Source organism: Gorilla gorilla, chromosome 16, assembly GCF_029281585.2.
Source record: "Gorilla gorilla gorilla isolate KB3781 chromosome 16, NHGRI_mGorGor1-v2.1_pri, whole genome shotgun sequence".
NCBI classification, from domain to species: domain Eukaryota; kingdom Metazoa; phylum Chordata; class Mammalia; order Primates; family Hominidae; genus Gorilla; species Gorilla gorilla.
In genome coordinates, this window is record NC_073240.2 from 20,169,089 (window position 1) to 20,313,267 (window position 144,179).

General features: G+C 42.7%; 1 protein-coding gene, 2 long non-coding RNA genes, 3 pseudogenes and 1 gene segment (V, D, J or C); 3 read left to right on the forward strand and 4 right to left on the reverse strand.

Moving 5' to 3' along the window:
* Nucleotides 1-804: 804 nt before the first annotated feature.
* On the reverse strand, nt 805-1,384 carry LOC129527201 (immunoglobulin heavy variable 3-15-like). The segment is given in 2 exon segments: nt 805-1,205; nt 1,309-1,384. Coding segments are annotated over 2 exon segments (447 nt in total).
* Nucleotides 1,385-22,201: 20,817 nt separating this feature from the next.
* LOC115931443 (immunoglobulin heavy variable 1-18-like) lies at nt 22,202-22,666 on the reverse strand (annotated as a pseudogene).
* Nucleotides 22,667-29,486: 6,820 nt separating this feature from the next.
* Nucleotides 29,487-31,580, reverse strand: LOC129527227 (uncharacterized). The gene is made up of 3 exons (XR_010131185.1): nt 31,388-31,580; nt 30,560-30,782; nt 29,487-30,314 (listed from the first exon to the last, which is right to left on the reverse strand). It is a non-coding gene; the product is annotated as an uncharacterized lncRNA (long non-coding RNA).
* A 951-nt stretch (nt 31,581-32,531) lies between these two features.
* LOC129527242 (sodium- and chloride-dependent creatine transporter 1-like) lies at nt 32,532-40,631 on the forward strand. Of its 10 annotated transcripts, none has more exons than XR_010130913.1 (14): nt 32,532-32,881; nt 34,415-34,540; nt 34,835-35,045; nt 35,376-35,582; nt 36,026-36,158; nt 37,091-37,225; nt 37,313-37,416; nt 37,532-37,626; nt 37,945-38,057; nt 38,382-38,484; nt 38,571-38,671; nt 38,757-38,927; nt 39,474-39,643; nt 39,769-39,870. XR_010130913.1 is itself a non-coding variant. In XM_063698393.1 (14 exons), exons 1-14 carry the CDS (start codon nt 32,644-32,646, stop codon nt 40,311-40,313), a joined length of 1,857 nt encoding a protein of 618 aa, XP_063554463.1. In that variant the 5' UTR covers nt 32,532-32,643; the 3' UTR covers nt 40,314-40,450. The 10 variants fall into 10 exon arrangements, 9 of the variants coding, with proteins under 9 accessions (XP_063554463.1, XP_063554466.1, XP_063554462.1 ...); XM_063698393.1 differs by lacking the exon at nt 39,474-39,643 and adding an exon at nt 40,262-40,450 and having other exon boundaries at nt 39,769-39,836; XM_063698396.1 differs by lacking the exon at nt 39,474-39,643 and adding an exon at nt 40,262-40,406 and having other exon boundaries at nt 39,769-39,868.
* A 3,915-nt stretch (nt 40,632-44,546) lies between these two features.
* On the reverse strand, nt 44,547-52,969 carry LOC101137874 (B-cell receptor-associated protein 31-like; annotated as a pseudogene). Its single transcript, XR_010130914.1, has 8 exons — nt 52,683-52,969; nt 51,703-51,810; nt 49,286-49,355; nt 48,280-48,504; nt 48,002-48,134; nt 46,992-47,115; nt 46,064-46,164; nt 44,547-45,017 (listed from the first exon to the last, which is right to left on the reverse strand). The product of XR_010130914.1 is annotated as a B-cell receptor-associated protein 31-like (transcript).
* A 342-nt stretch (nt 52,970-53,311) lies between these two features.
* LOC129527226 (uncharacterized) lies at nt 53,312-79,172 on the forward strand. The gene is made up of 2 exons (XR_010130915.1): nt 53,312-53,750; nt 78,965-79,172. It is a non-coding gene; the product is annotated as an uncharacterized lncRNA (long non-coding RNA).
* LOC101149649 (aquaporin-7B-like) lies at nt 60,948-71,889 on the forward strand (annotated as a pseudogene).
* Nucleotides 79,173-144,179: the final 65,007 nt, after the last annotated feature.

The window sequence follows — 144,179 nt, forward strand, 5'->3', positions numbered from 1 at the left end:
TGGGGCCCTTGAGACAATCCAGTGAGATCTGGAAGTGAAGAAAAAGATTATAATCTGGGATAAATATAAAAAATTACAATAAAAATTTTATTGCAAATTTACAAATTATGGTTGTTTATATGTACAAGGTAAAGGACAATGTTATGATTTGTGAATACAACATGAAATAACTAAGATAATTAAGAAATAACTGATATAATTATCATTCATTGCTTCAAATTTTTATCTTTTATTGTGACAACATTTAACATTTACTCTTAGCTGTTTAAAATGACCGATGTACTATTTTAAATGAACCAATAGAAACCAATTTATGTAAACAATTGAAAATCCGGGAAATCAATTAAGAATTACTGTAATAATTTAATAATTAAAATTTAATAATGTAGTTAATTAAGTTTGATTTTTTTCAAACTTTTTTATCATTTCATTGTAATGTTTAATACGAATGCCTACATATACATGCATTGGTCTGTGTATTTATACATCTTTCTATGGGTATAAATTTATGTCCCTATAGCTATGTAGTTGTTGATGTCAACAAATGTTAATAAAACTCTGGAAGAATCAGTGCAAACAATTAGGAATGTTTATTTCTTGAAAGTATATACTTAAAATATAATAATATGTAGAATGTTAATAATTACTAAAATTTAAATATTAATGATAAAATTCATAATAAATATAAGTAACAAAATATCACAGCCCAGAAGACTCCAGAGTCCTGCGAAGATAAACGTGACTTTTCCAGCTGAGGAGAAAGGAAACCTCTCCCGGCACCTGCTCCTGGGACCTGTCCCGTCCTCAGTGGGTCCCGAGGGCCCCCTGGTTGCCCCACGCGCCCCTGCAGGGAGGTTTGTGTCTGGGCTTACACTGACCTCTCCTCACTGTGTCTGTGGTACAGTAATACACGGCCATGTCCTCGGTTTTCAGGCTGTTCATTTGCAGATACAGCGTGTTTTTTGAATCATCTCTTGAGATGGTGAATCTGCCTTTCACAGGTGCAGCGTAGTCTGTTGTCCCACCATTAGCTTTGCTTTTAATACAGCCAACCCACTCCAGCCCCTTCCCCGGAGCCTGGCAGACCCAGCTCATCCAGGTGTTACTGAAAGTGAATCCAGAGGCTGCACAGGAGAGTCTAAGGGACCCCCCAGGCTGTACCAAGCCTCCCCCAGACTCCACCAGCTGCACCTCACACTGGACACCTGCAAACACAGAGACACTAAGGTCAGAAACTGCCACACATATCCACTGTTTCTCTCACTCATGTCCGCTCACACTCAATCTCTCTAGCTCTCCGTAAATTACCTTTTAAAATAGCAGCAAGGAAAACCCAGCTCAGCACAAACTCCATGGTGATTCCTGTGTTTTCAGTCCTGATCACTGAATGAAAACACTTGGGAATCCCAAGGCTGGGGCTCCTCTCCCAGAGCTGCAGGGTCAGGACTGGGCTGGTTTTCATCAGGAGAGGGAGGGCCCTATTTGCATGTCACCTACTATATAGCAAGCTCTGGGGTGGGACGCCTGAGCAGAGGGCAGTGCCCAGATAAGGTAATGATGCCCTGCAAGAATCTGATGACAATGATGGTGTTTGGAAAACTTGCTGTCTTATTAGGAAATTGTGCTGTGATAAACACTTTGCACTAATCACTCTCTTACATTTTTACATATTTGTGTAAATCATATTTTTAGGGGTCAATGGTTTCTCGATTTACAGATGGCGAAGTAAACCCATACGTGGAGGGGCTTTGTATGTATCTAAGAGCTCATACTTGAGGTTAGTGAGCCCCAGTATCTGGGCCTGTGCTCCTCATCCACTGGCACTATATTACTCCCTAAGCCAACTCCAGGACAGAGCTGGGCATGCCTAGTGTGGTTTGTGAAACCCACTTTCTGTATTGAGAACATGTGTAATTTTGCTGCATTCTAGCATTCACCTAATAATATGGTGAGAACTAGGGTTCACGAAGATAAATTATTAGGTGTTTCTGAAATTTAATATTTTTTCTATCTTTATATCACTTATTTCTTGTGCAAGTTTTCATTTGTTTGCTGGTAATAAATTTTATAAATTTCAGTTTACTGATAATAAACTTCACATATTTAAAGTGTACAATTGATAAACCTGATGTAACCATCCTAGTTATCAAGGTGAACCAGAAAATTCTCAAAATTTCCCTCTCATTCTTCCATATTCCTCCTCCTTTCCTCTTCCCTTCTTCTACCGTTTCCCCAAATGGTAAATTCTGATCTTCTTTATATTGCTGTAGATTCAATTTAATTTATCAGAATTTATTAAAATGGAATAACATAGTACATATTCTTATTTGTTTGCTTTATTTTCCTGAACATCAATACTTAGATATTTTACCTTGTTGTTATATTGCTTAAGTTCAGTTTTTATTTTCCAGAATTTATATAAATGAAATTATATGGTAAATCTTCTCATTTGTATGGTTTATTTTACTCAGCAAAAATACTTAGATATTTTACCTTCTTGTTGCATGTATCAGACAATTATTTATTATAAATGTTGTGTAGTATTCCATTGAACAAATTTACCATAATTTGATTTTCTGTTAAGCAGCTTAACAATGTTCAAATTATTGTATTACTCTGGTAGTACTAAAAATCTGCTACTCAACTTGAAAATGTACATAAATGAGGAATATATTTTCTTTATTTCTTACAACTACATCAACAATAACAGATAAACAGTCAAGATGAAATTTTGCAAATTTCTGAATGCTTAGGATAACTGAAGTTAAAAAAAATCTTAAATTTAACAAGAAGCAAGTTCTTGTAGAGAGTAACAAAGCCAGCATATGAGATTACCTAAGGCAGAGTCTGGCATATGAAATATAGGCTGTTAAAGATAAAAATACAAATATATATGGGATTGCTTGAAATTGAATATGGTTAGCTTGTTGTAGTTTGAAATTCTAAGGGACCACATACTGAAGAGCTTTTCTATCCTCTTGAATCCCTTTCCCCAAAAAAGGGGCAGTCACAAAATCTTCCTTTCCCAAAGTGTCTGTCTAGGAGAGAACAAGAGTCCCCATTTTTGAAAGGCATTCAGACTCGACTCCCTTATATCCACTACAGATCTAAAAATTACTTTGCAGGGGAACCACCAAAACCAGTACACTAGGGGCACAGGTGCAACCCCTCAGGAATTGAGATGGGAACAGAGGTCACTGCCACGAAGTTCTGTTGAGACATAACTCTCTTTCTTATGGAATCAGAGCTTTAGTCTGCAGGGCAGGGCAGCAGATCTGGGAGGTGATGACACTGATGGGGAACACTGGAGTTGTGGGACGGAACACCTGGGGGAAACAGGGGGGCTGTATCCCAGTGGAAGGGACAAGAACACACAGATGAGCATCTCATCTGGAGGAGGGTCAGGAACACTCAGAAGGTCACACCCAGACTTACGGGCACAATGCCTTTCTAGGAATATGGACCGAGATGAGGTCAGAGACTCTTCCTTCAGTGTAAGGGCTTCCACTAATTTATCAATTGTCAGTTACATATAACAGAGGAATGCACCTGTGGGAGCTGAAAGAGATTCTCTGGAGGATGGAACAAAGAGAAGAGACACAATCACGCAGCAAAGAAAAACAAGATATCACTGGAGCATCTGTAGTCTCTGGTGGGCATAGAAGAACAGACTTCAATTAGTTGTTGAAACCTTTATATCAGTCTTTACTAATTTATATGCTATAATAGTCGGCCTCATCAATGGAGTCTTATTATCCCCATCAGGGATGAGTGTCCATGTGGGCACGTGGTGCAGTTCTAGTCATGGGGGCAGGGGAGGTGGTCTGTTCAGGTGTTCCTGGTCCTTCAGAGAATTGCAGAACTGTCTCTGCCCCTTTTCCAGCCAATATATAAAATATGTATGTGACCATGGGAATATTGTCACCACGTAACTGCATGATGGGAGTCACCTGGGGGGTGAAGCTGACTTTCTGGATGCATCAGTGTGGAAAATTGAGAAAAGAAACTTCCTGGGCACATGAGCTGTCAAATTATTCAATCCTGGAGCCACTCACTTCCAGAGGCTTCCTGTTTCATCAGGTTGTGATTTTCCTCATTGTGTAGTCAGCCTAGGTTGTCCTTCTTCACTCTCTGCTAAAATAGTCACACATAATATCTAGAAGCATTAAGATTAATAAGTAACTAATTTGAAAATTAGAACAAGTCCCAAGTGAAGTCGAAGTTACTGTGTGGTTGACAGGAAACCTGGCTGGATACTAAGAGTGTGTTCACATCTGTTTTATGTAGATTAGCAACATATTCTGTATATCCCTTAAGTAATACTTTCATTGAGACTCCTGATTTAATACTATTTCTTGATGAATAACACCTAAATCATAAAGGTGGAGGTTATTACCTAATAATTCATATTACTGGTACAAACTTTCACCTAGGATATATTCCTATACCTGATGTAAAATCAGCCCAGAATGGAGGAGTTACTTCTCTTATTAGAGCTTGTCAATTAACTAAAAACCAGGATTAAATACAGATGTTCTACATTAGTGTGTAATTTTAAAATGTGTTGTAAGCAGAGGAGGTTCTTAAGTCTCCTGGAAGCCCCATCAAAATGGACAAAAAAAAAGACACTTTTAAATAAATTCCTACATTCTAGAGACCTGACATATGAATTCGAAACCAAATGCCAACAAAGGAGAAAACAAACAAATGAAACAACTAGTATGGAAGCTAGAATAATGTGATGCACCATTACACCAAATATTCAGTCTTAACGTGGTTTTTAATATTATGTAAACATGGAAGGTATTGCCATTGTTCATATGATACAGAATCAATGGCACTCACAATCATCTGAATATGTTGAAAAATGGCATCTTCAAATAAAAGTTATGAAAACTTCAATAAAATATTGAACTCTCTTCACCAAGTGTTATACCATTAGCACTGTGGCATGATGGTTTCCTCCCTCAGCACACATCAGTTATTACCCTATGACTTGGTAGCTGGAAGATTCACACTTTCGAGATTTTACCCTCATCACATACCTTTGTCCTATTGCATGCATGTGTTACAAAATATGGAAAATGATTTTTGTGTTATTCGCACTCCAACGACTAAAAATTTAAAGTTGCCTTTTTACCACATCTTTTAACAGCATTTTGTGATATCCGACCATGAAGTTATGTCTATTGTGTGTCTTTTATCACACAATGTGAATCTAGTTAGGAATCGCAGAAGCTTCCTCATTTGACACCAGTGGGTGTTTCGCACTGTACAATCCCTTTCCTGTGAGTGGGAAGCCTCACTCTGACCCACCACGAAACCATCACAAAAACCCTGAGCCAGTCTGCTTTCTGGCTCTATCGAGCTATTTTGGGTGTTCCTGAGAGACCAGCACTAATCTCAACAGACGCCTCAAGAGGTAATTAACTTTTCCATATTCACATCGAGGGAGTATGCAGCACCCACAGATGTGACATCCACCTGACATTTTAGTTGAGATCCCTTCGCCTTTTTGAGGAGTCAACTAGAACTGATGCTGTGAGCTTGTTGTCATGGCTGCTAAACACACGACCCACCTGTTCCCTGAACCAACTCCAGGACAGAGCTGGACATGTGTGGTGTGGTTTGATAAACCCCCATTTTTAATAAAATCATGACATCGTTTTGCTGTATTCTAGTGTTTCCCTAAAAATATAGGTAGACCCAGCGTGTATTCATGTGTATATTCAGGAGTCTCTGATTTCTCATATATATTTAATGGAATATGTAATCCTTTCTTTAAATTATACTTTACGTTCTGGGGTACCTGTGCAGAATGTGCAGTTTTGTTACATAGGTATACACACGCCATGGTTGTTTGCTGCACCCATCAGCCTGCCATCTACCTTAGGTATTTCTCCTAATGCTATTCCTCCCTTAGCCTTTTACCTCCCGACAGGCCTCAGTGTGTGATATTCCCCTCCCCATGTCCATGTGGTCTCATGGTTCAACTACCACTTACAAGTGAGAACAGCAGTGTCTGGTTTTCTGTTCTTCTGTTAGTTTGCTGAGAATGATGGTTTTCGGCTTCATCCATGTCCCTGCAAAGGACATGAACTCATCCTTTTTTATGGCTGCATAGTATTTCATGGTGTATATGTGCCACATTTTCTTTATCCAGTCTATTATTGATGGACATTTGGGTTGGTTTCAAGTCTTTGCTATTGGGAATAGTGCCGCAATAAACACACGGGTGCATGTGTCTTTGTAGTAGAATGACTTATAATCCTTGGGGTACATACCAAGTAATGGGATTGCTGGGTCAAATGGTATTTCTACTTCTAGATCCTTGAGGAATCGCCACACTGTCTTCCACAATGGATGAACTTATTTACACTCCCACCAACAGTGTAAAAATGTTACTATTTCTCCACATCCTCTCCAGCATCTGTTGTTTCCTGCCTATTTAATGGTCACCATTCTAACTGGTGTGAGATGGTATCTCATTGTGGTTTTGATTTGCATTTCTCTAATAACCAGTGATGAGGAGGATTTTTTCATGTTTTTTTGGCTGCATAAATGTCTTCTTTCGAGAAATGTCTGTTCGTATCCTTCACCTACTTTTTGATGGTTTTTTTTTCTTGTAAATTTGTTGTAGATTCTGGATATTAGCCCTTTGTCAGATGGATAGATTGCAAAAATTTTCTCCCATTCTGTAGGTTGCCTGTTCACTCTGATGATAGTTTCTTTTGCTGTGGAGAAGCACTTTACTTTAATTATATCTCATTTGTCAGTATTAGCTTTTGTTGCCATTGCTTTTGGTGTTTCAGACCTGAAGTCTTTGCCCATGCCTGTGTCCTGAATGGTATTGCCTAGACTTTCTTCTAGGACTTTTATGGTTTCAGGTCTTGATAAGTCTTTCATCCATCTTGAGTTAATTTTTCTATAAGCTGTAAGGAAGGGGGTCCAGTTTCAGTTTTCTGTATATGACTTGTCAGTTTTCCCAACATCACTTATTAAATAGTTCTGGAATTCTTTCCTCATTGTTTGTTTGTGTCAAGAATGTCAAAGATCAGATGGTTGTAGATATGTGGTGTTATTTGGGAGGCCTCTGCTCTGTTCCATTGGTCTACATATCTGTTTTGGTACCAGTACCATGCTGTTTCAGTTACTGTAGCCTTGTAGTATAGTTTGAAGTCAGGTAGCATGATGCCTCCAGCTTTTTTTTTTTTTTTTTTTTTGCTTAGGATTGTCATGGCTATGCAGGATTTTTTGGTTCCATATGAAATTTAAAATAGTTTTTTCCAATTCTGTGAAGAAAGTCATTGGTAGTTTGATGGGGATAGCATTCAATCTATAAATTGCTTTGGGCAGTATGGCCATTTTCATGATATTTATTCTTCCTATTCATGAGCATGGAATGTTTTTCCGTTTGTTTGGGTCCTCTCTTATTTCCTTGAGCAGTGGTTTGTAGTTCTCCCTGAAGAGATCCTTCACATCCCTTGTAAGTTGTATTCCTAGGTATTTTATTTTCTTTGTAGCAATTTTGAGTGGGAGTTCACTCATGATTTGGCTCTCTGTGTTTCTGTTATTGGGCTATAGAAATGCTTGTGATTTTTGCACATTGATTTTGTATCCTGAGACTTTGCTGAAGTTGCTTATCAGCTTAAGGAGATTTTGGGCTGAGATGATGGGGTTTTCTAAATATACGATCCTGTCATCTGCACACAGAGACAATCTGACTTCCTCTTTTCCTATTTTTATACAATTTATTTCTTTCTCTTGCCTGATTACCCTGGCCAGATCTCTCAATACTATGTTGAATTGGAGTGGTGAGAGAGGCATCGTTGTCTTGTGCTGGTTTTCAAAGTAAATGCTTCCAGTTTTTACCCATTCTATACGATATTGGCTGTGGGTTTGCCATAAATAGCTCTTATTATTTTGAGATACATTCCATGGATACCTAGAGTATTGATTTTTTAGCATGAAGGGGTGTTGAATTTTGTTGAAGTCCTTTTCTGCATCTATTGAGATAATCATGTGGTTTCTGTCATTGGTTCTGTTTATGTGATGGATTACATTTATTGATTTGCATGTGTTGAACCAGCCTTGCATCCCAGGGATGAAGCCGACTTGATCATGGTGGATAAGCTTTTTGATGTGCTGCTGGATTCGTTTTGCCAGTATTTTATTGAGAATTGGTGCATTGATGTTCATCAGGGATATTGGCCTGAACTTTTTTTTGTTGTTGTTATGTCTCTGCCAGGTTTTGGTATCAGGATGATGCTGGCTTCATAAAAAGAGTTAGGGAGGAGCCCCTCTTTTTCTTTTTTCTTTTTTTTTTTTTTTTTTTGGAGACGGAGTCTCGCTCTGTCCCCCAGGCTGGAGTGCAGTGGCGCCATCTCGGCTCACTGCAAGCTCCGCCTCCCGGGTTCACGCCATTCTCCTGCTTCAGCCTCCCGAGTAGCTGGGACTACAGGCGCCCGCCACCACAGCCGGCTAAGTTTTTTTTTGTATTTTTTAGTAGAGATGGGGTTTCACCTTGTTAGCCAGGATGGTCTCGATCTCCTGACCTCGTGATCCACCCGCCTCGGCCTCCCAAAGTGCTGGGATTACAGGCTTGAGCCACCGCACCCGGCCACCTCTTTTTCTATTGTTTGAAATAGTTTCAGAAGGAATGGTAACAGTTCCTCTTTGTACCTCTGATAGAATTTGGCTGTGAATCCATCTGGTCCTGGACTTTTTCTGGTTGGTACGCTATTAATTACTGCCTCAATTTCAGAATTTGTTATTGTTCTATTCAGGGACTCAACTTCTTCCTGATTTAGACTTGGGACGGTGTATGTGTCCAGGCATTTATCCATTTCTTCTAGATTTTCTACTGTATTCGCATAGAGGTTTTTATAGTATTCTCTGATGGTAGTTTGTATTTCGGTGGGATCAGTAGTGATATCCCCTATATTACTTTTTATTGCATCTATTTGATTCTTCTCTCTTTTCTTCTTTATTAATATGGCTAACTGTCTATCTATTTTGTTGATGTGCTGTATTCAGGAGACCCATCTCATATGCAAAGACACACATAGGCTCAAAATAAAGGGATGGAGGAATATTTACCAAGCAAATGGAAAGCAAAAAAAAAACAACAACAACAACAAAAAACAAAAGCAGGAGTTGCAATCCTAATCTCTGATAAAACATTTTAAGCCAAAAAAGATCAAAAGAGACAAAGAAAGGCACTGCATAATGGTAAAGGGATCAATGCAACAAGAAGAGCTAAATATCCTAAATATATATGCACCAAATACAGGAGCACCCAGATTCATAAAGGAAGTCCTTAGAGACCTACAAAGAGACTTAGACTCCCACACAAGAGTGGGAGACTTTAACTCCCCACTGTCAATATTAGACAGATCAACGAGACAGAAAATTAACAAGGATATTCAGGACTTGAAGTCAGCTCTGGACCAAGCAGACCTAATAGATATCTACAGAACTCTCCACCCCAAGTCAACAGAATATACATTCTTCTCAGCAACTCATCACACATATTCTAAAACTGACCACATAATTGGAAGTAATACACTCCTTGCCAAATGCAAAAGAACAGAAATCATAACAAACAGTCTCTCAGACCACAGTGCAATAATCAAATTAGAACTCAGGATGAAGAAATTCACTCAGAACTGCACAACTACATGGAAACTGAAAAACCTGTTCCTGAGTGTCTACTGGGTAAATAAATGAAGGCAGAAATAAAGATGATCTTTGAAACCAATGAGAACAAAGACACAATATATGAGAATCTCCGGGACACATTTAAAGCAGTGTGTAGAGGGAAATTTATAGCACTAGATGCCTACAAGAGAAAGCAGGAAAGATCTAAAACTGACACCTTAACATCAAAATTAAAAGAACTAGAGAAGCAAGAGCAAATTCAAAAGCTAGCAGAAGAGAAGAAATAACTAAGATCAGAACAGAACTGAAGGAGATAAAGACATGAAAATCAATTCCAAAAAATCAATGATCCAGGAGCTGGTTTTATGAATCTTTAATTCTGTGTTGAGAAATTTAAAATTTCTTTAGTTTGATGATTGAAGTCCTTATGCCATCGTTCTGACATTTTCTTTTTTATTTCTCATATATTTTATCCATCTCTAAATTCTTTTCTACCAAATTATATATGTTTAAATTTGTAGTATTTTAATAAGTTGAAATTAGAAAGTAACAATCTTCCCTTAATGTGTACAATTTAACAAATAATGACATAACCATAACTTTTCTCAATACAGAAAAAATTATCCTCAAAATTTCCTCTTGTTGTCCTGTAATTTCCACTTCTTACACCTTCCCTTCTCATACCATGACCACGGCCAACTACTGGTTTTCATTATGTAACTTTAGATTAGTTTTCATTTTATAGAATTTATAAAAGTGGAACTGTATGTATGTAGTTGTATTTTTTGGTTTATGTTACTCGTCATAAGTACTTGTGAATTTAGCCTTGTTGCACATTTCCAGCAGTACTTGTTTGAACAGTGGGTATTATTCAAGTGAACGAATTTAGAACCAAGTGTTTACTGCTTAATCTGCTGATCAATATTTGGATTGCTTTCGGTATCTGGGTATTATAAAGAAAGGTGCTACTCAGCTTAGAGAACTACACAGTTGAGAAAGACAATGTTCTTATTCCTACATCAACGTGAACAGCAGTTAAACTGAAAAAGCTGTAATTCAATAAATTTTCTTCAACATATCAGGTAATTAAAGTTGTAGAGCTCTTTGTGTGTGTCAGTTTGTGTGTGAGAGAGAAGGGGGGAAGGGACACAGAAAAAGTGAGAGATCCTACATAATTGACCATAATTTATGAGGTGCTCAAATATATACAAGGACTTAGTCCTAAAGGACAAGGTCCACATTAGATGGAGAGGACAACGTGGTGCACCTTCGTATGGCTATCTATTTATATAAATATCATTGTCTAATAATACAATAATATACATCAGAATAAATATGGTGGAGAGTAAAATATGCCAGTGATGAAAAACCCCACCTCCAGCACCTTTTTTCCCCTCTTGCACCTGCCTTGATGTGTCCTGAGCGCCCCTTGGTGACCTGAGCACCCCCTGGTGTCCTGAGCTTCCCTGCAGGGAAGTTTGTGTCTGGCCTCACAATGACTTCCCCCTCTGTGTCTTTTGTATAAAAATCCATGGTGGTGTACTCATTGCACAGGTAGCTCAGCTGTAGGAAAAACTGCTTTCTGAATGTGGATCTGGAGGTGGTGACTGCACTCTTGAGAAGCGGGTTGTACTGTGTGCTTTCTCATGACCTACACACCTGACCCACTTCAGCTCCTTCCCTGGGCGCTGGCAGATCCAGCTCCAGGAGGAAGTACTGGTTATGATCGGAAATCCAGAGGCAGCACAGGTGAAGGAGAGGGTCTCTGAGAGCTTTACTAGAACATGAGTGCACTGAAAAACACAATTTTTGTCATACGCAGCATCTGAATGACATTTTGATGAGAACGATCACAGGCTAGAAGCATCAATAACAAGGTTGACATCAGTGTAAGGTTGGACAGGCAGTTGCTGTGCAGATATTTTCACAGAAGTAATTCTTTTATTGTTGTGGTTGCCTTGTGCAAGATTGTGGCCTTTCCGAGTGTTACAAAGCTAGCTCTTGTTGTTAGGGATATAAATAATTATTTTGTTGTTGTGGTTGCCTTTGTGCACAGTTGTGGTTATTCTGAGTGTTATAAAGCTAGCTCTTGTTCTTAGGGATATAAGTAATTCTTTTACTGTTGTGGTTGCCTTTGTTCAATTTGTGGTTTTTTGGTGTGTTATAAAGCTAGGTCTTGTTCTCAGGGGTATGTGCATGAGAAGCTTCCATAAATGGCCTTCCCCAGCTCCATTTGTCAGGGTTTGAACACAAGGGACTCCAGTTGGATTCCGACAACTTTTACAGGCTCTTCTAACACTACCGGCGAAGAAGGTGACTCTGTGACAGTTTACACAACACAGGATCAATTCCACATCCTCACCCCATTTTGACCAAAGAAGCTTATGCCCTCATTCCTAATGGCCACATGCATTCCCAGATGTGTCTCCAGAAAACAGAGTAAAGTGTCCTGAACAATGAGAGAGAAGAAAGTCTCAGCAGCCTCTCCCAAGGGCTGCAGGAGTCACAGCCTGAGCCCCACCTAAGCTCCAGGGAAAGGGCTTGAGCCCCAGGATTTAGACCACAGGGACAACATCCTTTTTTCCAGAAAGCAGGAAAAGCAAATGGAAAAGCGAGAACCACTAAAAATGAAAGTCAGGAAGCACCAGATCAGTGCTGATACTCATTTGAATACTTTATTTTCAGGAGAAATGTCATACATAAAACCTGTGAGGTCCTACGTGACACTGAACCTGCTCCAGCCTCTCTCTTGGCTGTAATCAAAATCCCTAAAAGCCATTCTAGTCAGGGAATCCCACTGAGGTTCCTGTCCTGAGTCTGACTGGAGAAGACTCACCAGGCACCCCTGAGCTTCCTCACGACTCTGATGCTGGTGCCCATGGTTGAGGAGTTCTCATTCCTGTAGGTGGCAATGTACATATTGTGCATGTGAGAATGAGTCCTCATATTACATGATTTAAAAAAAATATGTAGAGATGACATTGGTGGGCACAGAAATCTAAAATTAAAGAGTTTCCCTAGAGAAACTGTCAGAAGCAGAGGAAGTCCCAAATCCTGACAGGAAACAAACCCCAGCCTCCATGTGAACCTGCTCTGGGGTTGACTCTGATGAGTGGGTCCTGAGCGCCCCCTGCAGCTGATTTCCCCCAACGTTCCTGCAGGAGGTTTGTGTCTGGGCTCACACTTGTGTCCCCTCACAGGATTTCTCACACAGTAATACACGGCCATGTCCTTGGCTCTCTGTCTGTTCTTTTGCAGATACAGGGACTTCCTGGAATTGTCTCTGGAGATGGTAAATTGGCCCTTCACGGAGTCCACATAGTGCATCCTACCGCCATTCCAACTAATACCCGAGACCCACTCCAGCCCCTTTCCTGGAGCCTAGAGGACCCAGTTCATGTCACTGTTACTGAAGGTGAATCCAGAGGCTGCACAGGAGAGTCTCAGGGACCCCCCCAGGCTGGACCAAGCCTCCCCCAGACTCCACCAGCTGCACCTCACACTGCACACCTGCAAACACAGAGACATCCTGGTCAGAAACTGCCACACATAGCCACTGTTCTGTCACTCATGTCCCCTCACACTCAATATCCTTAGTTCTCCATGAATTACCTTTTAAAATAGCAGCAAGAAAAACCCAGCCTAACCCAAATTCCATGGTAATTTGTTTATTGCTGTTGACCCAATAGAAACACCTGAGAATCCCAGGGCTGGGGCTTCTCTCCCAGGGCTGCAGGTTCACGGCTGGGCTGCTTTTCATCAGAAAAGGGAGGGTCCTATTTGCATGTCCTCTATTACATAGCAAGCTCTGAAGTGGGACACCCGAGGAGAGGACTGAGCCCAGAGTAATGAGAGTGAAAGAGCAAACCTGAACAACTACAGATAAAAGAAAAAAAAATCCTCAGCATATCAGAGTTGATATCATGGAGCAAACATGAACTGAAAATTTGGGGACAGGGGTTGATAGGGAGACCCAGGATGCATATATGAGTGTACCTGGGGCAGGTGTCACTCCATGGCATTTAGGCTAACCTGGAAACATTTAGAGTTCCTTGAGGATGTGCGCATTAACAGTGTTGGAGTGTGAAGCTTCTAGAGCCACATATTGTTGCAGGCTTTCCTTACAAAGCTTGAAATATCCCACATGACCTCACACTCGCACAGTGTGACCTTGCACATCCCCAAGGTCACCTCACATGTGCTCTGAGTCACCTCACACATCCCCAATGTCACTTTACACATCCCGCAGGTCACCTCACACATTTCCCAGGTAACCTCACACAAGTCCCAATTCACCTCACACATCCCGCAGGTCACCTCATCAATCTACTAGGCCACCACACACATGCACCAGGTCACCTCACGCATTCCTCAGGCAACTTCACACCTGCCCCTGTTCACCTCACACATCCCCCAGGTAACCTAACACATGCACCAGGTCACTGCACGCATGCCCTTTGTCACCTCACACATTCCCCCATGTCACCTCACACATCAGGCAGGTCACCTCACATATACCCCTTGTCACCTCACACACACTCCTGCTAAGCTCACACATCCCCCACGTCACCTCAAAAGCTCCCAGGTCACCTCACACATTCCCCAGGTCACTTCACACATGCCTTAGGTGATCTCACATGTGCCCAGGTCACCTCACACATCTCCCAGGTCACCTCACACATTCCTCATGTCACCTCAGATGCGCCTTAGGTGACCTCATACATCCCCCAGGTCACCTCACACGTCCCCCAGGTCACCTCACACATCCCCCAGGTCACCTCACACATCCCCCAGGTCACCTCACACATCCCGCAGGTCACCTCACACATTCCCCAGGTCACCTCACACGTCCCACAGGTCACCTCACACATCCCCCAGGTCACCTCACACATTCCCCAGGTCACCTCAGACATTCCCCAGGTCACCTCACACATGCCTTAGGTCACATCATACATGCCCAAGTCACCTCATGAGTTCCCCGTGTCACCTCATGCATGTCCAGGTAACCTCACACTCACCCAGGCCACCACACATGCACCCTGGGTCACCTCACATGAGCCCATGTTCACCTCACACATACCCCCAGGTAACCTTACACATCCCCCAGGTCACCTCACTGTCATGTGACCAGGTCACCTCACCTTCATACAGGTAGGTCCCTTCACACATGCTATGATACATGTATACATTATGGAATTGTTAATCAAGCTATTTAACATATCCATCACCTCACAAATGTGTAATTTCTTTTTTTTTTTTTTTTTGAGACTGAGTCTCACTCTGTCGCCCAGGCTGGAGTGCAGTAGTGCGATCTCGGTCACTGCAGCCTTTGCTCCCAGGTTCAAGCAATTCTCCTGCCTCAGCCTCCCGAGTAGCTGGGATTACAGGCGCCCAACACCACACCTGGCTAACTTTTGTGTTTTTAGTGGAGACATGGTTTCACCATCTTGGCCAGTCCGGTCTTGAAATCCTGACCTTGTGATCCACCCACGTCGGCCTCCGAAAGTGCTGGGATTACAGGTGTGAGCCCCCGCTCCTGACCTGTATAATTTCTTACTGGGAAAAATTTTAACATTGACATTTTTAGCCATTTTGAAATATATAATGCATTCACAGCCATATTTTCCATCTTGTGCATTAGAACACTGCAACTTACTCCTTCTGTCTAACTGGAACATTTTACACTTTGACCAAAATCTCCCTTTTTCCAGTCCAACCCTCCAGCCCCTGGTAACCAACATTCCATTCTACTTCTGTGAGTCTACCATTTTAATGCACTGCAGTGAAATCACGAATTACTTGTCTTCTGCGCCTGCTTGTTGCACTTCACATATGGTCCTCTAGAGTCATGATTGCTGTCGCATTTCAAAACCAATCATGCCTGTTCAAGAGTGTGCCAAAGTCTTAACTCATTTGAGCCTTAACTCAAAAGTCCACAGTCCAAGGTCTCATTTGAGATGAGGCAAGTCTCTTCCATATGAGCCTGTAAAATAAAAACCAAGTCAGTTACTTCCTAGAAAGAATGGGAGTTCAGGCATTGTGTAAATACAGCCATTCCAAATGGAGAAATTGGTCCAAACTACAGGCCCCATGCAAGTCTGAAATCCAGCTGGGCAGTCAAATTTTCATGTTCCAAAATAATCTTCTTTGACTCCATGTCTCAAATCCAGGTTACCTGATGTAACAGGTGGGTTCCCATGGTCTTGGGCAGTTCGGCCCCTGTGGCAGAACTTTTTTAAAACTTTTCAAATGAAAAGTTTTAAAAAACTTTTGCAGGGCACAGTCTCCCTCCTGGCTGCTTTCACGAGCTGGCATCGAGTGTATGTGGTTTTTCCAGAAACATGGTGCAAGCTGTCAGTGGATCTACCATTCTGGGTTCTGGAGGGCAGTGGCTTTCTTCTTACAGCTCCATGAGGTTGTACACCAGTAGAAACTCTGTGTGGGATTTCTGACCCCACATTTCCCTGTCACACTGGGACTAAAGGCACGTGCCACAATACCTGGCTATTTTTTGTATTTTTAGTAGAGACGGGGTTTTACCATGTTGGCCAGGCTGGTCTTGAACCCTTGACGTCAGGTGATCTACCTGCCTAAGACTCCCAAACTGCTGAGATTACAGGCCTGAGCCACCGTGCCTGGCCAAGATTAATATGTCATTTAATGATGTATTTGAAAACTTCATGGTTCTACAAACACACATACATACACAACAGCCCAGCAAAGACACCTACATATGCCCATGAAAAGTGAATATGTATCTAAACACCAAAATAGCACACCCATTTGTTTCATATTTTTTAATTACTTGATTGAATTTAAATTGTGTTTGCAGTTTGAGGTTGTAGTAGAAAATAATGCTCTTCTATGTGTATGTCTGCCTATTCCAATACTAAAAAGACAAATATATTTACATACATGTTTTGTTAAAGCTGAATGTAAATGCTGTTCTTGCCAAATATGTCACTCAAATGTGCAATGGTATTAACTTTAAATATCAGTCTGTTTTTAATAAATTGAATAACTAATAAGACAAACATTGTATTACATTATTTGTTAAATTTAGATTGTAGTTTTCAAACCAGGAAAGATAAAATTGTTTCATTTGAAAAATTTAAAAAAAACTTTTCTGGCATGAATATTCAATACAAACTCTAGTATTTATTTGTCAATATTCCTTTATGATAGAGAACATCCAGGAATATGAAACTGAATACAGCCCATGATTTTCAGGGCTCACTCACAATGGCATCTTCCTACAGGGTGGTCTCTGAGGGTCCAAGCACATGGGGATTTGGACTTCATCATCAAAACACTAGTGAGCCCCAGGGCTGAACACACAGAGGGCAGCAGGAGCTGCAGAGCCCACTCTCGGGTACTTAGGGAAATGAGGGGATGGTCTGCAGGACCCTGGAAAAGGGTGAGTAGGGCAAAGAGTCTGCAGGTAGATGAGCATATTCTAAGGAGAACCATTATCCTCTAAACATGGTTGGCTTCAGTGATTATGAAAACAAGGGAACTGATTCACCAGACTTGGAGGTCAGAAAGTAAAGTGACTTTCTTTTTCCTTCATGGAGACTGAGGAAGGTAAAATACTTTCAAAGAAAAAGGGAAGATGGAGAAACAGTCTGAAAAACAGGACACCTGAAGCCAACCAAAATGGAGAACAAGAGCATTTAAAGTCGTGTTTAATTTCCAAAAACAGCAGATGAAAGAAAAAGAAACAAAATACCATGTATATGCTGAGTTAATGTTAAAAAACATGTACAATTGTTTGACTATTACAGCACAAAAATACAAAACTCTAATCATTGAAACAGTTTGTATTGAGGATATACATTTTCTTTAAATAGGATCTCACTCTGTCAATGAGACTGGAGTGCAGTGGCACAATCACAGCTCACTGCAGCATTAACCTCCCAGGCTTAAGGGATCCTCCCACCTCAGCCTTTCAAGTAGCTGCTACCACAGGTGGAACAATACCCAGGTATTTATTATTATTATTTTTGTATAGAAAAGACCTCACTGTGCTGCCAGGCTGTTCTAAAAGTCCTGAGCTCAAGTGATCTGCCTGCCTTAGCCTCCCAAAATTCTGGGATTACAGGTGTGATTTTTATAATTTTACTATTTTAATAATAGTATTATTTTTAATCAAGAGAATATATGAATAACCTATTTTAAAAATTGTCCTGAGAGATCATTGCTAGTATTACTTGGAAAATATGCAGCATTAAAAGTTGAATTAAATCCTGTTCTAAGTTAATGTTTTGTAGGTAAAAGTAATCATGGATTTACAAGGAAGAAATGGTGAGAGATCCTGGGGAAGACTTTTGCTTGACCAGGTTGGGAATCACCAAGGTTTAAAAGAAAACCACAGCTTCTCAGGCTCCTGATTTGGAGCTGCTTCCTGAGAAACCCCGTGTACTGAGCGCCCCCTGGTGGTTCTGAGTGCCCCTGGTGTCATGAGCGCCCCCTCGTGGTACTGAGGGCAGTGTGATATCCTGAGCACCCCTGATGCTTCTGAGCGCCCCCAGGTGTCCTGAGCGCCCCCTGGTGGTTCTGAGTGCCCCCTCGTGTCCTGAGTGCCCCCTGGTGGTTCTGAGCACCCCCAGGTGTCCAGAGAGCCCCCTGGTGGTTTGAGCGCCCCCCTGGTGTCCTGAGCGCCCCCTGGTGGTTCTGAGCGCCCCCTGGTGACCTGAGTGCCTGCTGGTGGTCCTGGGCAAACCCTCGTGTCCTGAGTGCCCCCTTGTGATTCTGAGTGTCCCTTGGTGTCATGAGCACCCCCTCGTGATCCTGAGAACCCCCTAATATCCTGAGCACCCCATGGTCCTAAGCACACCCTGGTGGTTCTGAGTGCCCCCAGGTTGTCCTCAAGGTGCCTTGGTGGTTCTGAGGAGCATCTACCACACAGCTCCCTCCTGTCTTCCTGCAGAGATTTTTCTGTCAGAGCTCACGCAGATATTCCCTCTCCTGTGTCTCTCACAGTATTACAAGGCCTTGTCCTTGACTTTCAGTTTGGTCCCTTTAAGGTAGACTGCACATTAAAAGGTGTCGCTTGGGACTGTTAATTTATTTGTACTTACGGAGAGTAACTTTGAGAACTCCCACTTGATCACTCACTGTTTCTACCTACGCAAATCCCTGTCATGAAGCTGGCTGGACCAAGCTCATGCTGTAGCCAGTAAAGGAGAAATCAGAGGCTTTGCATGAGAGTCTCAGTGAACCACTGGGCTGTACAATTTTTCCCCCTTTGACTCCATCAATACATTTCACACAGGACTTCTGCAAACACTGAGGAAATGGAAGAACAGCCCCATGTGGAGCAGCCGCAGCTGGACCTGATTCACAAGGGACACTAATATTGAGGGTGATGAGAAGGGAAGCCCAAATCAGTGCAGACCCCACGGTGTGGACACTGAGGAAGGGAAGAGACATGGGTTGGCTCCTCACCAGGGCCTGAAGGAACAGGGGATGAGCTGCCTTTCATGAGGAGGGGAGGGGACACATTTCCTTGTCTTTCTTTTTGTGGTCTTGGGTGCACTGCTCAGCATTGCTCATCCGTCCTCTGTGTCTCCATTTCGGGGGAGGCAGGGTCAAAGGACTCGTGGGTCTGGATGCACAGGGTTAATCTGCTGATTAGTCTTTTTTATTTTCTAGTGTGGACCCTGTTCAGGTATCTTCACAGTAGCAAACATTATCAAAAGAAATACATCCAGTAAGAACTTAAAAATACATTTCCAGAGAAAACGGACACCAATCTCTAATCGGTGCATTTAGAGCTACAAACTACTGTTCTTGACAATAAGGCAAAGTTAAGGTACAATAAAAAAATGCAGATCTACACCTTGTCAGGGAGGGATTTTATAATTATTTTCTTGAGATCATTTTGCCATAAAACAGTTCAACATTGGATATATGTGCTTGTGTCAGGAAACAGTCAATGTGGAAATATGTGTACTTATCAGAGTGAAGAGTTCACATGGAGTCATGTTTGTTTGTCTGAGACAAGAGTCCACATGAGGAAATGTCATTACCAGAGGAAAGAGTAAATGTAAGGACATATGTGGTGGTCTGAGGAAAGAGTCCATGTGGGGACATGTGTGTTTGTCTGAGGGAAGAATCCATGTGAGTAAAGGTGTGTTTGTCTGACAGAAGAGTCCCCATGTTGACAGGTGTGTGTACCCATCTGAGGGTAAATGCCCATTCAGGGACAGTGTGTGCCTGAACTGAGCTGAAGTTCGGGGAAAATCTTTCTCAACCAACGAAAGAAAAGAATTATCTGGGTTATTTGCTTGTCAGGAAGAAAAAACCTGGGTCACGTTGAAAATTGATTTTTTTAAAAATTAAAGGTCTTTAGTGAATGGTAACATCTTATATGCAAATGAGGAAAATTACTTCATTCTTTTTTGCATGCATCTCATGACATCCCCACCCTCACCAAATAAGTTATTAGATAACTTTATACAGTCTGCATTTAATCCTGGGTTTAATGAACTGCTAAATACTTTTTACAAAAATTGTATATATTTAGGTTTATATTTTCCATCACACAATTATGAGCTTAGACAAATTAACTGCATCATGTCTCAACCATTTTATATCACTAAAAATAATTTTACTATTCTTAAACAGTGCCATTTTTACTTATTTAATACTCATTCTCTGAATTCCTTGAATATCCTCTATCTGTTTATTTGACTATAGTTTTGGTTTATACCGAATTTCAAATAAATGATACTATACGGTGTAATTGAAATGACTTCACTGAAGAAAGTAGAAAATGAAGTTGCTAGTCTAATTAACTTTGAAAATGAGGAAATTCTGTATGTTTAAGATGTAAAGAAACTACACATAGCACTCTATTCTAGTAGATAAACATATTTCCAATGAGCTTTACATTTCTGATACCACTATGCATGTGTCCTAAAATTGTGCAACCAGGTAATAATAAGGCAGTTGGTGGGATACGATTCCTCACTTTAAAGTGGATGGTTATGGACAGTCAAGGAAGGAAGGCTAGAAAGGTCCACGTGGTAGCATAGTTGGGTCAGGAGACCAGGGTGTTCTCATTTTTAATATAATAAAGTTACAGAAGATTAGGTACATAAATAGTTTTGATGTGTCCATAAACATGGGTTCATATAAACATGCAAGTCTACTAGGCCAGTAGGTTGAGAGGTCCTAGAAGTAATTATGCACGGTATCACAATTTTTTTTATTTTACTGCTATTCGTTAACATTAGAAACAAGCAATCTTTAGAAAAATGGCTAATTCTATGTACAAAAGAGGTAATATAGAAAATGAACTTAGAATTTATTGTAATACAAGGAAACAGGGAAGTGTTCAAAAACAAAAGGATGAGGTGCACTGTAAGGATACAGGATCCAAACTAAATGAGCTCCCAGGACCTAATAAAGCTGTGGTGATTTGAATGACAAAATGAATAATACAGCATGGATCTTCTTCAGTGTATGAAATATATATTCATAAACCAATACACATATTAATAGATGATTATGAAAATAAATATTGGGAAGATGAACACATCTCCTTACAGAAGTATTCCAAATATCTGAGGTCAATAGTCCTCCAATCAAGTAGGTGAAGTTTAAACACTCATGAGTTGATTGTGGCCTGAGCTTAGACACATGGAAAAAAATAACCACTATTTGTGTATTCTATAATGAGACTTCAGATATAATGCCAAAAACATCATCTACGAATGAATACAATTTTACATGTTTTTGAATCTAAATTTGTACAAACACACACAGACACATGCACACACACACGTATGTTTCTGCAATACACACTGATAAGGGAGTAAAGACAGCCACAGACTTGGAAAAAATACTTCCAAGTCACATATTTGTGAAATGAATTCTTTTAATTTGTCAAATGACTTTTATAAGCAATATGCAAGTAAACTTGCAATGAATCAAAATGAAGCAATGCAGTTAAAATGAACCAAATGTCAGGAGAGGCATCTCAACCGAAGTTATAGGAAAATCGTTAAATATGAACTTTTGGAGGGACATGTGCATTTAAATAAAAATTAGATACCATTACTCACCTACTAGATTGGTTAAAACACACAATTCTCATAAGGATACATGACAATATGAATGTGGAAAACCAAGAACTATCATGCATTGATGGTGGGAATTCAAAATGCTACATGCACAAAAGATTTTTTTGGCATTTTTAATAGATATGAATGCAGACTTAAAATGTGATTTTGTGTCTGTATTCCAAAATACTTACAGCACTGATTAAGAAATTAATGTTTACAGAGATACCTTCAGAGGAAGTTCTATATTAGTTTCATTAATTTGATTCATTCTTTAATCATTGAAATTTGTTTACAGAATAAATGTTGTATGAAAAATCTCTCAAATAGTTAAAATTTCTCAAATACACATTAATATTGTTCCTTTAATGACTTAATGTCATTTTCTAAGCAAATATTTAATCTAATAATCTTTGTCATCTCCTCTGTGTCAGCACAGGTGTCTCCTTCCTGGGGTTTCTGACACTCTCAGGATGTGGGTTTTTACACTGTGTCTCTCACACAGTAATACACGACCATGTCTTCAGATCTCAGGCTGCTCAGCTCCATGTAGGCTGTGCTCATGGACCTGTCACTGGTAATGGTGACTCTGCCCCGGAACGTCTGTGCATAGTGTGTGTTATCATTGTAAGGGTTGATACATCCCATCCACTATGCCCTTGTCCAGGGCCTTGTCGCACCCACTGTGTAAAGTATTTGGTGAAGGTGTATCTGGAAGCCTGGCAGGAGACCTTCACTGAGGACCCAGGCTTCTTCACCTCAGCCCTAGGCTGCAACAGCTGAACCTGGGAATGGACACCTGTGAGGAGAATGGAGGAGTTGATAAAAGCCCCCTTGACTGAACTCAATCCCCTCCTCATCACTGGTACTTGGGAGCCCCTTACCTGTGGCAGCTGCCACCAAGAAGAGGATCCCCCAGGTACAGTCCATGGTGAGGAGCTGTGTTCTCAGGGGCTTCTATAGAAGAGGGATGTGGTTGTTGGGTGATGCTCTCAGGGCACAGACATCCAAATTTACCTCAGTGGATCTCAGGTTATTTGCATATTCATGAGATAGCATTTCATAGCACAAAGCCTGGTTAATAATAAGAAACGGAAGATAAATGACACATCAGATTTACAAGAGTGAGATGCTGATGGTCCAAGCCCTATTCCTGTTTGAGGAAATGCATGCCCTGCTCCATTTATGAACATTCATGAACAGAGGTCCTTTCACAGAAGAACAATTCCCCTCAGGACATGCTCCTCACTGTGAACCTACATTTTATAAGCACAGAGACCACCTGGATAATTTCTGGAACCATCACTCTCCATGACACTGAGCAGGTGCCTTGGTTCTGTCCTGGATCCATCAGTCACCAGCACAGCTGACTGATGACTGAGGAAGTTACTGCTGATGTCCCACATGAGTGACCAGCAGGTCCCTCTGAGATCTGCTGGGCGCTCCTGAAACAGTGTCTCCAGCACCTGACTGGTGTTCAGATACCCCAGGATCTTCAATAGAAACACTCTTGTTTACAGATTTGCTCTGTGATGTGTGATTAGAGATGATTTTCTCATCTCAGGAACAATAAGAATCAGAAGCTGAAACGGTAGTTTCAAATTCTTTATGAACTCACTGCTCCCAAAATATTTGTCAAGGAATTTGTGTTTTGAATAATTTGGGTTAATTTTGGACTCAATTTATTGGAATTTTTTGAAGTATTTATATATTTTCAATTCATATCCATAGGTCCTCATCTTTACATATTGATATCTAACTCACCTGGTCTGTGCCCCCAATAGCCCAGACCCTGCCTTGCAAAGAGGTTCCTGCTGGGACTTACAAATCATTTCCCCCAAGATTCTCTAGCCCAGCATGAAATGGCTGTGTCCTGGTTTTTCATACTCCTTCAGTGACACCATATGCTGCTGACACCATCTCTTGAAACAATTGATTAGCCTTACTAAACCTATTGAACTCTGCAAGGAGACCCAGAGCAAGGATTCAATGACACAGGAGGGAGCCCCTTCTCTGAAGCTCCAGATTCACTTCATTAATGGAACCAAAATGAAGACAAAAACTTACAGGAGATTTGGGAGTGCCATGTTTCTTCACTGGGCTCTTGCAGTTGAATGTTGCATCTGAGAATACCAGCAGGTGCAGATACGTTCAGATGAAAGCCCACTCCATATCCACTATTCCAATAACACACATTTTCCCTTCTTCCTAATATGTAGCTTTTAGGAAGTGCCTCCTACACTGACACTAGGCCCAGTTATCTGACTTTCTTCTCCTAGAGATTTAAAGCAAACAGGATACAGGTGGAGACTTGGGAAGTGCATGCAGGTTGTTATTTTCACTTTCTCAGCTAGGAAACCAACAAAGTCCCCATAATAAAAGAAGCTGAGATCTATGATGGCATTTACAAGATGTTGGTCTTAAAAATCATGATGTCAGAGGCTTCACATTGCTCTACTGCCTTTGTCTCACCCTCTGTCATTGTCTTAGTGTTTCTGTGTTCTCCTCAGATAGAGTCTGTGCATTGCCACACTTTCATCTTTAATCCATAGTCATCATCCTAGTTAGAATGGATTGTGCAGTGCAGGTAAGCACTGCCTGTTCTTCCAATGGAAACCTAGAGATTCAACAGGCTTCGTCTTCTGGGCTGTGACCTTAACAAAGCATCTCCAGGGGAAAAGCTCATTTTTGGCTGTTACTCCCTTTTGTGGTTTTGGCCTCCCTGGACTATTTACGTACATCTTACCCCTTTTGGCTAACTTTACTCATTCATATAATAATGGAAGAATGGGGGAGAATCTGGAATGGGAGATTTGTCTTCCTTCACATAGGATAAGGTTCTGGAAAAGTCATTCCCTGTAGAAGCTTTTGAAGTAGGCTCCTGGTGTATTTTTCTATAATTAATCATCTTCATTTCATCTTCAATTCTGACCCACAGGAAATTTATTTGGATTGTATATTTTAGAATCTGGAGGTTTCTGGAGAGAAAGTCCAGAAACCTTAGAAGTATAAGACCCTCTGGAATGCTCACATTTACTGAGTCCACATTTGTCTTTCAGACGTCTATAGTGGTTACCATGTAAGTGCCCTCAACAACTTGTGGCTTCTGCAGCTTCTGCAGTTTCTGCACCAGTTAAGCAAGTGCTAACTGCAATTCGGGACATGCCCATCTCTCCAGTTTTTGGAGTGGGTAATATTTCTTGCAATTTCAGTTATTTAATAGATTCCAAAATGTATTGACATTCGGATTATGCAGATTTATTTTGACATAAAATATGACGGTGATGAAATTTATAATCAATATCTTGGAGCATAAATCAAAAGTACAATCAAAGGTCACCTTTGATGTGTTACTGGAGGCAGAATTCTGACCTTATTACTTGTAGGTGGCACATCTGACATAAATAAACAGGCAAGAAAACAGAGAAAGGACACGGCACAACACTGTGCCATGGCACAACTCTGGTTGCCCTTAAAATTTTCTCCTTCATTTCAACCTTGGTGAATCTGACAATTATGTGTCTTAGGGTTGCTCTTCTCAGCGAGTATCTTTGTGGTGTTCTTTGTATTTCCGGAATTTGAATGTTTGCTTTCCTTGCTAGGTTGCACAGGTTCCCCTGGATACTATCATGAAGAGTGTTTTCCAACTTGGTTCCATTCTCCCTATCACTTTCAGGTGTACCAATCAAACTTAGATTTTTCTTTTCACATAGTCCCATATTCCTTGGAGGCTTTGTTCATTCTTCTTACTCTTTTTTTCTCTAAACTTGTCTTCTATTTTTATTTCATTAATTTGATCTTCAATCACTGATATCCTTTCTTCCACTTGATCAAATCAGCTGTTGAAGCTTGTGCATGCATCACAAAATTATTGTGCCATAGTTTTCAGCTCCCTCAGGTCATTTAAAGTCTTCTCTACACTGTTTATTATAGTTAGCCATTCATCTAACCTTCTTTCAAGGTTTTAGCTTGCTCGTGATGGATTAGAACATGCTCCTTTAGCTTGGAGAAATTTGTTATTACTGACCTTCTGAAGCCTACTTCTATCAGCTCGTCAAAGTCATTCCCATCCAGCTTTGTTCTGTTGCTGGTGAGGAGCTGTGAACCTTTGGAGGAGAAGAGATGCTCTGTTTTTTAGAATTTTCAGCATTTCTGCTCTGGTTTCTCCCCATCTTTGTGGTTTTATCTAAGCTTGGTCTTTGATGATGGTGACCTACAGATGGAGTTTTGGTGTGGATATCCTTTTTGTTGATGTTGATGCTATTCCTTTCTTTCTTTCTTTTTATTTATTTATTTATTTTTTTTGAGACAGAGTCTTGCTCTTGCCCAGGCTGGAGTGCAGTGGCGCGATCTCAGCTCACTGCAAGCTCCGCTTCCCGGGTTCACGCCATTCTCCTGCCTCAGCCTCCTGAGTAGCTGGGACTACAGGCGCCCACCACCACGTCTGGCTAATTTTTTTTGTATTTTTAGTAGAGATGGGGTTTCACTGTGTTAGCCAGGATGGTCTCGATCTCCTGACCTTGTGATCCGCCCGCCTCGGCCTCCCAAAGTGCTGGGATTACAGGCATGAGCCACCGTGCCTGGCCATGCTATTCTTTTGTATTTGTTCATTTTCCTTCTAACAGTCAGGTCCCTCAGCTGCAGGTCTGTTGGAGTTTGCTGGAGATCCACTCCAGACCCTGTTTCCCTGGGTATCACCAGCAGAGGCTGCAGAACAGCAAATATTGCAGAACAGCAAATATCGTTGCCTGATCCTTCCTCTGGGAGCTTTGTCCCAGAGGGGCACCCGCCTGTATGAGGTGTCTGTTGGCCCCTACTGGGAGGTGTTTCCCAGTTAGGCTACACGGGGGTCAGGGACCCACTTGAGGAGGCAGTCTGTCCATTTTCAGAGCTCAAATGCCATGCTGGCAGAACCACTGCTCTGTTCAGAGTTGTGGGACAGGGACGTTTAAGTCTGCAGAAGTTTCTGCTGCCTTTTATTCAGCTATGACCTGCCCACAGAGCTGGAGTCTATAGAGAGAGTAGGCCTTGCTGAGCTGAGGTGGGCTCTGCCCAGTTCGAGCTTCCCAATGCAGTGGCTCATGTCTGTAATCCCAGCAATTTGGGAGGCCAAGGCCCGAGTAACAAAAGTGAAACTCCGTCAAAAAAAGAAAAAAAAAAGCTGAGGGGATTGAGGGGATTTCTATGCAAAGTGTGGACGGTGTGTTTTAATTTCTCCTTGCTTAATATAGTATAATGTGAGAGGAGGCTGATAAAGAGGAAACTATTGGAAAATGTGGAATCAGGTATTTTATAAATAAAGAATATTCTCCCATCTTCTGGAAACCCCATAATCTTTTTAAAAATGAAGGAATTTTAAGATTTATTTCTACATTTTAGATACATGCCTAATATAAACTTGGATTTAAGTGCAAACAGAGATACATAGAAGATGAAAATTCTGCAGCAGATCATTTGCCAAATAGGCAATTTTATACCAGTTTTTAATTTTACCTAAGATTCAAAAGATAAATGACAGAGAGATCCAAATAATAAATTATAACATTTCAATGTTAGACAACTGGTTGAGAGGCGCTTGAATTGACATTATTCTGATGAATCATACCGCAATAATAAAACTGTATTGAATGGTGCACCTGTTCAAGAGGGTGCTTGAGTGAATAGTTTCTACCTCCCCTACTTAGGAGTCCTGCCACAACCCAACATGCTCTAAAACCTGGGGGACACTAAGAACAGAGACAGAAGTTTGAATATTGTGAAGTTATTATGAAGTTTTTGAGCGATCCACAATCACTGACGGGGTGATTGGTGAAGGTTTTCTCTAAGGGCCTAGGCTTGGAAGAGTATGGCTCTTTGTTATGATGAACAAAGAGCTGTTTTTCTTTGATGAGTAGATGGCAACAAAGACCATCAAGGAAAATGAAGAAATGGGGAAATATGGTCCAAACAGGGGAACAACATAAAGGTCCAGAAACTGGCATCAATGAATATAAAAGCATATGGATTTCCTGGCAGAAAATTTAAATATTACAATCATGTTTAATAAGCTAGTGGCAGCATGCAAGAACACTGTGAGAATTTTAAGAGATAAAAATATTTAAAAGAGAACTAAAAAAAATTGGTGCTGAAGAATACAATAAGTCAGCCAAAAATTTTTAGAAAGCACACTGTAGGAGAGGCTCAGGCTTTCGTTTCCCCTACAGGAGGTAGCCCTGCAATTTCCTCAGACGTGAATCACTGTTTCCTCCCACCCACCTTCTAGATTCTCCTCAGAGATTCTCCCGACTCCAGAGCTCATGTTCTCACATGTTGTGCGACTTTGGGTTAAAACACACCTGAAACATTTAATGGCTGTTGTCCTTGATCATTTCATCATCACCTGCATTTTAGTTGATGTGATTTTTTTAAACCTCAGTTAGAAGGAAAGAAAAAAAAAATCTATAGACTCTATCTAGGCCAGAATTACTTCTCTCTCTTTCCCTTGGTAGCTGCGAATGTAGCCCCAAATATGATAGGAATCAATAAACACTGCAGCTGTTACAACACTTTCTTGGTCAGCTCTTCCAACAGTATGAGAACCACGGCAGCACAATTATTTTATGGGACTAATTCTGTTCCTACTGGAGACACATTTATTCTTATGTACCAGGACCTCCAGTCCATCGCAGCCTATGATTATGGAGAAGGAAAGAAACATTCTTCAAATTTTCATCATACATGTGGCAAGGGAAACTGGTATTCCTGTCCACTGCTTTCTAGACCCAGGTATTGTAGCTCCTGGCCATGGGACACTGTAGTGCTGTTTGGGGGCATTTAAGCATCCTAGAGAATAGTATTATCCCCAAAATGGCCCTTCTTTATTAAATTTCGTACTATAAAATGGAAGCATAAACTACCTGCTGTTTATCTCACATCAGACTGTGGAGATCTAAGTCAATGTTTCCATTGTTCTGCTGGGGCCTTGTTTCTGGTCAACTGTGAGGGAGAAAGAACTGCTGGATCACAGACTGTTGTTCCCGTGATCACATCTCCTGTCCCTTAACTATAGCTACATCCCCTCGTGTCAGAACACATTGTGCAGTGTCTCATTCTAGGAATAAGATATTCAGTAACTTGGACAGTGACTCTAGTAGCTTCTGTATGATTAAGAAAAATACATGTGAAGATAAGAGTTAATTCTTCTAAGTATAAATGACTACCTATCAGGTTTGGGCTTTGACTAAATTTTTTAAATTGTCTCCTTATGACTGGTGGGTATCCTTACAGGTTGTAATGATTTTGTTAGGCAAATGTGATATCTATCACTATCAGCTCAGGCACTCAGTGAGAGGTGCTGGTCAGTCTGGTTGGCGGTATCTGTGCTCAGTCTTTATTGTACGTTAGGGAATGTGCTGATATAAAGAGAGAGGATGCTATCACTTGTGTGGCAATAATGATTAAACTGCAGAAAATCATTGTACTATGAGGTCTCCATACCCTCCTATGCAGCAGAAGAGATTTCCCTTGCTTTCAGCTGCTGGTTTCCTTACATTAAAATTTATTGCGTTTCCTTTTACTGCACTTTTTTTTTAAATTCTAAGATATTGTCTGCTTATTTAATTAAAGTAAGCACCAATAAATTTTAAAATTATCAATTACCTGTATAAGAAACATAAAATCGGTGTGGTGAAGATGCCGAGTAGAGATACCAGAAAACAAAACTAATAAAGAAACACATTGTGTAAGTTTAGAGTCGTCACTGAGCACTGAAACCATGAGGAGCTTGTGTTGACTTTTATATGATGAAAGTCTATTATATTTGACATCCAGAAGGCTGATCACACCAGTGAGAAAAATCTGTAGAGTGGTCCACACAGATCAGAAATCAGAAAGTGATAAAGTCACAAACTTGCACAACCTGCAGACATTCAGTGAATTCAGCATTCAGCTCTTCCTATTTCTTCAGTAAAATAGATGGGTTACATCTGCATGGAAAATGGGACAAGTATTTTATAAGCTGATTCTCCTGGGAAGTTGCTAATGAAATCAGTCAAGTGATGCTCTGACACAGGATTGTGAAGAGGACGTTGACCCCTGGTGGTCGCTGTCATCAACATGGGATGCTCAACCCTGGTGTGTGTCTTTGTTACTGTTTTGTTCACAAGAGATTTTAAGCTGTCATGTGCTGCATGCAGGTGAGTTTTTAAGCCTCGGATGAGGAAAATAACATGACCACACAGTAGATGAGAAAATTGAAGACCTCACTTCATCAATGACATTCCACTGATGAGAACTGTTCACACAGAGAGCCAGGGATAACCTGGGAAGAGGAAGGGGCTGGGGAAGATCATCCATAGATGGACCCATCCAGGCTGCTTGAACTCCCTGTGGAAGGAGGGTGTAAATGTTTGTCCTCAACTGATAGCGAGTATTTCAAGACCTTCACAAGCTTTCAGAAAAACAGTTTTCATGAACAAGTGCCCGTATGTTACTCAGAGATGTACTTGTCATCATTTATCCTCCTTTCTAGGCAGCACCACAGTAGCGTGTTCTCAGAATTCTCCCTGATCCTCTATGAGTTCCTGGTGCAGCTCCTGGAGGAAAAGCCTGCATGGGGGAAGGAGCCCTCCTCAATTGCAGCCCTGAGGCTGTCCCCAAAGTGCCATCAGCTCTCCTACATCCTTCTCGAGCCTCTGCTCTCTCTCCCTTCCACCCCCACCCCTTGGACAAGCAACATCTGAAAGTCTCCCCTGCCCTCGGCTCCCAGAGCTGTCTGGCCGTGGCCTGTACTCTCCCTCAAAGCGGCCCTCCCCCAGGTCACTGTCCTCCCTTCGATGACATCACGCGCCCACCCTGCACTCCTGCTGGGCTGAGGGCCTCCGAGCCTACTTCACCGGGTCCTCTTCTCTCTTCTCTCAAAGGCCATGGGGTTTGCCTGTGGTCCAGCTGGGTTGGCCCTCTTCCCTCTGTCCTGGGTCCTTGAGTGGCCCCGCTTCTTTAGGCCATCTATGAGTCACTTCTCTAATGCTCCTGTCTCCAGACCAGCTTCAGTCAAAGGCTGGGCCAGAGAAGACCCTAGTGAGAAACTTCTGATGAGCAATGTGACCTTGCCACCTCAAGGTACCCGCCCACCGCCCCTGGTCTAAGCACAGGTGACACCGCCTGTCTCCCCCAACCACACACACCCCTTGAGGCTCCTCCTCCAAGCCTGGGTGGGGACACTGCCCCTCCCTCACCCAGGAAGCTCAATCTGGCTTGGGCCAGAACTGCTTTTTTTCCTAAAGCTGGAGGGATGGCCGCGGGCTTAGCTTAACGGGATGAGCCATCTGGGGACTGCAGTGTCCACGATCAGATCAGGGAGCTTGAAGTTGAGGGGGGCACACTTTACCTCCCAGGCCAGGACAATGACCACTTCCTTCCCCACCCCACCCCCAGGCTACTCTTAGTCCTAGAAAATTCTAGACAAGCTGCTCAGCTGGCAGCAGAGAGGCAGCCCAAAAAGCTGACTCTTGCTGGGTAGGCCTGGGGGGTCCTGGGGAGAGGAACACGGTGTGGGTGGGGGGCGGGCAGCCAGGACCTCAGGGCTGAGGCCTTTGGGGAAGGGTCTGTGCACCCGCCAGGCACCAGGGGGCAGCCTTGCCTTATTCCCGCTCCAGTCCCCTCAAGTCCGAAGCCCCTACCCACTCTCACACCAGGCAGGGGTGGGGGCCGCCGGGGTCATTTATCCGGGTCCCTTCTCTGCCTTGGTGACAAAGTCGAGCCTTGCTCATCAGTCAGGCAGGCTCCCCTCTGGCCACTGTGGAGACACAGAGGCCTGTCACCTGAAGAGCTGGTCCCGGCCTCCAGCTTCCAGGGTAGCCGGGAAGCTCTAGCCCCCAGTGGGCAGCGGTGGACAAAGCTAAAGGAAGGAGGGAGCACTGGGAGGAGACGGCTGCAGCCTGCCAGGAGTGGGGAGAAAGGGAGAGAAGGGGAGGCGGAGGGCTGAGGGGGCCCGGGGGACGTCTACCTAGGGCTGGGAGGGGCCGGCCAGAAAGCCTGGGCCGCACTAGGAGCCGGCGACCCTGGGGCGAGGGGCGGCCCGGAGCCCTGCGGGAGGAGCTGGCAGCCGCCCCAGGTAGCCACCATCCTGCCTCCCGCTGGAGCAGCGTCTCCTCCCCAGGAGGAGGGCAGGGACGAGGTGAGCGGAGTGTGACGAGGAGGGCGGGAGGGAGGGATGCGGGAGGGGGAGTGGGAGGGGAGGGGGAGAGGGGGCGGCCGGCCGTGGGGGTGGGGCGATAGTGACATCACCCCGGAGTCGGTTTTTAAGCTGCGGCCGGCCGGGGATGGGGAAGAGAGGGACAGTCGGAGAGCGGCGGCGAGTCGCTGAGCCCGCCGCGGCCCCGAGAGCGGCTGCAGCTGCTGCCGCCGGGAAGGAGAGGGCGAGGCGCGCCTGAGCCGCCGCCGCCACCGGAGTCGCGGGCGACCCGGTCAGCCGCCGCGGGACCCGGCCCCTGCTCCGGCCGCCGCTTGCAGACCGCGGGCGCCGATGTCGCCCGCGCCCCGCTAGGCTGAGCCTCGGGTCGGGCGAGGAGCCGCGGCTGCCGCCGCCGCCCGGGCCGCGGGTAAGAGCCTCGGGAGCCACCACCGCCGCCACCCGCCCAGGCCCCGCCGCCGCCCGCGCGCCTCCGGGCCCCCGACACACAGGAGATTCTTCAGGCTCACTTTCAAGTGCTTCGTGGACTTCTTCTGACAGCGCCGCCCGCGCCTCGCACCCCGCCGCCCGCCCGCCGCCCCGTCCCCAGGCCCGGCCGCCCCCCGGCCCCCGGCCGGCCCGCGCCCTCGGAGCCCTTCCCGGTGCCGCCGGTGCCCCCCGCCTGACCGCCGCCCCCCGAGAGGCGCCGCGACCCCGGCCCGGCCGTGCGGCCCGCCGGGGCCATGGCGAAGAAGAGCGCCGAGAATGGCATCTATAGCGTGTCCAGCGACCAGAAGAAGGGCCCCCTCACCGCGCCCGGCCCGACGGGGCCCAAGGGCGACGGCCCCGCGGGCCTGGGGACAGCCGGCGGCCGCCTGGCCGTGCCGCCGCGCGAGAGAGACCTGGACGCGCCAGATGGACTTCATCATGTCGTGCGTGGGCTTCTCCGTGGGCTTGGGCAACGTGTGGCTCTTCCCCTACCTGTGCTACAAGAACGGCGGAGGTGAGCTCCCCCGCCCGCCGCGGCCCCCTCCCCCAGCAGGCTGCCGGCCCCCGATGCCCGACCCCCGACCACAGGAGCCGCCGCGGAGGGGTGAAGTCCGGGCAGCGGTTGGCCCCCGGGCACGCAGGGTCGGGGCCACCCCTGGTCCGCCGCTGCCGCTCGGTGGCTGAGCCGGGCGCCTCCACCCCCCTCGCAGTCATGTGCCTGGCAGGGTGAGGGGAGGGGGCGGGCGATGCCCGCGAGACTGCCCCCCAGACTCCTGGGCTGGGAGGAGCGATTGGCCGCCGAGGTGGGAAAGCAGGCCTGCTCCTTGGGGTCTCCTCGAGGTAAGGAGCCCTGGCTGCCCCCGCGGGTCGGGCACACAAGCGGCACATTGTGTGGGCCCCCCACGTGTGCACACACAGAACACACACACACACACACACAATGGGCCACTCTGTCCCTCCCCCTGCCCTCCCCTCCCCTGGCGGCCCTCCCGCCCCTCCCCTCTGGCCCGGGCCTAGAACACTGGGTGCCCGAGCCAGGCTTGGGAAGCCTGCGGCCTGGCCCGCCTGGCGCCGCCACTGGACACACTGCACGCACGTCCCATGCCTGCCCGCCCGCCCGGGCCCAGCTTAGCAACAGCGATGGGCACGCGTGTGTCCTGTGACTACAAAACAGCACTGGGGTTGCTGGAAGCCGAAGTGACCCGGTGATGGGTGGGAAACAGAGGTCCAGAGCAAAGGCCTTTGCCCAAGGTCAGGAGAAGGATGCTGGGACCTGGAGTCAGGCAAGTTGCAGCCAAGCTCGGCCTCTGAGTAGTGGAGCGAGCCCAGCCAGGGCAAGGGTAGGAGGCCCAGAGAGGAGAAGAGGTTAGTGGCACCCAGCTCTCCCTGCCCTTTTGCCACCCCCACCCCAGCCTGCTGGCCAGGGCCTGTGTCACGCCCTATCTCCTGCAGAGCCCGACTCCCTGGGCTTGCTAAGGCCGGCCTGGCCCCTTTTCCCGCACTTGTATCCCTCTGTCCTTGCACGTGGTCATCCCACCAGCAGGGGACTGTGACCCACCCGCCCTCTGCCTTGGACCTCACACTTGCAGGCAAGCGTCCAAGTGCAGGACAGTTGTGCTCCCTGCCTTTGGATGAGCCCCTCAGGCCTGATCACCCAGCCTTGGCGCACACACACACACGCATGTGCCCTGACTGTGCTGCCTGAAACAGGGAATTGCGGCACTAGGGACAGCCTGCGTGTCTGAGCGTGCATGTCCTCCATGGCCATCACCCCAAGTAACCATGGGGCTGGAAGCCCTGTGGGCCTAGGGCCTCTCTGCCACCCAGGGAATAGGGCTTCAATGGCCCAGGGGCTACCGTAGCGCCTCTTCAACACACTGAACCCACCCCCTGAAGACCCCACCTGGGGCCTGAGTCAGTGGCCACCCCTACACTGACTTACCCAGTGGGAAGTAGTGATGGGGCCTTTGGAGTCTGGGCTGGTCTGCTGGGCCTGGGCAGCCTGGCTGGGGGCCACCCTGAGTCCACCCTGTGCCTCCACCCCCAGGTGTGTTCCTTATTCCCTGCGTCCTGATCTCCCTGGTCGGAGGGATCCCCATTTTCTTCTTGGAGCTGGGCCAGTTCATGAAGGCAGGCAGCATCAATGTCTGGAACATCTGTCCCCTGTTCAAAGGTGAGCAGCCCTTGGCCAGCCTCAGGGACTGCCCCCTTTTCCCAGCTGGCTCCCACTTGAGAAATCTTTTCCTGTCCTGAGCACCAGGCCTGGGGCCACGTGATGGCATCCCAGTCTTGAGGGGGGATCCTGGAGGAGATGTTCAGGCCGCACAGCGAACTTGGGGAAGCAGGGACTAGAGGGGGCATAGGCAGCTCCACAAGGCAAGGACAGGCCAGGAATAGCCGGGCTGGGGATGGGACCTGCCCAGCACACTTGGCTCTCTAGGTAGGTCCTACTATTACTATCCCCAAGGACGCTGGGGCACAGACAGGTGGAGCGACGTACTAAGGTTGCCCACTGTGGGGGCAACTGTCTCCAACACTACCTCAGGCTACTGGAAACTCCCCCGCTTCCCACCACCACCACCACCAGCTGCTGAGGACTGGAGCTACTGGGTGGCCAGGTGGAGGCTTGGACCTCCTGGAACTGCCATGGTGGCAGTGGGACCCACAGAAGGGGCCAGGTGTGTGAGGCTGGAGACTCAACAGCACTTGGTCAGATGGGGACAGGAGGAGAGGGGCTCGCCCTGCCTTGGGTCTAGGGGGCGGCTGGAGGAGAGGAGTCAGGCTGCGGAGTCAGCCCAGTGTTGGGGCTCACACAAGGGGGAGTCCAGGGGAGTCAGGAGCACCACAAACAAGGCTCCAGAAAGACAGACGGTGGGAGCACTGCCAGCCTGGGTGGGGAGATGAAGGGGTGGCAGGGGGAGGTGGCCAGGAAAGAACCTACATGGCAAGGACTTCCCGGCCCCAGGCCTGGGCTACGCCTCAATGGTGATCATCTTCTACTGCAACAGCTACTACATCATGGTCCTGGCCTGGGGCTTCTATTACCTGGTCAAGTCCTTTACCACCACGCTGCCCTGGGCCACATGTGGCCACACCTGGAACACTCCCGACTGCGTGGAGATCTTCCGCCATGAAGACTGTGCCAATGCCAGCCTGGCCAACCTCACCTGTGACCAGCTTGCTGACCACCGGTCCCCTGTCATCAAGTTCTGGGAGTGAGTCCAGCACCTCTGGGCCAAGCCCATCCCATCCCCCAGGTCTCCCTCACATTGCCCGGCTCCAGGGGAATGGCCCTGAGGGGGGACCAGGGTGTTGCTTGGCAGTCCCTCCTGGACCCTGCCTGCCCTTTCCTGCCCTCAGAGAGTCCTGGGGCCAGCCCCAGGGGCTGGGCCAGGTCAGCCTCTTTCCTGGGTTCGGCAGCCTATCACTGTCCTGGTCACTCCCGCCTGATGGGAGAGCTGGGGCTGCATGTGGGGTGGGATGGGAGTGGCCTCCCAAAGGCCAGGGGCTCATGGGCTCCAGGCCCAGCCCAGATGGACAAGAGGGCCCGCTGAACCCTGGGCTGTGGGAGAGAAAGGAGCCACGACTCCTGGGGGTGGACCTTGTGGCTCCATCCTCTGCTGGCACAGGCCTCATGGGACCTCCCTCCCTCCCCTAGGAACAAAGTCTTGAGGCTGTCTGGGGGACTGGAGGTGCCAGGGGCCCTCAACTGGGAGGTGACCCTTTGTCTGCTGGCCTGCTGGGTGCTGGTCTACTTCTGTGTCTGGAAGGGGGTCAAATCCACGGGAAAGGTACCACTAGAGGCATGCAGGGGGGAGGGTGTCTCAGCCCTGGGAGCTGGATGTCTGTGCCAGGCACACCTGTGGCAACGGGAGGTGACCAGAGTCTAGCCCTAAGGAAGGGGGAGGTACTGAAAGCCAAGCAATGCTCCCCACCCTACAAATCCAGGGCCCAGCATCCTTTGCCACTGTGGGGAGAGGCCCCGGCAGGCACTGTCCCTTCCCTGTGCCCATCACCCCCACCGGTGCCCTCTTGCCAGTCTCTGACTCTTGTGACAGTCTGGTGGACCTGGTCTGGCCATCTGTTACCTGCCTATCTTGCCTTGGGGACCCAGAGCAGAGTCTGGCCACATCCCTTGGGGGCTCCCGGTCAGGCTGGGGAGTAACCTGAACAAAGAAGACAGTGTCCAGAGCTGTGGGACATGGCCAGCTCCCTGGGGGACAAGGTCCCCAGAGCAGCATGTGGGAAGAGGGGGCAGACGGTGTGGCAGCCGTGTCTTGCCTGCCTCTGCCTGGCCCAGTTCCACTCTCCACCTGCTCAGCCCCCACCTCTCTCCCGAAGAGGAGGGGGACCCGGCCCCGATCCAATATCCTGCTCCTTGCCTGGGCCTCCCACACCTGCACTGCCCACACACTCACACAGCTCTCACTCCCCACATGCTCCACGCCTCCTGTCCCCACTGAGGAGAGCTCCCAGAGGCTCGCCCGCTCCCCACCAACATGCGTCCCTGCAGACAAACGAGGCACCCAGAGAGCTTCCCCACTGCACTTGGCAGGGCTGCCGGGGCCCAGCCTTGCCCCTAGCTTCCTCTGGTGGGAGCCATGGCTCGGAGGAGAATGAGAACCTCTGAACATACCTGCCTGCAAGGGGGACCGGAGGTGCTGGGAGTGGGCGTGTGAGGGAGGTGGTGCCGCAGTCCCCGCTGAGCAGCCTGGTCCCCCAGATCGTGTACTTCACTGCTACATTCCCCTACGTGGTCCTGGTCGTGCTGCTGGTGCGTGGAGTGCTGCTGCCTGGCACCCTGGATGGCATCATTTACTATCTCAAGCCTGACTGGTCAAAGCTGGGGTCCCCTCAGGTGAGGTGGAGGTGGGGAGGCTGCAGCAGTGCGCTGGTGGGGAGCCCTGCAGGCTCCTCATGCCTGTGCTCTCCGGCCCTCCTCTAGGTATGGATAGATGCGGGGAGCCAGATTTTCTTTTCTGACGCCATTGGCCTGGGGGCCCTCACAGCCCTGGGCAGCTACAACCACTTCAACAACAACTGCTACAAGTAAGCACCACCAGCCTGCCACCCGTGCCCTGTCCTGCCCTGCCCAGCAGCCTAACCCATCCACTCTGGCCCCTCCACCCCTCCGGGACGCCATCATCCTGGCTCTCATCAACAGTGGGACCAGCTTCTTTGCTGGCTTCGTGGTCTTCTCCATCCTGGGCTTCATGGCTGCAGAGCAGGGCATGCACATCTCCAAGGTGGCAGAGTCAGGTAGGGCCCTACCCCCAGCCCCGCCTCCAGAGCAGCAACTGCCACCCAGATGCATGATGTACAAGAACACGCAATAGAAATGCTGAAAGGTGACGAGGATTCAAACGGAACTTGTCAGATTGTGGGCCTGCGGGGGCAGGTCCTGGGATTTGTCAATGTTGACAGAGACAGGACTTGCCAGCCCCTGCTGCATGACCCAGGGTTGACAGCGCCTCAGAGGCAGGTGTGGGCATGGGCGTGAGTGTTGCAGGCAGGGCTCAGGGTGCACGCAGGGCAGGACATCGGCTGCAAGGTATAGAGCCTGCACCTTTCCCACAGGGCCGGGCCTGGCCTTCATCGCCTACCCGCGGGCTGTCACACTGATGCCAGTGGCCCCACTCTGGGCTGCCCTGTTCTTCTTCATGCTGTTGCTGCTTGGTCTTGACAGCCAGGTTTGCATAGGGCTCTGGGACAGGGAGCCAGGAGGGGGGCAGAGTAAGGGCTGCAGGCAAGGAAAGGGGTGGAGGGTGGTGCGGGGCTCCGCCTGAGCTGCCCTGGCCACAGTTTTTAGGTGTGGAGGGCTTCATCACCGGCCTCCTCAACCTCCTCCCGGCCTCCTACTACTTCCGTTTCCAAAGGGAGATCTCTGTGGCCCTCTGTTGTGCCCTCCATTTTGTCATTGATCTCTCCATGGTGACTGACGTCAGTGGGGTGGGGGGTCTGCCTGTGACCTCTGGTGGCCGTCCGCCATCCTCCCTGACTGGGCTGTCCCCCAGGGCGGGATGTACGTCTTCCTGCTGTTTGACTACTACTCGTCCAGCGGCACCACCCTGCTCTGGCAGGCCTTTTGGGAGTGCGTGGTGATGGCCCGGGTGTACGGTAGGTCATGGCTGAGGGCTGGGCTGGGGCACGGTGGCGGGGAAGGCAGGTCTCCAGCTTGGCCCTCCCGCCTCGCTTCACCACAGGAGCTGACCGCTTCACGGACGACATTGCCTGTATGATCGGGTACCGACCTTGCCCCTGGATGAAATGGTGCTGGTCCTTCTTCACCCCACTGGTCTGCATGGTAAGGGCTGGGGGAGGTGGGGCGGGGTAGGGGGGGAGGCAGGGCGGGGTGGGGGCCCCATTAACCGTGGCATTCTGGTCCATAGGGCATCTTCATCTTCAACGTTGTGTACTATGAGCCGCTGGTCTACAACAACACCTACGTGTACCCGTGGTGGGGTGAAGCCATAGGCTGGGCCTTCGCACTGTCCTCCATGCTGTGTGTGCTGCTGCACCTCCCGTGCTGCCTCCTCAGGGCCAAGGGCACCATGGCTGAGGTAAGGCTCCCGCCCGGCCCGCCCTCCCCTCCCCTGCTGTGAACATTCAACCCAGCCTGCTTCCTAGCCAGGGAGTGGCCCCGACTAGGGTTTCAGGCAGTGGGAACTGGAGAGAGGCAGAGGAAGTCACCGTGGGGATGAGCAGGTGACCCTGGGGGCTTCAACATGTCCTCTCCTGCAGTGCTGGCAGCACCTGACCCAGCCCATCTGGGGCCTCCACCACTTGGAGTACTGAGCTCAGGACGCAGATGTCAGGGGCCTGACCACCCTGACCCCAGTGTCCGAGAGCAGCAAGGTCGTTGTGGTGGAGAGTGTCATGTGACAGCTCAGCTCACATCACCAGCTCACCTCTGGTAACCATAGCAGCCCCTGCTTCAGCCCCACCCCACCCCTCCAGGGGGCCTGCCTTTCCCTGACACTTTTGGGGTCTGCTGGGAGAGGAGGGGAGAAAGCACCATGAGTGCTCACTAAAACAACTTTTTCCATTTTTAATAAAATGCCAAAAATATCACAACCCACCAAAAATAGATGCGTCTCCCCCTCCAGTCCTAGCCCAGCTGGTCCTAGGCCCCGCCTAGTGCCCCACCCCCACCCGCAGTGCTGCTCTTCTCCTGCCCCTGCCACGCCCACCCCCTGCCCACCTCTCCAGGCTCTGCTCTGCAGCACACCCTTGGGTGACCCCTCACCCCAGAAGCAGCAGTGGCAGCTTGGAAAATGTGAGGAAGGGAAGGAGGAAGAGATGGGAGGGAGGAGAGAGAGGAGAAGGGAGGCAAGGGAGGGGCAGCAGAAACAAGACAAATATTTCAGCTGGGCTATACCCCTCTCCCCATCCCTGTTATAGAAGCTTAGAGAGCCAGCCAGCAGTGGAACCTTCTGGTTCCTGCACCAATCACCACCAATATCAATTGTGTGAGCTTGGGTGCGAGTACACACGTGCGTGAGTACGTAGAGTATATATAGATTTCTATCTCTTAGCAAAGGTGAATACCAGATGTAAATGGTGCCTCTGGGCAAAGGAGGCTTGTATTTTGCACATTTTATAAAAACTTGAGAGAATGAGATTTCTGCTTGTATATTTCTAAAAAAAGGAAGGAGCCCAAACCATCCTCTCCTTACCACTCCCATCCCTGTGAGCCCTACCTTACCCCTCTGCCCCTAGCCTAGGAGTGTGAATTTATAGATCTAACTTTCAGAGGCAAAACAAAAGCTTCGAGCTGTTGCGTGTGCGAGTCTGTTGTGTGGATGTGTGTGTGTGGTCCCCAGCCCCAGAATGGATTGGAAAAGTGCATGGTGGGGGCCTTGGGGCTGTCCCCACACTGTCCCTTTGCCCACAGGTCTGTGAGGCAAGAGGCTGCAATACTCCATCCTGGGTGTCTGGGCTGCTAACCTGGCCTGCTCAGGCTTCCCACCCTGTGCCCTGGGCTGGGCACACCCCCGGGAAGGGACCCCGGACACGGCTCCCACGTCCAGGCTTAAGGCAGATGCACTTCCTGCACCTCCAGTCTTCTGTGTAGCAGCTTTAACCCACGTATGTCTGTCACATCCAGTCCCGAGACGGCTGAGTGACCCCAAGAAAGGCTTCCCCGACACCCGGACAGAGGCAGGTCTGGGGCTGGGTGAGGTTGGTGGGCCTGTGGGTACATTCTTACTGTGCTAAAAAGCCACTGCCAACATAGAAATAAAAACATGTCATTTTCCAAAGCAGGCCTCTGCTTCTGCCTCTGCTGCTCTAAGGGGTCGGGGTACAGGAAGTAGGGGGAACCTCCTCCAGCTGGAGCTGCTGCGGTGGGCAAGGCTCTGCTCTGGAGGCCTCTGAGGCCTGCACCCTTCTGGGGACTGGGAAGGGAGCAGGGAAGGCAGCAGCCCAGGGAAAGCCTTGTCCCCCTGGAGCCGAGGCACCTGGGGAGAGCAGGACGAGAGAGCTGGGGAGCAGCCACACCCACAGGGAAGGGTGGGTGTAAAGCCATGGGTGCTGAAATTTTCAAAATGTTACCCCAAGAATTTGTCACTGAACATGTGCCTTGTGTCACTTGGGCCAGGCTGGTAGCAGCAGAGGGGATAACTCTTTGCATCAGGGATCAATTTTGAAGGTGGAGCCAATAGGGGTTGTGCATGACCAGGATGCAGGGCTCAAAGAGGAGTTAAGGACAACAGATTTGGCCTGAGCAAGAGGAAAGATGGAGCTACCAGGTCCTGCAACAGGGAAGCAAGGAGAGAATGGTCCGGAGTCAGCCTTGGGTGTGTCATGCAGGAAGTGTCATCCAAGTGGAGATGTCTAGTTGGCAGGTGGACACAGGAGTTCCAGAAAGTACTGGAGATGGAACTTTGCAAGTTCTTACCACATAGAGATGACACTGAAAGCCCTGAGCCTGGGTGAGCTCAAAGGGACGCCGCAAGTCCCAGGACACAATGAGAGGTGCAGAGGGAAGATGCAGCAGCGATGGGGGAGGATGCCTGAGGGCTCCTGGTGGGGTCCTGCAACCTGAGCCGGTGAGGACCCCTCACAGGTCAGGGAGGAGCAGTGGCTGGCTCCATCTGTCCAGTGCTGCTGCTGCTGCTGCTGGTGAAGGACAGTGACCTGCAAATGCTCACTGAGTCTGGCAAGGGTCACAGGGGCCTGGTGAGGGTGGCTTGCATGAGGGGGTGTGTGTGAAAGGCTGGCTGGTGTGCGACTGAGTAAAGGAGTGGCGGCAGCCCAGTGTCATCTGCAGACGAAGGGAGAGACAACAACGTAGTTCACCCAGGCAAGGAAATATGAGCCGGCCTGGAAAGGGAAGGCACTCCAACACACGACACAACATGGCTGACCCCTGGAGGGCATTTCTGTGAAATGAGCCATCATAAAGGGACACTTGCTATAGGGTTCTGCTCCTGTGAGAGAGACAGGGCCTTACATGAGAGGAGGGAGATCCACAGAGACAGAGGGCAAGGGTGGGTGCCAGGGGCTGGGGACAGGGTGGGGAGTGTTGAGTGGGGACAGAGTGTCAGTTTGAGAAAATAAATTCTAGAGGTGGATGGAAGTGGTGGCTGCGCAACACTGTGACTGCACTTAATGCCACTGAATTGCACACAACGATGGTGAAAATGGCTCATTACATATACATTGATGACACTATATATGTGTATGATATATATGCGTTTACCATGAGAAGAGGCGGAGAGGAATTGGAGACAGTGAGTACAGACAGGTCCTTCAAGGGGCGGGACCCCGTGCACAAGATGAGCATGTGGCATCCCACCCTGAAAGGGCTGGGTGCCACGGCAGGGCACAGCAGGCAATGCAGTGGGCGGCTCAGGCAAGCACAGAGAACATCAGGGATTGGAGCCTGTGAAGGGGGAGCAGGTGGCCCCTCAGAGCAAAGTGACAGCTTGGGCTTCTCCCTTTGTGTCCTGCCCAGGACTGCTATCGTGCTATGGGAGAACCCCCAGAGGCCCTGCTCCTCAGCGGGCAGCACCCCCTATGGAGGTGCTTTACCCCTAAACTTCTGGAGCCAGGGGAGGGACCTGGCTTAGAATACGGCCAACCAAGAGCCTGGGTGAGAAATACATGGACCAGACAGGGAGCAGAGAAAGGAGTGGCAGTGCAGTCCCACCCTAGCTCAGCCGGGGGCTCTGGAGCCTGACCTGCAGTCCCTGGCCCCCATCTCTTCAGCAACTGCTGTTTCCAGTTTTCTTTTTCTCCCCAAGAAGCCTGTCCTCTCACCATGCCTGCGCCTTCAAGAACCCCACCTGCTGGCAGCTCCCAGATCTCCAGCCTGGCCCTCCTTAGCTGCAAAGGTGCTTCCCAACATCGGCAAGACCTCTCCCCAGGGTGCCCCAGGCCCTCACACAGCCCCTGTCCCCAACCGACTCCAACTGTCCTGCAGCCCACAGTCACCCTCAGGACCCCTGAGCTCAGGCCAACTGCTTTATACACTGTCGGCCAGGTCTCTGCCTGGATGACAATCACCCTCTGCTAATTGTTCTCCACACCTCCAGGCCAAATGCCCTCCAAGCCACCTCATGCACCATGATGACACCAAACACACAGAAAAAAGACATTGAAAAAAGGAAACTTCACAGAGGCGTGTCATTTAAAGTGGGTTCTGAAATGGAAACACCCTTACCTCAGGACTTAGCTCCCGCATCAGGGGTTAGGACACAGAGATCAACAAGCAGCAGGCTTTGCCCTCAAGCAGCTCGCAGTCTAGTGGAAGATGGGTAAGAAAACAGATGAGGATGCCCATGGGTGCAAACGCCCTGGAACAGAAGCTGATCCAGGAAAGCGCGAGCCTGCAGGCCGCCCTCCAGTCTAGGCTGGGCGAGCGCCTCAATTTTCATCTCTAAGAGCCTGTGCCCACACCCCCTGCCCCATTGTTGTTCTGTCACTCCACTAGAAAGGGCGCTCCAGAAGCTGGCCTTGTGCAGCTTTCTGTCTGCTGCTAGCCTAGGCAGAACAGTGGAAGAAGCCATCAGGGCTGGTGAGGGAAGCACCCGTTTGGACTTTAGCCTTTCAAAGCTCAGAGAAGGGTGAGCTCAGGGAGGCCCAAGGTAGCCGAGAACACTTCCTGGAGAAGTGGGATCAGCCTTCGGCCTTGGCACAGCAACCAGAGGGTATTGCCCACGTGTCCCCTACTCCCTCAGACACCACGTCTCAGATCGCCTGGAAAGGGACAGAACTCGTCACGAGGCGGCTGTGCTCTGAGCACAAGGGAAGGGCGACAGGATGCTAGAGAAGGGAACCACTGGCCTGGGCCTGGACAGGGCAGACAGAAGCAAGCATGCACAGCAGGCCATCAGCTACCCTGCCAGCATCAACATCCTTCAGGGGTCCCCCCAGTTCCAGGAGACACACCTCTAACCTGCTCCCCTGACCCTTCTGCCCAGTCCTCATGCAGACACCAGGTATGGCAGAGGCCCTGCAGGGTGGGAGCACTGTGCTGCGGGTGGGGGCTGCCTTCCTCATGTGCTACTGGAGAGCAGCACAGTGCAGGGGCCTGGGCACTGGTGCCAGGCAGGAAGCCCCGGTTCTGGCCTGGCTTGCTGTGGGCCTGGAAGACACAGCTTTGAGGGAGCCATGGGAGGGATGCCCTGGAGCCAGCACCAGCACAGCGCTCTGGTGGCAGGCACACACCCAGCACGTTCTCAGGGCCAAGGGCCCCAGCCCATTCCCAGCCCCTTTCTGCCTAGCTCTGCCCTGGGCCAGCTCCAGGTCACTGCCAAGGACAAGTCTCCTCTCCCAGCTGGCATTAATCAGAGGTCATCCTGCAAACCTTCAGGAGGGGGTGGGGCAGGGAGTGACTAGTGGCATTCTGCCATGTTCTGTCTGTCCCAAATGTGACGAACAGGAACCCAGAGAAGGCAAGCGAGTCCTCTAGCCAAAGGACCTCCGGTTTACTGAGCCTCCCAAGCTGCCCACACCCAGGGAGGCAGACGGGACACACACTCGGCGGGTGGCCCTGAAGCAAGGCCTGGCCCAGCCCGGGGAGCAGGAGGACAGAGAGGACAGGGCCTTCGAGAACAGGTGTGAGCCTGGCCTTCAGTGGGGGAAACAGGTTGAAGGGCTGTGGCCGCTTGGGGGCTCCAGGCAGGAGAGAAAACACAGCCCTCCCCACGGCCGCAGTCACACACCGCACCACGTACACACCATGACAACTTTTATTGCCCTCAAGAGAAACTCCAGTCCATCTGCTCCACCCACCCTCCTGCGGGACCAAAGAAAACACCCAGAGGGCAAAACAAAAAGGGGCTCAAACCAACAGGAAGTCAGCCCCACCGCAAGCCGGACTACAACTAACTCGTGCCCTCCACGCTCAGGCATGGAAGCCAGGGCTGTGCCAGGCCTGGCCAGGCAAAGCAGGATGACAGCAAATGCATTCTGAACATGTAGCAATCAGGTCCCCTGTAATGTGCTTGGAGAGTGTGGACAAGGGCCGAGATGAGGAGCTATGAGCTGTGGAAGGGAATGGGGGAAGCGAAGGGCACAAACAGAAGTACTGGAGGGAGAGGCCGGGCTCTCAGGAAGCAGCAGGCACGTGCCAGGTGGAAGCCAGCTGCAGGCAGGAGAGGAAGGAGGCCCTTACTCTTTCTTCTTGTCCATGGGACCATCTACTGCAGCCGGGAAAGGGACAGAAATCCCACAGCAGTAGGTTGACCAGGTCCACTCCTCCCCTGCCACCTCCAGCCCCATGCCCCAGAGGTCCAGCTCGGTTCCCCTCTCTCCTAACAACAGCTATTCAAGTGAGCAAGGGGCCCCCTCCTCGGCTTCACCCAAAGGCCTGCCAGGGTGGGAGCGTCAGCCCTGGCCCACACTCTAAGGAAAACCCTGGACCTAACGCCAGCCAGGGAGGACTGCCAGGACCTCACTGGGGGCTGAGTCCTGGCTGCAGGGAACAGCAAGGCATCCAGTCCCCTTCAAGACCTGATCAGGCCCTTCCCAACTCTGCACACCTTTGACAGGTGCCCTCGAAGCCCAAGTCCCATCTGCCAAGCCTGCCCTATACAGAAGGCATGGGTGCCCCCTTTGAGGCTGGACCCTTCCTCCCCACCTGCTGTGGTGCCCAAACTTGGGCCACCAAGCACTGAGGCCAGCTGTCCAAAGTTAGGAGTATTTATGTGGCCCTCACTCCCAACGTCAAGACCGCCTGGGCTTCCAAATGCGGCCTGGTGCACCCAAGCTAGTCTGAGGACTCGGATCACGCCTAGGGCAGCAGGTGATGACCACAACTAGTGCCTGCTAGGGGAGGTGACTTTTTGACACCTTGTGCCCTCACTTGCCCAGGGATCTTTGCCCTACATCACCCCCCAGCACTCTAGGAAAAAAGGCCAGCAGTGGGTCCCAGAGTTTCACCTGCTTATTTGTTCTTGACCGGGCCCCAAACCATTGAATGAGCCTGAGTACGAAGGTAGGAAGGCTCAGAGCCTAGTGAGCCAGTGCCACTCCTGAGGGCTGCCTCAGCAAGTGCCTACATCTGCTGCCAGGCCACCCCTCTCCTGCCTGGTGAACGGTCCCACTCAGTAGGGCAGAGGTGGCCAGGGGGAGTGGGGGAGAGGGCAGCCGGCCCCTGGGCCCCTGGAAGGTTCTCTCCATACCCGCACGGGCTGCCTCATCCTGCTCTGCTCTCCTGCCCTGGGCGCAGCGATACGTGAGGGCTGACCTGCAGCTTTGCGTGCTCCTCCAGCAAGTGGTCGTACTCCTTGGTGAGGCCCTCAGACTGCTTCCGCATGGCCAGAACCTGGTTTTAAGCTTTCTCTAGTTCTTTAAATGATGTAAATGACCAAGAAAACAGAAATGAAAAGACAGGAATTAGGGGGAAAAAACCTGACTGCTACAGACACCAGAAACTGGCCCAAATCTATCTCAAACGAGGTTATACAGGAGCCTACTTCTCAAAATAAAGCCCCTCTGCTTTTGCAGGCCCCCAAAGTAGAGGGAAAGGGCTGACAAAAAAGCTCAAGATAAAGCAAAAGAAATACAGAGGACATCCCCCAGTCCCTTTAATGGAGGGGAACTCTAGTGGCTCTCGGCAATGGTAACCTCCAGGGAGGCTGAAGGTGGGAGACAGGGAGCAAGATCCCAGCCTGAAAGCGAGACCCAATGACAACCATGCCTTGCAGACAGCAGCAGCAGGCGAGGCCTGTGGTATTGTGGGAAAACGCCCGAGACTTAAGTCTATGCGTGGGAGACCAAAGACAGGCAGGCCACTTGGGAGCCGCCCACTCCCCTCCTGAACGCCACTCCCACATTCCCCTCATTCTCAGCCCCCAGGCATGCTGGGGCTACTGTGCCACACTCTGGACGGGAAAGCCCCAGCATGCACTGCTCTAGTGCAGGGCAATCGAGGCCCACCGACTGCAGCCTGGTTCCTCCTGAGCCCCATTCAAACCACTTAGCTTCACTGGCCTGCGGGCTAAGCATGGCTGCATTGGGGTTGGAGACACAGGGTGCTATTTGTTTGTTTTCACGCAACCCTCGAGCATGCGTGCAAGGCTTGTTACTAATACTTTGGCACAAAATGGGCAGCAGTGGGCAGAGGACGCTCCTCTGGACTTCCCTGCGGGGAAGGACACGAGGTCCAGCCTCACTTTGCTTAGTGCTGGCCAGCTTGTCCTTTAGCTTCTGCAGGTCAACCTTCAGGCTCCTGTTCTCTTCCTCCAACATCACCTCAGCATTCCCGACATCCAGTTTGCCTCTGTCAACAGCAGATCACTGGGAAAAGCGCCAAAGGCCAGGGTTACTCAGGAGGTAGGGAGGGAGAGGTTCCAGCCCCATCCTCCCCACCGAGCTGTGGTTCCTCAAGCTGCCCTGGCCACTCGCCCCTTCGGAAATGTCAATGCGGAACCGAGCCACCACTTGCTCCCAGCTCCTAGGCAAAGGCCAGGGCGTGGCTGCCTGCTGAGGGGAAGAGAAGCGCCAGCGGGGCCACTTGCTGCAGCTCGCTGGGCACGCCTTGCCTGCCCTGGCCCCTGGCCCTGCCTCCTTCCCGAGCAGCAGGGCTCAGCAGCTCCATGGTGCTCACCAACCCCTCCGCGGATGGTGGTGCCTCGTGCTCCCCACACGGTGCCGCTCACTGCAGTCAGGAGCCCCCAGTCGGCCTGGCCAGCTCTATCCCACCTCTGCATCCACATCCCTCTGAGCTTGCCTTGCAGCTCACCTCCTGACAGGACGTCTAAGACTGGCCAACTACCCTGCCCCCACCTCCTCTCCAGCACTGAGGGATGCCACAGACCCCGAGTTCCAGAGGGGGTGCGGCAATCTTGCAGGGAACAAGGGCCTAGCTGAGGGCCTTCGGATCACAGCAGAGGGCCTGGCTCACTGAGGGGCTGTTTTTCTCAGGGAAGGGTCTGACTGGAAGCAGTGGATGGAAACGAGAGCAGCAACACCCTCCTCCTCACCCAGACCCTCACACACAGACGCCTCCAGCAGGCATACTCTCCCCAGTGAGGACTTCCCCTCTGCGCCTCCACCCAACTCTGGCTTTTCAGGCACATTTCCCAGGGTGATAGGCTAGCAGTGGCCACTGAGGCCCTAAAGAATGTGGCTCCCACAGTATAACACCAGGACGCCCCATGGTGGGTAGGGAAACTGGACTCACCTTCTTGAGCTGGTCATTCTCCATGTACTTCTTGGCCGCCTCACTAGCACTCTCCGCCTGCTTTTTAAAGGCTTCATTGGAGGCCAGCAGTGTGGCCTGCTGCGAGATGAGAGTCACCAGGTGTCTAAGCAGGCTGCGATTATTTACAAAAAGAAGGGAGAAGTGAGAAAAAGAGCATGAAGGGCTGGCAGGAGCACCTCCTGGTTGCTCCCACTCCACACCTGGCTCCAGCCTGGACCTGCCCTCTTGCCAAGGCAGCCGAGCGAGAAGCCACCAACCTGGTGCTGGCAGTGTGAGGGAAAAGGTGGGGCCCAGGAGCTGTCCTCTGCTGCTGTGCCCAACGGCCACCCTTAGCTCTGGGAGGGGCTGGAAGCAGGAGCCTGGGGGGCTGGGAAGAGCCTCGATACAGCATGAGGTCCCGGAACGCGGCACTTTGCGGGTCGGGGCCTAGACGTGCCAGACAAGCCACAGCACCACCTTCCTCCCTGCGAGGCTGGGCTTGCCTTGGTAAGGTAACGAGAGAAGCTAATCAATCCGAGCACTTCCAACATGCCACGCCGCATCCTCACATCTACCTGATGAGGAAGTTACTATCACTGCCCCAGCTTATAGAGAAGGACACTGAAGTTCAGCAGCATAAATCAATGTACCCAAGGCCAAAAACCAGAAATGGACATGGCTGGAATTCCAAATTATGTCTGCCTGACTCCAGAACCTGAGCTCGGAACCACTCTGCTCTCTAAACTAACAGGGAATGGCTCACAGGTCCCAACGTAAGATAGAACTCTCAGGCCGAGGCGGGCGGATCACGAGGTCAGGAGATCGAGACCATCCTGGCTAACATGGTGAAACCCCGTCTCTACTAAAAATACAAAAAAATTAGCTGGGCGTGGTGGCGGGCGCCTGTAATCCCAGCTACTCGGGAGGCTGAGGCAGGAGAATGGCGTGAACCCGGGAGGCGGAGCTTGCAGTGAGCGGAGATCGCGCCACTGCACTCCAGGCTGGGTGACAGAGCGAGACTCCGTCTCAAAAAAAAAAAAAAAAAAAGAACTCTCTTCTCTGGCCAGCCTCCTTCCCAACCCGTCATGCAGGCTGCGCTGGAACACATCCGTTATGTAACAGCACCCCAAACGAGGTCTTCTTGGGCTGGAGGGTGTAGAGGAATCAGGACACAGGCACACGCTGTGTGTGACTCACTCACCGTTCCGACCAAAGGGTAAATGAACCCAGCACCTATGCTGGCCCAGACATCACTGATAGGTAAGATGAAGTCGCTTGGCACACCTTTTTTGTCAGGTTGGTGAGACAGAGAAAGGTCGGTCTTTGCCATGCAGATGGGCAAATTTCCAAAACCCTGTAAGAAAGGAAAGAAAATGTGTTCACTGATACAGATGTGAGTCTCCTGTGTTTTTCAATTTGCACTTTATACAGTCTCGGCAGCAATGGTATGCCAGCTCAGATCGAGGCACACGCAGGAGCTGCTTGTTACTACTTGTTCACTGAAGAAGCAAGAAGGTGAGGATAAAAACTCATCTCCATGTGATGACTGTTTAGTAGGTCAACGGTGACTATTGTTTATTTTGGAGGTTCTCGTTAAGAGAAGGCAGTGTTATGTGCATGTTTGGGAAAAGCATTGCTATTTTCAGGCAAAGCAGCAGCTGTAGAAACCGCTTTCCAAGACTATTAATATCCGGGACCCAGCAAGGTAGTCTGGAGAAAGGCTCTGCGACTAGGCTCTTAGTCATGTTGTTCACTCATTCTGGAGTCAGTCAAGAAGCAAAGGGTTCCTTTGTGTTGGTTTATGAATCATGGTTATTTGATCTGCAACTACATTACAAGAACTAAGATGACGTCACTATTTAAGCTTCTTGTTTTTAAGGACCAAAGTCTATGTCTGACCCAGAGTTCCAAAGGTGAAAGAGCAGGAAGTCACATGTGGTGTCTCACAAAAAGCACCGTGTCCTCGAAGCCTGTTTCTGATTAAATGGCACATAGTGTTCCTTTAGAGGCTTTGCTAATTCATTGCAACCACATACTTGGCACTAACTTTAAAAAAAATAAAAATAGAGATGGAGGTTTTGCTGTGTTGCTCAGAGTGTTCTCAAACTCCTGGCTTCAACTGATCCTCTGCCTTGCCCCCACAAAGTGCTAAGTGCTGGGATTACAGGTGTGAGCACCGTGCCTGGTTGACACGAATTTTAAGGAGTATTTCCTTGATAGAGATAAAGGGAATGAAATCTTTAGTCAAATTTTCATAAGACTTAGCCTAAAACTATTTGGAAGATCTTAGAGTCTTATCAACTTAGGGAGGACTTGGGCTTGGGGCCATTTTCTTTTTGAAATCTCCACTCTTCTATACTGATAAGAATTTTGCTGAGTGAGAATCACAACTGCCTTTCAGAATGGTGCCAGAATTTTGAATTTCAGACATGGTTAAATATTAAAGTAATTTCTATAGGTTTGCTAATGTAAAAATTTTGTCAGTAGGCATATTAAAAAGAAACAGAAACCAACCAGTATGCTATATACTGTCACCAGATTACTTCATAAAAGAAATAACATTTTAACACTGAAAGGAGAAAAGACTTAATATTACAATAAATGATAGTCTTAAATATCATTATTAAAAACTGAGGGGAAAAAAAAACAAAGCAACCTCATGAAAATGACCTTATTTTACTTGGTTCATTGCACATGAATGAAAACTTCACCACAATGCCTAGGCACAGAGCAGTGCTTGGGAATCCTTTTTGTAAAGGGTAAGCCAAGAACATCAGGGAAAATTCTAAGAATTTAGAACTTTCTGAGTTCCTATTTTACCAAACCTAGGAGAACAAATACCCTGGCTGGCAATGGTAGCATTTAACAAAACTTCAAATGGGTTTACAAAAAAGAATAAGGAGTTGGAGATTGTTTTTAAAGATAAGGTCAACACTACCAATCATGAAGCTCTTTAGCCAGCAGGCTCTTAAAATGTTCTGACTTCTATCTATCTGATTACACCAAAGTAGGAGGGACACTGGAGGCACATGGTCCTTTTGGTAAAAGGTGGCTGAGCCTCCTGTAATGGAGTTGATTCATCATGACTGTCACTGGACTAGGTGATGACACATGCTGTCAGATCATAGCCACCTTCCCAGCTGTTTGCCTACTTGCCTTTCTCAGTGGCTAGAGGTAGAAGATGATGGAGCCTTCAACCTCAGTGGAGCAGCTCAGTAAAAAGCCAATGAACCACTTGCATAAGAACAGCAAACATTCCCATCTTTATAGGCTGCACTCCTATCTGCCTACCCTGGCAACTTGCTAGCATTTTTAAGGTAGTAAGAGGCCTGTAAGGAAGAGGAAGCATTGCAATTCATCTAAATCTGACTCCGCAGCTCTACTCCAAAGGATAGTTTCAACATTCTGGGCTGAGTGGGAGGGATGAAAGATCACACATCACCTACAAACAGGGATACCACCCATGTCAGACACATTTATAGTCACGGAAGTAAATGATGCATGGATCAGAGGATACATGCCTCACCATAAAGTTCTAAATATAGTCTACACTCTACCCGAGGATATTACTTTCATCTTTGTTAACCAGAAAATAGAGTAAGCAAAGGTTAGCTGGTGAGACGTGTACAAATCCTCAAGTCAAGCTGAGTATTCTGAGAGCCTAAGGTGAATTTTTTTTCCCCTAAAAGTACAACTTTTACCTGCTGAGTGTAACGATCTATTTTGACTTGTGCCTCAGGACAGAGTTCGATATCTTTGGCTCCATAGACAGCCTGGGCAATGGTCCTTATCTTGTCCACAATTGGAAGCTGCAGAAACACAAATTATAACAAAATTGTGTAAGTTTAATCTGGTTAAAGATTTTTTAAAAAGTTTAGTGACACTTACTGTAATTGCTTAAAATTCCCTTATCAGGATACCCCCTCAGCAACTGCAGGATTCCTTGCAAACCCTCTTTTTTCCTTTTAGCACCCTAAAGCACTGAAATTTTCAGTGTCAGAATAGATCAGATGTCAACTAGCAAATAAGCCTTAGGTGTTCAGGCAATTTAGAGGCTGCTTAGAGCCCACGTAGAATCTGCAGAGGGAGGCCGGTCACAGTGGCTCACACCTATAATCCCAGTACTTTGGGAGGCCTAGGTGGGTGGATTACCTGAGGTCAGGAGTTCGAAACCAGCCTGACCAATATGGTAACACCCCGTCTTTACTAAAAATCCAAAAAAACTAGCTGGGCTTGGTGGTGCATGCCTGTAATCCCAGCTACTTGGGAGGCTGAGGCAGGAGAATCACTTGAACTGGGAGGCAGAGACTGTGGTGAGACAAGATTGTGCCACTGCACTCCAGCCTGGGTGGAGTGGGACTCCGTCTCAAAAAAAAAAAAAAAAAATCTGCAGAGGGAAGAGGGAAGTTAGTGCCTTACAGAGGGCTTCTGACTAGGAAGCCCCGGGACTGCGGCCGACCCCTTCCTCTCCCTGCCTCACCCCTGCAGAAAGATCTGCAGAAAAAGCTGGAAGGGGTGGGACGGTGTGTGTGAGGGTGGGGACTGGGCCTATGCAGTTTCCAGACCTGGTCTTTGGCACCCTCTACAGGACACTTCCATTCCCACACCTGAGCTTTGGACAATTGAATCCTATGCCTCTTCCCACCCGTGGAACCTGGTGCCAGAAATTCCCAAGACTTACCCACTGTCCACCACGCCACATAGCAAGTGTCCTCAGTGTCTGCAGACCAGAAACAACTCCCTTGTGTCTCAGCACTGGGCCACCTGCTGAAACCCCAAACTGCCTGCCCCATTGTTTGAGACCCAGTCAGGCCTTGGCTCCAAAAGTCCTCTTGGACTGCCGCTGGCCCCCAGGGTCTCTCCTGACTGCACCTCGGTCCCGGAGCTCCCACACCGCTGGGCCCCGAGCCCCATGCCCCGATCCAGCTGTGGCTCCTTTACGGGGGCCTTGCTGGCCTTTCCTAAGGGAGGTGTTTTCCCGAGGGCAGGTGGACTGCTCCTCAGACTAGGGGCCCTCGGAGGGCCAGGCCTGGGCTTCTACCTCCTCTCACAGGCTGGTGTTTCTCTGCAAATATGGCTCGTGTGTCCTCTTTCCTCTCAGACTGGGGGCCCCTGGGGACTGGGCCTGAGTTTCCCTCTCCCCCTTCAGAATGGGGGTTCCCTGAGGACTGACCCAGGGCCTCCCCCCGTCCCCTCCATCTGGCTGTTAATCTCCAACACTTCCACCTCCAGTCCTATTCTGCACAGCTCTCCCCAGCGCTGGGGGCTCAGAGGCCTCTTCAGCCTTCCCCAGGGCTGGTGCTCAGGGAGGGCTTCCTCAGGCGCTGGCCCCAGAGTCAGGCTGCACATTGGCTTGGAGGACAGGCCTTTCCTCTGGGACTGTGAGGCCCAGAGTGCCCACCCAGAACTCCACCTCTGACCTCACAAAGGCCTGCTTCAGAACTCGGTCTCCACGGCACTGCTGGCCGGATGAGGGATGTTATTTTGGGCAGTGCATCTGGACTTGGTTCAAGTGGCACCAGCCAAACCCCTGCCTTACTGACCTCTCCCCTGGAGGAGCAGGAGCAGCGCTCGAGGCCGCCCTGGGAGGGCTGAGAGGCAGGCTCTGGACTGGGGACACAGGGATAGCTGAGCCCCAGCTGGGGGTGGAAGCTGAGCCAGGGACAGTCACGGAGGAACAAGATCAAGATGCGCTTTAACTGAGAAGCCCCCAAGGCAGAGGCTGAGAATCAGAAGACATTTCAGCAGAGTGAGTGGGGCTCCAGGCAGGGTGGGGATGGGGCAGCCTCCTCAGTGCCCAGATCTGGAAGGGCCATTCCCTGGGTACCATACAGCGAGGAGGTGACTGAGGGATTGTTTGGGGAAGGAGCCCTGGCTGGGAGTGGAAGTCCCGGCTTTCTTGTTATGGTGCAGTCCTGTGTTGCTGTGTGACACAGGCACATACACCTTCTCTCTGGGCCTCAGTTTCCTTACCTGTAAGTTGGTTGTTGGGAGGACCAGCGGTAGAGCAGAGATGGCAGGGATGCACTGGGCTGGGCCATCAGCAGACCATGAGGGTGGGACGAGGAGAGAGCTGAAGACCACCAGCAGTGGACCACAGGGGGAGGTGTGCAGGCAGGAGACGGGTCAGCTGCCAGCTTGCTGGAGTCATTCCTCCCACGCAGTCCCCTCCTGAGGGGCTGGAGCTGGGGCTGGAGGGTTTCAGCAGTCAGGGCTGGAGATAAGAGTCTGTGCTGGAGCTAGAGGGAACTGGGCTAGAGAATCAGGAGGACAGACAGGGTGAGGGGACTTCGGGCTACCTTCATGCTGTCAGTTAGAGATAAAGATAGGAGCACAAAGGGGAATTTTTGGGTGAGGTACACGGGTGAAATGAGTTTTCAGGGCCTCATCCTGTGTGTTCACCTTCTGTGTGTGTGTGTGCATGTGTGCATATATGTGTGTGTGCAGGTCCTGGACAGTCACAGCTTAAGTTAGCAGCAAGAGGGCTTGAGGTTAAAGGTATAGCACGCAAACATGAGGCTGGAGCCACTGAGTAGAGGCTGAGGGCATCTCCACAGTCCAAAGCTGGGCTGCAGACAGGGAAGGTCAGGAGGAGCACTGGAGGGTCTGGCCTGGCGTTGGGGTCCTGGGGCCAGCATGGGTGGGGTGGGGCTCCAGGGCGTCGCCTCATTGGCTGAGCACCGCTCCTCCCTCCCTGTTGCTTGGCTGGGTTAAGGGAGTGGCACTAGCAGGAGCTGCCCCAGGGCTTCTCCCCTGGGGACCAAGGTCTGATGGAAGTGTGGGGCCAAGTTCTGTGTCCTCCAGACCTAGTGACCTCTCTTTGGCTCCTCAGCATCTACAAATCTGAAGGACAAAACATGGTTCAAGCATCTGGGCACAGGCAGTAAGTACCCCACCCTCTTCTCACCCTCCAGCCCCCTGTCCTCCACCCAGCCCACTTCAGTGCCCTCCCTGCTCCATCCTCAGCCTCTCCGTTGGGGCAGCTGCCCCCCTCGACCTCCTCCTCCCCACCCACCCACTCGCCTCTGAGGTCCCAGAAGAAAAGCATCTTCCACCTGTTGCCTGGGCTGGGTCCTGGGGTGAGGGGAGGCTCAGAAATACTTGGATGAGGGTCAAGGCATGCAGGTGGCCTTCAACTCAACTGCACTCAGCACCTCTCACCCTCTCAGGCTCAGCTGTCTTTGGGGTGAAAAAGAGCCAGTCCTCGCAATGGCCAAGGCCCTGCCTGTGTAGTCCTTGTTAGCTTTCTGACCTCTCCACTCCAGCCCCCTGCTCTCCCTCCTCCAGCCACACTGAGTTTCTTTTCTGTTTTTTTGTTTGTTTTTTTTTTTTTTTGAGATGGAATCCAGTTCTATCACCCAGGCTAGAGTGCAATGGCACGATCTTGGGTCACTGCAACCTCCTTCTCCCGGGTTCAAGCGATTCTCTTGCCTCAGCCTCCGGAGTAGCTGGGATTACAGGATTACAGGCACACACTACCATGCCCAGCTAATTAGTTGTTTTTTTTTTTTTGTATTTTTAGTAGAAATGGGGTTTCGCCATGTTCGCCAGGCTGTTCTTGAACTCCTGACCTCAGGTGATCCACCCGCCTCGGCCTCCCAAAAGGTTGGGATTACAGGTGTGAGCCACTGCACCTGGCCTCACACTGACTTTCTTTGCTTTCTTCAAATATGCTGAGAGTCCTCTGGTGACTATTCCCTCCATCTGAGAGGCTTTCTGCAGTTAACATACAGCCCACTCTCATCTCCTTCATGGCTTTGCTCCAAGGCCACCTTCTCAACAAGGATTACTCTGACTGCCCTATTTGAAATCACACCCCATCTCCAGCCCCTGTACTCGCAATTCCCCTCTCCTTGCTCTGTTTTTTTCCATAGGAGCTGGTACCTTCGCTTATACAAATGTACTTACTTATTACATTTCATTGCTGTCAGCTCCACACAAGCAGGGATATTGGCCTGTTGTACACTTGGACGGAGAGAATGAACAGTGCCCCTCTGTTGACATCATTGCCTCTAGCCTACGTCTCTTTCCAGGGCTTTAGATCCTGTTTCTAGAGACCCACTGGTGTCTCACAGGCAACTCAGCTCCTAGACGGAAACAGCCTCCTCCGCCCCCCACAAGTCCACTCCTCCTGTGCTCTTGGCTCAGTCAGGGGTTCCCTTCTCTTCAGTTGCTGAAGCCAGAAGTCAAGGTCATGTCCTTGATACTTCCCTCTCCCCCATGCCTCACATCCAGTCGCCAATCTCCTAAAATATCTAGAATGTGCACAGCTTCCACCATTCTTTCTACCACCACCCTACTCCCCCATGGCCATGTCAGGCCATCACCCGCCCATTCTTCAAAACCCCTTCAGGCCTCACCTCCCATGCCTCCCCTGAGCTCCCCCAGTCCCAGGCTGCTTCTCTCTGGTGGTGTTGCCATTACCCATCTCTTCTATTAAACAGAGTGACCCAAGAGTGGAGAGTGGGTTTTGACTTTGTATCCCTGGTGCTTGACTCATAAGTAGGTGCTCAACAAAAATTTTTTCTTTTTTTGAGATGGAGTCTTGTTCTGTTGCCCACGCTGGAGTGCAGTGGCATGATCTCGGCTCACTGCAACTTCTGCTTCTTGGGCTCAAGCGATTCTCATGTCTCAGCCCCCACCCCTGCTGGGATTAGAGGCGCCTGCCACCACGCCCAGCTAATTTTTTTTTTATTTTTAGTGGAAATGGGGTTCTGCCATGTTGGCCCGGCTGGTATTGAACTCCTGACCTCAAGTGATCCACCTGCCTCGGCCTCCTAAAGTGTTGGGATTACAGGCATGAGTCACCATGCCTGGCCAACAAATGTTTGTTGAATGAAGAAATGTTGGTTAGCAGGTTGAATTGTTGGCTCATGGTTTGTTGGATAGTTTATGGTTGACTGGTTGATTAGATAATTCAATGAGTTAATAGCTGGTTAACAGGAGAATCAGTTAGTTGGTTTTTGATAGGTTAGTCAAAGGGTTAGTAAGCCACCGGGCATGGTGGCTCATGCCTGAAATCCCTGCACCTTGGGAGGCTGAGGCTGGAGGATTTCTTGAGTCCAGGAGTTTGGGACCAGCTTGGGTAACATGGCAAAACCCCATCTCTACAAAAAATAGGAAAAAACAGCCGGTCATGGTGGCATGCTCCTGTATCCCAACTACTTGGGAGGCTGAGGTGGGAGGATCAGTTGAACCCTGGGAAGTCTAGGCTTCAGTGAGCTGTGACTGTGCCACTGCACTTCAGCCTGGGCAACAGAGTGAGACCCTGTCTCAAAAAAAAAAAAAAGAAAGAAAAAGAAAAGAAACAGGCGTTAGTGAGTTGTTAGCTATTTAGTTCCTTGGTTAGCAGATTACTTAGGGGATCTGGTTGGCTGTCAGTTTCTTGCTTTGTAGGCTGGCTTTCTTGGGCCCCTCTTCTTAGTCTGTACCCTCTCCTTGAGCTCTCTCATCTATGCCCATGGCTCAGATGACCATCTGTGATTTGCTGTCCTCCAAATGTGTCTGTAAGTGAGACCACATGACCAGCTGCCTCCTCACTGGCCATCCCACCCAAGTGTCTAGCGGGCTCCTCACACTCAACATGTCCAGAAAGGTCCTCCTTGTCCATTCTCCCGCAGCTTCTCTGCTGTGCCCCATGCTAGTCATTCCGCTGCCCTAGCCAGGACCTGAGGGCATCGCTGAGCTTCCCCGCTCCCTTCCCTCTCTAACCGAACACCAAGCCTGTCAGCTTGACTGTGTTCTTGTGGCCATTGGCACTGCCATCTCTGTGGCTCAGGCTGCCACCACTTCTCCACCCATCTGTGGAGAAGCTGATGCTCACCCTGCCTCCACTCCACTTCCTCCATCCTGGCCTCCACAGGGGAGGCAGCTCTCCTGCTGAAATCCTCCACTTGGCCCATGGCCCTCTGGTAGAGTTCAGACTCCCTAATGTGGGCCATGAGGCCTTCTGCCACCTGGCCCTGGCTCCTCTCTGCCCATCTCATGCCACCTCCACTCTTCCGTGGCCAATCCATTCCTGCACGTTGGATACTGCCTTAGTTGCAGGCCTTTGCACATGCCAGTCCTACGCCCAGAGTGATCCCTGCCTCCCTGGAGGCTCCTTTGCCCTCCAGCCTTCTTTTCTTGACCTAAATTTCCCTTTCTCTGGGAGCCTCCTACCCCCTCCTCTAGGCCATTCACTTCCTCCACATGCCCCACAGTGCCCACTCTTTCAGCTGGGGCAATGCTCATCACACTGCATAGTAATTGCTCAATTGATTGCTTTTCTTCCCACGGGCTGGATTGTACCAGTGTCCTTTACTGCAGTGACTGAACATTCTAGGCATAGTAGATTCAAGAAATCTTGAGTTCATTGGCTGGTTGGTGGTTATCTGTTGCTTACTGTGTCTTGCCTGCTGTGTTGTGATGAGGAAGGAGCCAGGCTTCCAGGATTCTCTTGGTGTTCTTGGCTTTCTGCTCTGTCCACTTCTCTCTCCTCTTCTGTGGTTACCTCCAGCATGGGAGGTGGGGTTGGATGGGAGCCAGTGGAGGGTCACCTCACCCTGCTAGGGAGAGCAGCAGCATTCCTCAGGGCTCCTAAATTCCCCTGACCTCACAGCAGCAAAAAGTAAGCAGAGGGAATGAGAGATGTCCAGGCATGGAATAAAACATCTTCCACTTTTCAGCTGAGACCCTCTGTTCATAGCTCACCCATCCCAGTCCTTGCTCTATTCCTTACCCCAGAGAAACAAAACCAGGGATGAGTAGATGGAGAGGGATGCAGAGTTGCGCGGATAATCCACTGACCCCCATCCAACTCCAGCTCCCATGCAGCATCGTATAGGGGTCTCATTATCCCATGATGAGCCTCCTCAGCCCTGAAGAAGAGACCCTACCAATGCAAGCAGCAGCCCAAAGACAGTCCTGGGAAGGTATCATAGAGGCAGGGGAGAGGTAGACAGAGCAGGGAGCCAAGAACACCAAGGGAATCCTGGAAGCCTGGCTCCTTTCTCATCAGCACAGAGCAGGCAACAACCAGCCAAGGAACCAAAGATTTATTGAATCTACTATGCCTACTATGTTCAGGCACTGCAGTGAAGCAAACTGGTATGATCCCAGCCCTTAGGAAGAAAAACCGTTAATTAATTAAGCTTTTTTTTTTTTTTTTTTTGAGACAGGGTGTCGCTCTGTCACCCACGCTGGAGTGCAGTGGTGTGATCTCAGCTCACTGCAACCTCTGCCTTCTGGGCTCAGGCAATCCTCTCACATCAGCCTCCCCATTAGCTGGGACCACAGGCATACACCACAACACCTGACTAATTTTTGTATTTTTTTTTTTGTAGAGATGAGGTTTTGTCGTACTGCCCAGGCTGGTCTTGAACTCCTGGGCTCAAGCGATCAGCTCACCTCGGCAAGTGCTGGGATTACAGGCATGAGCCACTGTGCCTGGCCTAACTGAGCAATTACTATGCAGTGTGATGAGCATTGCCCCAGCTGAAAGAGTGGGCACCGTGGGGCATGTGGAAGAAGTGAATGGCCTAGAGAAGAGGGTAGGAGGCTCTCCCAGAGAAAGGGAAATTTAGGTCAAGAAAAGAAGGCTGGCGGGTAAAGGAGCCTCTGGGGAGGCAGGGGACCATTCTTGGTGTAGGACTGGCATGTGCAAAGGCCTGCAGCTAAGGCAGTACGTGATGTGCAAGGATGGGCTGGCCAGAGGAGTTGAGGGGCTGGTGTCAGCTTCCGGGCATGCAGACAGTGAGATAGCAGAGTGACTAAGGCCACACTTAGAGGTATCTGTATCCCTCTTCTTCCTCTTTTTTTTTTTTTTTTTTTTTTTGAGATGGAGTCTCGCTCTTGTTGCCCAGGCTGGAGTGCAGTGGCAAGATCTCGGCTCACCACAACCTCCATCTCCCATGTTCAAGTGATTCTCCTGCCTCAGCCTCCGAAGTAGCTAGGATTACAGGCATGCGCCACCACGCCTGGCTAATTTTGTATTTTTTAGTAGAGATGGGGTTTCTCTATGTTGGTCAGGCTGGTCTCGAACTCCCGACCTCAGGTGATCTGCCCACCTTGGCCTCCCAAAGTGCTGGGATTATAGGCGTGAGCTACCGGGCCCAGCCCCTCTTCTTCCTCTTTATCCTCCAGGCCCACCCCGCCACCTTCCCCAAACTCCAGTCCTATACCTTTCCCTATACGCAGATTTGGGACCTGTTACTCACCTGTTTCATCTACCTTTCCATCTAACCGTGCACTTAACTAAATATAAATCAAGTGCCAGGCCCTTTGGGAAGCTCTGAGGATCTAGTTGAGAGTAAGACAGATTCCCCAGTTTTCACTCATTCAACAAATATTTATTGCACATCTACTATGTGCCTGGCATGGTGCTGGGCACTGAAGATACACCAGGAAGTAGATCCAGTCCTTCCTTTTCTCCCTCCCTCTCTCTTGCTCATTCATTCATTCACTCACTGTCTCACAAACCTCTGTTTGCACTGACCTGGTTGCACAGCCTGGTGCATTTTGCTGACCCCTTCATTTTTGACAGAACCTGGCGCATGTTTCAGCACTCAGTGCTGTTTACAGAGCTCGGCAGCACACTTTGTCACACCTCATGCTGTTTGTAGAGTGCCTCACTGTTGCCAGGCCCTGTCCTGTGACCCCAAAGTTCTGGCTCTAGCAGATAGGCAGACAGACAGATGGACAGACATAGACTACTGAGCTCTACTTTCCAGCCTGCTCTCTCCCACCCTGCTTTTTCCCAGAGGCTTGTTGGCACCGTGGATTGCACTTTCAGCTCCCCACCTGCCCGTCTGCAAAGTGGCCTCATTGGTGTGCCATTTTTACTGGTCCAGTCCCAACTACAAGAGGCATGGCTTGGCCATCTACCCTAGTTCTTCTCCATGTCCCCATGGCTCTCAAGTGTCTCCAGTTCCAGCTGTCCCAGCTGCCCCGGGCAAGAGGAGGTGTGTGTGGCAAGTCTGCTGGGTTACCTATTAACTCAGCTGTGAGTTGAAGAGCCGATGGGCAGCAGGCAGACTTGAGTCTCCTTTCTGTCCATGGGCTCGGGCCACTGTATCAGGTCCACCCGTGGCTCCAAAATGGTCTCCTGGTCCGTGATAGCAAAGATCCAGGAAATATGGTGCGAGGAAGATGAGAGGAAGATGGTGCGAGAGTTCCTGGCTGAGTTCATGAGCACATATGTCATGATGGTGAGTGGGTGGGCAGCACGAAGTGGGTGGGGCTCTGCCAGGGCCTTCCATGACCCCCTCCCCATGCTGACCCCATGGGTCACATTGTCCATTCCTTGCCTCTGAGCTGGGAGCCTGGGGAAGCAGCGAGGAAAGTAAGGAGGGGGGGCTTTCTCATCAAGCCTTTTTGGACAGAAAGGGCTCATAATATGTGGGGGTCAAATGAAACCATGCACTGGGGTATCCGGGGCACGGCTGGAAATGGGGAGAAGGGAAACCCAGAGTAAAGAGATTGAAGAGGCCCAGGTGCAGTGGCTCATGCCTGTAATTCCAGCACTTTGGGAGGCTTAGGCAGGTGGATCACCTGAGGTCAGGAGTTCGAAACCAGCCTGACCAACATGGTGAAACCCCGTCTCTACTAAAAATACAAAAATTAGCTGGGCATGGTGGCGGACACCTGTAATCTGTTATTCAGGAGGCTGAGGCAGGAGAATCACTGGAGCCCAGGAGGTGGAGGTTGCAGTGAGCTGAGATCACACCATTGCACTCCAGCCTGGGTGACAGGAGCAAAACTCTGTCTCAAAAAAAAAAAAAAAAAAAAAGAAGGAAAAAAAAAGAGAGAGAGATTGAAGAGAAACTTGATGATCAGGCTCTGATAATGAATCCAGAGGGCAATGGGCGATGTTGAAGGCTGGCAAGCAGGGGAGTGACATGATCAGATTTGGATTTTAAAGGTAATTTTGGGTGCAGTGTGGAGCATAAGCAGGACAGGCAAGGCTGGCAAGAAGGAACCAGTTAAGAGGCTATTTTTGATCTAGGGCAGAGAGAGGGTGATGACTGATCTGGGGTTGGAGAAGAAAGCACATGTTTGAGAGGGCTGTGGAAGATGGAATCGGGGAGACTCTGCCAGCAGAAGATGTGGGCAAAGAGCCGATGAGCTGTTCTGGAGCACGGGACCCAGCACAGGGTGAGAGGCAAGATGCCTGTGGGAAATCCAGGAGATAGTTAAACACAGGCAAGGGGCTGGAGCTCAGGAGAGGCTTGGTCTGGAAGGAAAAAGTTGAAGTTCATCACAACACAGGTGGTGGTTGTCAACACTGTCTAGAAGGAGTGTACAGAAAGAGAAAAGGATGGTTTGAGGACAGATCCCTGAGGAATGAAGAGGGGCACGCAAAGGAGCCTGAGAAGGAATGGTCAGAGAGGTGGGAGGAGAACCAGAGCCGACTGCGTGACAGAGGGGGGCAGTGGTTCCACCAGGAAGAAGCCGTCAGTGGCATGGGCAGCAGCAGATGGGCCACGCGAGGTGAGCACTGGCAAGGGGCCTTAGGGTTTGCCAACCTGGAGGTTGCTGGTAACCTTGACAAGGGCTCTTCTTTAGTGTGTGATTGGGACAGAATCCAGACTGCAGGCGGGATGTGAGGTTGCTCCCTCTCCACCTGCTTCAGCCCTGCCACTTACCCCAGTGAGCCTCTGCCCTTAACATGACTGTAGCCATGTTTATTGCATCTTATTCAGGGTCCAGAGTCTAGAAAAAGAAGGGGCAGCCTCTGGGAAGGGAGGCAAAGGCAGCCAGGTGCATGCTAGAGGAAGGTGGGGTGAGAGAGGCTGTTTGTGTGTGTGGTGGGGCCCATGGAGCTCAAGGGAGAGAGGAAATCGGAACACCAGGGTTCTTAGCCTGACCCTGCCACTGAGTGACCAGTTGGCCTTGGGCAGGTCTCTCCCTGGCTTAAAGCCTGACTTCTCACTTATATCATGTAGAATTAGGCCTTCGTGGGCTTTGGAGCTGTGTTTGAATCCTAGCTCTGTTATCTTCTAGCTGTGCGACTATCCACAAGTATCTTAACTGTTCACAAATTTAGCTTTCTTGTTTTTGAGACAGGGTCTCACTCTGTCTCCTAGGATGGAGTGCAGTGGTATGATCTCAACTCACTGCAGCCCCCACCTCCCATACTCAAGTGACTCTCTTGCCTCAGCCTCTTGAGTAGCTGGGACTACAGGCACGTGCCACTGTGCTCAGCTAATTTTTCTATTTTTAGTAGAGATGGGGTTTCACCATGTTGGCCAGACTGGTCTTGAACTCCCGAATTCAGGTGACCTTCCTGCCTCAGCCTCCCAAAGTGCTGGGATTGCTGGCATGAGTCACCTCGCCCAGCCCACAACTTTGGCTTCCTTATTGGTTAACAGGAGGACTTGTGTGAAGAAGGCCAAGTCTCAGCACCCAGTGTGGTACCCATGTATTGGTCCCTTGTTATTAGGACGGGTGCTCTAGCTCCTCTCTCCTCTCTGTCTCTGGCCCTCCCCCCTACTCCTCTCTTACCTCCCCACCTGCTTTGGCTCCTGAGCTGGGATGACAGCAGTTGGATCCTGTCCCTCCTTAATCCAGGGCAAAGTAATTCACTTATCACAAGACATTCCAGCCCCATGAGGGCTGTTAACCCTTGGAACCTCGGAGGCAGGAGGGTGCATCCTCTGAGAGCTGTTAGGGAAATAGGCACTGCCCACATGCTTGATACCTGCCCACATCTGTGTTTCTCTTCCTTTTGTTGAGATTTTCATTGAGCACCTAATGCATCCTGGGCTCTGTGATGCTAAGCCCCTTACGTGCAGCATCTTCCCAAATCCTCGCAATAGCCCTGTGAAGTAGGTACTATTATTATCCCAGTTTCACAGATGGGAAAACTGAGGCTCCTTGAGACTAAGCCTTTTGCCCAAGGCCACACTTTAAGTCAAGATTAAATCCAGTGCAGTCTAATGTCACAGTCTTTTTTGTTTTTTTTTGAGATACAGTCTTGCTTTGTCGCAGTGGTGTGATCTCGTCTCACTGCAACCTCCACCTCCCGGGTTCAAACAATTCTTGCGTCTTAGCCTCTGGAGTAGCTGGAATTACAGGTGCATGCCACCATGCCCAGCCAATTTTTGTATTTTTAGGAAAGACAAGGTTTCACCATGTTGTCAAGGCTGGTCTTGAACTCCTGACTTTAAGTGATCCTCCCACCTCGGCCTCCCAAAGTGCTGGGATTACAGGCATGAGTCACCGTGCCCAGCCCAATATCACAGTCTTGACCCTTAACCTCTATGCTCTGTACCTTAGCTTAAATATTGCCAGCTTTTAAAGACTGGCTTGTTAATGCTCCCCCAGCCAGGGTAAGGTCCTCACTTTCAGGTAGTTCAAGATGCCTCTCTCAGCCTCAGTTTCCCCATTTATAGAGTGGGAGAAAAATTCTTGCTGTGCAGATTTGTAGTGAGGATTGAAGACAGTAGCACTTGTAAAAGAACTTTGTGAGGTGTAAGCCTATATCAGATATTGTGTTGTTGTTATTTTTAGTTGCCAGGCTGTGCCAAGAAGTGAGGGCTTTTTTTTTTTTTTAATATATATATATAGGAATCTCAGTGAGTCACCAGGGTGAAGGTTTTGCCAAAAAAGCTAGTGTGACCTTGGCCCCATTTATTGCAGCCAGGACGAGGGAAGTGGACTGATCCGTGTTGCAGCTTCCAGCGGTGTTGGCCTTGGAGCTGGCCTCCTGGCTGTGAGGGAGAGTTGGGTGGGCTGGGCCACATTCACTGATCAGGGAGAGGAGGGGCTGGAGCCATCCGGGCCCTGGAAAACCAGCCATACACGTGAGACATGGGGCAAGGGTTGTAGATCACATGCTACAGGGGCCAAGAGAGCGGCAACTCAGGGCGGTGGGGACTTTGGCTGGCTGCAGAGTGCCAATCTGTGCAAGGCTGTATAGCTGCCGCCACTCCAGCTGACTGTTGCCATGGAGGATGAAATGCAGGCCAGTGTTGCCTGAGCTGCTCATTTTTCAAGAGAGACGGAAACTTCTGTTCTTCAAAACCAAGTTATCTAAACAAAACCTGTGCGCTGGATAAATTACGTGGGTGAGTTGCCAGTTGGCAACCCTGACACAGGGAATCATGTGGGGTTCATTCACTCACCCAGTATTTTATTTTATTTATTTTATTTTTTTGAGACAGAGTCTCACCCTGTTGCCCAGGCTGGAGTGCAGTGGTGTGATCTCAGCTCACTGCTCTGCCTCCCAGGTTCAAGTGATTCTCCTGCCTCAGCCTCCCGAGTAGCTGGGATTTCAGGCATGTGCCACCACACCTGGCTAATTTTTTGTATCTTTAGTAGAGACGGGGTTTCACCATGTTGGCTAGGCAGGTCTCGAACTCCTGACCTCATGATTGGCCTGCCTCGGTCTCCCAAAGTGCTGGGATTACAGGCGTGAGCCACCACGCCTGGCCTATGCTCATCCAGTATTTTTAGCACATGGTATTGGAATGGGGGAAAGGCCATGGGGGCCCCTCTGTTTTCAGACCCTCCATGCCTCCTCCAGTCCCTCTACCTCTTGACCCTGCCAGCCTGTCAACCTGTCCTGACCTCACTCTCCCCTGCACCCCCAACTGTTCCTGTCCTCTCCTGCTGTATCTTATCCTGGATCCGAAGCCAGCCCAGCTCTGGGCTCCCCTGCTTCTGTCCTGGGGCTTCTGAGGGACCCAGTGGGCCCTGCTCAGCTGCCTCTCCCCCACCATATCTGGGCTATTTCACATTTTCTCAGACTTCCCCAAAGCTGCTCTGTACTCTGACTTTTTTTTAAAAAAATCAGCAAATGGCTTGATCTGCTGCTTGATAGGTAAAATAATCAACACTTCCTATGTTCAGTTCACCCTCTTGTCCCTCTTACCACCAGACCCATTAACCACCTGTGTATCCACATATCACCCCTTGGCTGGGGCGGGGTCCTCTCCTTCCTGGAGGACCCCTCCACTTCTGCACCAATCCAGCTGTCCAGCCTATTCAGGTACTTTACTCTGTCCTTTTTCTCTGTCCTTTATCTTCAGCCCATCCCTCTCTCAGCCTATAAACATACTGAAGTTTCTCCACTGAAAACAACACAAAATGAAACATCCCTCCCTTCACCCTGTCAGCCCCTGCACGGGATCATGTTCTCTCTTCCCCGCTCCTCAGGCAAGTTCTCGAAGAGGAGTCTACACTGGTGCCTTTCAACTCTTTTTTTTTCTTTTTTTTTTCTTTTTTTGAGATGGAGTCTTGCTCTGTCGCCCAGGCTGGAGTGCAGTGGCGTGATCTCGGATCACTGCAAGCTCCACCTCCTGGGTTCAAGCAATTCTCCTGTCTCAGCCTCCTGAGTAGCTGGGATTACAGGCAAGCACCACCACGCCTGGCTAATTTTTGTATTATTAGTAGAGACGGGGTTTTGTCATGCTGGTCTTGAACTCCTGACCTAAAGTGATCCATCCACCTCGGCCTCCCAAAGTGCTGGGATTACAGGCATGAGCCGCCGCACCCGGCCTGGTCTGCCTTCTTACCCTGTACCCTCTCCTGGGGCCTTCTCCTCTGTCGGCTTTGACTTCAGACCTTATGTCTATAATTCTTCAGGTTTTCTCCTTTATCAACTCTAGAACAGAGTTCTCCAGGGGAAATACAATACAAGCCATCTGTATAATTTAAATTTTTCTAGTATCCACATTAAAAAGGTAAAAAGCAACAGGTGAAATTAATTTTAATAATTAACCCATATAGCCAAAATCCTATTTCAGGATGCAATCAATGTAAAATTATTAGGATATTCTGGCCAGGCATGGTGGCTCACACCTGTAATCCCAGCACTCTGGGAGGCTGAGGTGAGAGGATTGCTTAAGGCCAGGAGCTCGAGACCAGCCCGGGCAACATAGTGAAACCTCATCTCTACACAAAATAAATTGAAAAACTTAGCTGGGATAGGGCTCAATGGCTCATGCCTGTAATCCCAGCACTTTGGGAGGCCAAGGCAGGCTGATCATCTGAGGTCAGGTGTTTGAGACCAGTCTGGCCAACATCGTGAAACCCTGTCTCTACTAAAAATACAAAAAAATAGTTGGGCATGGTGGCGTGCACCTATAATCTCAACTACTCGGGAGGCTAAGGCAGGAGAATCACTTGAACCCGGGATTTGGAGGTTGCAGTGAGCCGAGATTGCACCATTGCACTCCGGCTTGGGCGACAGAGCAAGACTATCTCAAAAAAAAAAAAAAAAAAAAAAAATTGGCTGCGTGCCGAGGCACATGCCCATACTCCCAACTACTTGAGAGGCTGAGGTGGGAGGATCACTTGAGCCCAGGAGATGGAGGCTGCAATGAGCCCTGATCATGGCACTGCACTCCAGCCTGGGTGATAGAGCAAAACCCTATCTCAAGCATCAAACAAACAAACAAATAAAACAGAGGCACAAGAAAGCAAGGCATGCATGGAGCAGCACAGTTGTTTGGTTTGAGGCCATCTGGCACAGGTAACTGCCTGGATTTAATCCTGGCTCACCATGTACAGGCTGTGTGACCTTGGACAAGCCATTCAAGTTCTCTAAGCTTCAGATTACCCATCTGTCAAGTGGGGGAGAATAATAGCGCTTAACTATCATTTGCAACATCTGAGTTTCTGGCTCGGCCAACGGGGATGGGGAACATAGAGTGAGGAGCAGGTGTGCTGTGAGATGGCGAACCTTCAACAGAGCCTGAGACGCCCGCGGAACACCAGGAGAGTTCCAGTGGGGATTTGCAAATAGGCATGTGGCTCCCCCACGGAGATGATGGGAATTTTAGCGCATCAGGCATAGCTGAAACTGTCTACCTGGTAAAACCATGCCTGAAAAGACCTTTGGAAAATCAGGAGTTGCTGGAGCCCTTGGAGAGAGCTGTGGTGTCTGTGACATGTGGAAGTGGAAGCCAGATTGAGGAGGGGGTGCGAGGGAAGGGGTGAAGCAGCTGGCCAGTGTGTTCTCTCCTGCAGCCTGACTGAAACAGGGAGGGGGCAACCAGGAACCCACAGCTGGAGAAGGACGCTGGGCAGGGGTGGGACAGTTTGCTGGGAAGGATGAGACTCCAGTGTGTGGGAGCCGATCAATGGGAGGATGGAAGGTATGGGGGAGACGGAGGCCTCTGCAGAGGGAGAGGATAGCACAGGAGCCAGGGCTGAAGGGAACAGTGGCTCTAGACTGAGGGTAATGGGCCTGAAGGTAGGCCCCTTCCCCTGTGAAGGCGGCATTATCTGAGGAGCCGTGAGGGATGGGCAAGAAGCAGCAGCTTGGGAATGCCGCCTGAGGTCAGTGGAAATGAAGCTGAGGGCAAGACAGTTAGGGCCCCACTGTTCCAGCATTGTGGGAATTGCGGCGGAGTGTGTGTACGTGTGTGTGTGTGTGTGCAGGGAGGGGCTCCTGGCAGAGTCAGGCGTGGATGGATTTGGAGGTCCCTTGAAGAAACTTCCTTCAGGTCAGCCTGAAGTGTGAGGGACTCTGAGGGGGTGCAATGCATGCCAGCCATCCCCTCCTCGCAGCCCTGCCTCACCCCAAAACTTCAGGTGGGCCTGGGGCTGAGGTGCTTGGATGTTTGTCGTAAGAGCTTTTAACTCTGCTGCTCCACCCAGCTCTCAGTGGCTCAGGTCTGAGAGGCCTCAGCAGGAGCAAGGAGAGGAGGCAGTGAGGAGGGAAGGCTCTGGAGGAAGAGGGCATGGCAGAGGGTCTTCGAGGCAATGCCAGGGAGGCCCAGGGCATGGGGCTGAGGAGCTAGAACTGAGCTCTGAGCCCTCCTCTGAGGTTGGGGCTTCTGGGCAGGCAGCCCCCTTAGAGGCGCTCCCTTGTAGGTATTCGGCCTTGGTTCCGTGGCCCATATGGTTCTAAATAAAAAATATGGGAGCTACCTTGGTGTCAACTTGGGTTTTGGCTTTGGAGTCACCATGGGATTGCACATGGCAGGCCGCATCTCTGGTGAGTGAGCCCAGGCCCTGCCGGACCGGGCAAGACCAGGTGTCCCCAACAGGCTCTTTCCTGCCCACCTCAGCCAGCAACTTTGCCAGCACAGCCAGTGCCTCAGCCTGGCCACCAGGCAGGAGGAAGTCTCCTCTGAACCCCGTGCCTATGACGTGTCTGCCCCAGATTCTTCCTGGGTCCCCCTGACCTACCATTTCCACTGGCTGGGTCATGTTAGGCAAGCCATCGCCTCTGTGTTCCTCAGTTTCCTTAAGAGTGAAACGAAGATGGTGGCCCCTGCCTCACGGGGTGGTTGTGAGGGCTCAAGGAGAGAACTCTGTCATGGAGCATGCTGTCATACACACTAGCCATCGTTGTTCTCATACTGTTTGTCACTGTTGTTTGTTCTGCTCTCACTCCCTGACACACTTGCCTGCTGCCCGCAGGAGCCCACATGAACACAGCTGTGAGCTTCGCTAACTGTGCACTGGGCCACGTGCCCTGGAGGAAGTTTCCAGTCTATGTGCTGGGGCAGTTCCTGGGCTCCTTCCTGGCAGCTGCCACCATCTACAGTCTCTTCTACAGCAAGTGTCCTGCCCGGGTGTCCGCCTCTGGCCTCAGCAGCCTCCTATGAAATATGGGCAGATTGGACCTCAGTGTCCTGATTTGTAAAAAATAGCTGGGAGAAAAGAGCCTTGGAGCTCCCCCACCCTCTAACGTATAACCTCATTTCTGGGACCCCGGTGGGGCTTAGTTGGGGGCAGGTTCGCATGATAGTCTGTGTCTCCACAGAGGCCATTCTCCACTTTTCGGGTGGAGAGCTGATGGTGACCGGTCCCGTTGCTACAGCTGGCATTTTCGCCACCTACCTTCCTGATCACATGACATTGTGGCGGGGCTTCCTGAATGAGGTCAGTGGTCCAGGATGAGTACCCCTCCCCCTGCCCTCCACCCCTCAGGACGGAGCCAGCAGGGAGTCCCTCCGGATAGACAGGACAAGAACTCTGGATGGAGACTGTACTAAGACGTGTCTCTGCTGGTGGGCTTGGGTCTGGGGCACTGCCGACGTCCTGTTGGTTGGGGAGGGGCCCAGGTGAGCTGCCATAGCATCTGCTCCTCAGGAGTGGCTGACCGGGATGCTCCAGCTGTGTCTCTTCGCCATCACGGACCAGGAGAACAATGCAGCACTGCCAGGAACACAAGCACTGGTGATAGGCATCCTCGTGGTCATCATCGGGGTGTCCCATGGCATAAACACAGGATATGCCATCAATCCGTCCTGGGACCTGCCCCCCAGCACCTTCACCTTCATTGCTGGTTGGGGCAAACAGGTCTTCAGGTACTGCCCCTGCCCAGGCCCATTCCTTTGAGTTTTTCTGTGGGGCTCCTGTGTGTTGAGGGGTAGGGGGAGATGTGAGGGGCAGCACAGGAGGGTCCTGCAGAGCCCCCAGGTGGCCTGGGGAGCAGGAGTGAGTCCCAACATTTCCCCAGGCCAGTACAGATACAGATCCTGCACCTGCACTGAGTGTCAACCCTGTCCCTGAATCGGGCTGAGGCTGACCAGGGCCCTGGGTTGGGGGTGTTTCCTGGGGTAGCCTGGGGATGACTCCTCTGCTCAACCAGTCTTGGCCCAAGGTGGATGAGGGTGCTGTCCTGGGCATCAGCCCCCTCAGCAGGCCTCTGCCTCTTGCCTGCAGCGATGCGGAGAACTGGTGGTGGGTGCCAGTGGTGGCACCACTTCTGGGTGCCTCTCTAGGTGGCATCATCTACCTGGTCTTCATTGGCTCCACCATCCCACGGGAGCCCCTGAAATTGGAGGACTCTGTGGTGTAAGAAGACCACGGGATAACCGTATTGCCCAAGATGGGATCTCATGAACCCATGATCTCTCCCCTCACCCTCATCTCCGTGAGCCTTGCCAACAGATCTTCAGTCCACTCTGCCCCACCCTTACATGAATCCATGGCCCTAGAGCACTTCCAAGCAGAGATTATTTGTGATCCCATCCCTTCCCCAATAAAGCAAAGCTTGTCCCTCAGCAGTACCCCCACTTCCTGGGGGCCTCCTGTGGTTGGGCTTCCCTCCTGGGTTCTTCCAGGAGCTCTAGGGCTATGTCTTAGCCCAAGGTGTAGAGGTGAGGCGCCTCAAGTCTTTCATGCCCTGGGAACTGGGGTGCCCCAGGGGGAGAATGGGGAAGAGCTGACCTGCACCCTCAGTAGGAACAAGGTGAGATGAAAGAATGACAGAAACAGAATGAAGGATTTTCAGGCAAGGGGGAAGGAAGGGCGGTTTTGGTGAAAGGACCGTAGCTGACTGGTGGGGGGCTGGCTTTGGAAATACTTTGAGGGGATCCTGAGATTGAACTCTACACTCTCCCCTGGTTCTTCCCTTCCCCGAGTTCTGGCCGGTTCTTGGACCAGACAAGGCAAGGCCCAAGAAGGTAGATCAGAATTTTTTAGCCTTTTTTTCATTAGTGCCTTCCCTAGTATTCTTCTAGACTTTTTTTCTTAATCACATGAAATTTTAATACCACAGATATACTATATATCTGTTTATGTTCTGTATACGTTCTGTGCTTTATACGTAAAAAAGAGTAAGATTTTTTTTTCACCTCCCCTTTTAAGAATCAGTTTTAATTCCGTTGAGAATGCTTGTTATAGATTGAAGGCTGGTAAGGGGTTGGGCTCCTCTTTCTTCTTCCTGGTGCCAGAGTGCTCCCACATGAAGGAATAGGAAAGGAAGATGCAAAGAGGGAAATCCTTCGAACACATGAAGACACAGGAAGAGGCCTCATAGGACTCCAAGGGCTCCAGGGAAGCAGCTGCAGAGGTTGGGTGGGGTGGGGGGCCAGGATCCACTGACCCTGGGGCCAGGCAGGAATCACTCTGTTGTCTGGGGCTCGGAAGGCAGCATCACCCGTGGTTCCTGTCATTGCTCATGCATTTTGCCTTTCAACAATTATTGTGCACCTACTGTGTGCAGGCCCTGCCTGGACACTGGGGATGCGCAGTGGATGCACTGGGCTCTGCCTTTGAGGGTTGCAGTTTAATGGGCGACAGGTAATTATAAGGAAGAAGGTGAGTGCAGAGTGGGAGGCTTGGAGGCAGTGGGGCTTGGGGTGGGAGAGCTCACATCCAGCCTCTGGGCCAAGGCCAGGAGGCTTCCCAGAGGAGGAGACAGAACAGGGTATTGTGGTGGGGGGTGTCCTTTTTGGGGCTGGGAGCTGCACTTTACAGTTTGAGGGGATGGGCAGAGGAGGCTGGGCTTCGTTCTGGAGGTGGAGACACAGTAAGGTGAGGTTTAGAAAGCACACCTGAGCCGGGCGCGGTGGCTCACGCCTGTAATCCCAGCACTTTGGGAGGCCGAGGTGGGTGGATCACGAGGTCAGGAGGTCGAGACCATCCTGGCTAATACGGTGAAACCCCGTCTCTACTAAAAATACAAAAAAAATTAGCCGGGAGTGGTAGCGGGCGCCTGTAGTCCCAGCTACTCGGGAGGTTGAGGCAGGAGAATGGCGTGAACCCGGGAGGCGGAGCTTGCAGTGAGCCAAGATAGTGCCACTGCACTCCAGCCTGGGCGAGAGAGCGAGACTCCGTCTCAAAAAAAAAAAAAAAAAGAAAGAAAGCACACCTGAGCCGCAGTGTGTAGGATGCTGGAAATGGTGGAGATGGGCCTGCAAAGAGAGTGCTGGGAAGTGATGACCCAGGAGCAGCAGCCGGGCACCTAACAATGGGTCAGCACCGTGAGCGTGGAGACGAGGGCCAGGATTGATCAATACCCGAGAAGTACAATGTACAGGACTTGGGCTCCATTTGGATGGAGTGGGTGAGGGAGAGGGAGGAGTCAGAAATGGCTTCCGGTTTCCAGCTTGGGCCTGGGGATTGGAGATGTCCCCACTGAGAGTAGGGCACAAGTGAGGAAATGGTTTGGAGAGGAGGATGATAAGTTACATCATGGATGTGCTGAGTCTGAGTTGCCTATGGGACTTGGAATGGGGGGTGGCAAAAGGTGTGTGATCTTGAGCAAGATATTCAACTCTTCTGGGCCTTGGTCCTCTCATTTGTAAAATGGCGATAAGAATATTACTTCCCGTTTGTGTTGCTGTGAATATTAAATGTGCTACCACATGTAAAATGTTGAGAACCGTTTCTAGCTCAGAGTAAGTGCTCAATAAACACAGTTATGCCTTTTATATGGTCTGGAGCTCAGAAGTGGAAGACAGGGTTTTGTGAAGTCATGGCTTTGTGGATGTAGCTAGAGTGTGGAGTAATGACAGGAGGGTCGGGGGCATGGCACAAGGTAGGTGGTCAGGAGACACTGGACACAACCCAAATGTCCATCCACAGGGGAACAGATACATACACTGCTGTGCAATTGCACATAATAGAATCCTCTACAATAGCAAAAATTAAGGCACAGCAGACACCTGCAACAACACAGAAAAATTCTGGAGGCATAAAAAGTAATACATTAGCTGGGCGTGGTGGTTCACACCTGTAATCCCAGCACTTTGGGAGGCCAAGGTGGGTGGATTACGAGGTCAAGAGATCAAGACCATCCTGGCCAACATGGTGAAACCCTGTCTCTACTAAAAATACAAAAATTAGCTGGGTGTTATGGCACACACCTGTCGTCCCAGCTATTCAGGAGGCTGAGGCGGGAAAACTGCTTGAACCTGGGAGGCGGAGGTTGCAGTGAGCCAAGATCGCATCACTGCGTTCCAGCCTGGTGACAGAGTAAGACTCGGTCTCAAAAAAAAAAAAAAAAAAAAAAGCCTGGTGTAGTTGGGCACCTGTAATCCCAGCTGCTCAAAAGGCTGAAGCAGGAGAGAATCCCTTGAACCTGGGAGGCGGAGGTTGCAGTGAATGGAGATTGTGCCACTGCACTCCAGCCTGGGTGACAGAGTGAGACTGCATCTCAAAAAAAAAAAAAAAGTAATACAGTAGACTATATACAGTGTGACACAGTCTTGTAGCTGAAAAATAAGGAAAAATACATTCTTTGCTATATATATGTATGTAAGAAAACTATTTTAGAAAAAGAAATAATTCCTACAGGCAGATGGGGAAGAACACAGGAGTAGTACAAGCTATTAATAATTTTCTAGTTTTGGAGTTGGACATTTGTGGGTTTATTATATGATTGTGCTTGATAACATATAAATGTGATACATATTGTTTGTATGAGATATATATACACACACACACATAGATGATTGTTGACAAGGAGTTTCTAAAGATCATATATATTTTTTTAGGTAAAATAGAATAACATTCTGCTTCTGGTCTTCATAATAAAAGAGAAATCAGGACTAAGAAATCAAGTGTTTATTATGTAGAGTTTTAATTTTTATTCTTTTATTTATTGATTTATCTTCTTTAGGCATGTGCAGAGATGAACTCATAAATTGTTCAAAATAAACCATTTGAATTCAAAGCAAAGTATATTTTTGGAATATCAATTATCACTTATTGCAGATAAATGATAATGTAAAATGCCAACTTTGGAATTTATTTGTTTTACTTCTGTGACTCTCAGCTTTCTTTTTAAAATATAGTGTACGTTTTAGGTAAGTCCAGACAGCAGCCAGCACTACATTTGGTTTAAAATCCAGCTTTATAATGACTTCATCTTTCAACCAGCCAAAGGCTAGTTACCTTGTGTCTGCCATCGTGCATATGCTCTCAACTCCTGACTGAGAAAACATGCCTGCAAGCACTTCCCTGCCTGAGATTATATTAAAAATCCATACCTGTGCTAGCAGCATGAGTTCAAGTTGATTATTGTTCTAGATCTGTGACTTCCCATTCATCCTCCTAAAGATATAAATGATTGCTTTTCAATAGACCACATACATAGGAATGATTATGAAGGCAAGGTTTAGTAACAATAATATACATAGTACTCTAATGGGATTGAATTGGAACACCCACATTAAACTCTCTTAAAGTATGTGGAGCAGAACACATGAGAGAAAGCAAAAGAACAAGCACACACAGCAGAGCTGCGAGTTGCATACTCTGTGCATGCTAATACCATCGCAACAACATCACTAAGGCTTCTGGGTAACGTTTGCCGCATCATATTGTGACGTGCATTTGTTTTTATATTTTACCCTAAAAGGCAAAATAACTCTCCATGTGATGACAGAGGGAGCACACACAAAAAAAACCCTCCCAGAAATATTAAAAAGGTTACAGGTAATTCAAATGGTATACTCTTTTAAAAGGTACTTGTCTAACACTTTAAGTTGGAAAAGCATCTTGGAAGTCATTAGATCCATATTTACATTACCTGAATTGTAACCCTAGCTTGACATTTCCATGGTGGGAGACATATTTTATTTAGGAGGCAGCAGTCTACTTAGTTTTTGAGAGCTTAATCGATAGATGGTTCAGGTTTTCTAGTGAACCAAAATCTAAATGCCTACCCATTGGTTTTGGTAGCCAACGTCAATATCCAACTGCTCTTTCACACAACATGGCTTCAAAGGCTATGTAACTAACATCATGCCACTGCACCTATGTCTTCTTAAAGCCAAGTACCTCTAGTGCCCCTCATTATAGCTCATATTTCAAGGTATCTTTCAGCAACAATGAATTGCATTAATCAAACTCACTTTTTTTGCGTGTGCTTCACTTTATAGCTTTTCACAAAGAACACATTTTTCACAAATTGAAGGTTTGTGGCAATCTTGCATCAAGCAAGTCTATTCATTCTATTTTTCCAACAACATGTGCTCACCTGGTGTCTCTATTTGACATTTTAGTAATTATCACAACATTTCACACTTTTTAATTATTACTATTATCTTAAATATTTTAACTTTTATTTTAGGTTCATGGGAACATGTGCAGGTTTGTTCTTTAGGTAAATTCGTGACTCAGGGGTTTGATGAACAGATTATTTTGTCACCTGAGTAGTAAGCATAGTACCCAACAATTTTTTTTCCCTGAACCTCACCCATCTCTCATCCTCCTCCCTCAAGCACACCCCAGTGTCTATTGTGCTGCTCTTTCTGTCAGTGTGTTCTCATTATTTAGCTCCCCATGATAAGTGAAAATAGGGAGTATTGGGTTTTCTGATCCTGTGTTACTTTGCTAAGGATAATGGCCTCCAAGCTCCATCCATGTTGCTGCAAAGGACAGATCTCATTCTTTTTTATGGCTGCATAGTAATTCATGGTGTATATGTACCGTACTTTCTTTTTCCAGTCTACCACTGATGGGAATTTAAGTTGATTCCTGGGTATCTATTACCTACATTACATATAAAAGCAGAAAAGAAAAATGACAAGTAGAACATGAAAGTTAAACAGTATCTTTTCAGGTTCAATGACATAAATATTCTTATTATCTAAAGGTATACAGTCTTGTCTAATGTTTTATTTCCTATAGTGCTTTTATAGCAAAACACTTTTCAGAATTAGATAAACCAGATTGAGGCCCCAGTCTTACTACCTATTAGCCAGGTAAACTTGAGCTTTGGGATTTTCAGATTCAGATCTTGCAGGCAAAAAAGATTTCTTTGATATTACTTGAGGATGACAATGTCTATCTTGCAGATTATTATGGTAATGAGTTTATTTATGTGGATTGTTTCAGGATATCTTAAAACTATGTACAGACCTAAAAAAAATCCTCATAATCTTTGCATAACTGGGGAGGCATACAGACATAATACAACTGTAAGAGTTACTCTTTCTCATGCTTTTGTTTTCTAACTGCTCTGGCCACTGTTTTAGAAGGAAGGGTGAATATATGTAAATATTCCTGGAAAAATAATGTTTTAGAATATTAAATTATTACATATTTCATTCAGAATTTTTTTGAAAGGTAAAACCAACGATTGAACGTAGTTCATGGGATGATCTGGTCCATATTCATCTACCATGATTTAACAAATTTTTTTCTCATCTATTGAGGAAAAAATTAAGGGGAAATGTAGAAATGTAAGGTAAATGATCTGCAAAGAGATACACCCAGGAGGTATGTGGGAATGTAACTGTGTAGGTCCACAGGCAAACTAGGTGAAGGAGGAAGGTGAGGAAGAAAGGCATTTAAGACTTACTCTTTCTGTTTTCTTCTCAATTTTAAAGCCTGATGGAATATAATTTTCTCTACAGTAAACATTGAATGAAAATCAGTTTTGTATGTGTTAATAATGACTTCACCAAGAGCATTTGAAGCTCTGTCTATCATATTTTGATGCTCAAAATAAAACATTGTTTTTATAGCTTAATAGTCTCATACGGTCAATTATTGCCTCCCCTCCAGATTGACACTTTGAACATTATTATTAACACTGCTGTCCTTAAACCATCATCGGCCTGCAGTGCAGACAATTTATTGATAGCTAATAAAACAGTGTTCAGGTGCTGCCTGAGGGCAGGATTCAGAATTGTCATACCAATGCATAACCATATTTGATTTTTTGGAAGAAGTTCCATTACTTAAAAATTATGGTTTCATTTTCTTATTTTTATATCTAGATTTTAACATTATATGCATGCCTATATAAGCAGTAAATATGTTATTCAGTTATGTGTGAGTGTAACTCAAATTTCTTGTAATGTGTATGTACAGTTTAATATAAGACAGATTATTGATTAGGAAATAGTTAACAATTAATAATAGACATGGGCCAACCTCAATTACTAAACCAGAAAAAAAGTTTATTTATTTATTTTATTTTTTATTATACTTTAAGTTTTAGAGTACATGTGCACAACATGCAGTTTATTTAAATGTATTGACTGTTTTTTAGTCACTACACAAATCATCTAAAAGAAAATACCACAGATGAAACCTGCAGATCCACTAACTGGTTATCAGTTTATCAAGACTGATCGTGTCCACTCCCTTCAGAAATCACATGGATTTGTGCATTATGCCGATCTTTTTTGGTCTTCCCCATCTTTTCCCATCCTGAACTAGAAGTAGAAGCCTATTGCATTTTTTATCTGGTACTTTCTTTTGCATTTAGTAGAAATACATACACATACTACCCTAGGCTACTCCACAGTACATTAAAATTTCCTTTTGCTTTCCAGTAATTTCAAATATCTCAACTAAATATCTCAGTTGAAAAATCAAAGTTTTAATTCTTACCCATCTTTCAACATAAAAACTTTTAATATTGATTATAATGTGTTGCCTGCACTTTTGTTTTTTGTTTTGTTTTGTTTTGAGACGGAGTTTCACTGTGTTGCCCAGGCGGGAATGCAGTGGCTAGATCTCAGCTCATTGAAATGTCCCGAATTTAAGCAATTCTCCTGCCTTAGCCTCCTCAGTAGCTGGGATTACAGGCAAGCACCACCATGCCCTGCTAATTTTTGTATTTTTAGTAGAGATGGGGTTTCACCATGTTGGCCAGGCTGGTCTCGAACTCCTGACCTCAGTTGATCCTCCCTCCTCGGGCTTCCAAAGTGCTGGGGTTACAGGTGTGAGCCACCCTGTCTGGCCCAGCACTCTTAATAGATATATAAATCTTACTCTATTAATTGAACTAAGAACATCTTTATAATTTTCCAAATATCATTTATAATGATTAAATATTAAAACATATTTATTCTGCTTACCAAACTTTGCATCTCCTCAGAATGCCTAAATATTTTGCCATATGAAGGTTCCAGTGGAAGTTTCAGACAATACATTTTGATGGCAAATGGTGAATTTTCCTATTGAGAAATATGTTGATTACAAGAAATAAGAGAGACAGTAGATTTTCAAAACCTTTTCAAACTATTTCAGATGAATATTCAGAATTATTTTACTTATAGATTGCACTCTTCTAAGGCACTTACATATTCTGACAACTATGTGTTTTTGAAGCAAATTTTGACTGAATTAATAAATGACAGCACAGATCAAAATGTAAAAACTTACAAAATTCTCAATAGATTTCACAATTGTGCAAAGTCCCATGCTTTCTTTTAATATTGTATACTTATTATACTTTTAAGGGGTACTTTTTAACAGTTGATTTATTATCAAATAAGCTTTCTATAATTTGACAGAACAACATAAACTCTTGTTTTTCTCCTTTCTACCTAGAACATACATATGATAGTTGAGAAAGACACATATTCTGATCATGACGAAATAAACACAAGTTAAATATGACTAAGCAGAAAGACGGAAGGACCAGGAACGGTGATGCTAACTTGGAACCACGATGCAGGCTCTAAACTCCTCTGCAATCATCCTCCCTTGTAAGAAAAATACATAAGTCACTTTTAAAATAAATAGAAACCTGAACACACTTCTTAGCTGGTTTAAGTATTTTAAAAACATTGATGAATTAAACACAGAAATATGGGGAAATCTCATTACTTACCTTAAATTTTGAAATTTTCTTTACAGATCATGAGTTACTTAATGCTCTTTCACTCCTGAGTTTACATTGTAAATTAAAGTTATGTCAGCTTTAAAAAATAACCAATTAAATATAATGATCTAAATTTATACTTTAATTTTAACTAATAGTATGATCTCTTATTATTTACCTCTGATAAAGTCCAAATGTTTGTAGGCCTATAGCTCTGGTTATATACAATGAAATATCTTTCTCATGAGTGTAGAATATCTAGATTATACTTAATGCATTTACTTTTTGAGGAAAAGGAAACCCTTAATAAAATAGCTTCAAATATTTGGTTTTAAAAAATGAGAAAACAAATACGTTACAGGACTTTTGGATTTATCACCAACATGTGAAGGGCTCAGAAGTTGTCACTCCTGGCCTTACAATAATAATAATAATAAAAGCTATACAAATTGAAAATCAATGACATTTCCACAGTGGGAGACATATTTTATTTAGGAGGCAGCAGTCTACTTAGTTTTTGAGAGCTTAATCGATAGATAGTTCAGGTTTTCTAGTGAACCAAAATCTAAATGCCTACCCATTGGTTTTGGTAGCCAACGTCAATATCCAACTGCTCTTTCACACAACATGGCTTCAAAGGCTATGTAACTAACATCATGTCACTGCAGCTATGTCTTTTTAAAGCCAAGTACCTCTAGTGCCCCTCATTATAGCTCATATTTCAAGGTTTTCTGTTCCTGCATTAGTTTGCTGAGGATAATGGCTTTCAGCTCCATCCATGTCCCTGCAAAGGACTTGATCTCATTTCCTTTTATGGCTGCATAGTATTCCATGTTGTATATGTACCACATTTTATTTACCCAGTCTATCATTGATGGGCATTTGGGTTGATTTCATGTATTAGCTATTGTGAATAGTGCTGCAATGAACATACACATGCATGTGTCTTTATAATAAAATGATTTATATTCCTTTGGGTACATACCTAGTAATGGGATTGCTGGGTCAAATGGTATTTCTGGTTCTAGGACTTCGAGGAATTGCCACAGTCTTCCACAATGGTTGAACTAATTTACATTCCTACCAACAGTGTAAAAGCATTCCTATTTCTCTGCAGCCTCAACAGTATCAGTTGTTTCTTGACTTTTTAATAATCACCATTCTGACTAGTGTGAGATGGTATCTCATTGCGGTTTTGATTTGCATTTCTCTAATGATTAGTGATATTGAACTTTTTTTTTGCATGTTTGTTGACCACATAAATGTCTTCTTTTGAGAAGTGTCTGTTCATGTCCTTTGTCCACTTTTTAATAGGATTGTCTGTTTTTTTCTTGTAAATTTGTTTAAGTTCCCTGTAAATTCTGGATATTAGACCTTTGTCGGATGGATAAATAGCAAATTTTTCTCCCATTCTGTAGGTTGTCTGTTCACTGTGATGATAGTTTCTTTTGCTGAGCAGAAGCTCTTTAGTTTAATTAGACCCCATTTGTTAATTTCTGCTTTTGTTGCTATTGTTTTTGGCATTTTTGTCATGAAATCTTTGCCTATGCCTATGTCCTGAATGGTATTGCCTAGATTTTCTTCTAGGGTTTTTATAGTTTTGGATTTTACACTTAAGTCTTTAACCTATCTTGAGCTAATTTTTGTATAAGGTGTAAGGAAGGGGGTCCAGTTTCAATTTTCTGCATATGGCTAAAGTTCTTCCATAGTTCTTCCAGCACCATTAATTAAATAGAAAATCCTTTCCCCATTACTTGTGTTTGTCAGTTTTGTTGAAGATCAGATGGTTGTAGCTGTGTGGTCTTATTTCTGAGTTCTCAATTCTGTTCTATTGGTCTATGAGTCTGTTTTTGCACCACCACTATGTTGTTTTGCTTACATGCTGGTTTAGTAGCCTTGTAGTGTAGTTTGAAGTATGGTAGCATGATCCCCCCAGTTTTGCTATGTTTGCTTAATATTGTCTTGGCTCTACAGACTCTTTTTTGTCCATATGAATTTTAAAACAGATTATTCTAATTCTGTCAAAAATGTCAATGTTAGTATAAGGGGAATAGCATTGAATCTATAAATTACTTTGGGTAGTATGGCCATTTTAATCATATTGGTTCTTTCTATCACTTCCCTTCTTAGCTGTATTCCTAGGTATTTTATTCTCTGTAACAATTGTGGAATTGGAGTTCTTTCATGATTTGGCTCTCTGCTTGTCTGTTGTTAGTGTGTAGGAATCCTTGTGATTTTCACGCATTGATTTTTTATCCTGAGATTTTGCTGACAATGGGGTTGAGACAATGGGGTTTTCTAGATAAAGGATCATGTCATCTGCAGAGACAATTTGGCTTCCTCTCTTCCTATTTGAATATCATTTGTTTCTTTCTCTTGCCTGATTGGTCTGGCCAGAACTTCCAATAATATGTTGAATAGGAGTGGTGAGAAAGGGCATCCTTGTCATGTGCCTCTTTTCAATGAAAATGCTCACAGCTTTTTCCCATTCAGTATGATATGGGTTGTTGGTTTGTCATAAATGGCTCTTAATATTTTGAGGTATGGTCCTTCAATACCTAGTTTATTGAGAATTTTTTAAATGAAGCGATGTTGAATTTTAACATGAAGTGTTGTTGAAAGGCCTTTTCTGCATCTATTGAGATAATTATGAGGTTTTTATCTTTAGTTCTGTTTATGTAATGGATTACATTTATTGATTTGCGTATGTTGAACCAGACTTATATCCCAGGGATGAAGCCAACTTGATTGTGGTGGATAAGCTTTTGGATGTGCTGCTGGATTTGGCTTGCCAGTATTTTATTGAGGATTTTTGCTTCAATGTTCATCAGGGATATTGGCCTGAAGTTTTCTGGTTTTGTTGAATCTCTCCCAGGCTTTGGTATCAGGATGATGCTGGCCTCATAACATGAATTAGGGAGGAGTCTCTCCTCTTCAATCATTTGGAATAGTTTCAGAAGAAATAGCACTGGCTCCTCTTTGTACATCTGGTAGAATTCCACCATAATTCCATCTGGTCCTGGTCTTTCATTGGTTGGTAGGCTATATATTACTGCCTTAATTTCAGAACTTGTTATTGGCCTATTCAGGGATTCAACTTCTTCCTGGTTCAATCTTTGGAGGGTTTATGTGTCCAGGAATTTATCCATTTCTTCTAGATTTTCTAATTTATTTGCATACAGGTGTTTATAGTATTTTCTGATGGTTGTTTGTATTTCTGTAAACTCAGTGTTGATATCCCCTTTATCATTTTTTATTGGGTCTATTTGATCTTCTCTCTTTTCTTATTAGTCTAGCTAAAGGTCTATTTGTTAATTTTTTTCAAAAAAAACAGTTCCTGGATTTGTTGATTATTTGAAGGGTTTTTCCTGTCTCTATCTCCTTTAGTTTTGCTCTGATCTTACTTATTTCTTGCCTTCTGCTAGCTTTGGGGTTTGTTTGTTCTTGGTTCTCTAGTTCTTTAAACTGTGATGTTAGGATGTTGATTTGAGATATTTCTGATGTGGATATTTAGTGCTATACATTTCCATCAATGCTGTTTTAGCTGTATCCCAGAGATTCTGGGACATTGTCTCTTTGTTCTCATTAGTTTCAAATAACTTCTTGACTTCTGCCTTAATTTCATTTTTTTACCCAGTAGTCATTCAGAAGCAGGATGTTACATTTCTATGTAGTTGTGCAGTTTTGAGTGAGTTTCTTAATTTTGAGTTCTAATTTGATTGTACTGTGGTCTGAGAGACTATCAAGATTTTAGTTATTTCGCATTTGCAGAGGAGTGTTTTACTTCCAATTATGTGATCGATTTTAGAGTAAGTGCCATGTAGCTCCAAGATGAATGTATATTCTGTTGTTTTTGAATGGAGAGTTCTGTAGATATTTATCAGATCCACTTGATCTAGAGCTGAGTTTGAGTCCTGAATATCCTTGTTAACTTTCTGTCTTGATAATTTGTCTAATATTGACAGTGGGGTGTTAAAGTCTCCCACTATTATTATGTGAGAGTCTAAATCTCTTTGTAGGTCTCTAGGAACTTGTTTTATGAATCTGGGTCCTCTAGAATTGGGTGCATGTGTATTTAGGATAGTTACCTCTTCTTGATGAACTGAATACTTAACCATTATGTAATTCCCTTCTTTGTCTTTTTTATCTTTGTTGATTTAAAGCCTGTTTTCTCAAACACTAGAATTGCAACCCCTCCTTTTCCTGTTCTCTGTTTGCTTGGTAAATTTTCCTCTATCTCTTTATTTTGAGCCTATGTGTGTCTTTGCATATGAGATGGTTCACTTGAATACAGCACACTGGTGGGTCTTGACTATCCAGTTTGCCAGTCTATGTCTTTTAATTGGGACATTCAGTCCATTTACATTTAAGGTTAATATTGTTATGTGTGAATTTGGTCCTGTCATTATGATGCTATCTGGTTATTTTGCAGACTTGTTAATGTTGTTGCTTCATAGTATTATCGGTCTGTGTAGTTTACTGTGTTTTTGTAGTGGCCGGTAATGGTTTTTCCTTTCCATATTCAGTGCTTCCTTTAGGAGCTCTTGCAAGGCAGGCTAGGTTGTGATGAATTCCCTCAGTATTTGCTTGTCTGAGAAGGATTTTATTTCTCCTTTGCTCATGAAGCTTAGTTTGGCCAGATATGAAATTCTGAGATGGAAATTATTTTCTTTAAGAGTGTTGAATATTAGCCCCCAATTTCTTCTGGCTTATAGGGTTTCTGCTGAGGAGTCCACTGTTATTCTGATGGACTTCCCTTTCTAGGTGACGTGGCCCTTAACAATTTTCCTTCATTTTGACCTTGGAGATACTGATGATTATGTGTTTTGGGTTGATCTTCTCATGGATCTTACTGATGTCCTCTGAATTTCCTGAATATGAATGTTGGCCTGTCTTGCTGGGTTGGGGAAATTCTCCTGAATGATTTCCTGAAGTATGTTTTCCAACTTGGTTTCATTCTCCCCATTTCTTTCAGGTACCCCAATCAGTTGTAGGTTTGGCCTTTTTACATAATTCCATAGTTCTCTGATTATTTTTCATTCCTTTTCAGTTTTTTTCTCTAATCTTATCTGCCTTTCTTATTTCAGCAAGATAGTCTTTGAGCTCTGAGATTCTTTCCTCTGCTTGGTCTATTCAGTTATTTATGTTTGTGGTTGCATTGTGAAGTTCTCGTGTTGTGCTTTTCAGGTCCATCAGGTCATTTATGTTCCTCTATAAACTGGTTATTCTGGTTTACAGTTCCTATAATGTTTTCATAGTTATTAGCTTCTTTGAATTGTTTTAGAATATACTTTAGCTCAGCAAAATTTGTTATTACCCACCTTCTGAAGAATACTACTGTCAGTTCATCCATCTCAAGCCTCTACCCAGTTCTGTGCCCTTGATGGAGAGGTGTTGCAATCATTTGGAGGAGAAGAGGCACTCTGGCTTTTTGAGTTTTGAGCATTTTTGCATTGATTCTTTCTCATCTTCATGAGCTTTTTTATCTTCGATCTTTGAGGCTGCTGATCTTTGGAAGGGGTTTTTGTGGGGTCATTTTTGTGGATGTTTTTGTTGTTGTTGTTTTCTGTTTGTTTGTTTCTCTTTCAACAGTCAGACCCCTCTTCCTTAGGGCTGCTGCAGTTTGCTGGGGGTCCACTCCAGACCCTATTCACTTGGTCCCTCCCCTACCTGGAGGTGTCACCAGTGGAGGCTGGAGAACAGCAAGGATGGCTGCCTGCTCCTTCCTCTGTGAGCTCCATCCCAGAGGGGCACTGATATGATGCCAGAAGGAACACTCCTGTATAAGGTGCCTGGAGACCCCTGTTGGTGGTCTCAATCAGTTAGGGAGTATGTACAGGATCAGGGACCACTTAACAAAGCACTCTGGCTGCCCCTTGGCAGAGAGGGTGCACTGCACTGGAGGGAATCTCCCTTGTCCAGAATGTCCAGACCCTTCAGAGCCAGCAGGCAAGAAAGACTAAGTCTGTTGAACCACAGAGACTGTGGCTGCCCCTCCCCACAGGAGTTCTGCCCAGGAAGATCACAGTTCTGTCCATAAACCTCTGGCTGGAGTTGGTGAAATTCCCACAAGGGGGCCCCACCCAATGAGTAGTGATGGATCCAGGTTCCGCCTAAAAAAGCAGTCTGGCCATGATCCGCCACAGCTGCTGTGCTCCCGGTCTAAACCTCCGTCTCCCCAGCACCACCTGGGTAAAACAGCCAACTGAAGCCACAGTGATAGCAACCACCCCTTCCCCTGGGAACTCAGTCATCTTAGACAGTCTCCAGTCTGCTGTCACTGGCCACAGCCTAAGCGGTGATGAGAGTCTGCAAAATTCTGTGCTTGGCACCCAAGGCCCTGGTGGTGTGGGCTCACAAGCGGATCTCTTGATCTGTGAGTTGCACAGATCCATGGAAAAAGCATGGCTCCTCAGGAAAGGTAGCACAATCACTCACTGCCTCCCTTGACTGGGGGTGGGAGTGCCCCTTGCCCCATGCAGCTCCCAAGTGAGGCATTGCTCCACCCTGCTTTTCCTTGCTCCCTGTGGGTCATGCCAATCACCTTGTCAGTCCCAGTGAGAGAACTTGGATACCTCAGATGAAGGTGCAGAATTCACTCGCCATTTTTGTTCTTCTAGATAGGAGTCACAGACCACAGCTGCTTCTAATTGGCCATCTTGGCACCTCCTCATTTAACCTTCTTTTCTCATCTAAAGGGGATAAAGGATGAAACTGTCCCAAAGAAAAGTTTATAAACCAATTAAGGGAGAAAATAAAATTCAACTAGGCTTGCAGAATAATCAGTGGCAATCATGAAATCCACTTCCCAATTTGGCCTACTTCCTTGTAGCTAGTTACTGCTTACTCCCCCAAGATAGTGTAGCCCTTGTCACAAGACTGTGTTCCTTTTCTTTTCTATAGATAAGATCTAAGGCACGTGAGATGATATGCTTTCTGTTTGAGTTTCTCGTTTATGTTACGCATACTGATAAAATCGTTGATGCCAGTTGATCTGAAGGTCCCAGCAAGGAGCCGACTCATGGAAGAATGCAGTTTTCACATCGTGATGATTTAATCTTCCTTGACCTGACCAATTGACAACCCCAATTCTCCAGACCCTCACCTGCCACAATCCCCTTAAAAACCCTGGCCCAGAACCCCTCAAGCAGACAGATTTGAAGCTTGAGGATTCTTTCATCTCTTTGCCCAATGGCATTGTGATTATTAAACTCTTTTTCTGCTGCAAATTATGATGTCTCAGTGTATTGGTCTATTGCTGCTCAGTGGGCATATGAATCTGGCAGTCCTGTAATAGGGACAAAAGATAAACTACTGGCAAAACACTCGTAAAAGTCATAACCTAAGACATAGGCCCACTGAAAGGCAGATATTCAATCGAGCACTATAGAACATATTTCTCTGCTCATACCATAAAATTTAAACCAACATGACTCCAATATAAGGAGACAGACAAAAGAGCTACAAGAAACAGACACTGTTTGAAGATGAGTACTTAAGGAAACCCAAAGTTAAGGGAGGAGACAAAAACAAGGACACTAGAGGAATTTGAAACCTTCAGAAACTTGAGCTATAACAAATATTAAATGCAGTTCAACTCCAGGACAGATTAACATATATCCTCAATTAACTTTATCTCAGTATCAATTTATCTCAGCATCAATTTATCTCAATATCTATTATGGATACCACATGTCTGGCTCTCAACAATGGCAACAAAATTACAAAACATGGTAAAAGGCAAGAAAAAAATTAACAATCTGAGGAGACAGGATGATCATCAGAACAAGACTCAGTGATAATGATGCATATTTTGGAAATAGCAATCAAGAAATTTTACATAACTGTGATTAAGATGTTAAGGACACTAGTGGAAAATGTAGAAAATATTCAATAAATTTTTCTACTAGTGGAAAATAGGAAATATTCAATAAAAGATGACTAGTATAAGCAGAGAGATGAAAATTCTAACAATGAACCAAAAGAAAAGGCTAGAAATTAAAATAACGCCAATAGATTTTTTTAAAATGCTTTCAGTGGTTTCATTAGTAGACCAGACATGTTTGGGGAAAGAATTGGTGAAACTAAAGATAGGTCAAAAATACATTTTAAAACAAAGTGCCAAGAAAAATAAAAAGTGAAGGACATCAAAGACCCGCTGGGCAGTTTCTAAAGTTGTACAAAATGGGAAACTGGAATAGCAGAAAGACGAGAAAGACAGAAATGAGGAGAATCTATCTAAATGAGTAATGGTCAAGAAATTTTAAAGCATGATGACATGAAACAAACGACCGGTCCAGGAAGCTCAGAGAATATAATTCATGACAAACAACAAAAATACAGCACCAGACACAGCATTTCCTATAGGTAGAATAAAAGAAAATAAATCAATAAATAGACAGAAAATCTTGACAGAATCTGGAATGAAAACTACATTCCTTGTAGAGAAAAAAGAGCAAGGATTTCAGCCCACTTCCAGTAAGAAACCAGGCAAGAAAGGAGAGAGTTGCGGGAAATGTTTAAAGTGTTGAAGGAATAAATGCACCAACTTAGAATTCTACATCTAGCAAAATCATACTTCAAAAGCAGAGGGGAAATCACAATTTACCAGACAATAAAACACTAACGGAATATATTGCCAGAAAACTTTCCTGCAAATGTGTTAAAAGAGGTTATTCATGGAGAAGAAGAGTGATATAGATCAGAAACCTGTATTTATAATAAGAAAGCAAATATGTTGAAAAAGGAAAAAAAAGTTTTTTCTTATTGTAAATCTATTTAAACTACATGTTTGTTTAAAGTAATATTAGTAAATGTTTTGGGCAATTACAGCATGTGGGTAAGTGAAATGCCTGATGGTTATGTTACAAAAGATATGAAGGATGAACTGGGACTATTCTATTAACGTGTCCAGAATTGGTGGGTTCTTGGTCTCAGTGACTTCAAGAATGAAGCTGCAGACCCTAGTGGTGAGTGTTACAGTTCTTAAAGATGGTGTGTCCGGAGTTTGTTCTTTCTGATGTTCAGACGTGTTCACAGTTTCTTCCTTCTGGTGGGTTTGTGGTCTCGCCAGCTTCAGGAGTGAAGCTGCTGACCTTCGCCGTGAGTGTTACAGCTCTTAAGGCAGCACGTCTGGAGTTACTCGTTCCTCTCGGTGGGTTCCTGGTCTCACTGGCCTCAGGAGTGAAGCTGCAGACCTTCCCGGTGGTTGTCACAGCTCATAAAGGCAGTGTGGACCCAAAGAGCGTGCAGCAAGATTTACTGCAAACAGCGAAAACACACAAACCTTCCACACCACGGAAACGGACGAAAGCCAATTATCACTGTCCGTTGTGGCAGCCTGCTTTTATTCCCTCACCTGACCTCACCCACATCCTGCTGATTGGTCCATTTTGCAGAGAGCTGATTGGCCTGTTTTGACAGGGTGCTGATTGGCGCATATACAATCCTCCAGCTAGACACAAAAGTTCCCCAAGACCCCACCTGACTGGGGAGCCCAGCTGGCTTGCCCAGCGGATCCCGCGCTGGGGCCGCTGGGGGAGCTGCCCGCCAGTCCCACGCCAGGCGCCTGCACTACTCAGCCCTTGGGTGGTTGATGGGACAAGGCGCCGCGAAGCAGGGGGCAGTGCCGTTAGGGAGACTCCCGCTGGCCGCTTGGGAGCCCACAGGGGAAGGCGTGGGCCGGGAAAGGCTCGGGTATGGCGGGCTGCAGGTCCCGAGCCCTGCCCCACAGCAAGGCGGCTGAGGCCTGGCAAGAATTCGAGCCTAGAGCGGGCGGGCCGGCAGTGATGCGGAACTCGGCGCATACTCCGCATCGGCTGGCCCTGGGTGCTAAGCCCCTCACTGCCCAGGGCCTGTGGCGCCAGCCTGACCGCTCTGAGTGCAGGGCCGCCCTGCGTGTGCCGCGCGCAGCCTCAGTTCCCGCCTGTGCCTCTCCCTCCACACCTCCCCGCAAGCAGAGGGAGCAGGCTCCGGCCTTGGCCAGCCCACAGACGGGCTCCCACAGTGCAGCGGTGGGGCGAAAGGCCCCTCAAGCGCGGCCAGAGTGGACGTCCAGGCCGAGGAGACACGGAGAGTGAGCAAGGGCTGCCAGCACGCTGTCACTTCTTATTAAGGTACCTGCACTATATGTGAACTGGTGGAGTGCTATTTGAAGGTGATCTTAGATTAGTAACAAATGTGTATTGGATACTCTGGGGGAACCACTAGAATAGTTGAAAAAGAAAGTATGCTTTACATGTAATGAGTGACATTAGGTTTGATAATGGATTTTTAGATATAATATTAATATGAAAAGTTCTAGCTACAAAAGAAAAAATGATGTTAGAGTTTGTTAAATTTAAAATGGAATTTTCTGCTCTGTGAAAGACTCCAGAGAGTTAAAAGAAAAGCCGCAAACTAGAAGAAAATATCTGTAAACCATATATCTAATAAAGTATTGGTATCTTAACATACAAATAACTCTGAAAACTGAATAATAAGAAAGCAAACAAGCCAATTACAAATGTGCATAGAATCTGAAAAGACACCTCACCCCTGCCCCCGAAATACCCATGGCAACTAGCATATAAAAATATGCTCAACAGTATTTTTTTTTCTTTAGAGAAACACAAATTAAAACAATTGTGATACTACCACACATTAGTTAGAATGGCTTAAATCCATGAACCGAAGTATTACAAATTCTGGTGAAAATGTAGAGCAATAGTAGCTGTTTGCTGAAGGGAATTTTAAAAATGGTACTGCACACTGGAAGACAGATTGGCAGTTTCTTACAAATCTAAATATCGTCTCACCACGCACTTCAGCTATCATTCTTCTAGGTATTTATCCCAATGATGTGACAATTTATATCACATAAAAATGTGAGTGTTTATCAGAGCTCTTTTTTATAATTATCAAAAATGGACAGCAACCTACATGGCCTTAAACCTTAAATAAGTGAATTGATGTACTGGTACATCCAGAAAAAAGAAATAAATATAAATCTACAGGAATAAATACATGAATATTCAATATTTATTGCTCTGTGAAAGAAATTAGTCAGCAAATGCCTCGTATTATATATTGCTAAATATATGACATGGTAAAAAAGGCAAAACAGTGTAGTATAAAAGATTAGTGCTTCCAGAGGTGAGGGGAGAGGAAGTAGGGTTAAATATGTGAAACATGAAAACAAATTTTTTACTGTACTGAAACTATTTTATGTGATATTGTAATGGTGGACATAACATTATGCATTTCTCAAAATCCGTAAGAGTTTTTCAGCTTGAGGAGGAAACATTAATTTACATAACTTTAAAAAAAACTATCCTTTAGGAAGTAGAGGGATTGCAAGATGGAATGCAGAGTGTGACAAAATATTATAACTATTGAAAACATATGAAACAACCTCACTGAGATGGGTGGGAAAAAATGCGTTGAAATAAGTAACTTCAGAAATGAGAGGAGACTGTAAAATTAAAGGTGAAAGGAAGTGTATACAAGCACAGTGCTGCAGTTAATAAAAGTTGTTTCTCATGGAGGTATGGCGTAACATCTCTGACATCACTGTATATGTACACTGTGAATGAACAATTAAGAAACTGAGTGATGAATGGTGGCTGGGAACAAGTAGAGGGTTATTCTTGATATTCTCCTCAAATTTCTTTAGTTAATTAGTAAATGAATTAGCAAGTCCCTAATGGCCTTTAGAGTCTGCTGAAGGAGATGAATAAACAGCTGACTATTAATAGCATAATATAATATGGTGTTTAATATAAACAAAGGGCTATGTGAGTGTGGACCAAGAGACTATTATTTTCACCTTTTATCTAAAACCTTGAAAAAGTTGGCACTTCTACCTTACCTTAGATAGTAAGCAAGAGTTAGATAAGTTGAAATGACACATTTTTCATGCAGAAAATATTACACACGAAGGCATGGAGGTTCAAAATTTCCAGGTTATAGGGAAATTGCAGGTTGCTGAAAAATGCAGGTTGCTGAAAGGAATGCAGTATGATGCAAGATATTTGATGTTGGGCAAAAATAATTTTAACTTCTATTATACAGTCTGTGGAGAATGGGCAACATTGAGGGGTAACAGAAGCCTTTGTTACCCCATCTTTGAAAAATAAATAATAATAATTATCCCATTTAGATATTAAAGATTAAATAGGTTAGTGAATTCAAAGTATGCCATATAAATTCTGGCAAATAATATGTTCAAAATAAATTGTAACTTTGATTATTAAAACATATGTATACACACACGTACATATATATGTATGTGTATATGTATATGTATGTGTGTGTGTATAACAGAATTAATTGTATATCATAGTTGAAGTAAAAGAATGGGAAGAAAAAATACTTTAATGGGCCTCCAAATAGGACAAGACTATATACATATAGTCTTGCATGTATATATATATATATATATATATATATATATATACACACACACACACACACACACACATAAATAAAATGTATCGATACACACACACACACATATTCTCAGTACATGGGGATAATCAGAAAGATGGCTACAAAAATACAACCCTCTTAGTTTTATGTAACCCTTTATAAATATATAAAACTAAGAGAAGAAAGAATGCCTTCTGAAGCACTGTAAACTAACCTAAGGGGGGTAAAGTCAGAGGATTTTACTATGTTGGGACTGAATTTATTAACATAGCTATAGAAAGAGTCTGTCAATGAAAGGAGAATTAGTTGCCTATGGAAACTGAGCTACAGATGAATCTTTAAGGCATAAATCTCTTTTCCACCTAAGTGGAAGTCCAATTCCTGAGGTAGGAAGTCTGGGCAAGTGAAATTGCCAATTAAGTTCGTAAGCCTTCCTACAATAAAAATAAATGCATGTGCACATTTATATTAGCTTGATGGTGTTAAATATTCTAATCATTGAACTTTATTTTTCTGATCTAATACATACCCAGCTATCATGTGACTACATTTTGTTTTCCCATACAGGTGTTCGTTTGGGTGGAAAGTATGTACTGCTTATGCTGAAGTAAGAATTTTATTTTATATAACATAGTTCTTGTTATAAATTAATAAACTAACATTCTGATTGTTTATAGTCATTGTGTGTTGAATCGGGTCTCCAAAATGAAATACTAATCCCAATACTTGCGAATGTGACCTTATTTGGAAATAGGTTATTGCAGATGTTATTTTGAAACAGGGTCATATTGAAATGGGATGGGCCCTAATTCAATGACTGGTTTCTTTATAAAGAAATAAAATATGGACATAGAGAGACATAAAGAAATATAGGGAAAAAGGCCGTGTAATGACGGAGGCAGACAGTGGGGTGATGCATGCACAAGTCAAGGAACACCAAAAATTGCTGGCAACCACCAGAAACTAGAAGACACACGTGGAACGGACTTTAAGTCAGAAATTTTCAGAAGGAACCAATCTTGCCAACACCTTGATTTCAGGCTTCTAGCTTACAGAGCTGTGAGACAATAAATGTTTGTGTTTTTTTAAGCCACCTATATTGTGATACTTTGTTATGGCAGCCCTAGAAAGCTAATACAATAGTCAAAAGGAAATAAATTATCTCCCTGTAGCCTAAAACTTTAAAATAATTTTTTTCCCGGAGGCCTTTTCTTTGATTTGTTGGTTTTGGTTTCTATACAATAGATCAAACATCTTCACTAATAGTTTTCTTAGACATTATTTTTGGAAACATTTTTAAAGGACTCATGGAAATCTATAATCTATGCTGATTGACTACTTCCATATAAAGAATTTGATATTTTTCATAGTTACTACTGGCTGTTGCTGTGCTATTCCTAATTGTCTTGAATGTTGCGTATGTAGCATGAAATCCCAATTTTTATTGAAGTAGGATTATATATATATATAACTCTTCTATGGTTGTCTTCAAGCTGGAGCCTATTTGTTAGCACTGCAGGGCATCGTGTGTGTGTGTGTGTGTGTGTGTGTTGTAGAAGCTACTATATGAGAAATGTGGAGATACGCCTTTAGTTCAATTCTTTAGCTGCTAACTAATTTAGAGTTCTTACTGTTGTTTTAGTCAGGAAATAATGAAATACATCATCAATAAAAAGTTAAAGGAACAAGGTGAATCAGTCCAATGGGAGAATCTAAATCTTCCCAGGGATCTGTCCAAATCCATAAAAAGAGTACCAGTTGATAGGTAACAGCAGGGGATTAAAGACTGAAGCAGTTTGCTGCAGGCTATGAATGACCTGATCCCTTAATCCATCTGTCTTTTTATATGAGAATGTTATGCTAATTAGCTGAGTAAATTGTTTCCTGATGATATTAATTTTGTGCCTTTTTGTTATTCTAGGCTTTGACTTTCACTGTGATAAAAATATACGAAGGGGCATTTTCAATTTAGATGGTTCCTATCCTGATAAATTCCAACACAGCAATGTTGTGGGGGAAACATGTATAAATAGCAAACTTAATCAATCCCAAGGATAGACATAGATGACTTTAGCTTCCTATATAATCGTTCCCTTTAGCTTCTAAAGCATTACATTAACACACTTGAAATGTTAAAACATAATTCAAGGAGAATTTTAGGAAATGCAATTTTCATTGCCCCATTTTCTTTGGAGAAAATCAAAACTTGAATTCATTAACATGGAGGAAGTAATGGAACAGATACTCGTGATGTGAAATCTTATTAGTAAACAAGAGCTGCATCTAAAAAATATTGTCATTAAAAGCTATGTAGTAGTTAATTGAGTTTGATATGAAATTTAGTGCTGGAAAGTTAATGACTAATGCAGCTATTTCACAGAGCTTGGTTACTGCAGGCTCCATAATGATCTCCTTCTGCTTTGGAGCAACAATGAAATTAACCTCTCTTTTGTCCTGCAGGTGTTGTGTTCTGATAATGCATATCCTTTACAAGTTTGGGTAAATTATTTGCTTTGCATATAAATTAACTCCAAAGCTGAATCAACATTAGAATAATAAAAATGTAGAGAATATTTTTATTCCAAGGAAGCAAAGATTTATAGCAAAATATATCCAAATCCTAGATGCAATTTCAGGAGGATAGATTTAAAAATATTTATCATACTCCAAAAAGAAAAAGGAGAAAGAAAAAAGGAAAAATACATACAATTGAGAGAAAGGAGGAATGGTTTTGGAAAATACAATATTATGTTATTATTGTTACATTAGGGAGAAAATAATTGAGAATCGATACATTTGTTTTTCAGTATAAAAACAAAAAGATGGCACTTATTTAACAATTCTTAAGTGATGTCTTCTGAGCTCCACTTTATTGGGTATGTATTGTTCCTAAGCTAAAATCTAATTTCAAAATATTACGTATTACAGGTGTAGTGTTGTCTCGGTCTGTGTTGTGTTGCTGTAACAACACCTGAGACTGGGTAATTTATAAAGAAAAAAAGGTTTATTTAGCTTATGGTTCTGGTGGCTGGAAAGTCCAAGACTATGGCATTGGCATCTGTTGAGCTTCTGATGAGAGCCACATGCTATGTCACAGCAAGGCAGATAAACAAAATGGAAATCAGGCAAAACATTGCTTTATAAAAGAGGCAACTTTCTTTAGAATGACCGGCTCTTATGAGAACTAATCCATTATCATGAAAAATAACCCAGTTTCACCAGAAAGTTATTAATTTGTCTTAATGACCTAATCACCTCTTCAAAGCAAGATCTCCTAACACCTTACATGGGAAATTAAATTTTGACATGAATTTTGGAGAGAATAACGCGTGTCCAAACTATAGCAAGGGTAAAGACCCCAAATTTACTTAGACGTGGGGATTAATAATCGTGTCATTGTCAATAAAAGTTTTCTTTCTTTTGCACTTCCAAAGAATTTTTTCACCACCTATTTTCCTCTCTGTTTTTCTTTCTCTAGTGTTTCTTTCTCTAGTATTTCTTTCTCTAAAAATTTGTGCTTGTGTAAATAATTTGCAAATGCAACGTTTTTGTTCTTTGAAATGATAGCTAAATTCAAATTACTTTTATCTTATTCAAAATTCAGAGAAAAATTCAGAAGTGACCTATTAGATGTTTGAGAATGTGCTATACTACATCAGGTGCACAAGTTCCTGTGAATAAGAAGCAAAAAAGCTAGCACTTTCCCTACTTCTGTTTTTAAAGAATAAGCTTATGAATGGATATTGAGGAAAAAAACTACTGGTAATATTTAAATGGTAAAATGGGTATGGTAAAATAATATTATGAGCATTTTTTCAAGTAATACATTTTGAACTTTAAGTTTTCTTCTGTTAATTTTATCTGTTTATAGGAATAGTCCTGTTTTGTTCACTTCAGTATATTCACTATTCCTTTCCCTTACAGTCAAGCATTGGACATGGCCTTGATATTGCTGGTGATTACCCATAGGGCTCAATGTTCATCTTTTGTTTCTAAATTCCAAAAGCAAAGTTGATTCTAAAGGATGATAAGAATCATTAATAATTCATAGAATACCCATCTCCAAAACAGAATCAGGAATGCTATAGAGAATAGTAAGCACACATTAAACCAACTGGGCACTGTGCCCAGAAAATCAGCCAAGTACACACAATAGGCAAGAAGAGAGCTTGTATGTGTGTGAGGAGAAATGAGAAAGGGAAAGCAAAGCATAAAAGACTTCCAAACAGAACAACCAGGGAGTCAACAGATTTTCAAACTTTCACAGAAAACACAAATATTTTGAAGTCATTTCTGCTGGGTCTACTAACTGTCTTACAGTGTGTGATAGCCATGAACCCCAATGGAAGAAGTAGAAGCAAATTGAGTACATTCTAAAATATTCAAAATTTGTAGGCATATTAAGTTTTAGGTTTTACAAGCTTCCAAGTGGTGAATTACAAGACCACAATATAGGTGTAGGTTTATGGACTTTTTTATTTGTGATGATGACTTAAACCAACCTTCTTTTTTCTATATGATCTGTTGAAATTAAAGCACTGTACATGTGATTATGACAAGGAACAAGGAGTGTCATGTATATGTTTTCTTATATTATAAAACAGCACCTGAACTTTTTCATGTCAGATCTCTGCTGGCAAATTAAAGGAGAACTGAAGAAACCTATGGAAGTTAGCTTATTGAAATGCTGCCAGAGGCTTCATTTAGAGGGGTTTTTATAGGTAGTAGGTCTAAAGGATACTAGCAAACAAAAAATGCTAACAACATTTTTTTCCCAAGGAATAAGTACCCCACCAAATTTATTCCATGTAGGCCTGAGGGTTGGATACTAATTTACTTACCATGTATTTATTATAAAACACTACTTAGGCAGGTGTGACCCAGCTATAACTGGCAAGAAACCAGGGATGTACATTTGCTTTTGTTATTATATCTAAACTAGAAGAAGACTAAATCCTTTAATAGGAATAAAAAGTTAACACAATGATTTAATTTAATTCTACTTAGTATAGATAACATTTGGTAGAGCTTCAGGAACTTACTATATATTTTAGCCCTTAATTTGTAATGAAGGCATTGACAGTATAAATCTTGGGATAAACTAGGAAAATAAATTACTTTTTTTGAATATGAATGTTCTTTTTTATTTATCCTGGAGTCATATTCAGTGAACTGAGAAATGCATTTTATTAGACTGACACCTAGATTTCAGGGAGAATATACTCAAATGATAAAATATTTATATCAAGAAAATAACTTTTACTCCATGACATTATATTATTTATCAGATATGAATGTCATTAAAATTCATTTTCAAACTGTGTAAAAGAGAATGATTCCTATGCCAATGTTTTCTTACAGTGTGAAATCTTATATTGATAAAAGTACAATACTTATATATGAAATTTTGGAAAGCTTTGAGCATAAAGTTCTCAGTCACATCATAACATTTTCTCTGACAGTGTGTGTGTCTTAGGGTAGGGAAAGAGTGTGGTTGAATGTCCATATCTTACTAACTAAGATGGTATGCCCACTGTCCTAACAATTTACTTCCTGTATTGACTGGACTAATTAGGCTGCCATAACTTTATTTCTTAATTGTTAATATGTTGGGGAAATTATCAATAAGTATAGAAAATGACAAAGTTATTGTTCCTGAAAAACTATGAAAAAGAGGATAGCCTTACTTATGCAGAGCCTATTAAAAAGAGAGTACTTTTTCTTCTTAAAATGCATAGCTTAACCAGCTCCATTTAACACTGTTTTTTAAAAGACGTGTTAATATCCTAATGGTATTAATGAATTCAGTCATGACTAATTGAGTCAAAGAGATTTAAAAACTATTTGAACTGTTTTATCAAATTTCTAGCTCATTGTTTAGTGCTAGATATTCACAAAACAAATAGTTAAGTTCCTAAGATTATTGTTGCAAACTGTGGGAACTGAAAGTCTTTAATTACATTACTTTGAAAGCAAAAAGTGATTTCCATGCAAAATATTTTAAAGGATTTCTACCCAATGTCAAATTTTCTCATCTATTCATTTAATAAGCATTGATTAAATATCCGTTGTGTCTTAAAAATCAATGACAAATAACATTCTAAACTTCAGCAAGCATATGGTTGAGCACTAAATAAAGAACAAAAACCAAGGTAATTACAGTAGAGTGTTTCAGTGATATATTACCACCAAGAACAGAGAGCTATAAAAATCACTGGAAGAACATCTAACTGAATCTTTGGGGAGTGAAGAAAAGCTTTCTTTGGAAAATAACCTCTAATCTGATATCTAAAGGACCAGTAGAAATTATCCATAAAAAGGAGAAAGAAAATTCCAGGTAGTTGAAATGGCTTGCTGAATTGCAAGGGCACAGATTACTAAAATGTTTAGTAATACTCATGGTAATTTTGTTTATAATTTTGAAACAGATATCATGTAGTCAACACAATAGGTCAAATCAGGACCTTTGGTACACATAACCCTTTTTCTGTAAGGTGTTGATAGGTATCATTTGAATAAAATTGGCGATATTTAGTGTTTATTGGTGTTTGGGAAAAACATGTGCTTCCTAAAATTTTAGCATATTTTCCTTTATGATTTCTCATTAATAAATTAATGCACAAAGCAAATATCCAGGAGGTGTTAATAGTAAGCAGTAATTTCCAAAATTGTGTGACCAAGAAACTTTTTACTCATAGAATAACTGAAATACTTTTCTCAGGAATATACTTTGAGAAACATTGCTTAAATACATGTGGAAAAAAAGTGTTCTAAATCCAAGTTCTTTATGATGGAGATTACTGAATCCAAGTGTTCTAAATCCAAGTTCTTTATGGTGGAGATTACTGAAAAAGTATGGGAGAAAATTATACATTTTGATAGAAAATCATAAGAGTTGAATGGTGTTTGCCCAAAAGGTTTGTTCACCCAGAATCTCGCAGTCTGACCTCATTCATAATAAGCATCTTTGAAGATGTAATAAGGTAATAAGGTGTGCTCATCCTCTATTACAATAAATTCTAAATCTAATGAGTGTCCTTATAAGAAATAGAATAACAGAAAGACACAGAAAGAAAAGGTGGGGAGGCATGTGAAGACAGAGTCAGAGAGATTGGAAAGACAAAAACCGCTAAGAATTGCTGACAGCATGGAATGGGTTTTTTCTGGGTCTCCAGTGGAAACCAATACTGCCAACACATTGATTTGTCTTCTGGCCTCCAGACCTGTGAGAGAATCAATTTCTGTTGTTTTAAGCCATCAAGTTTGTTGTAATTTGTTATGACAACCCTGGAAACCTAATACAACAATGTGATGCTTTAGAACCAGTTGTATTCGAACAAATTTAAGCCTTAACTCATATTCTTACCAAACAGTCCCCAATGAATTATGGATGTCCCTTGATTTCATGTCCTTGCATTATCCTCCCAACCAGACAATAGATTAGCCTTGTGAATTAGTTGAGCCATGAGAATGCAGCTAAAGAGGCACTGTATAAGTTTCAGTCCTAGGCTTAAGGAAGCTTTATAGCTTTTGTTTACTCTGTCTTTTACCTTGAGCCACTGTGCAAAGATGTCTAGGTTAGCGTCCTTGTGGATGAGACACCTTATAATGAAAAAGACCAGGAGGAATGAAAGACTGGGAAGATAGAGACGAAGACCCAGTTTCTAGTCATTCCAGCACAACATATGAATGGGGCCAGCTAGGATCCTCCAGTCCCTATGGAGCTGCCTCTAAATACAAACATATTAAAGAGTCCAGCAGGAGACACCATCTAGGGAAGAGATGAGCTACCCAGCTGAGTTCAGCCCAGATTGAAGAATCGTGAGCAGGTCCATCTGTGCTACTTAGCTGTTTTAAGCTGCTATGTTTAGACTGGTTTATTATGCAGCAATAGAAAGCTGTAACCATCTAATATGATTATCAAGTATGTGTTTTTAAAACAAAGACAAAAAAGATGAACAGATATAAGATTAGGTTGTGTGCTGTAGCAAAGGTGGATTTGACCTTTTTCTCAATTAAGAATTTTGATAATCTACCATACATTTTTAAATTCTTTCTTGCATTAACTTTATCTCTGGATAAAAAATTCAAGCCACCTGTAAGTAAATAGAAACAATAGGCATAAATACACAAAAGGAAAGTTATATTAAAATTCTGCAGAAATGTAACAAGAATAAAAAAGCTGAACTGGATTTTTAGGATGTTCTACACTCAGCTTTTATGAGAAACAGACAAATGACAATCTCATGCTAAGGATTTGTTTTAAAAGGCTGTATAACAGGTAGACCATTGACTAACACATGTTTTACCACCTTTATCTTCAGAGTACTGCAGACAAATTATATTCATAATGACTCTACACAATATTGAAATGGTATCTGAATATTAACAACTAAATTCTGACCAGTTGTGATTTAAAACATTTAGCTATTGATTGTTATTTTTAAAAAAACTTGGAATGTGCATTATATGTATATTTAACTATAAAGTCACTGAACATTTAATTAACATATGTCCTGTTTTTCGATCATTACTAGGAGTAATCTTTATAGAAATACAAGCAGCAACCATTACCACAAATGAATTCTCATAAGAAACAGTTATTCAAGTCTTTTTCTCTCTCTCTTTGTCAAACGCATGTGCACACACACACACACACTTTGTTTGTATGCCTGTGGATTGTGAGAGAGTGAGAATGAGCCTGTAAATACAGAATTATATCAGAACTCTTGTAGCAAATAAGCTATCAGGAAAATTGAGCCAACTTGGTCTTGTGAAGGACATTTTCTCTTATCTGACCTAGTCTTTTCTATTAAGTGAAAGATGTCACACAATGACCACTCATCTATTTTTGATGGATACATGAATTGTACATTACATGGAAAGAAGAGAGAAAATAATCCTAATTTTATATAATGTACAGGTTAGAAAGCCTGATACAGACTAATATAAAATTAATGCTTTGAATAAATTTGTTTATACTATTGCTCTGTTAGAGTGTTGCTACTTTTGGTTTGTTTTTCAATTGTTTTTCCAATATGTATTTAGTTTGATTTTTAATAATCTTCTCTCTCTCTTTTTTCTTTTCTTCTCCTTTACCTCTTGCTCCTCTTCCTTATTCTCCTTGCCTTCCTCCTCAGTCTGCTCATCCTCATCTCCATCCTCATCCTCTTCTTTCTTTGTTTTCATTACAAAATAAAATAAGCAATCAGAAAAGTTCATACAGATATTGTTACTTATCTTTAGGGACCTGGATCTAACTTAGTGCTGTTGCTTCTGTTTCTTCTCTTTTGTCCTCCTCTTCTTTTTCTCCTTTCTGTTCTGTTTTACTTTTTAAAAATAGATGCCACAACTCTGATTTTTAATCTGATTGTGTAAATGATCCTTAATAGTAAAATCAATTTTAATATTTCTTATAAAACAGAAGCACAGCAAAGCATTTTGCAGAATTTACCATAAAGTAAATAATAACCAGTATGATAATGCTGCAACTATTTTTCTTTCATCCTCTGCAACATTTTTATCTGACACAGTCTCTGCTGTTTCCAAGTTCAACGTCCTGCAGCAAGCCTTGCCAGCAATACAGAATACTTTGAATTAGTAGTTCTCTACTTCTCTGGTCGCTAAGCAACTGACCTGTGGTGAAGAATACATAATGATCTGCATAGACACCTTAGAGCAATAGAAAGCATAAGCTTCACAAGTTTCATTTGCTCTCTTGTGTTGATGTTACAATAACCAGTTAAATGCATGGAAATATTTGATAGTAGTTTGCTATAATAAACTTTAATAAAGATTAAAAGAAGCCTCAGAGAAACGTAGAAATAAACACAACATAAAATATTGTATTTGTCATTTGTTCATGTATGTCATTTTATTGTTTATAGGGAGGGCAAGCAATCAGGTTAATATTTTATTAAATGTTTATATTCTAGCTACTGTTTAAGGCAGAATTCATCAAGTAGCAGAAGTGATGGAAGGGCCAAGGGGAAGAAAGATGGACAAAACCTGAAAATTGAAAGTGCAATAAAATGAAAATTACAAATGAAAACCAGTATGCCTGAGATATACATGACTTTTTAGTAGAGTGTCTTCATGTGGGTTAAAGAAGAAAAGGAAATATCAGCTGGAATCAGCAGAACAGATTTAGCACTTGACCCTTGGATACTTTTCATTCTATTTATCTATCATATTTTTATTGGTTTGTATTCCATTGACTACTATATGCACCGACCCTCAGCAAATTCATTCAATAGAGAGGAGAGATTATATCTCTCCTGTGTATCAGTGGAGCTGCTTAGGAATGTTTCTCCCGCTTCTTGTATGTATTTTGTCCTATTTGTACATTGTATTTTATGAGCTGCTTTAGAATAGTAGAATAACTTTCATTTATATGGTATAGAACTTTTGATATATCTCAAAGAAATTTTTAAAAAATGATCATTTGAAATGTATGTTCTGATACTGTATGTGCAAATATCAGTAGTACAAACACTAAGGATTAATGAAAATGAAAACCTAATATATTAAACTTAGAAAAATAGACTAAATATTTACTGAAAAGAAACAGATAATCAAAATTTCGTGATACACGATGAAAAGCCTTGAGATATTAAAGAGGACTTTCACTGTCTTTGATGATGTCATCTTTTACATATTAAGTTCTTCTAGCATGGTAACTAGAACTAAACTTTTAATTCCTTTTAAACCACACACTGAATGCATCTGTGAAAAAGACCCGCATACTACAACATAACTTTAATTACATATCTTCTGTGGGGTCTGTGCTTTTAGTTTAGTATAGGTTTATGCAAAGTGATACTATTGGTAATGTGTAACTTAAACATACAAACTAACAGGCCCTGCCGCCTATCAATGTCTGGGTGATATCAGAGAAGGCCGTGTGGGAATCTAGAACTTTCTTCTCTACCAGGTAGTTACAATGTGCCCCGTCCTTCTCCACCAGATTCCTTAGGTGTCAAAGTAAACTAAGTGAGAAGTTGGAACTTTCACCATCATCTAGTGGTAAAAAGGTCCAAGGCCTCCTGATGTTTGCCTTCCCTTCAGTGTAGGCCGTAGTGGGAGCAGAAACAAGAAAAAAATCCCTCACTCTCCAAAGGTGGTTGAGCAGGGATAAATTTTTATCACCACCTAGCAATAACAAGGCACCCGCACTTTCACCATGTGTGGTGTCACAGGAGGTTTATTTCCAAGAGTTAAAATACAGAACCTCATAGCATAATATCCAAATTACCCTAGATACATTGAAAATTACTCAGCATATCAAGCACCAGAAAGAAATCTCATCTTGAATGAGATAACACATGCCAACACAGTGATAACACATAAATTAGATTTATTCACAAGGATTTTAAAGCCACCACCATAAAAATGTTTTAATGACCAATTGCGAATATGCTGAAACAAATGAAACGATGGAAAGCTTTACAAAGAAATAGAAGGTGCCAAGAGACAAATAGAAATTTTGGCACCGAAAAATATAATTGAAACTTTAAAACATACTTGATGGCTTAATAAGGTAATGGAGGAAATAGAGAAAAGAATAAGTGAACTTGAAAATAGGACATTAAAAATTTACTAATCCAAAGACCAGAGGGAATATAGACTGAAAATGAAAAAAAAAAAACAAAAACAGAGCCTCAAGGACCTATAAGACTATAGCAAAAAACCTACTATTCATGTCATCAGAGTCCTAGAAGGAAAGGCAAAAGTGGGTTGGGCTAAAAATATGTTTGAAAAAATGATGTCCAAAACGTTTTCGAGTTTGGCAAAAGACATACAACTACAGATTCAAGAAATGAGAAAATCTAAAACGGGACAGATACAAAATATCAGCAAAGAAACAGGTCAATTTCAGAAAACAGCAGAAGAAAAAATCTTGAAAACAGTGAGGTAAAACAATGCTTCATCTCTCCAGAAGAAAAACAATTTGAATGACAATGATTTCCTGTCAGAAATAATGGTGGCCAGAAGGAAGTGATATATTTCTCAAGTACTGCAAAACAAGAACTGTCAATCCAGAATTCTGTATTAGGCAAAAATGTCCTTTAGAAATGAAGGAGAACTAAATAAATTCTCAGAAGAAGAAAAATTAAGAATTGGTTGCAAACAGACCTACCCTAAAGAAAAGCAAAAAGTTCTTGAAACATAAAATGAATAAGGGGCCTGAAATCATCAGAAAAATGTAAGAGTAACAGAAAGAGCAAAAATATGAATAAGTACAACAGATTTTTCTTCTTGAGTTTTCTAAATTATGTTTGACTTTTGAATCAAAAACTGTAACATCGAAATGGTTATCAATACCTAAATGAAAAATTTTAAAAATTATATAAACAAGGATGGGTAAAGAGACTTCCAACGAGATAAGATTTTTACACTTCACTAGAAGTGTTAGATATTTTGATAGTGGTAGTGGTCACAAGAATTTACACATGTAATAAAATGACAGATGTATGCATACACATTTTTTCAATGTCAATTTCTTGGTTTTAATGTTTTACTGTAGCTACAAAAAAAATGTAACCACTGGGGAAACTAGGTGAAGGGTATGAGAGACCTCTCTGTACTATATTTGCAACCTTCTGTAAATCTATAATAATTTCAAATCAACAGTTAAAAAATAAAAATATATCTAATAGACCAATAGTTTCATATGGAGGGCAGAATGATTTAAAAAAATGAGATATTTTGTTTATGCATACCTGTAAAGGCATCCATGAAAGGTATTATTAACATTTGAAATCATGTAAGTCCAATGCTGCAGGAACATGGGCATACTATAGTTTATTTTAGATGCTTTGGAAAGCCAAAGTCATCTCTGGTAAGTTCTACATTGATTATAATAACCTGAGAGACTTCTCAGTCTCCAAAATTGCACTATTTCTAAAATATAGGTAAATATTCCCTTCATCCTAAATCTTTCAAAGTTTAAGAATGTCATTGATAGTCTTTGCTTTAGAGGAAAATGCAGAGATCAAGAAAAAAGGTCTGGAAAAATGAAAAAATAATTTTAAAAGCTTCCTCAGAGAGAAAGAGTTTCAGACGGATATAGTTTAACTACAACTCAGCCATGAATTTCTTACTTCTCTTCTAGTACCGGTTACTCTTTTGCTGAATGAATCTACCTTATGAACACAAGTTAAAAAAAATGTACCCATGATAAGTAAAACATTATTAAATACAGCTATTTTTATAAAAGTTTCAAGTCAAAAATGGATCCATTTCTGTTCTTCTTCTTACAGGGAGTTGCTTATTCCCCATCCTTCATTAAAAGGGCCAAAAAGTATACTCATCTGTAGTAGAGAATATGCATAATGTTTATTAACTCATGCTTATTATAATGTTAACACATTATCTGCCACTCCAAGAATGTGGGCATATTTAGAAAATGTTCAATATGGTATCTATAAATTATTCTATGGCAGACTTTGATTTAATTCTTTTCATCTTCATTTTAATAACAGTGGAGTGGTTCTTAATATCATATTTTCATTATTTGCATGTCCTTTGCAAGAAGGCTTGGGAACCTATTTACCCCAAAATAAGTTCCAAACAGGTCAGACTTCTAATTTTTCATACAAATAACTGAGGATTAGAAATATAGATGCTATACAATTCTAATATAAATCTTTTGGTATTAACCCCTCACCATTGAAAACACATTAACTGACTTGTAGTGTTTGATCATTTCCACACAAAGAAGATGGATCACTGTATGTCTCTTAATATCTACATAGCCTTAAACCAGAAGATAGAACATGATTGCTCAGGAGAGTCACATGATTTCAATCAAATTATTGTAAGTGTGTCATTTGAGCAGAAATAACACAATGTGCAGAATACTGCAAGTGAATTTTCTTTTCTCCAAATAGTGTGAGCTAAATCATGTTTACTATAGTGATAATATTAATTATTCTATGGATATGCTAGAATTATTCTACTGATCTTATGTTGTTTTCTGACCACATTTTCCAAAACACTTTAAATTGTGCTTTACCCTTTCGTACCCTTTTATTGTTTACTGATTCATTCCACAAATTAAAATTAACTAATTGGTACTAATGTGTACTGAAACAAAAAACAATAATGTCACTTCAGATTGTGACTGATTCTTAAAATATTCTCCTCCATGGTCTTCATGGCCTAATGTTTTTAAGTTATACACACAGTATTTCACTTAAAATATTATGGAAAGCAGCATCTGGAGCTTTAAACAAGTTACTTAGTTTATATCCGTAGTTTATAAATCATGATGTGTTAAACTTTATTGTCTTACAATTTGAATTTAATTCTTTTTTAATGTCTCTAGGCTCTCTCTCCTGATGATCGATCGATCGATAGATAGATAGATAGATAGATAGATAGATAGATAGATAGATAGATATTTTCCTTTTAGAAAACCTCTTGCTTTTCTCATATCCCACTCTCTGACAGCATTATATTCAAGAGCAAGGGTGGGAAATGTGTTGACTGCCAAGGTATTAGATAGCTAGGTTAAATGCCAAAATTAAACTGATATAAAAAGTAATACAGAAACAAGAAAAAAAGTGGAAAATGAAAACATAACCTTGTAAAGTTTTTATTCTAATATACAGGTATGTTAATGAAAATAATAGAATGGTTTCTGAAAGACATAAATGGACAGTATTGTTTTATGAATACATCAGTAAGAAAATACTTTAACAGGAGGGGGAAATTCTCCAGGTTCAGTGTGAGATTTCCACCTATAATTTTCATTTGGCTGGCGAGACTGACTTGCGTTACTTGAGTTATGCTATTTTAAAAGTATTTGTCACCAGTACGTATCCCTTCTTTGATATTTTTCCTCCCTTCTACAGTGACTTTTAAAATCCAAATCTAATCAAGCTGCCACTGAGGACATATTGTTACATTAAACATACAAATGTTTAAGCCTTATTAAATACAGACTGGGTTTCAGTAAATCAGAAATGGTTAAAACAAACAAAAAAAAGAGGCCAGGGGCGGTGGCTCACACCTGTAATCCCAGCATTTTGGGAGGCCGAGGCGGGCGGATCACGAGGTCAGGAGATTGAGACCATCGTGGCTAACATGGTGAAACCCCGGCTCTACTAAAAATACAAAAAAATAGCCAGGCCTGGTGGCGGGCACCTGTAATTCCAGCTACTCTGGAGGCTGAGGCAGGAGAATGGCGTGAACGCGGGAGGCAGAGCTTGCAGTAAGCGGAGATCGCGCTACTGCACTCCAGCCTGGGCGACAGAGCAAGACTCCGTCTCAAAAAAAAAAAAAAAAAAAAAAAGTGGATAAAAAATAGTATAAAAGGAATTACTCCCTAATTATTTATATTGTGCTAAATAAAATTCCCAGTTCCAAAACAAAAATGTAATGACTGCACCATTTTTCACTTTTTCTAGATGTGGTCAGAGACTTTAAATGAGAGAAATGATACATGCATATACTTGGAGAGTAATAGGTATTGCTGAATAATATAAAGTTTGAGAATACACTTTTGCTTAAAACGTAAAATTGGTGATTTATATTATTTTATTTTTAAATGTAGAAATAGCTAAAGTATAAATTTTGTATAATGCAAGTGCTTTTCCTAGGTTTTAGTTTTGTTTTAATTTAGGAGTAAGGGTAAAGAAGCTATTTATAAATAGTACTAAGTCCGTGTGTTCTTTTCTCTAAACATCTTGATGTGTTACGAAGATCAAATGTTCTGAAAAAGCAAATTTCCTCTAAACCTGAGTCCTCTCTTTCACTAGCAGAGAGAAAAAGTCTCTGCTAAAGTTACTGGATGAAAACAGAAACTGTATACTTGACTCTATTAAAGGAAAAAATAAAATGTTTTTTATAATATTAAGTCAACTTGAAATAAAAGAAAAAAGTTAGCTATTCAGGCCTGTCCCTAACATTTGTGGAAGTTCAGAAGTATTGCAAATCTAGACCCACATATTAATGACTACATATTTATAAGACATCAATCAAGCTTAAGAACTGTTAAAGTGTATTGAAATTCCTACATTGACAACTTCATAACAACTTAAAAAATTAAATTGAAATCTGCATTCTTGGACTGCCAGGAGAGGTCCACAGTGGAATGTGAGGATTGGAAAGAGGCCCCAGGTCATAGCCAATTTCATTCTCTTTCCACCCCCTTTCCATCTTGCTGGATGAGGGGTTTGTTACATCCAAGATACGGCAGCCTATTTGTCCAGCATCTCCTCATGAGACATCCCTTTGACCAAGGGTTGTTGTACACACCAGTCCACCTTCAAAAAGGCTGGTGTAGGGAATGGCCTTGAATAGACCTTGAAAGCAATCTTAGGACCTTTTATTTCTCCTAAAGAGGAATCCAGAGTCTTGAGTATTGGTACATTGGCATAGCACATGGATGGGCATGAGTCTTGTTTCACATGAGCACATTCACTTGTTTTGTGGACTCATCGCCACTTCCCGTTCTACTCTCCTTCCCAGCCCCCATGGGAGGAAGGTGAAAGTGGTTTGTGGTTCACTCTAAAGGGCTGGCCTAGAACCTGAGTTCCTCTTCCCTTTAGTCTAAGTTTAGCACTGCAACTATCTTGTTCCACTGTTCACATTTACCACAAAATGGGTCAAACATACAAAGAGAGCCTAAAGACACTTTTAATACATATTCGTAAATGAAAGTTTATTAATAAAATTGAAGGAGACGTATCAACACATAGTCACTTCTTTTCTAGAAAACACTCCCTACTTTATAGAATTGTTATGTGTATAGTTCCTCAGTAAGTGCTATGTGTGAACAGAAGATGTAGAATACAGATCTTTTATCTTCAGGTCACTTAATATCCAAGTCTGAACATAAGAAACATAAACACAAAAAAGTAACTTTCAGAAAAGTGCTATGCAATATATATTGGGGATCTTCTAAGGAGGGAGATGCCATCGTGGACTATGATGACCAAAGAAAGGTTAATAGAGCTTCCTATTATGTGATACTCTTCAATAATATGGGGAAGAGGAAAAATGCATTATGGATTATTCAAAATACAAGTGCAAATTTGGTGATAAGCATAGAAAACATTCAGAAGTATAGAATGCATATATTAGACAGAATAATGTGATTGTTTCAGAAATTTGAATATACAATTAGAAGTAAATGTTGGGACAAATTATGAAGGATTTAGAATATTAGATGTGAGAATTTGAACTTTATTCATAAATAATCAAAAAAAGAAAATGATTGTAAATTGCTCAAAAAAGGGCTATCCATCAAAAGGAGAGTCAGGGAATAACATGTATTTTGTGCATTCAAAAAAAAAAAATCAAAAGACTGTCTTCCACTTTCACCTTTTAAGTGTAAGGGTCACAGAAGGTAAAGAAAGTAGAAATAAATTTGGGAAATCACTGAAAAAAAGAATTTAAGTATATGAGTAGGCATAGGCAAACCAAGGTAATGACAATGTCTGTGACCACAAATTTTTGATCAGTTTGACAATAGTACCTTTGACATAAATAGAAGAAACTTGAGTCAGGAACTTTGTCCTTTACTCATAGCACCTGGCATAAGAGCTGGAGCCAGCTTTATGTTTTTGCTAGTTTTTGTTTGTTTTCTTTATACATAAAACAAAGTAAAAAATGAAAATGGCCAGAAAAAAGTTGGAAATTTGAGACTGGAGCTCAGGATAGGTATTATGATGTATTTTTAGTATACTCATTTACATAGAGATGATGGTTTACACTATTTTGAGAAAAAGTAATGGTTCAGATGGAAAGTTAAAAATCAAGAAAAGAAATAAAGCATTAGACAGAAACAAAAATATTCAGGATAGGTTCATGTTATAAAAGCCTTAAAAGGACAGGTTGATAGATTTTAAAAATATTACAGTAAATAATAAGGTTAGAAAGAAATTGATCACAAATTTCTCTCACCAAACACGCTATCACAATCAGATTACCTCAAACCAGAATGTAATCAAAACCATTGCCTCTTTCTCTGACAACAAAGATTACTATTTACTACTGCTGTAGCATTTTGATACCTTCAGGTCTATAGGAAAGGAATAAAACACCAAATGATTCTCAGCACAAAAATGGATAATGAATATCCATTTATTGTTATTAAAATAATGGGCATGATTATGCTAATAGGTAATATTCTTTCTTTAGTATGAAATTGCATTGTATTGTGTCTAAGAAAAAGTGTTGGTTGTTTTTGCAAAGTATAATTCAGGAGATTAATTGTATTCACCAATCCACAGATTTCACTAATGAGAAATGAACTGGAATTTGAAAGCACATACGCTTTTCCCCTTAAACAATTGCCCACTCCATTTTGCAAGCTGAGAAGTGGAGAAAGAGGGATATCAATCTGGGTAAAGTGTGAGGTGCTACTTGTATTAGCAGGACTCAGGAATCAAAAATCTGTACTTCCTCCCATAAAAAGGGGTGCGATTTTTCCCTGTAGACAGTGAGTTAATGTGGCTGCCTTCAAAGGCAAACAGACTTCAATGTGACTAGAAGAAAAGGACAATGGAGTGTCCCCAAAAGAGAGGCATGTTTTTTAGTGAATGAAAAACCAGAGATACTTTACAAAATAATAGAATAACATGGCTTAGTTATTTTCATTACATTACAATACATTTAGTAGACTGTCCTGTCCTTCAGAAATAAGAGCCACAGTGAAATGACAATAATACATAGTAACCCTTTACTATGAGCCTAACACTAAAAATGTTATTTTGTATTTATTGTTTTATTTAATTTTCACAAAAATATAATGCCTATACTACCAATAAACACTTTTGCAGATGAGAAAATTGTATCAGAAGAGGTAATGAAATTCTTCAACTTTACATACCTAATAACTGCTAAGATTGGCATTTGAATATACTTTGTCTGATTTTAGAGATTGTGACCTTAACCACTATGTCATACTTCCTTCCTGAAGTGTTACTGATTCACATAGACACACAAATCTGGGCTTGGCTAGGTTCCTTTTCCCAAAGAAAGAGATGGGAAAATCTACTCCTTAAATGGACTATCAAACCAAACTTTAGATATCTTAGTCACAGAATACTATAAGTTAGTATATTTTATTTCTTAGTAGTTTATTAATGAAAAATTTTAGGAAGAAACTTAACAGGAAGCATAACAACACATTGTTACAATAGGGAGTTAGAGATGAAATATTTTTAATAAAGGAAGGACTATGTAATAGTAGCCATATCAAGGAGGTCTTTTGGAATGGACTAGCATGAGTCTGCATTAGTACAGGAGGAACCACAGAGGATTAACAGCTTAAAGCTGATAGAGAATATTTGATGCTAGAGATAAAAGGAATTGATTGAATTTAAAGTTCTAGTGGAAAAGTTCATCTGGACAATGGGCACTGAAAATTCAAGAATGGGTGATTTCAAATGTAGGAAAATGTGAGCTAGGATGATTTATAGGTACATAAAGGAGCTCTTTATAGATGGTCACTGATGGTTTCAATAAAGTAGAAATGAGTTCATTTGTCAAGAATAAAGAAATTGGGACCATTGGGAGCTTAAGGTGGTTAGGCAAAGCTTGGCATAGATGCTGACAGAAGTGTATCAGAAACGTAACAGGTCCAATCTTACTGATCTACCTTTATTGATTCATTTGTTTACTTGTTCATTCACTTTTTATTTAACAAAGAATTTAGTCATAACATTTTATATTATGTTTATGTATATATTTAAATTATATTTATATTTATTTAGCTCCCCACCCCACAACAGGCCCCAGTGTGTGATGTTCCCCTGCCTGTGTCCGTGTGTTCTCATTTTTCAACTCCCACTTATGAGTGAGAACATGCGATATTTGTTTTTCTGTTCCTGTGTATTTTTGCTGAGAATGATGGTTTCCCACTTCATCTGTGTCCCCGTGAAGGACATGAACTAATCCTTTTTATGGCTGCATAGTATTCCATGGTGTATATGTTTCATATTTTCTTTATGCAGTCTGTCATTGATGAGCATTTTTGTTGGTCCCAAGTCTTTGCTATTGTGAATACTGCTGCAGTAAACATACATGTGCATGTGTCTTTATAGTGGAATGATTTATAATCCTGTGGGTATATACCCAGTAAAGGGATTGCTGGGTCAAATGATATATCTGGTTCTAGATCCCTGAGGAATCACCACATGGTCTTCCACAGTGGTTGAACTAATATACATTCCCACCAACAGTGTAAAAGCATTCCTATTTCTCCACATCCTCTCCAGCATCTGTTGTTTCCTAACTTTTTAATGATATCCATTCTAACTGGCATAAGATGGCATCTCATTGTGTTTTTTGTATTATACTTTAAGTTTTAGGGTATATGTGCACAACATGCAGGTTTGTTACATATGTATACATGTGCCATATTGGTGTGCTGCACCCATTAACTCATCATTTAACATTAGGTATATCTCCTAATGCTATCCCTCCTCCCTCCCCCCACCCCACAACAGGCCCCGGTGTGTGATGTTCCCCTTCCTGTGTCCATGTGTTCTCATTGTTCAATTCCCACCTATGAGTGAGAACATGCAGTGTTTGTTTTTTTGTCCTTGCGATAATTTGCAGAGAATGATGGTTTCCAGCTTCATCCATGTCCCTACAAAGGACATGAATTCATCATTTTTATCTCATTGTGGTTTTGATTTGCATTTCTGTAAAGCCCAGTGTTGAATTTTTTTTCATATGTTTTTTGGCCATATAAATGTCTTCTTTTGAGAAGTGTCTGTTCGTATGCTTCGCTCACTTTTTGATGGGATTGTTTTTTTTTCTTCTTCTTGTAAATTTAAGTTCCTTGTAGATTCTGGATATTAGCCCTTTGTCAGATGGGTAGATTGCAAAAATTTTCTCCCATTCTTTAGGTTGCCTGTTCACTCTGATGATAGTTTCTTTTGCTGTGCAGAAGCTTTTTAGTTTAATCAGATCTCATTTGTCAATTTTGGTTGTTATTGCTTTTGGTGTTTTAGTCATGAAGTTTTTGCCCATGTCTATGTCCTGAATGGTATTGACTAGGCTTTCTTCTAGGGTTTTAATGTTTTAGGTCTTATGTTTAAGTCTTCAATGCAGCTTGAGTCAATTTTTGTATAAGGTGTTAAGGAAGGGGTCCAGTTTCAGTTTTCTGTATATGGCTAGCTAGTTTCCCAGCACCATTTGTTAAATAGGGAATACTTTTCCCATTACTTGTTTTTGTCAGGTTTGTCAAAGATCAGATGGTTGTAGATGCGTGGCATTATTTCTGAGGCTTCTGTTCTGTTCCATTGGTCTATATATCCGTTTTGGTACCAGTACCATGCAGTTTTGGTTACTGTAGCCTTGCAGGGGTTGCAAACCTAGTATCTGATAAAACAGACTTTAAAGCAACAGAGATCAAAAAAGACAAAGAAGGGCATTACATAATGGTCAATGGATGAATGCAACAAGGAGTGCTAATGATTATATATATATATATATATATATATATATATATATATATACACCCAATACAGGAGCACCCAGATTGATAAAGCAAATTCTTAGAGACCTACAAAGAGACTTAGACTCCCACACAATAATAGTGGGAGACTTTAACACCCCACTGTCAATATTAGACAGATCAAGAAGACAGAAAATTAGCAAGGATATTTAGGACTTGAACTCAGCTCTGGACCAAGCATACCTAGTAGACATTTACAGAACTCTCCACCCCAAATCAACAGAATATGCATTCTTCTCAGTACCACATCACACTTACTCTAAAATTGACCACATAATTGGAAGTAAAACACTCCTCAGCAAATGCAAAAGAATGGAAATAATAACAAACAGTCTCTCAGACCACAGTGCAATCAAATTAGAACTCAGGATTAAGAAACTCACACAAAACCGCACAATTACATGGAAACTGAACAAGCTGCTCCTGAGTGACTACTGGGTAAATAATGAAATTAAGGCAGAAAGAAATAAGATCTTTGAAAACAATGAGAACAAAGACACAACATACCAGAATCTCTGGGACACAGCTAAAGCAATGTTTAGAGGGAAATTTATAGCACTAAGTGTCCACAGGAGAAAGCAGGAAAGATCTAAAGTTGACACCCTAACATCACAATTAAAAGAACTAGAGAAGTAAGAGCAAACACATTCAAAAGCTAGCAGAAGACAAGAAACAACTAAAATCAGAGCAGAACTGAAGGAGATAGAGACATGAAAAGTCCTTCAAAAAATCAATGAATCCAGGAGGGTTCTTTTTGAAAAGATCAACAAAATAGACCACTACCCAGACTAATAAAGAAGAGAAGAGAGAAGACTCAAATAGACACAATAAAAAATGATAAAGGGGATATCACTACTGATCCCCCAGAAATACAAACTACCATCAGAGAATACTATAAAAATCTCTACACAAATAAACTAGAAAATCTAGAAAAAATTTATAAATTCCTGGACACATCCACTCTCCCAAGACTAAACCAAGAAGAAGTCAAATCCCTGAATAGATCAATAACAAGTTCTGAAATTGAGGCAGTAATTAATAGCCTACCAACCAAAAAAAAAGGCCCAGGACCAGACGGATTCACAGCCAAATTCTACCAGAGGTACAAAGAGGAACTGGTATCATTCCTTCTGAAATTATTCCAAACAATAGAAAAAGAGGTACTCTTCCCTAACTCATTTTATGTAGTCATCCTCTTTTTAAAGTACATTCTTATCATGATAAATAAAATAGGAATTTCTTGATTTATTTTATCTAATTATTTTATCTTGCCCTAATCTCTAATCTCTATTTTTATTTCCTTCTGCTTCTCCCTCTTACTTCAATTGCATTCACGTGTTTGTGGTAGGCCCTTGAATATGCATTTTTGAAAACTGTAAAATTTTGTGGTTGTTTTTGAGTTATATGCTGTATATATAGTTTTTACTTTTGTAAATCCAACACTATATTATTAAGACCTATTCTTGTTATCGTGTGTATCTTTACCTCATTTTTTTTTCATGCTGCACAGCACACTATTACTTCTTCTTCTTTTTTTTTTTTTTTTTTTTTTGAGATGGAGTCTCGCTCTGTTGCCCAGGCTGGAGTGCAGTGGCGTGATCTCGGCTCATTCCAACCTCTGCCTCCCGTGTTCAAGCGATTCTTCTGCCTCAGCCTCCCGAGTACCTGGAACTACAGGCACATGTCACCACACCTGGCTAAGTTTTGTATTTTTAGCAGAGATGGAGTTTCACCATATTGGACAGGCTGGTCTCAAACTCCTAACCTTGTGATCTGCCCGCCTCGGCCTCCCAAAGCACTGTGATTATAGGCATGAGCCACCACACCTGGCCTGTATTCCATTTTCATAAACAATTGTGTGTGTGTATTACAGTGATAGATTCTTTGCCTCCTTCCAACTCCCTGCAGCAACAAATGTCTCTAATGGATATCATATCCTTTCATGAGTTTAAACTTAAGTTGATTTGCCATGTGGATCAAGAGTAGGATTGCTGGTTCATAGGTTTGGATTTCATTTCACTCCACATTGCTCTCTGGATGGTTGCATCAGTCTGTACTCCCATCAGCAGTACATGTGAAGTCTAGTTTTCTAAATTTAAAAAAAAATTTGTTATTATTTGAACATTATCTTCCATCTCACTAATGAGCACTCCTCAAATTTAACCCTTCTGCTGTTTATAACATATATTTAATCCTTCATTTCAACAGATATGGTTTTCATACTGAAAAAATATTTTATGATTGCTAATTTCTTCTTCAGGTTTCAAATATTGTGCCTTATGTCTTTGAGAACATTTACTATACATATTTTTTGATTTATTTTAACTTTTTTTTTCTTCAGAGACAGTGTCTTTCTCTGTTACTCAGGCTGGAGCAAGTGCAGTGGTGACAGCCTCCTAGCTAACTGCAGCCTTGACCTCCTGGGCTCAAGAGATTCTCCTGCCTCAGCCTCCTTGGTAACTGGGACTACAAGTGCATGCCGCCACACCTAGCTATTTTTTTAAATTATTATTTATTTTGTAGAGACAGGGGCTCTCTTGGTTGCCCGAGCTGATCTCAAACTCCTAGCTTCAAGCAATGCTCCTGTCTTGGACTCCCAAAGTGCTGGGATTACAGACGTAAACCAACACACATAGTCACATATTTTAAACTATTGTTAATTTTTGTAAATCTGGTTGTCTTCGATATACATGTATTTTATTTTAGAGTCATTGAATTCCTTTGAGGCCTATTTTTTCCTAGTAAGATTTATTATGCTGATTAAGAATACATGGCACTAAAATCAGGCTCAAGATTGACCCACCAGAAGTGTTTAGAATGAAGGACTCCTTAGGAAATGACTGGATTCTGCCACCCTTTGTTTGCCTTCCTCCTCCATAAAAGTTGGTGTATTCATGTGTCCTGGGTGGTGCTGTTTACCAAGACTGGTCTCCCTCAGTTTTAATCACCATCCTAACACTCATTGTATGGAGTAGCTGGGTTAGAGGAGAATGCCTAGGGTTCAGATGGTCTTTCTGCATTTGTCACTATTTCCTCATTTTCCAAGCTAGGTTGAGTCATATTCTGCCTGGCCGACTCCAAAATGGCTTTAAAGGAGTTAGCAGTGGTCTCTTTTCAACTCTAGTTTTGCTAGAATGGGAGCTCCATTTGGTCAAGGTCTGTAGTGTATTCTCACTATTTAGAAGAGTGCCTTGCACACTGTGGGTACTCTAACTATTGAAAGAGCAGAAAAAAATACAGGAATGCAATGAAAAGAAATGATGACCACTAAAAACTTCCGCCCCAGCATATTCTGGTTTCCTTACACTCAGTTTTCTGCTCTTTGCTGTCATTTTTTTCTCTACTTGCAGACTTTACTGTAGTTTGTAACTGCAAGGGTTTCTCACATATTTTAGTATTAGATGCTGATTTCTGTGTCATTTCCAGGGTTGTGGTCACAGAAAGAAGCCCACATCATGTTAGTTCTCCATCTTACCAGATAAAGCTTAGCTTAATGTACTTCTATGCCAATTTCTTTGAATAACTAAACTTTCAATAATTTAATCAATCACTGATTAATCCAAGATTTGTCTCAGATGGGGCACAACTTCCACAACCTAATGTAGCTTCCACAACCTAATTTTTAATCACCGAAAATGAAATTTACCGATTATTTTGTTAAATCATACAAATATAAAAATACTGAACAGTGAAATAAAGAAAGTATCTCAAAAGTAAGAGTACTCTTGGACAACAATAGCTAAAAAAGTGTAACAAATGTGAAAATATGCAGGCTCTGTCTCTATACTTCTGGGGAGCAGTTATTCTGAGACTCAGTTTTTACAGAAGTAAAACGGGAACAAAAACAGTTCCTCTGCCTGGCTCATAGAATTTCTGTGAGAATAAAAGACAATTAATCTTTCTAAAGATATATTACATATATTGTAAGTACCACAATTATAAATATAGGAGAATACTTGCTTCTCTTCGTATCCATTTTTCTGTTTCCAATGCTTGTTTGGTTTTTAAAATTTAATAGTATTTTCCTGCTACTTAATGTTTGACTACTGAAATTCTTATATAAATGTTTTCTGCAAAAAAATTTTATGGACATAGAATAATAATTGTATGTGCTCAGTTGCTTGATTAAAATACTTTATTGTGATTATTTTGTAAAGAAAAGAATTGCACTATAATTTCAATTTTGTGCAAATTATAATAATTAAATATTTAGACTAAAAAAGATAATGCAAGAAGGCTAAGTTGTATTGTCATATTGTTAAGATTACTTTTTATTTATTGTTCCTAATCAGAAGTGAACCATTATCTATGTAAAAATAATTTAATTCAGAAAATTTTGGTCTGAAATTTACATAATGCCATCATTATCCTTTTTATGTTCTGGAAAGTTTATTCTAAATTACCTAGAAAAAAAGGTTGATTCTATAGTGTTATTTTTTATTCTCTATATCTCAAGTAAGAATAAAGGGAAACGAGTAAGTAAAGGAAAAACAAAGACGAAAAAGGAAATTGTACTCAAGTCACATAGACACTGAAGTCTCAGATGTATGTGGAACTTTCTGTTTGGTAGAGGATGTAGAAAAGAGAAAGGGATATCAAATTTCTGACAACCTACGTGCTTAGTGCTTTGTCTACCAATGTGATGAGGACATATTTATTTTTTCCTTGTGCTTTCTGCATTGAGACAAGTACATTATAAGCTTATCATACAAATGATTCAAAAAAAATACCTGCCATTTATTTTCTATTAGTTCTTTTTCTCCCGAGGTTACTGCCCTACAAGGAGCTATTTTAACCTCCTCCTGTCTTTGCCAGTGAGAACATCTTGACATGACTCCAATTCCAATTCTGATGTACTGGAAGAATAAAAACACATTTATTTAAAAAATCTAAAGCATGTTAATGATGCCATAGAAAGACATCTCGCTTAAGATAAGCCCATTAATTTTACCTTTGTAAACATGTTTCAGCATGACTGTGTGATTAAGGCTTCATTCTGTGCAGACTACAACTATAGCAATGGCAGCAGCCAAGAAAAAGTAGCAAAATATTTTTAAAAACAGAAGCAAACAGCAAGGCTTTCACAATCCATTGTTTAAATTCATCTTTCATATCTTGTTTTGTTACGTTTCTCTCTCTTACTTTATGTGTATAATGAAATACCATTATCACTGTCATCATCGCCAGATTAAAGCTTCGAGAAAGAAAGCCTATCCTAGAATTGATTTTTAGGCCATTTTACTTGAGATGATCGACTACAAGAGGATTTTCATTTGTTTTGTCAGTGTAAGCTGGCTGCTGTGCATCTGCAGTGAAGGCAGCACAGGTCTCTGCATTCTGCGGTTTGTTAGCAGCAATGACCTGTCACAGAAAGGCTCTGCAGCACAATATTTACACAGATCATTAGCAGAGCAGACCCTGTTTGCCAGATCGCTAATCAGTTTTGTGACTGCCCCAGTTTCATCAAGACTATAAATAAAATAAGCCATCGGAAAAAGCCCCAAAATGGGCCTTGTCAGAGCTGGTGACTCTTCTGGCAGCTCTAGGCATATAAATCCTCTGATGATAATGCAGTGGTAGTGACAAATAAAAGACTGCATTTAAACTATGAGTCTGAAAATAAGTGTGTGTGTTACTGCAAGAGGACTTTCTTTTCTTTATACTCTGTCGATTTCAGCTTACTCTAGCCCTATGGTGTAAACAAGCTAGCAATAGTCAAGTAGGATTTGCTTTTTTCTCCTTTCACTCAGGATTGAAATTTGCTTACTGCAGTTTGCGATGTAGAGTCCATGACATGTGAACCCATGGTGAAAAGCCACAAAAGAAGGGGAATTCGTAAGTGAGAGGACACGCTGGACTTACTGGCCTGACTGACCTCCGTTGAAAATATTACTCACAGAATCAGTAGCATTCAAAATGCTGACAGAAAGATTGTAAGAGGTCAGCAAAGGGTGAACCTGTATGACAGCCTAGGGACCAACCTTTAAGAGTTATGATAAGCTATTAGCTGTATGGTGGCCACAATTGAAATGCAAATGTTCATTTATTTCTCTTTTTTCATTTTTTGATATGTGCCCAAATCAATAGTGATTACTTTCTCCTTTGTTGTAGAAAAAAAGTATATAAAAGACTCAGAAGAGTCAAGCCCTGGGATGTTTTAATAAGCAGTTGACATTGAATAAAAACATTATTTGCAAAGAGAGTTTATTAAAGTCTTTCAGCTTTGCTCCCTCTGTCTCCTTTGTCACTTGACTTTTACTGAGAACCACAAGGCCATCTGCTAAAGATTACATGGTAATCATTAGTAGACAGATGCAATTTTGTCTGCCATGTAATCTTTACTTTCTGTTCCAGGAAAATGTGAGTATTTTTAAAGTTAGTGGAAATTTACAGATTTTCTATATACAGGGCATTGGCAGGCCAGAGAAACGCTAATTAATTCACGTCATAAATGTTTATTGTGCAGCTACTATGTGTACTGGATAGAAAGTAGTATCTGACAGACATGTTCCTTGCCCTCTGAAACTCAGTTTAGAAAAGAGAATACAGGTTCAAATATAATGAACATTTGTTTTATTTTATATTACATAATATCTTTTTTTGTTGTTGTTTCTATCTTCATTTTCACCAGGGGAAGGGAATCTGTCTCTATTGGAACTCTTTTCCTATATTTGTTTTAGGATTGCCATACATCTGGTTTCCCAGGTATAGTTCATCAAAACTAGGGACAGATCTAGTCTTTGCGGGAACTGCAACTTATAAAATGTGGAGTTCCTCTTTAGGAAAAAGGATATGCAGCCCTAGAAAATGAAAGGATCCAAATTTTTGAAGAAAATGAACTTAGTATGGTATATTCTTACTTTTTTTCTGAGTGAAAGATACCTTATGTATCATACCAATTCCCAATAAGTTTCATCCTTTTGTCTGGGTTATTTTCAGTTTTCAGTAAAATAAATGCGTGTATACCACAACCTCTAAGTACTTCCTTTAGACCTTATGGTTTGAATTTGGTGTGAAAGAGGAAGCTTCTAAAAGTGTTTTCTATGTGCATGATGATTTATAGGCAAATATACCGGCACATATAGTCACATTAAAACTTAGATATTTAAGTATATGTTGGATGAATGAAAAAATTGAAGAACAGAAAAATGTAAAAACAAAAGAAGGTAAGTCAAATATTTTGTGAGAGTTCTTGGATGAAAAGTAGAAATTTAAAATGTAAAGTTGTAAAAAATAGCAATGTCCAGTAAATGCATGCACATAAACATGAAATAACTTAAATGTCATTATGCTAATTTTACTTGCATAAACTTTCAGGACATGAATACAGATAAGGACATAATTACAGTAGTTAGAATGATTAAAAAATTGTGTGCCCCGTACTATGAATTTCACACACAGTTTTATTACTGGGAGACATTTAGAGCAGCAGATTAAATGTATAGGTGCTATACTGTAAATTGTAAGTTGGATGGGAGGCCACCAACTTTGGTATTGGCTATAGCACTTCAATTAAAGAAAAGTGGCTGGGCCTGGTGGCTCATGCTTATAATCCCAGCACTTTGGGAGGCTGAGGCTGAAGGATTGCTTGAGCCCAGCAATTGAAGACCACCTTAGGCAGCAAAGTGAGACCCCGTCTACCAAAAATTCAAAAAATTAGCCAGACATAGTGGCATGTGTCTGTGGTCCCAGCTAAATGGGAGGCTGCCTTGAGAGGATTACTTGAGACTAGAAGGTCAAGGCTGAAATTAGCTGTGATCATGCTACTGCACTATAGCCCGGGTGACAGAGTGAGATCCTATCATAAATAAATAAATAAAATAAAAAATAAAGAAAAGTGTCATTTACATCTGTTTATGTTTTTTTAAATCCTGTTTGAAGTATTTTCTTATCACTGTACAAAGACACTAAACATATGCATTCTATAATAGGGTAATCAAGTAAAAAAAGAGAAATTTATTTTTTCATAGTATTTTTGTTAAAATTCATTGAAGGATATCTTACAGAAAATGTGACATTCTTACATTCTGATTATCAGGGCACAATTTGATAAAATTTTATCAAGTGAACAATACTCTGGTAATCAGAATGCAGATTAAGAAAGAGAACACTAAAACCTCATAATCCTACCTTCCCTGCACTATTTACTCTAAACTCCATTCCATCCATCAAAAATAGTGATTACTGATTTTTTTTTTTTTTTTTGCTATTCTTCTGACTCTAGTTTCTGAGTTTTTTTTATTATTATTACACTTTAAGTTTTAGGGTACATGTGCACAATGTGCAGGTTAGTTACATATGTATACATGTACCATGCTGGTGTGCTGCACCCATTAACTCGTCATTTAGCATTAGGTATCTCTCCTAATGCTATCCCTCCCCCCTCCCCCCACCCCACAACAGTCCCCAGAGTGTGATGTTCCCCTTCCTGTGTCCATGTGTTCTCATTGTTCAGTTCCCACCTATGAGTGATAATATGCGGTGTTTGGTTTTTTGTTCTTGCGATAGTTTACTGAGAATGATGATTTCCAGTTTCATCCATGTCCCTACAAAGGACATGAACTCATCATTTTTTATGGCTACATAGTATTCCATGGTGTATATGTGCCACATTTTCTTAATCCAGTCTATCATTGTTGGACATTTGGGTTGGTTCCAAGCCTTTGCTATTGTGAATAGTGCCACAATAAACATACGTGTGCATGTGTCTTTATAGCAGCATGATTTATAGTCCTTTGGGTATATACCCAGTAATGGGATGGTTGAGTCAAATGGTATTTCTAGTTCTAGATCCATGAGGAATCGCCACACTGACTTCCACAATGGTTGAACTAGTTTACAGGTGATGACTGAATTTTAACATAGACTCAGTTTGCCTGGTTGTACATTGACGTGTGTGTGTGTGTGTGTGTGTGTGTGTGTGTGTGTGTGTAACTCTTATTTTGATATACTATGTTTTTTTGAGATGGAGTTTTGCTCTTGTTGCCCAAGCTGGAGTGCAATGGTGCAATCTCGGCTCACTGCAACCTCCGCCACCTGGGTTCAAGAGATTCTCCTGCCTCAGCTTCCCGAATAGCTGGAATTACAGGTGCTCACCATCACTCCAGGCTAATTTTTTGTATTTTTAGTAGAAACAGGGTTTCACCATGTTAGCCAGGCTGGTTTCAAACTCCTGACCTCAGGTGATCTGCCTGCCTCAGCCTCCCGAAGTGGTGGGATTACAGGCGTGAGTCGCCATGCCCAGCCATTTTGACATAATTTTAAACTTACAAAGAAGTTGCAAGAATAGTAGAAGAAAGTCCTATATGCCTTTTTATCCAGATTTTTTTTCTAAATTACATTTGAATATATTGGTAGTGTGCTCTCTCTCTCTCTCTCTTCTTTCTATACTATTTGCAAATTGGAGCCATCTTATTATTTTAATCCTAAGTATTTTATTGTATATGTCCTAAAAACCAGAACATTCTCTTAGGTAATCACATTTTATTATATAATTCCTACATAGTTAAAAAAATCAGGAAAATTTAGAGTACATTTTAGTGTTTTTTAAAAATATATACTAAGTATGAATTATTTCTTAATGGGTTAATCATAGACTTGGAACTAAATAACTCTAACTAGGGCCACTCTTTCTTTATAGAAGTTATTGACATTTTCTCAAGGAGAACAGATGAAATCCTAGGGGGCATGCCTTGCAAATTCATCATTTAATATGAGAACTGCTACTGGAAGAGCAACAGCTATTTGGGGCCCTATATTTCAGTGAGGCCCTAAATGGCAACAATTTTAGAATTAATGGCAAATGTAGTCCCTGATTGTTTTTGTTTGTTTTTGTTAATAGACTCACTTCAGCGTCCATCAAATATTCCATTAAAGGTCGTCTTCTTGGTTTCTTGATGTAGTTGCTGTTGGTGATATTTCTTAATATATTAAGATGGAACAACTTACCATTCCACTTTGAGTCATATTTTAATTCATTAAACTAAAATGTTTGAGTAAGTATAGGGTCTAGCATAGTACTTTGCACAGAATACTTTAAGGAATACAGATGTTTAAAAAGCAATCTTGCTCTTAAGGACCTTCAATGCTAATAGAAAGACCACTCCTATAAGAAGAATATGTGATGTAATCCCAAGTGCACTAAGGATTTTGATGAGGGAAAAATTATTTCTCCTTGGGTTTATCAGAGAAGATCTTGAAAGAGCTGGCATCTGAGATGTGCTGTGAAGTTATGTAGGTTTCTACAGGTGATAATAGAAAAAGAGTGTATCGAAATGGGTATGTGTGTGATGCCACAAAGAAATTTTAGTAGAATTTAAGGTACTGAATAGTTTGATGAGAAGGTGGTTTAGCATGAGCAAGAAAAATGAAATATTGCTGGAACAATTGTGAAAGGCTATAAATTACTGGCTAAAGAGTTGGATACTTCTCAGAAAATGTAGGGAACCGTGAACGTTATTTTTTTTGAATAGGTGATGCATTTACATGATACAGAATTGGAAAATTCCACATTCTATCCTTTTCTATTGTCTGCCCGGTTTTTACCTCTTAACAACAGCTTCTTAGTGTCTTAAGTATTATATGTATATATAAGAAATAACAAAATACATTATTGATTTCCTTTATTTGGACAGCATAACACGTATCCTTTTGGCACATTGCTTTATTCGTTAGCAATATATCTTGAAAAACTTTCCACGTTAATACATATAGAAAATTATCAGTATTTTTACTGTTGCAGAACATCAAAGAGATGTGTCATCATTAAGTCATACTATATTAAAAACTTTGTTGTTTTCAGAATCTTGTTCTTATATATTTTTCTGCAATGAATATAGTCACATATGTCATTTTATATGTAAGTAGTTATTTAGGGTAATCTGCCTAGAGTATAATTGATTGGACATGCACACATGCATTTTTTGTTTGATAAATATGTACTAATTTATACTCCAATCATGCGGATGCATGAATGGTAGTACCTACTTCTTTATATGTTTGCTGAAGTTTGTGTTATTAAATATGCTATTCTAATAGGTGAAAGAATATTGATAGAGTTTTATTTGTAGTTTTATTATGGTTGAACTTGAGTACGCTTTTATATACTTAAAAGTCATTTGCATTTACTTAATTTTTTATTTTTATTTTATTTATTTATTTATTTATTTTTGAGATGGAGTCTCGCTCTGTTGCCCAGGCTGGAGTGCAGTGGCACAATCTCGGCTCACTGCAAGCTCCACCTCCTGGGTTCACGCCATTCTGGGCTCACTGCAAGCTCCACCTGCCGGGTTCACGCCATTCTCCTGCCTCAGCCTCCAGAGTAGCTGGGACTACAGGCACCCGCCACCAAGCCCGGTTAATTTTTTTTAGTAGAGACAGGGTTTCACCGCTTTAACCAGGATGGTCTTGATCTCCTGACCTCGTGATCCAACTGCCTCAGCCTCCCAAAGTGCTGGGATTACAGGCGTGAGCCACCGTGATGGCCTGCATTTACTTTCTATCAATTGTTTATATACTTGTCTATATTTCTTTTGAGTTTGAGTCTTTTGCTCATAAATTTCTAGAAACACTTCATATAGTAAAGAAATTATACTATATGAAGAGTAAATATTATTCTTTAATTGATTACTTGTAGTTTTAATTTGTTTACAGTATTTCACTTGATCTTAGCCAAAAGACTGAGAAAGTGAATGTTTACAATATTTTTTCATGAAGTTATTGTTACCGTATTCACATATACCCATTTTTTAATCTTTTAGCTTCTGGACTTTTAGTTATAATTACTTATACCTTAACCACTTAAAGGTTATAAAGGAAATGTCCTATGTTTACTTCTAGAGCCTTTGTGGTTTTATTTTCTACATTTAATGCTTTAATCTCTTTGAAAATAATCTTACAGGCAGTAGGGGATATGAATCTACCCATGTTATTTTTCCACGAAGTGGTAACTCATATTTCTTTACTGGTTTGAGCATTAATATATACTTTTTGGGATATTCTATTCTTTTTTATTCACCAATCTAGACTCTATTAAAATTCTCCTCACAGTCCTGCTTTAAAAAAAAAAACTTATTTTTTCTTTTATGCTGTCCTCTATCAGTCACATTTATTTACATCTTTGGCCCTTCTTTTATTACGGCTTATACCCTGCAAATAAAGCCCACCTAAACAATGAAGAGATTGTATATTATATATTAAGAAGTAGATAGGTAGAAAAGTTTTCAGCTCTGGTTGATTTATGGTTCAGAGATCTCAGCAAGGAAGCATATTCTTTCTGCCTCTCCACCCTGCAGTTCACCTATTAGCTTCATCCTACTTCTGCTTCCTCTTGTAGTATGCAATGGCTGGTAAGAGCAATGAGCAGTACAGGATTTCTCATTCAAATCCAGTGAATACAAGGGAAAGAGTTTTCCCCTTTTATGAATAGAAGTCTTTCCTTCTTTATATTATAATAGAAACTATTTGCACTGTCTGCTTATTCCCAGATAACAATTTACAAACACAGGTACTGATTGATGTATGTCTGATTTTTTGAAACAACCAGGAGCAATGGGAAAATAATTACCCACATTGTCTAAGAGTAACTGGGGCCCAACTCTGGAACTGGGGAGTTCTGTTTATTTTATTCAGATATCCCTTCTGTGGATAAAGCTGGTCTTTCCCTAAACACAGGGACTATTTACAAATAGAATGGATATCTGAATAAAATATGGATTCTGTTTAAAAAAAAAGAAAGATAAGGAAAACGTAAGAGGGTTAGGCAGCCAACTGTGTCCACTAGAAATTGTTTTCTTGAGAATTCCATCAGGGGCATTCTCTGCATTCTCTACTTTATATTTGTGGTTAATCCACTATTCTGTCTCTCAAAGAATGTATCTATGTGTGAACTGGTTTTGTTACTCTAATTTCTGTGTGTCCAGAATGGCAGCTAGTTACTTGGTAACTTTCTCTAACCTAAGATTTTGAATAGCTGATAAGACATATTTCTTTTAAGTGTGGAAATGAGAAGCTAATGACTTGATTATGATGTAAAAGTGAAATGAGTTACTGTGTTCACCCACATTTTATGTTATAGTCTATATTATGACACATATATCTTAAGATTTATTTGCTCAATCCAAAGCTATGAATAAAACGGTAAATACTTCTACTACAGGAGAAATACGTAAAGTAATATTTTTTTTTGGCGGAAAAGATACTTCATTAGCTCCAAAGTGAGTTTTATATTTTTAGTACACTTAAATTCAGGTTTGCATATAAATTGAGTCTGCGATGTCATCTCAGAATTCACTGGGAGTAAGAGTTCTTCTTTAACACAGCCTTTGTGAAGCTTTGTCTCTTACTCTTTCTCATTACTTCCCACTTGTTCTTTTGAAGCTGCTCTATTCTACAGACTTTTGAGGCATTTAGGGGCTGAATGATTGAATTTATTTGCTCTCATGAGATAAAATTCAAGAGTTTTTTGTTTTTTTTTGTTTTTGTTTTTGGAAAACATAAATCCTTCTTCGTTGAGAAAGAAAAGGATGGGAAGCAGATCTGCTATCTAGGCTCTTCCTTTATATAGAGGACAAGGAAATAAAAGTCATATCCCTGTTGTTATGAAATAAATCAAGTCCCCTATAACCTATATGTTGAGTCTCTAACCCGCAAAGTGACTGCATTTGGAGATATGGCCTTTAAAGAGGTAATTAAGGTTAATTAAGGTCATATGAATGGGACCCTAGTCCAATAGGACTGGTGTCCTTTTAAGAACAGGAAAAGACACCAGTGAAGTGCTTGCATCAAGAAAAGGCAATGTGAGAACACAGTAAGGAGGCGGCCAAGTGCAAGCAAAGGAGAGAGGCCGCAGGAGGAACCAAACCTGCTGACACCTTGATCTTAGACTTCTAGCCTCCAGAACTGTGAGAAAATAAATTCCCACTCTTAAGCCACCTGGTTGATGATACTTTGTTATATTAACCCTAGCAGACTAATACATTTGTAAACATGCTAAAAGCAGACTTTTTAGCAAACAAGCTAGTTACATTAGCTAGTGGGAAGGTTTTTATCTGCAGGGTGTTTTTAGCAGCATGTACTTGGTTGTTTAGCATCTCCTGTGTTAAAAAAAAAAAACAACAACAACCCTAGAATCTATGGATATATGGGGCATCGCTTCCTGGAAAATATTATGCATCCTTTGTGCATATTTGATTATAAAATGGAAGTGTTTATTACTGATACTTTTTATCTTTTGTGTAAGTAATGTGCCAGAACTTATTTATTGTAGTAGGAAGAGATCCAGTGAATACTCGACCTCTCACCTTAGTTCTCCCTGGGCCTCTAGACACTAGACTTTTATATCCTACAAATGATTAAACATTTCTACTTCATATGAGTCTAATTTGACAGTTGAATTCCTTGTACCATCTCACCGATGATAAAATTAGGAGTTATATTGTGTAGAATATACAGATAGGTAGGTTATAATTTTGCTATGTTAAGTTTATATAGAGAAGAACAAATGCCACTGGTAACTGGTAATGAAGCATAGAACAATGACTTTTCTACATATCTAATTCAATAAAAGAGTTTACATGTGGAAATTCAACAAAGTAACTATACTCTGGCAATGCACATCAACTTAACTGGTGGGAATATTTCCTGAGGTGGAAATACTTCAGTTTTATGGTATAATCTACCAAGGATGAGAGTAGTATAATCCACCAACTAAGATAAATTGTCTCCAGTTTTATTAATCAAATGAATATTATGTTGGAAGTGAGCATTTAATATTTATATAGTTGTCTACTTCAAGAGCTTCTGATTATATACATCAGAAAAATAAAATTTTTGATAATAAAATATATTCAAAGGAGCCTCCCAAACATCCCATAGTAACACAGCACATGATCTAACAACCCTAATAGTCACAACAGTCCACATAATGTCTCATTGTATATGCTTCTGGTTTTAATTTGAAAACAGCCTGTACTTTCTCATCATTAGTAGACAGAAAAGAATAGCTGTTCACCATTTCAAGCCTCTTTATTTGTTTGAAAAATGCATTTGGTGCCAGTGAGATTTACATACATTTTTAGTAATAAAAAAGTAAAAGTTTTTCCTTAATGGCACCAATCAACCTCAGTTACTGTAAACTACTTTATGAAATACTTTTATAAAGTATTAGTAGTATGTGCTTTTAAAAGTTATACTTATGCTGTTCAAAGAGATTTTGAAAATACCTTAATGAAACACACAAAGTGATTACCTGTATGTTAAAAGAACCATCCTAGATGGAAGAAACAATTTGATGTATGTATTTGTTGTTAAGGATTTCTATCTTGCCTATATCTCTATCTTAACCACCCTAGCTGTATTGGTCTGTTTTCACGCTGCTGATAAAAATATACCCAAGACTAGGCAATTTACAAAGGAAACAGGTTTAATGGACTTACAGTTCCAGGTGGCTGGGGATGCCTCACAATTGTGTTGGAAGGTTAAAGGCAAATCTCACATGGCAGCAAATAAGAGAAGAGAGCTTATTCAGGGAAAGTCCCCTTTATAAAACCATCAGGTCTCATGAGACTTATTCACTGTCACCAGAGCAGCATGGGAAAGACCTGCCCCCATGATTCAATTACCTCCCACTGGGTCCCTCAAACAACACACGGCAATTCAAGATGAGATTTGGGTGGGGACACAGCCAAACCTTATCATTTCACCTTGGCCCCTCCCACATCTTATGTCCACACACTTCAAAACCAATCACGCCTTTTAAACAGTCCCCCAAAGTGTTAACTCGTTTCAGCATTAACTCAAAAGTTCACAGTCCAAAGTTTTATCTGAGACAAGGCAAGTCCCTTCCACCTATGAGTCAGTAAAATAAGAAGAAAATTAGTTACTTCCTACATACAATGGGGGTACGGGCATTGGGTAAGTACAGCTGTTGCAAATGAAAAAAAAATGGCTAAAACAAAGGCCCCATGAAAGTCTGAAATCCAGCAGGGCAGTCAAATATTAAAGGTCAAAAATGATCTCTTTTGACCCCATGTCTCATATTTGGGTCACACTGATCCAAGAGGAGGTTCCCATGGTCTTGAGCAGCTCCGCACCTCTGTCTTTGAGGGACACAGCCTCCCTCCCAGCTGCTTTCATGGGCTGGCATTGAGTGTCTGCAGCTTTTTCAGGTGCATGGTGCAAGCTGTCGGTACAGCTACCATTCTGGGGTCTGAAGGACGATGGCATTCTTTTCATATCTCCACCAGGCAGTGCCCCAGTGGGGACTCTGTGTGGGGGTGCCCACCCCACATTTCCATTTCACAATATCCTAGCAGGGGTTCTCCATGAGCACCCTGCCCCTGCAGCAAACTTCTGCCTGAACATCCAGGTGCTTCCATACGTTCTCTGAAATCTAGGCAGAGGTTGCCAAATCAATTCTTGACTTCTGTGTACCCTCAGGCTCAACATGTAAAACCTGCCAAGGCTTGGGGCTAGCACCCTTGGAAGCCATGGCCTGAGCTGTACCTTGGCCCCTTTTAGTCATGGCTAGAGCGGCTGGGATGCAGGGCACCAGGTCCCTAGACTGCACATAGCAGAGGGACCCTGAGCCTGCCTCATGAAACCATTTTTTCCTCTAAAACCTCCCAGCCTGTGAGGAGAAGGACTGCCATAAAGGTCTCTGACATGCCCTGTAGACATTTTCTCCATTGTCTTGGTGACTAACTTTGAGCTCCTTGCTACTTATGCAAATTTCTGCAGCCAGCTTGAATTTCTCCTCAGAAAATGGGATTTTCTTTTCTATCACATTGTCAGGCTGCAAATTTTCTAGACTTTTATTATCTGTTTTCCTTTTAAAACTAAATGCCTTTAACACCACACAAGTCACATCTTTTTTTTTTTTTTTTTGGAGTGTCACTCTGTCACCCAGGTTGGAGTGCAGTGGGGTATGATCTCAGCTCACTGCAACCTCCCCCTCTTGGGTTCAAGCAATTCTCCTGTCTCGGCCTCCCAAGTAGCTGAGACTACAGGCGCACACTACCATGTCCGGCTAAAAAGTCACCTCTTCAATGTTTTGCTGCTTAGACATTTCTTTTGCCAGATACCCTAAATCATCTCTCTCAAGTTCAAAGTTCCACAAATCTCTAGGGCAGGGGCAAAATGCCACAAATCTCTTTGCTAAAACATAACAAGAGTCACCTTTGTTCCAGTTTCCAACAAGTTCCTCATGTCCATCTGAGACCACCTCAGATTGGATTGCATTGTCCATATCACTATCAGCATTTTGGTCAAGCCATAGAACAAGTCTTTAGGGAGTTCCAAACTTTCCCACATTTTTCTGTTGTTTTCTGAGCCCTCCAGACTGTTCCAACCTCTGCCTGTTACCCAGTTCCAAAGTTGCTTCCACATTTTCAGTTATCATTAGAGCAGAGTCCCACCCCACTTCTGGTACCAATTTACTGTATTAGTCTGTTTTTACACTGCTGATAAAGACATATCCAAGACTGGGCAATTTACAAAAGAAAGAGGTTTAATGATCTTACAGTTCCATGTGGCTGGGGAGGCCTCACAATCATTGCAGAAGGTGAGAGGCATGTCTCACATGGCAGCAGACAAGAGAAGAGAGCTTGTGCAGGGAAACTTCCCTTTATAAAATCATCAGATCACATGAAACTTACTATCATTAGAACAGCGTGGGAAAGACCTGTTCCCATGATTCAATTACCTCCCACCAGGTCCCTCTGACAGCACATGGGAATTCACGGTGAGATTTGGGTGGGGATACATCACTAGATAACAGCAAAGCTGTACAATTCTTTTTTTTTGTTTTTTTGTTTTTTTTTTTGAGACGGAGTCTCGCTCTGTCGCCCAGGCTGGAGTGCAGTGGTGCAATCTCGGCTCACTGCAAGCTCCGCCTCCCGGGTTCACGCCATTCTCCTGCCTCAGCCTCCCGAGTAGCTGGGACTACAGGCCCCGCCACTGCGCCCGGCTAATTTTTTGTATTTTTAGTAGAGATGGGGTTTCACCGTGGTCTCGATCTCCTGACCTCGTGATCCGCCCACCTCGGCCTCCCAAAGTGCTGGGATTACAGGCGTGAGCCACCGCGCCCGGCCGCTGTACAATTCTTAAACATTGTCATGGCAAAGTAATTCCACAACTCTACTTTGAACTATATGTGATGTTGTTTACATTCATCATACCCTCTTTATGCTAAACTAAAATATTTAGCTGTAATTTATGATAACTATTTATAGTTCCTCTTTCTTTCCCTCTCTGAACTTCCTGCAATACCCTGCAGAGTTGGTATATTATCTACCTTTTTCCTTTAATTTTACTATTTTTGTGAACAAAAATGTCAGAAGATGAAGTATTTTAAGTCAATTTTTTTTTAAATGGTGAAAAATTTTAAACACTGTGAGGGGCCAATAAGAGATTATTTTCATTGTGAGGGACATTTTAGCATGAGTCAAATCACATGACAGTCAATTTTGTTCTTTGATTAATGTACAGGTACAATGAATTTCAGTTATGGTAGAACTTCTCTTTCTCCTTTGACTTATTCTCTCAATTTTTGCACTCTCATTTTTGTTTTGTTTTTTTTTTGTAAAGAGTTTCTAGTAAGGACTATGTGTTAATCAGTTTTAAGAACACAGACTTTATCAAAGAAAATTATCTCTTTAAAATATTTGCACTAATGGAAAAGTATGTGAACCACCCAGTCTTATTTTATTGGACCCCAAGTTAGTTTGTGTTTGTGTGTATGTGTGGGCATTTATCTGATATCAACCATTATCTTTTAACATCAGCATGAAACAACATGCTGGTCTGAAACATGAAAATATATATCACTCTTACCAAAGCCAGTCTGTATTTTAATAGCTTTTTCCTGAAAGTGGAATCATGTAGAACTTAAAAACAGATTGAAATGAAAGGGAAAAATTTGATTCTGTAATTAACTTACCATGTGACCTTCACCACACTGATGGTCCTTACAGATCTAAATTTCTATATCTGTAAAATAAAGAAGGTTGATTTTACATGATTTCCAAAAATATATCATTTTTTTGACAGTCGTAGAAATTTTATATAATTCTCTCTTCTAGTCTACTGCAAAGGAATAGCAGCAGGTGAAAACTATAATGTTTGACCCTGAAGATTATTATGTGATATGTATAAGGGTCTTAATGTGTGCAATTCCATTTTTAGGGGCTCAAGAGATAAAATTTCTTTTCCAAAATGGATAAATACAAAATCATTTTTGCAATAAAAATGTATTGTGAGGTAAACTTTTGAGTCAATGTGATTACTTGTTGTGGAAGATACAGGCCATATCGCATAGCGTCTTGCCTCAAGGATCTTATCACTTAGTGAGTGAAATAAAACAATTACACAGATAACTGCCAGTAGGCAGCACTAAATGTCTTAAGTGATGGATAGAGAGAGAGGTAAGAAGGGTCCAACCAAATGCTAAAATGTTAATAAAGCCCAGATCACAGGCGGTGATGATCAAATGAATTGAACAGGCTTAGGAGAAATCCATGAAAGAAAGAAATCTGTATCCCTGGAATCTTTCCATTTTTTGAGAATATATTACATTTGAATCTCTTAGGGATGTGTGGTTCCCCTTCCCTTTAAAATAGTTACAGTATAACTTTCATTAAAATCTTGGATTTTGTCAATCATAGCAGACAATAGCATTTTATGTCCTGTGAAGAATTGTATGCATAATTTTGGAAACAAGACAAAGGAAAGAGGCTCTCTAAGCTGTTAGAAACAAAGGATTTTTAAAATCTTTCTTCTCTCATACCTCCATTAAGGTTGTCTTTTCTCCTTTAAAGCTATAAGAAATATTCTGAATACTAATGTGACAGAACCAGATGCAATCTCCAAATATCATATTTACTTAATATAAATTCGTAGTCCTTACCTTTAAGGAGATTTGACAATTCACTTTGTCCTTTAGCCTTGGGGTAGTCAGGAAAGTTAGGCACAATGTTTTAATGCTCATTCCTTCTCTTTTGCTCTTAGCTATCAGTAATCCCTAATGCCTGGAACTGCATAAATTTCTTCTACAAAGGAAGCCCACAGGTCGTTTTTATTTGAAGCACTTTTTTTTATATGCGCCACAATATATTCCGTTATGTATTACCTCATCTGAATGCAAAACTGTTTTATATGCAGATTTAAGGTAATGAACAGTCAAGTTTAAAAAATGGTTCTCGTATCCTGTAGCTTCTCAATAATAATATACACTTTCATTCCAACAGAGAAGGATGGATTATGGGTTTTTCAATTTGCATCAGGCGTATTAATTGCAGAGTAGGGCTTCCACATAAAATATCAATGTACTGGAACAAACTGTTAATGTACCAGAATATGAACACTTACATTCATTTCTGGAGCTTTAAAAGGAATCATCCCCCTCACCAGCTTTTTAAAATCTATACCTCTGGAGATGGTACAGTTTTTTAGTCAGTTAATGAGAACTATGTAACCACCATTTCTCCAAAAATCCCTAATTAGATTAAGTGCAATAGGGCTATTTCAGTCATTTCTGCTGGGGAAGAATACAACAAGCCATTAGGGAAAGAGAATAATTTAGAAGGTTTGAAAGAAACTTATTTTAGAGTTACTTTTAAGAAACATGACATGGAAGATCAACTTTACGTCTTAGTTGGAGGCAGGGAGGCATACTCAACTTTTATTTGCATTATATTTCTCAACTATGAAGAGAATACCTAAACTAGTAAAAGTTTAATTGAAAGTTTTATAAGTAATTTTCAGCTGATGTTTTGCACTATAGGTTTGATTGCAGAGAACTGCTACTTTATTTCATGGGAGTACTTGAATTATATATTCTCTTGTAAGCATAAAATTGTGAATGTCCATATTTTAAAAAAGCATGATATTAATAAATAAAAACTCTTGTGTTTTAATTTGTCTAATACATTTGGTAACTAATATAAATTATAGATACTCTGGTTAGACTAGAATATAGATGAAAATATTTTTAAATATGTTCTCTTTTATCTTTAATGTGAATATTTCTTATTTTTCAAAAAATAAAGCAAGAGGAAGAAATAAAGTTGAGATTTAAACATTGCTACATTTTTTTTTTCCTGAAACTTGTACTTAATATGCAAATGCTAAGTATTTGGTAAATATTCATTAAGTAAATATCAGATCTTTCACATTTATATTTCACTTTACATTTTTGATACGTGATAAAATTTGTGATTTTATTATTTTCTAACAAAAATAGAATGGGGGCCCACTTTTCAAATCCATTCTGCAAAAGACAATGTTTGAGTTTTTATACCACAGCTGTAAGTAACGAATTATCTCACCAGGGAAGAGAAGAAATGCTAACCACATAATCCAACAGGAGACTTGATTCATTTTGTGTCTGGAACAGTCAGTGCAATGTTACAAACTGAAATGAGTTTCCTTTTCAAACTTCAGGTGAAAAAAGTAGTGAGAATGTCCCGCTTAAAAAAAAAAATCAATGTAACCTTTTTTTTTTTTCATCTTCCTTGAGAAATAATGTGTGTTTGTGTGGGTGGGTGTGTTTTATTTTGCAGTATTAGTTTTGACCTCATTATGCTCATTGTGCAGTCATAAGGCTAAGTATGTCATGGGTCAAAATGAAGGCAAAATAGACCTTTCTCAGCATTAAAGCACAACCTAATTTATGGTAAAAGTAATTTCCATACTGTTTTAAAGAAATAGCCCTGGACAACATGAATCTTCCTTTGCTGTAGCATGCTGGCTGAAAAACGGGTTAGATATGCATTCCATTAAAAGAACAGGGAAAATCACTAGAACTGTAAACTCTGCATTTGCTGGGTGCTAACATTTTGAGAAATGCTGAAAGTGTGTTATTTTGGTTTTGTATTACATTTAGTAGGTGTATTTTAAACTCAAAGAATTTGATTTCCAGTAAGAAGCCCAAATAAAGTGTTGCAATTGTTTTATTTAAGATCAGTTCTTTCAACTAAATGCCTTTTATTTCCAGATGTGTTTTCCGTCTTGTTTGAAATGCCGCATAACACAAAATGCTGCCTGTTTTGTGTGCTTTTTTCTACTGCATGCATGCATAGATAGAAAATAGGTTCAAGTGCCTCATTTGAAAATCTTTTACTTAATTCCACCAATTGAAACGATGACATCATGTTTTCAGAGTTTACCTTTCTTGGTAAACATCACCAACGAAAGGTTAATGTTTATGAAGGACATCTTAAATCTTAATTTGATGCATACAATAATTTAAATTTTTATAAACTTTTACTAAATTAAATAAAAACTGCTTTGAGGTTAAAAGTGATAATTCTAGAGGTAATGATTAAAGGCACCTGCCCCTCCTCCTGATGCATCTACCTTCTGTATCCTCTGATAAAAATCAAATGAAAATTAATCTCAGGTTCAAAGTGGTGTTAACTGTATTCAGGAATCTTATGATGTCCTTTACTTCCTTTGAAGCATTACCTGATGACCTAACTACAATTTCAGCATAGCTGTTGATTTTTGATTGTAGGTTTTATTTTGTTTTTTTATTTTTACATTCTTGTGGGGAGGGGGATTTAATCTCTTAAACTTTGTTGGCAAATTACATTGATGAATGTGTTCTGACAGGAAGCTTTACTGAAATGAAAAGGAGTTGTGTGTAAGGGTGGGAATAACTATTCTAAGAGCTTTTTCATGGTTCTCGTTGCCAGGGAAACCACTGCTTTGTCTGCACTTGTGTGGAATGGCTGCCTCATTAGAACTCAGGCTCCTAGACAGTCACTTGTAATACTGGTGAAATGAAAGGAATGAACCTATTTTAGTTGATTAACTTGAAATTAATAAAAATAGCATATTTAAAAGATAGATGTTTAAAAGCTAAACATAGAATTATGGGGGAACAACGAAGTTAATATTGATTAGGCCTATTCAGCCACTTGTGTGAGTGGAAGAATAATTTTATTTTTTACTTTCTCTTTGCCTTTTTACATATTTATGGGGAGTAAGCAAATGGACTATTATATGTTAATGCCACCAAATAAACTTGGGATATGATAGATCCTGATTTTTTCACAAATATACAGATTTTTTTCTTATGAATTCATTTTTTTTTCCTTGCCATGACTGGCCTGTGTCATGGCTAAAATATTATCAAAACAGACCGGATTTACTGGCTCTCAGGGGCACAAAAGGTAGTGAAAACTTAGATTGGAAATCCATCTCTGGGTAGTTTCATTTTTCTTGAAAGAACGAAAGAAGTAGCACACTAAGAAATTATATGAACCAATATTAAAAACAAAGAGGATAATATAACAGATTATTGCTGTAAATTTAAAGTATTTTTAAAAAGACAAGAAACAGGCATAGATAGAAACATCTCAAGTTCAAGGAGCTGAGACTAACTCTCAATATACTACTACTTCTTCCTTTTTTTTTACTATAAGCCAAATTTCCTTTGGAAATTTATTGACATTTAAAATGTTTGTTTTTAACTCATGACAAAGAGATGAAATCTTTTTATAAGTTTTTTTCTTCCAACAACAGAAGTTCTTTAAATTTCTTGTTCTATCATTCTATCTAAATATACTCAAAGTACTATAATCTTAAATATTATTATTTAATACTCTTTCCTAAAGGAACAAAGAAAAACAAAATCCAAAGATCTTTTTAAAAAGTCTATATTATTCAAATAAGTTCACTTCAAAAAATTGGCAATATTGATCTTTTATTTGTAGAACTATTTTAGGAAAAGAAATGTCAAAATGATGTTTTGGACTTTGCAAGTCCTGTTTTGGTTAGAAATGTCAAAAACTTAATTTTATGTATGTTAAAACTTGAAATGGCCATTAGACATTCAAGAGAAGATGTTTAAAAGGAATATTTTATAAATGTAGGATTCATGGGATGTGGATTTTATTTGAGTGTGGAATAAGAGAAAGGTGGGGATAAAGTCTGGGTTTAACATGACTCCCAGGCCTGGATGAGCAATTGTGTGGAAAACAGTGCCATTCATTGAGATGAAACTACTAAAGCAATGGTTTTCAACCTTGCCTACACATAAGCATCACCTGGGGAACTTTAAAAAAATACAAATTCCTGAAATCTAACCTCAGAGATTCTTATTCAATTGAAATGGTTTTGGGTCTGTAATAGTATTTAAAAATTGCTCTCCTGGTGATTCTAATATGAAACCACCTTTGAAATACCCTGATACTAAAATTCATTCTTGTGCTTCCTAACTTTCAGGTTGCCTGAACCTTAGGGGCACCTGAAATATTTTTAAAATCTCAATGTCTAGGTACCCCAGATCAATTATATCAACATTTCTGAAAGTCAGTCTCAGAATTTTATTTTTATTTTTATATTTTTATTTTATGAGACAAGAGTCTCTTTCTTCCTCTGTTGCCCAGGCTGGAGTGCAGTGGCACAATCTTGGCCCACTGCAACCTCTGTCTCCTGGATTCAAGTGATTCTCCTGCCTCAGCCTTCCTACTGGCTGGGATTACAGGCGTGCACCACCACGCCAGGCTTAATTTTGTATTTTTAGGGGTTTTGCCACGCTGGCCAGGCTGGTCTCAAACTCCTGACCCCTATCACTGTACCCTCGACCAACGGAATCAGAATTTCTTGAGGAGGGAAAAGGACATCAGTGTGGCTCAAAACCTCCCCACCTGACCTCAGGTGACCCTGTGGCCTCGGCCTCCCAAAGGTGCTGGGATGACAGGCCTGAACCACTGCACCCAGCCCAGTCTCAGAATTTTAAATTTCCTCAAGTGATTCTCATGAGTGTCAGGACTGGGGAATCATGATACTAAAGAAAGAATAGTTCAGGTGGAGAAGTTGCTGTTTGACAGAAATATGGTATTTGAGGTGGATCTGGAACACCATTCTGGAAGGACTTAGTAGGTTCTTAAATATGAATCTGATGTTATACAGCAAAAGTCTATACGGGCTACAGAAACATAATGTGTAATAATGGAACCCTGCAAGAGGAGGGAGTCATGAGGGTGCTTACAAAGAAGGACGAAAAAGGAGCAAAGAGCAGGAGGTTGGGAAACAGTGGCCTTTGAGAGGAAGGAAGGAGAAAAAGAACCAGAACAGAAAACTGAGAAAAATATAGAAATGGATTTCGAAAGAATGATGTCATAGAAAGCAAGGCTTTTAAAGAAAAGTTGAGACTCAGTATGAAAAAATAATACAAAAACTAAAAATAGTTAACTGGACTTGGAAATCAAGGGAGATATTAGTGCCCTTCAGAAGAACTGTTTTAGGGGAGAAGTAGAAGTAGAAAGTATTTGGAGTACATGAGAGAGGAATGAGAAACCATTGTCTGAGTTAGTAGAACAGTGGTTTCAAAATACGGCTGCGTATAAGAATCACATGGGAAGGGCCGGGCGTGGTGGCTCACGCCTGTAATCCCAGCACTTTGGGAGGCCGAGGCGGGTGGATCACGAGGTCAGGAGATTGAGACCGTCCTGGCTAACACAGTGAAACCCGTCTCTACTAAAAAATACAAAAAATTAGCCGGGCAAGGTGGCGGGCGCCTGTAGTCCCAGCTACTCAGGAGGCTGAGGCAGGAGAATGGCGTGAACCCGGGAGGTGGAGCTTGCAGTGAGCCGAGATCGCGCCACTGCACTCCAGCCTGGGCGACAGAGTGAGACTCCATCTCAAAAAAAAAAAAAAAAAAAAAACCATGGGAAGTTTAAAAACAAACAAACAAAAAACAAAAGAAAAAACAACAACAACAACAACAAAAATTATGCCTATCACTGTACCCTAGACCAACGGAATCAGAATTTCTTGAGGAGGGAAAAGGACATCAGTGTGGCTCAAAACCTCCCCAAGGTGACTCTAATGTGCAGTCAGATTTGAAAAACATTTCATAGAATATTCTTTTCAGAAACTTGACCGAAAATGAAAGGCGAGGATTTAGGGTAGTTTCTACTCGGAGGTGGAAATTGTGAGAGAAAAATAAGAGACTTGACTGTAAGAACTATGACAGAGCCACCGTGTCTGAACATTAGTTGAAAATACTTGAGATCAGAATTCAGGTTATGGTAGAAATGAAAGTATAGAAATCAAAGTCACTGGTGGAAAAATCCCCTCTAAAAAGAGAATGATGAAAAGCTCATCCTGTGGGCCTATAGAAAAAGATGTGAAAATGAGTAAAATTCTAATTCGGTTGCTTTTCTTTTTATTTGTTATATAAAGAGATACAGACAGGACATTGAAGGAATCTTACTAATAACCACAATTTCCCATATGATTATATTCACTCTTTGCATTTGTAGCGGTGGAAATGTGAGGCACTTGAGGTGCTTGGTATCCATTTGGAATAACTTATGTGGGAAATGGAAAAGGTGACTGATAAAGATCATGTTTAACTAGTTCATATAGACCAGATGAGGTTTAGAGTGTCGTAATCTACACAAATACGTGGTTTCCTCTAATGGCATTCTGATATCAAGATACAGAAAGAGAAAAAAAATTGGTACAGTGATCCAGTACTTGTGATCATCATGGAAGGTAGAACATAAATGAAGAGATTTAAACACTAAGAATGTGGGCATGAAATTTCTGTTTAAAATGGTCCATCATTTGTTTAGATGAAAGAAAAACTATGGGGGGGGGTGCTTATAAACTGAGATAAAAAGGGAAGAATCTGAATCTTTCAGTTGTACAAAAAACAGATAGATACAGAAGTACAATCCTCTTTTAGTATTTGTGAAGTATTGGTTTCAGGACCCCTCAGACATTGAAATCTGCAGATGCTCTAGTCCCTGATTAAAAATGGTATAGTATTTACATAAAACTCACACACATCCTCCTATATAATTTAAATAACCTCTAGATTACTGATCATGCCTAATACGATGTAAATGCTCTGTAAATAGTTGTTATGCTGTATTTTTTGTATTATTTTTATTGTTGTATTGCTATTTTTATTGTTTTTTCTCAAATATTTTCAATCTGTGTCTCTTTGAGTCCATGGATATAGAATCCACAGATAGGAAAGACCCACTGTAGCAAAGAGGTGAGCAGGTAAAATAATAAATTAATTTTACTAACAGTCTTTTAGAGATTGAAGTTCTAAATTTGAAATAGTTTGGGATAAAGAATAGTCCAAGAATGTCTAGGAACACCATAATCCAAGATAATGGTTCTAGGATGTAAAGTATGAGAGAAAATTAATACATTTAAACCAAAGAATTTAGAATTTATATTACTGTACACCTATAAACCTAGATACTATTCATGATAAAAGCATAATTCAGTGTGAAAAGAAATAGTAAATGATCAATGAGTGGGGCAGTGAGGGAAGGAGAGAGAGAGGAGATAGGAGTCAGGAGAATGTGAATAATCTGGGTTCTTGATGTTTCAGCTTCCGATAGCACCACAGCTTCCTGCAATGGATTACATACTGCCACTAGAAAGATCAAAAATCACTGGGAGAAGCCATCTTTGGTTAGATCTATCTTTTTGAGTTTAGAAATATCCATAAAATACTGTTTTTCTCATGGAATAACAGTAACTCAAAGCAACTCTGGATTTCCAATTCAAAACTACTCTAGGTTTCCAGCAATAAGAAAAGGTGTTTTCCACCTCCCCCACCCCCCACTTATGTATGAGTTTCACTGATGGGAGTTTACAGGGCTTGATTAAGTAGGAGATTTTGATAATATATCTTAAGGTATTAGAGTGATATGAATTTCACTAGAAACATTGATAGTTTTGTTTTATTTTATTTGAATTTTTGAGAATGAGTCTCTGTCTGTTACCCAGGCTGGAGTGCAATGGTGCAGTCTCAGCTCACTGCAACCTCCACCTCCTGGGTTCAAGCAATTCTCCTGCCTCAGCCTCCCGAGTAGCTGGGACTACAGGTGTGCACCACCATGTCTGGCTTATTTTTGTATTTTTACTAGAGACGGGGTTTCACCATGTTAGCTAGGCTGGTCTCGAACTCCTGACCTCAGGTAATCCACCCGCCTCAGCGTCCCAAAGTGTTGGGATTACAGGTGTGAGGCACCACGCCCGAACAATAGTTTTATAAAACCTGGATTTAAGGCAGAACTTAGAAACAGAAACTCTAATAGGAAAACCTTTTTCTATATATATATTTTTTAATTTAAAAGTAAACTTTAGTGTCGAAAACGCAAACTTGGGGAGGGCAGAAAGATCACACATAAGGCTGCCACTTCACACCTGGATGGTTGCGTGTTGGCTGGGCAGAGGCACTCCTCACTTCCCAGGGGCTGCGTATGAATCACAATGTAGGGGATAAAGCCGTTAGATAAAAATCTTGAAAGCAAAAGTGGATAAGAGAAAAATGCAAAAGAGTTTAGAGTGATGTGTGAAAGAATTCAGTAATAGATTATCTTTTACAGACAAGAATGAAGATAAAAATATGGTTTCAAAATACTTACCATAAACAACGTACGGATTTGTGTAACAGGTTATTGTATATGATAGTTGAAAGAAAATAATGATTTGAGATGGGAGGAAATCATTTTTATTAAGACATAATAATTTTGAATTTAATGGCTGAACATTTATGTGGCTTTTAAAGAGTCAGTGCATTTCCAAAGTGGTACTGCAATATATGGAAAATGCCAGTAGTGGAGATGTTGCATGCCATCCACGCAGAAGTGGACATTCAAATCTTAAGAATGGATGAGATCTCTCAAAAGGCAATTATAAATGATGACAGTAAGAGAACTGAAGAACGTTGAACCATGGTATTAAGGGGACATGTAGCATGGCGTGACGAGAGAACATAGTCTTAGAAATCAGACTGAATTGTGTTTGTATTGTGGCTTCAGGATTTACTATGTTATCTTGGGCTTTCCTATTAAATGGACAATTTCATTGTATTCTTAGTATAAATTAGAAATAATAACTTTCTAACAGGATTGTGGAAGGGTGTGTGTGTGTTTATGTGTACACACAGAGAGAATATAAATAATTATTAAATAAACATTTCTATTTTATGGTAGATTGTAAATAGAAACTAAGTCAAAAGTTAAGTCAAAGTAGTCAAGAAGATTATAAGGTATAAGGAGAATTCAGTATTTTAGAAACCGAGAGAGAGGGTTTTAATGACAATGGTTGGTCAGCAGTTTCAAAAACAACTAAGAAAAATTGCTCCTGGAAGATAAGAGAATGAGTCTATCCCTTACAATAAGCCTAGGATCACATTTCTTAACTTAGTCCTCTCAAAATTGAAACATAAAGTACCTCTATGCATATTGTCTTATTTGCCTTATGTAAAAGAAAAAAGGAAGCAAATGGTTTCCAAATGTTTAAAAACATATATTGTCTCTCTCCCTATTCTTCCCTTTCTCTCCTCTCTCGTCTCTCTTTTCTCCCCTTCTTTTCCTCTCCTCCCACTGTATTTCTCCACATTTTCTAGACCTATCAGTTTTACAATAGAGAAGTTGCATTTGAAGATGTATTAGAATATTTCCAAACAGGATTGGTCATGAGAAAAACTAATATATGGGATCCCTAATGCTGACCCAATTAAATTTGTGGTTTTGGCATAGCAAGGTTTATTGATTGATCAATGCTCTGTGTATGGTGGATATGCTTGCCTTGTCTCACAGAAAGGCAAACAAGCAGCCCATTATATTAAAGCATGTGGATTACGTTTTAGTCCCTATGGAAAAATAATATAACTTCCTTATTCTTACTCCAATCTTTAAGGATCTCAAATAAGAGAAAAATAATTGCATAATTCATTGTCTTTTGTGATTTGAGACATACATGATCATGTTATTGGCAGAAAATGAATTGGTTTTATACATTTTGTTGATAAGTGTTCCCAAACATTTGTAATTAGTTGACCATATTCTTGTTTCTCCACCTTCAGAAGAACTGGTTATTATGATTACTTTTTAGGAAGGTGGTAATTACAAAATAGAAATGAGCTGAATGAAATTAAAGAGAAACTGAAAAAAGAAATTCCTTGCCAGGAAATAATTTCATTTGAATGAGTACAAAGTTCTTTGCAATTCTTGCTTAGCTGAAGTGTATTTCTAGTTGTGTTTCCAGATTTATATCATTATGAAAATAGCCACTTCCTAGGTTCTCATTTTTCATATACAAACAATGTTCACTAGGAATAAATTTCTTCCCTGGATTCAATTTCTGAATATTCACAAGGTGAAAATTGTGTTCACCTCTTTTCAGATGGAGATTCTCTGAACTGTAATTGGGTGACTATTTCGCAGATCAAATCTCAGCACATATCACTTTAAAATGATATAGTGTAAAAGGGCCCAAATTGTGTGTGCACACCTAGATGTGTGTGTGTCAGCATGATGTGGAAACTATGTGGATAGATAAATATCTAAAATAATAGGTATATAGGTAGCATGATGTTCCAATAATTACCAATAAGATCATGTCTTCAGTGGAGAGTAATACATATCAAATTTTTAAATCTTTAATTTTTTATTTTCATATCTGATTATTTCTACTATGATCTCTTTTTTATCAGAGTTACTAAAAATATGAGTAGATAAGAATACATTTGAATTTTTATGTGTATGATAACTTTAAAATTTTGCCTACTTTATAGATTTCTCAGTTGGACTTATATTAAATCTCTATTTTTGTTTTTAACTTGGAATAAAATCTCTAAGACACTAATTACTAAATTGTCAGTATTTATAATGTAAACATTTTAAATCCCCTAAATGTCTACTACAGAAAGAATAAATGGTGATGTGTCTGTGTTATGGAATATCCTGAAAACCATGGAAAATAATAATAAAGCTCTACATACATTGACATGGAAGGAATAAATTAATAAATTGTTTCACTGAATGAAAATCATCCAAGTTGTGTAAATAAAAATATGTACCTGTAGGGCTGCAACATTATGCAACTCAAGCAAGTATATAATTCAGCAGTGCTATTAGGTATGCATTATAGATATTTTTGCATACAAATATACAGTGAATAGAAATAATTAATATTTTTAAAATGTATATATGTTTATACATATGTAGGAAAAGTTATGAAAGTAAATACTGCAAATTACTAACAGTGGAAACTCTTTAACAGGTAGGTGT

Coding starts and splice junctions, on each gene's coding strand:
- LOC129527242 (XM_063698392.1), top strand. CDS start 32,644: ATGGCATCTATAGCGTGTCCAGCGACCAGAAGAAGGGCCCCCTCACCG. Junction 37,417..37,531: donor TTCAACAACAACTGCTACAA/GTAAGCACCACC, acceptor TCTCATCAACAG/TGGGACCAGCTTCTTTGCTG. Junction 37,627..37,944: donor CTCCAAGGTGGCAGAGTCAG/GTAGGGCCCTAC, acceptor CCTTTCCCACAG/GGCCGGGCCTGGCCTTCATC.